The sequence below is a fragment of the Dermacentor silvarum genome, chromosome 4 (assembly GCF_013339745.2).
Source record: "Dermacentor silvarum isolate Dsil-2018 chromosome 4, BIME_Dsil_1.4, whole genome shotgun sequence".
Lineage (NCBI taxonomy): Eukaryota > Metazoa > Arthropoda > Arachnida > Ixodida > Ixodidae > Dermacentor > Dermacentor silvarum.
In genome coordinates this window covers 70,513,019-70,634,914 of record NC_051157.2, presented here as the reverse complement: position 1 = coordinate 70,634,914, position 121,896 = coordinate 70,513,019, and the positions used below count along the sequence as shown (strand labels likewise).

The following is a 121,896-nucleotide window of genomic DNA, read 5'->3' as shown; positions in this document are numbered from 1 at the left end:
TACACATTCTAAATGCCCGTTAAGTCGCACTGCGCCACTATATCCATCGAGTACCAGTAGAATCTTTTCTCTACGTTCTAGCTCCGCACGGTCCGCTTTGATTCGCATCAACTGACACAGCAGAGTATTGTGAAGTTTAACAGGGAGAGGCGATTGATTCACAAGACTCCAGCTAGAGGACCTTCTGCCAGCATTACATGGGACAGTTAATGTAGGGACGCGACACAGATGTATTTTTGGTAATAATTAATAGTACTTGTTCACAATTAGATTTCTGTATTCCACATTCCTGAAAGAGTCTTTACTTTTTAACAGCAGAAGCGACAAAAGAGTATAAAAGAAACCTGTAGTGCTACAAGCTGCCTGCAATAGCACGAGCTCCATCTTATGTTATTTCCCAAGTGGATCAGCCAGCATTGAAACTCTTACCTTGTCTCTAGCCAAACATGGCACTTTACTGCATACTGTGCACTGGAAAACTTCAGCTATTCCTGTTCAAGCAGATGTTCAAGCAGAATGTTTAAAACTTTCACAAATATATACACTTGATTCATTAGATTTTTCTTCCAAAAATGTTGCATACACAATATGAAGGGTATGCTAGAAACGTAGTATTAAAGGGACACTAAAGGCAAATACTAAGTCAAGCTAAAGTGATGCATTAGTGCACGAGTATCTCTAAAGCGTCAATATTATCGCGAGCAGAGCCTTAGTAATAGAGAAATTAAGGTAAATGCAGGACATGATTAGCGACTCCCCCGGGACATTCAAGTACTCGCCCGATGACGAAGGCACTCCTCATTTAAATTCTGTCACTAGTACTGAACCACTCGTTATGAAAACATCATTGTACTGTATTATAAGAAGAAAGAAAATACTACTTCACCAGTTGTATTACATTTTTACAAAAAAAGAACTAACTGACATTACACCGTTGACAACAACGCGGGCGGTCAAAATGTTTCGTGTTCGCTCGACTCTGCGCCGCCCGCACTTTCGCGTTTCAGTTTTTCTGTTAACGTGTAGTGTTGCACTTGTTTTTCTGGCTCGCGAACCTCGCACTAACTGCAAGTAGCAGAGAATTCCACTTCCACGCGACGTCGCGGAATGCCCGAACGGTCTACGCCACTTTACCAAAATCAGCTGCAGCGGCGCACCGTACCGCCATCTGTCGGGCGCCGTTACACTCACAAACGGCAGAAAATGGCATATGCAACGTCACAACTCCTCAATTGGCGTGGCGGGTGATTTGAATTGCAATAAAATTATTTGGACCCTTCAGATCCCATTTTTTCGTAAACTAAGTCTTTTCTTTGCATGAGACAAGCGTTTTGAGGTTTCTGGAAAGGTATTTAAACAGTCCACGTCGACTTAGTATTTGCCTTTAGTGTCCCTTTAAGAAACCAAATTAAGTACTACCTAAAAAGCAAAAATTTACACAAAAAAAGAAAGTGGGAAATTACATTCCCACTTTGAAGGAAGTGTCCTGAAACAAGCGTGTAAATCAATGGCAGAGCAAACATCCCCGTGACAGTGTTTCCGAGTGCAGGCACCTGGAAAATGAATATTGAGAACAAAAAAAGCCAAGTCCCAAGACAGTGAAATTATAGGAGTAATTATTCTTTGAGGACAATCAACAATGCACACAAGAAAAAATTATAAATAATTCCAGCGTCACCACAAAATGGCCATAGGAGTGAGGGCCTGAGACTGGGTTTATGAAGATCACATAGTTTTCTGTGTTGAGGGAATATGCATGCTTACATGAGACTTAAGAAAGAACTTGCACCAAAAAGTATGCCACTATAGTTGTTAGACCAATGGCTCGCAAAAAAAAAAAAAAAAAATACTACTGTGCAGCCACTGTACAATCACATATTAGACTCCATTTATTGTAATGTACACACAAATAGAAAATGTTACCAAATAGAGCAGTCGTGTAAAATCTTGCTTGTAAATGATTGCAATGTTTATAGCGAAAGTGCAGAATAGAGACTACACATTATGTAGTTTCCTCACGACACACATCCTATTGACAGCACAAACAAAGCTCTAATTTTAGACTACACATCTTCAAGCTTGCTAAAAACAGTAGCACTCTGGAATTACAGGACGACTAACAGTGTCTGGTTTTCAACACAAACTTTCACAGCAGTCCATCATGCCAGTGTGCCACGTGCAGCAGCATAAAAAGGTATTTCAAATGTATAGAAGTTAGAATTTAAAGCCAAAAGCTCTCAAGCCTGACAAATGCACCAGAAGGGGGGGGGAAAAAAAATGATATTCAAGTATCTTTGTAGAAGGTAAGAAATAAATATCTGCAGTAAATTATGCCCTAACTTAAGTTAGTGATCCCCTGTGCAGGTTTTGAACACTGTAGCAATGAACACGATGGAAAACAAAACATCAGCAGGGCCGCTATTTTGTAGCGATGCCTTTAAAGTAATAATGCCTTTTCGCGCTTATCGCGCTTTGTCAGTGGTCAGAGCGACGGTCCGCTCACGATATCAACGTTGATAATGCGAGCGGACCGTCGCTCTGACCACTGACAAAGCGCGATAAGCGCGAAAAGACATTATGACATTAAAGGCATCGCTACAAAATACCGGCCCAGGAGGCCCCATACATAGGAATTATCCTTCTTTCATTGCACTTACACAATACAAAAGCCACAATGATGATTGACTTCAACATGACTAACAGTGGTATGGGAAGACAAGCATAGAATGAAATGACAAAATAATAATAATAATAAAAAAATATAAGTTCATACAAAAAGCTCTACACAAATGTGAAATGAAAGCACAATGTGGATTGCATACATACTGGTTGTGTATTACACTTGTTTCTTTTGCCAAGGGTGAAATCAAACGGCTAATTAAAAACTTTCCATGTGGTGGCAGTTCACTGGCAGTAGCACATCACACCATTAAATTTATAACACCTACGTAGACAAAACAGCAGCTGCATAAAAGTCGCCTTTGCTGCATGTGCGATTTACAATGGAACTAAAAGAACTTTCTGAAAGTGACAGAAATTCTGCATTATGTGCTGCAACCTTACAATGCTGCATTTCTGCTGAGCCTAAACCTAAATACGTAGCAGTATATTCTCATTAAATATCTTGGCCCAATAAAACTACCATGTTTTCATGCACATGACCCACATTAAAAATAATAAAGAGGTTTAAGAACAAAGCACAGTTGTACATGAATGTAAAAAAAAAAAAAAATATCGGATTTGACGTCTCTAAGTAACATGAGGTCTATGAGAGATGCTACATGTATGTTGCCATTTAGTGCAGTTGCACAGCAGCATAGACCCCATTGCTGGGAAACGGCATCTGAAGGCAAAGTTGGCATGTTATTATAGATGCAGAGTGCATTGTCATGAAGCCACATCGTATGTAAACAAAGAAGAGGTGGAAGTGGTAATTACTGAATGTATAAAACAATAATGTTCCTTGACTTTTTTTTTCTTAGATATGCCAACAATGTTGCTAAATTGCTTGCATATAAAAAAGTTTAATATTGTTGCATATGGTGACCCATGCAAAACTCTTTTTCCAATTTCTGAATACAGTAAAACATTGTTGATACAATTCCGTTTCGTATGACTTTCCGGTGGCAACGCAAAAAATGGCCCAAAACAGTTAACCTTCCTTTTTGCCAGTAGATATGTTCCCAGAAAACAATATCTTTCGGCACTAATGTTGAGTACATCGCCAAACTGCGGTCGTATGATACATTTTTCCAGTTGCTAGATTCCATGTTAAGAAGAAATGGCGCACATTATCGAGAACAGTAGCTGGCCACCGCAGCAGCTTCCCCGCAGTACTCGCCCACCCATGTCACGTAAAAATGGCAGCACACACTATTTCCTATTCCGGTAACAGTGAATCTGGCTGGTCGTCGCAAGCTGCATTCACAGCTATCACTGCCAACTGTATTGCAATAAGCATCTTCACCTATCTGTGTCACCGCGTGTGTGGTGTAGTGCTGTTGAAAGCACACGGCACGCTTTTAAAAGATAACCCAAATGCACTGCCATTCCCTGCTCCAGGCGGCGCGAAGTGAGGATCATGTTTCGCTATGGCGGCATCATATTCTGGTAAAGACCACCCACTCGATTTCGGTTCGGAAGCGCGTCGACGTCTTGTGCCGGGCGTCGGTGCCTCATGCCGTGCGCTGAGTGAGCACGGCAAAAGTTACTGCCAAAATGCCCTGCCTGAAGAAGCTGCTGACCCAGGCCGAATTCGAGGAGTGCAAACATAACCTTGTTGAAGCCGTAAAAAGAATGTGTGTCTCCCCCCCAGCTCGCAGTGTGTCAGCATATCTAGCCACAAAGATTCGTGTAACGCTCCGTATTACGCAGATGTGCACTACAGTTGGGTCTTCCAAATTTTTTAGTGACTTCGGATCGTAAATTTTTCCGGTTTGTAGGTTTATTTTCTCGCATTTATTTTTCAAAACATATGAACAAGGTTACACTGTATTGTAATCAGGGGGTCGGTCATACACATGAAAACAGTACTGTCAATCAACATACTTTAGTGTCCTATCTGTTCTTCGCCCGCATCTATTTTATGCTGTTGATTTCGTAAAGTTTAGTGTGACATTTAACTTCTTAAAAAGCAGGTTTAAATGGTTTTTGGGAATAGTGGAGAAGTACATTTTTTGTCTAGCATGCCTCAAACTCAAGATGTGGCTTTGGCACATAGCCCAAGAACATTACCATAGGCACTTTCTGCTGTTACATTAGGGTCTACCTAAACGCTAAGGCCAAACAAGTTTTAGCTGCTTTGTGTTGTCAATGGCACTTAAAAAGAAAAGCTTGATAAAACTTCCACAATGTATTTAATCGGTTTATTGGAGGGGGGCATGGAAATGAAGAAAAAAAAAAGTGTTACTTCAATTACACTAACACTACTGAAATAAAAGATGAGGGGCTGTAAATATGGCTCACACTGAGGAACAAGGCCAACATTACCGTAAAGACCTCGAGTTTCACAACCAAGAACACCAATGAAACTTCGTTGAACACACTTTGCCACTATGATGCAGAAACATGACAGTCTATGTGTCAGCCAAATGGCGTTCACAATACTACTTCAATTCAAAGTTCAGGTCATCGCATTTGGTATACACAGTCCTCTAAGCCTAGTTGGGCAATGCTACATTCTTGCACAAGGCCAATTATACTATAAATTACTGCGTTAGTGTAAACAATTATGTTACAATGTAGCCTTGTCACAGGCGGGCATTTATATTGTTGGTACAAGTTTGCTTGCCTCCAGATGTGCCTTTCATGAAAGAATGGAATCATGTTTGGAATGTTGTTCTCTCCTCACTAAAGGCTTACATCTAGTGGTTGTCAATTACTTGGAGACTGCTATGCTTTTCCATGATAGTTGGAAACACGGAGGCCACAAGTTCCTCAATCTCACACAAGCAACTGAGAGTACACCTACAGGCATTGGGGCCACACTATTTTCACTGCCCAAGCTGGCATACACATAACCAACTACCACTCCGAGAATGATAAACTTCCCACGAAATGTGAGCGTGGGACTGGAATTGATCGTAAAGGTCACCGAGTCAGCAACACCAAATTGGACAGCAGCTAAAGTACCGCAGCAGATGCTTATGTGTTACCAATGTGCAATATGTCACGTCTACTTCTTTCCCCTACAGAAGTGCAACTTCCTGCTAAGCGAACCCACATGATTCTCATGGTTCAAAATCTTCTGGCCTGGCATGACTGTTTGGATGACGAAAGCAATATAATTCGCCCATTACTTGAGGACAATGTCAGCGCGCATGTAAATGGTGCCTGGTGGAGGTCTCGAGGCTGCAAGTGATTGGTGGATAGGTGGTGGATAGCAGCGCACATGCTCCACAGGCAGGCTGTCGGAATCGCTTGTTTTCAGGTATTTGTTCAGCACAGCAAATATCTGCGAGTTGAGCACTTGGAAACGTCGAATGCGATCCACCATCCGCTTCAGGGGCTGCAACAAAAACGGCATGGGATAAGGAATCGCCCCTAGGAAATCTGGTGCTAACAGCGGCGTGGCACTGAAAGTATGTGCTGGAATCCTACTCAACAAGAATGAGCTTACAGTCACGGTTAAACACGCATGCTCTCTTTTACAGAGCAGTGACAAAGTTTGCAGAACTGCCACTACAGGAATAAAGGAAATGCAGTCGATCCCGGATATATCAAACTCTGATATATACAATTATTGTCTATATTGAACGGATGTAAAACCTCCTTGAAAATCCCATGCAAAATTATAGCGATGTACCACGCATACGTCGAACTCCCGTTAACCGCCACGTTCGATATACACTCAAACCTATACACTCACATATTAACTACTGCGTTACTTCTTGGGGAAACACATACATAAGCCATTTGAACTCATTGCAAATACTACAGAATCAGGCTATTAGGATAATTACATTTAGCCCCTCTGACCATAACGCCGCATATCTTTTACGAACTAAACGCATTCTCTCAGTCGCAAAATTAGTTAATAAAACCTCGGCACCTTTTTGTTCCAACAGATCAATTACTCATGATGCGATAGCCTGATACCACAATCTTCTCTAATAAATACCAATATAACCAGGTTTGCAATAAACAGGAACTTCATTTTGCCCAAATTACATACTAATTATGGCAAACAAAGCGTCCATTTTTCATCCGTCGCATTCTGGAACACACTACCATTAGATATAAAAACACTTAAAATTCATGAATTCAATAAACAACTAAAAGAATACATTTTGTCCAATACTGATGATTAGTTTATACTCATAGCCATTCTTTCTGTGTGCCTTCATTTAATTTTCATAGTACAGTATAAACCTCTTATAACGTAACCGCTTATAGTGCAGGACTGGATATAGTGCGGTCTTTTCAGACTCCCGTTAATTTTCCCATAGCACTCCATGTATACACGTATCGCTTATAGTGCAGTTGCGGGAAACGAAATACCGCTTACAGTGCGGCTGCCTGGGAGTACGAAAGTCAGAGGAGACGGCGAACGCTCCCCTCAAACGGGCGCCCCAAGGAGTGCTCGAGGAAGAAAGAGAGACAAAGTGGAGGAGAAGGGCACGTACCAGAATCTTGAGTGAGAGTCGTGAAATATCACGGCGCGCATAGCGAGCGAGGGCCGCGAAACTGCCGACGCCATCCAACGCTCGCTTCATGACAACGGCAGTAAACGAAACTTCAGGGAGCAGGCCGCGCTGGCACATCACGGCGAAGGGCGCACGCGGAGACCGTGGAACGTGAGGGAGGAAGGCGGCAGGGAAGCGGATTTCACCTCGGCAACTCTGCCGCTTCGGTGGCTCCCCCTCGCCCTCCCTCGTACCTCCCTCACTTTCGACTGTCGCCGTGCATGCCCGCCGCTACAGCCGGCCTGGCGCCAGCTCCCCGAAGTTTCGTTCTCTGCCGTTATCGGGAAGCGGTCATTGGCCGGCCTGGGACAGCGCCACTGCTTCCCTCTGCGCCGTAGCCGCAGCGTGCAAGGTCAACATGTGACTAGAAAGTAGAGGAAGCATAAAGGAGAAAGAAGGGTTCACCGCCATTTTCTACGCGTGGCTATGGTAGCGTGGCTGAGACGTCGGCATGTACATGCATGTTCCGGCGCAACGCAGAACCGGCGACCTTGCCATTTGAGAGAGGGTGAAACTTGCCATTTGAGAGAGGGTGACCGTCGAGATTTCGCGGAGAGATCTTTGAGGCTGCGCCTGCCTGTGCAGCGCACCGCACAGTAGAAGTGAATTCACTAACCCTCTCACACCGCCACGCGTAGCCGCGCAGCGTGGCGCGGCTTGCACATCCAAGCATACGCAAGAGAGAGAGAGAGAGAGGTCAGTGGAGAAGTGTGATAGTGAGCTGCCACTTGTGTGTAGGTGTGCAGCCACGTGCGGTGGTGAGATAGACCAGCGTTGCTTGACGACGTATTCGACGGAGGGATGCGGGAGTTTTGAATTGCCGTGGCAAATGAGTGCCGGACCCCATGGAAAGCGATGTAATCAGCATGCAATGTTAAAATATTTTTGGTTTCGGATACTAATCTTATTCGTTATATCCAATGGCAGGACAATTTCACTTTGTTAAAACAAGGTTCTAAATACATGAATCTCTATGGGGATTTCAAGGGGAATTTCATTTACTTCATTACATCCATTATTTTGTTATATCCCGTTTTATCATAACAATGTTCTAGTGTATAGGAAACTACTCCACGCCGCGTCCCTGCAAGTGCGCTTCTTCTAATGGAGCCACGATCACTTCGTTAAAAACATTTAATGCTGACAAATTTGAAATGGCACTGTTCTAGCAAATGCCATGCATGCATGGCACTCAATCTTTTCACTGAGAGGCGCCAGCATGGGATGCCGGACTGCAGACGCGGCACCGCAGGGTTTGTTTTCCTGCAGACAAGGGCTTTCCACGAACATTTTATGATTCCGCGAGCAACTAAAACGAATCCAACCCTAACGTCCACTTGGACAGATCTTTACATTACAGTTGAATTTAACAAAACCACTGCACACGACAAATGAACATCACGGAAAGACCACTGCAGTAGCGCCACACAAGACTAATCGCTGTGTGATTTGCGGGTCTGCGCTGAACGAGTTTCATTCGTGTTCTAATGGTACACGTCAGTGGGAATAGACTCGGATGTTCTGAAAGCTGAAAACCACTTTCGAAACTAACAGTGTGTGTGTAGTAATGGCAGTCTCCAACGCAGGGGCTGGAGAGGAAGGGTCGAGAACGAAGGGATGTAACGGCCGCAAGGCAGCAGAGCACTGAGCCGCATGCAAGAGATGTGTGGACTTTTAGAGCAGTCGAGAAGCAAGGACGACTGGTTCGAACAGGAAGTCGGCTCCGAAACTCTACACAACAGTCCGCCTGGCTCAATGGTCACGTACGACAATCGGCCATCTAAACGCTGTATTGTTGGTATTGTTTGGTCACACGGGCAGGCATGTTCACGCATGATTCGCAGTACAAGGGCGCCGATGGTGGCACAGCGCGTATCCATACAGGCTAGTTTGCTTCTATGGTGCATCTATTTCTACCTTACCTTGAATAAAAACGTGCAACAAGCGCTTGGACGAGTGCGAGGCGCACTGTAATCTTGCGTCTGGGTGACACAGGATTTTAGAGGGTTAGCGTTGTGATCAGTACATATCAAACAGAATTTTTCAGCGCGACTGACTTTCAACGTTCACAAGCAAATATATGAGTTTGACATGGCCTTGGAGAAGCAAATCAGTAAGTTCTCACTTTTCACGATCTCGGGAAACTGTCTGACACGTGCGGAGATGCCAGATAAGCTTCAGATAGGCATATTTTATATTTTTAATTATCAATATATCAAACTATTTCAAGATTCCCTTCACATTCAATATATCCGGGGTCGACTGTATATAACGCTAAGCTTTTCAGTCTGAAACCCTTGAAAGACCTCTGAAAAACACCAGCTGAACAGGGCACTTGAACATGGCAAACAGCGCGAAACAATGGGACAGGTGAAACAAATAGGACACATCTTGTGCACCTGTCCTGTCCATTTCACTTGTCCCATCGTCTTCACTGTTTGCCATGTTTAATGGTAACCAATCAGCACAGTTTAGAACCCACATGGTCATTGCACCACTGTTGCTTAATTTACAAAGTGACAAAGAACACTGCTGGCACTTCTCTAGAACCGTGCCAACCTCCGTTCAATATTGCGAGGAATGAAAGGTGAAAAAATATGGCCCAATGAGCATTGAAGATTGCTCCAAAGCTTTGTGACATCAGACGATGACCCAGCCAATCAGAACAACCTCTGTTCTACAAATGCAAGCAGCTGGCCAGAAGATAGTTGGGATGGCACAAAGAAAGAAAAGATGCATGGAAAGGCAGGGAGATTAACCAGAGGTAGTTATGGGTGGCTACCATGCACGAGGGAAGAGGTGGGGGGCATTAAAAGAGAAAGAGTAGAAGGGGAGAGAGAAAGAAAGCAGAATTTGCAAATGTGCCATTTGGCGTATGGGTGAGTTAGCAGTTCTGACAAACACGGTATACCAAGGGACAAGCTGATGCAGACACTATTATGGCATCCTGCAACACAGCACCACCAACTTAGCTCAGTGCTTCACTAACTTTTGCTGTCGCTTGTTCTCTTCGAGGTATTAAAGACATAGCTCTGAATTATGCCCAAAATGACGCCAAAGCAGAGACTCACAATGCCCTTGACCAGCTCGTCCTTGCCATCGACTCGCTGAACTCGCAGAATGTGGTAGCAGAAGTCGAGGGCCTCAAAGCGGCGCTGCTGCCCAAGCAGCACAATCATGGCACAGCCAGCCCAGTGCAATCCTTCCCCAAACAATTGCCTGCAGGCAAAATAAAGTGGCACTTTGTTTGCCTTTGTTATAATCTCAATGTTGCTACTGCTCTCTGTATACAGTATGTATGTATATATATATATTATATATATATATATATATATATATATATATATATATATATATATATATATATGGTCCTTTGTTTTCAGGTTTTATATGTATTTTTTGAATTCGAGGACGGGGTAAAAATTGGGTGCTATTTTTGAAGAGTAAAGCCGAAAAAAATAGGTGGTGTTTTTTTTTTTTTTTTTTTTCTGGCATGAGAATCGAGGAGAATTCGGTGGCCTTGTTTTCTGGGAGCCCAAAGTTCAAGATTGTTCGGCTAACTTTTACAAACGATTAATACAAAATACAATCAATGGTCTCCTTTTGGATACAAACTTTCTATTTAAACAGGCAACTTTCTATTTAAGCAAGCGAAATCACTCACAGGAGTGAATCACTCAAAGAGAGCAGAGCATCCTGCGGGCCTAGTTCGTTCATTTCTAAAAACTGATAGTAATAGTGCAAGACAAAATATTATTTAACGCAACATTAATAAAATCATAAAAAGCAGGTTTACCATTTTAATTTCACATTTGCTGAGTACGAAGCTACTTTAAGTTCATTAAATATTTGGATACTGAGTGACAACATACAGGTGTTATAGAACATAGGAAATGAACAAACAATTTCATAAAAGATCGCCAATCTTCCCAAAACACACAAAACCCAATACAAGTGCCATTTAAAATGAGTTAATTTTAAAGCCCCATCTTTCTAGATGACACTGTAAAAGTTTCATGGTCATCTGAAGAAAAAAAAATTCTTTTTTTCAGAAAATTTTCTTCTCTGCCATGGCTTTCTAGTGTGAAATTAAAGTGGCAATCACGCAGTCAAAAAAAATATTTTTTTTTCGGGTGGGACATTTTGGGTATGTTATTTTTTGGATACTGTTATTAGCCATGATTTTTTTTCATGGAAATCAGTTCTGGTCGAGCTCTGGCTAGTTCGGCATGGAATGACCGTATTAATTTTTTTTTTCTGTTCTTGAACATTCAGCCTATCTAACCCATTATTTATTCCCACATAGTTCTAAATTCAGTCAAATCTCGTTATAAGAAAGTTGCACCCAAGAAAAAGAATGCCTACATTATATCCAATATTTGTTATAAGCTTATATTCATTACACGATTAACAGCAAAAGAAATTTTTGATTTACTTCGTTATATCAGATTATTCCTTATGTTCGTTTTCGTTATATTGAGGTTAGACTGTGTTCTCACCTTTGACACGACCTCCATTTTCTATTTTCCACTTGGACTCAAAGGTTTCATTTTGCATGTCAGCTTGTGTCTCGTGAATAGTGTCATTCGTAAAGTTTTTACTTGTTATATCAAAACATGTTAAGAATTGATCAATCCGCATTCATAACGCCTGCCATAAGCCGCTTTACTCGGTCTGTTCACCCCAAAAAGGTATCTGAGCTTAAATGCAGGACTAACACGTTCACGTACTCTATCTTTCCTCGGATAATTTCAGACTGGAACGCCTAAGCTGCTGATGTGGTTGAACGGCCAAATATTGATTCATTCCTACAAGCGATCAGAAATTGAGCGCCGTAGGTGCCTTCAAACCTGAAATGCGTGCGCACGTTATCATTTTATGTATTGGAATCAATGTTGATAACTTTTTTTTTCTTTTTTTGTGCTTCGCTTGTACGCATTGGCGCGTGTGTCCTTTGATGTTTTTTCTTTGGTTATGCGATATTGTTTTGCTTGAGTGCACTGAGCTTGTATTGGATTACAGTCGAATCTCGATAATTTGAACTCGAAGGGCCCTGAAAATTCGTTCGAATTAAAAGAAGTTCAAATTAAAGGAAGGACGTATTTTTGAAGTAATCAAGCACCATAGCACGATGCACGAACACTGAGAGTCGTGAAATATCGTGGCGCGCAAGCGCATAGCGAGCGCAACCGCCCACTTTGGCCAACGATCGGTTCCCGACAACGGCAGAAATCGAAACTTCAGGGCGTGGACGGCGCCGGCATGGCGACGGGCGCAGCCGTGCGGGGACCGTCGAAGGTGAGGGAGGAGGGCAGCAGGGAAGCGGATTTGGCCTCGGCAACTCTGCCGCTTCGGTGGCAGTGGGGCTTCGGCGGCTCCCCTCGCCCTCTCTCTCAACTCCCTCGCAGCTCCCTCACCTTTGAGTGCCTCCGTGCGCGCCCACCGCCGTGCCAGCGCCGCTGGTACAGTCGGTCCGGCGCAGGTTAGCCCGCTCCCTGAAGTTTCGCTTTCTGCCATTATCGGGATGCGAGCGGTTGCCGGCGTGGGTGCTGGCGTCGCCGGTCTAGCCGGCCCGGCGCCAGCTTAGCCTGCTCCCTGAAGTTTTGTTTTTTGCCGTTATCGGGAAGCGAGCGTTTGCCGGCGTGGGCAGTTTCGTTGGCCAGACTGGGCCTCCGCCGCTGCATTAAGGGGTCTCTCCTAAGCTTTTGCTCTATGGCTGTGTCGGACCAATACCGGTCGGAGGCGCCACCGCGTTATTTGGCGCGCTGCTGAGAGCATTGTCGGTCTGCGGTATGTTCGAATTAGCCGTAGCAAATGCTTTCACGTTCGAATTACCGAGCATTTTCGCCCATTGAAATACGCATAACTTTGATGGGACCACAACGTCAGTTCGAATAAACCGGCAGTTCGAATTAAGCGTGTTCGAATTAACGAGATTTGACTGTATATTCCTGTTCCCACTCCTGCTTAAGGCCTCCAAAAATGGCTGGCAATATGTAACAAATAAATAAATAAATGACAAATAAAAACATACTACAGTAGAACCTCGCTGTTACGTTCCTGGGTGCTGCGTTTTCCCGGTTGTTACATCGTTTTTGGCCAGTCCCGGCACAGCTCCCATAGAGCCCAATGCATTGGTAACCCCGCTGTTGCGTCGCAACTGTGGGACCGTTCCCGCATCATATGTTGTGAACTGCCACCCCGCGCCAGCCCGAGCGGCCACTTTGACTTTTCATGTCGCTTCGCTTGGTGGCTTGATGATGGCATTGGCCAACCAAAGTGCAGGGGGCGACACCTATGACGTATTTTCGGCTTCCGCCAGCAAAGTATGGCCTTGGAGATCCGTATTTGGTATCTAAAGATGGTGTCTATGACGCGTTGTGGCCCTAAAATTACTTTTGGCGCATAGATGTTCCGTATAAAGTCCAAGGGCGATAACGCCGTCACCTCGCGCCGTATGCTGTATGTGCAAGTGAAAGCGTGCGAGGGGACCCGACGACTGCATTTAAATCACGCATCTGCAAGAAAGAAAAGCAGGGAGGGAGCGCGCTTTCTTTCGTTGTGCTCGAAGCACCGGCGAGGGAGCGAGGGGGGAGAGGGAGGGAGGGATAGCGAGCTGTGTTGCACTCTAGCATCAACTGCGTACTGCGCGGCTGCACACGAGCCGTATCTTGAAAGCGATCTGTGTTGGGGGCAGAGTCTAGGCAGTGTAGGTGCATCGGCGGCTCAGAGCTTTGTGCGTGCTGTGTGTTCTCGGCGCGCAGTTTGCGTTGAAGCGATAGACAACAGCACGAAGGTCACTTCGGTCGCTTCTGCAGCGGCGCTTAATCACGCCAGCGTTTGACAGCACGTGTCCGCGCTCATCGAGTGTGATGTGTTCATGTTTGCCTGTGGGTGCTGAGACTATGCTTGTTAATATAGTTAATAAGCGAATGTTTACAACTTTACACGGACGATAAAACTACTATCCTTACATTGTACAGCTGTCTACTAATTAGTTATCGCAATTGATGCTTCGGCTTTCGGGCGAAATGACAATTTTTTTCACACGTAAGGATTAAAATAATATTGTGTGCAGTTCAACACCTACACTCATTTCTCAATTTTTCATATTTCTCGGCTCTGACGGTTTTTTTTTTTTTTTTTACAGTCCCGTGAAAAACGTATCAGCGAGGTTCTACTGTACTGGTGTTTGCAGCCACCCACATCAAGTTAGAAAATTTGCAGGCACAAGTTGGAATACGCTAGCACAAGACAGAGGTAATTGGAGAGGCCGTCGTCCTGCAGTGGACATAAAATACAGGCTGATGATGATGAAACCAGAGCCCCTAAAGTGAAAGGTAGTATGTACTAGTATGTAAACAAGTAAACTAACTCGACAGTGAACTCGTTCTCGCCAACAGGGATGCAGTAGACAAACTGCAGGGCACTCCACAGCCGGTGGAACTCGGTGCACTCCTCCACATTCATGACTCCGTTGGCAGGAGGTGGCCCCACCCACAAGGGGTCGTCCAGGTAAGACTTGATGCGTGTCAGGATGACCTCAAACACCGACAGGCCACAGCACAGGCGCTCCTTCGTCAGGAGGTCCCCCTCCTTGGCAATGCTGGCTTGCTGCATACAATGAAGCATAATTACTAGGGGTGTTAGAATCATGAATTTTCCAAATTGAATATCAATATTAGAGAAAAGTGACTTTCGAATACCAAATTGAATCCAGAATATTTTCTAATTTCTAAATAAAGTGAGATATAAAGTTTACATGGAGTTCTGTCAGGTAGAAAGGCTTATCTCCATTATTTGATACCTGTATGTCATGCAGTTCACAAATGGACAGAAAGTTTATGCTGTCTAAAGGACAACGTGTTCTCAATGAATGACTGGATATTATTGTACAGAAATTCGTTGCTCCATGCATTTGCTGACAAATTGGTGCCTCTATGCAGCATCTGCAATTTTTACAGCACCACATTCATTCTGAATTTTCGGTCCCTGCTTACGTCAGTCATTCATGTAAGAGATCCCCATAAGTGTTGTTATCCCTTATATTCAAAGAGAAACAAATATTTGGCAATATTGAATAGCGAAGACTGAAATGTAGAATATTCAAACACCTACAATAATTACTAAAAAAAAATGATACTAGTAATCTTCTTTTTCTTGTACATTAGAGTCTCAGACAACAGGAACATGGCCAAACAGTAGAGGTGTGCAAATACTTGAATATTTGATTTCAAATTGAATAGTGAACATTCGTATAATTCGGTTCGTGAATGGAATATCAGATATTCGATTTTTTGAATATCGGTACCGATTCGGTGTATGACCCAACCATGGTCGGTGCCATGACGCGCGCAGCGTTCCCACGATGCGCAATTTTTATCAGTACAAGGTTCGACCAGGTCGACCGGACCGATCGAAAATAACGCTATGCTAACAAAGGAAACAACAAAAGCAGTGCGTGCGGAAAGCACGGAAGCATGTGTGAACAGCGGGCCAATCAGCCACCGGAAGACATGCTGATTGTATCGAATACGGGAATTCAGTTCTCATGCACGCAGGTTCGCGCAGTTGAGAGCTTTGAACCCACATGCGAGCACACACAGACAAACTTGGCACGTCACGGTAATTGCCGGCTGGTCGACGGTGGACCCAAACTCTACTTCAACGGCCGTCAATCTAACCCGTACATGTTACCTTGCGACCGATCAATGATGATCCACCCGTATGAACATATTAGCGACAAGCTTTCCGCGACGGTTTGTGGCCCGATATCACATTGGCCGGCGGTGAACTTTCGTAATGGCCACACCATTGGCCAGCTCATTAGGCCTAATCGAAGCTGTGTTGTCGGGTGTCACCGACTAAAATTTTGGTCACCGAAATCAAAACAGATCTATTCATTCACAGGAGTTGCATGGCCCTCAGAAAGCCGACAAACAGCCTCGCCAACGAAAGTGAGTGCACGGGATGACCATTGCATGTTCATGGCCGCCATCCTAGCGAAATACCGTACGGTGGCCACCTGTTCCACACAATGTTCGTAGGTGCACAACAGTCTTTTTTCGTAGCTCGAGTGAGCCGTTACAAGACTAGCTTTGGATTTACATGGCAGGCTCGAAAATATCATGTGACAGCGTGCTGACACCCAGCTGCAGATGCATTTACACAGATGGCAGCAGGACAAACTTGCCATGTGCCTCCTGATTTGAAAACTCTACTATCGGTGCTGACGTCCGATGACTGCGCAGAGCAATGCTAGATGATGTTCGTTGTCTATGTGTGCTAGGTGACGCTTTTGTCTGTCGTGCAGATTGGTCTTAACGAGCTGACGATAACCCACAGAAACCACGTGCCATAAAAATGAAAAAACCCTACTGTTTTTTTGAAGAAAACTGGAAAGCAATAATTTCTAAGACTGCCATTAGGCATAGTATGGCCCACTATTAAACTGAAAACCCAACTGGTATTCAGGACAACTTCGCCATTTCTTCAGCTTCAGAGGAAAAGAAGCACCTAATTCTATTTGACAGGCATTCTATAGATTAAAAAAAAAAAAAAAAAACATTTTCCAGACATTCCGTATACGAACTGAATTGCTATCAGTGCTGGCATACTAATTTGGTGTTCCCTTTAATAAGAGCCAAGCATACTGTACATACCGATTATTACATACCTAAGTTACTGATAGCTAGCAAGGTTCTTGCTAAGTAATGTGGTTAGCCTCCCGAGCACTGCATTTCTTGCACAAAATTTGCAGGCATAAAAGTTTGGGTTGAATTTTCTGACATTTGATTCGAAATCTACTATTCGGTATTTGCGCACCTCTACTAAACAGACTGCCCTTCCTCGTGAACTTAGTCACCCATATGTTCCCAGCCACTGTGGCTTAATAATGGCGCTGACCACTGCACTGTTTCCTGCACATCTGTCCGGGCCTCACGCAGTGTTGATACCTTCAAAAACATGCTCCAAATTGAGGCGTGATCCGTGACTGCGTAGTCACTGCTGCGTGCTCACCACCTAACTAATATTTGAAGCTAGCATCAGAAGCAAGCACCTCATAATAAAGTGAAAGCTTGTCATAACGAAGTTGCACCAGCCACAAAAATACCTATTTGTTACAAGCCTACATGCAGATATAGCGAAACACCATGTGGTGTTTGAAATTTCAGTTACTGCCCTCATACACTGGTACAGGAATCATGCAGGTCTTAAAAATGAGACGTCTGAAAAATTGGTCAACGACTGTGTTGGACATTTTTGCTACCAGAATATATATTCTGACTGAGGCACGTGATAACAAAACTTTGCTTTGCTATAACTGATACCCATGTTGGACCGCGCATTTTCAATTTCGTTATAGCAGAAGAGTACTCCACTGAATTAAAGCATGACCACCCAAATTTTATATTTACTTCCCTACATGCAATAATTAGTTATATCCGCATCTGTTATATTGAAGTTCGCTTGTATCAGGATTAAACTTGACTGGTAGTACAAGGAGGAGGAGGAGGAACAAACTTTTATTTAAACCAGCAGTTTAGTTGGCTGGGCCTAGGCCTCCGACGTGGGGACATCGAGGTCTTGCCTCTTCGCCGCCTCGCAGGCTTGCTGGGTAGCCCAGAGTTGGTCGTCGAGGTGGGAGCTGCGCAGGGCGGCGTGCCATCTCGACGAGAGGGTCACGGTATTATTTGTCGGATATTGGTATTTAAATTCCCATAGCATGTGGGGAAGCGATGCTGCCTGAGTCTTACAGATCTTGCAAATGTTATTAGGGTAGGTGTCTGGGTAGATCCTGTGGTAACGTGTTAGTGAGGGGTACGTGTTTGTCTGTAACAGGCGAAGGGTGGTTGCCTGTGCTCTGTTTAGCTTCTGATGAGGGATGGGGAAGGTAGTACAAAAAAGATTTTATTTTGATAGGAAGGCATCACTATGCAGTGACTTCTTCCAGTGCAGGCACAGAACTTCAACCATTCAAATTTAATGATTTAGCTGAGCCGTATGGTATTAAATTCTTCGGCACATGAAAAAAGATACCCATCAGTTGTTTCAGATGCATAGAATTCACAATGTTGCATAATAAATGTAAGACATTATACATATATTTTAGTTGCAAGCCATTTAAGCATGGCTAATAATTTAAGACAAACAGCATTTAAAGAACATTGATGGAAATCCATATCTTTGTGTACGATTATGTACACCTAAATTCCCCAGCTGCAATTTCAATGTGTTGAATGCCTAGCAACTAGTAGGAATGCCTAGTAGTAGTGCCTAGTAAAGGATCCTCTGCAGCATTGTTCTGTTCATCAATTCAATCTCACGAAGAACATTTGAAATGGGAACTCAAACCTTTGGTGTTCCAAGGCGCTCAATAGTCTGCACCACCTGCAGTGGACCGTACTTGGCTTCAAGACGCTTCAGCTTGGTTTCCGGTTTTTCTCCATCTAGAACGTTAAATTGAAGTTCAGCAATACTAATAACCAGAGTTGCTTCAGGCTATTAAAAAATAAACTGAAGTAACCCACTGGTCATGACAGAAAAATTTTTCCAAGTGGCAATCTTGGCAGCATTATGCTCACACATTACAGCAAAAAAGATCTGCTTAGTTCACTACCCGCCCCTTCAATTTTTTTTTTTTTCCGTGAGGAACCACAAAACTAAAGGTTGGTGTGAAAAATTTCAAGCAATTAATTTTGTGTTCAGTTTCACACCATGCAATTGTATCTATCAGTGGGCTGGACGAAAGAAACTACAAAAGTGCACAAACAAACAAACAACCAACCAACCAACCAACAACAAACAACAAACAAACAAACAAACAAACAAACAAACAAACAAAAAATTCAAACATTTCCAACCTTTACAGTAAGGTCGTGGCAGAATGTTCTGGAATGGTGCAGCATGCTGGAGGTCACACACCTCTTCCTGTGACTGTAGAAGATATAATATAGGTTGGTCACTAGATCTTGATTCATTTCACATTATTTACAAAGAGACAACTCCGAGTGGGGGGGCATGGTTACAACGTAAGTCGCCGGAGTCGTGACTATCTGCACTATAAGCGATACCGCCACTATAACCAAAACAACGATTTTCAAGCCCTGCATGTATGCAAAACATCTAGACCAAGCAGCTGCGCGTATCCGAGAATCGAAGCGTGCGACTGGGAGTTTTGCATCCATTTCAAATTTACCAACGTGAAAGGTTAATGTCCAAGTACCCACGATCTTCACATGAAGCAGATAAAGTAATAATTAAAAAAAAAAGTGTCAGTTTCGCCCGAAAGGCGAAGCATCAATTGCGATAGCAAATTAGTACAGAGCTATAATGAGTAGGGATGGTAGTTTTATCGGCTGCATAAACTTGACACATTCGCTTACTAACTGAATTAACAAGCGTGGTGTCAATGCACACAAGCAAACATAAATAGACTCGATGACCGCAGACAACCACTGTCAAAATGCGGGCGTGGGGAAACGCGCCGCGCTGCAGCGAGCGAAGGTTCGTGTGGTCTATCGCTTCAACGAAAACTGAGCGGCGTAAGCACAGCGCATACAAAGGTCAGAGCTGTGTGGAGATCGCTTGCAAGATACAGTGCGTGCGAGAACACCGACAGCCGGCACAGGCGTGAACGCATTTGTTGGCTAAGTAGAAGCAAACCCCCCCCCCCCCCCCCTCCCTCCAGTGCTGCCTTCCCGCTTTGCTCCTTTTTGCGTGGGAGATTGTGTCGCCAGTTCCGCTTGCGCCCGGTTGCGAGATACACATTTGGTGTCGCAGCATTGCGTCGGCCCCCCTCCCTCCCTCCCATGCCCCCATGGCCTATCGCGCGATGGAAGTTGTGTTTGCTCTCCGCTGTGCGTTCACTCTCTGTGAAGGCGCGCGTCTCCCGCGCGCTTTCACTCGCACATACGGTGCGCGGCAACAATTTTATCGCTCTTGGACTCGTGTTCCGCATCTCATGCTCCTCCTCCGCATCGCCCTCGTTGATCTCCTCTCCTATCGGTGGGCGCACTTCGTTGAGAAGCGTGCTTGCTACCGCCCTTGTCGGCGAGATTTTCCCGCGGAAGCCGCATTATAACCGGTATTTCGTCTCACGCGGCTGCACTGTAAGCAGTATACATATACATGGAGTGCTATGGGAAAATTAACGGGAGTCTGAAAAGACCGTACTATATCCGGTCCTACACTATAAGCGGTTACGTTATAAGTGGTCTATACTGTACTACGATTGTAAAAATAGACGTGAGTGTTTGGAAGCATGCATTGCTATGATATAAGATGGTGGTGATGCAAGGCTACAAAAGTGCCAATTTTTATTGCAAGATAATACATGGAATTGTTTGTCACTGTCGAGAATTCAAATACAAGTACAGTAGACCTTCTGCCATTATGTTCCCTGTTGTTAAATCTTCCCGGCGGCTATGTCACGTTTGTACTTTATGAAGTTGGCACTGCACAGACCCCGAACTTCCCAGTCATAACATTTCTTTCACTCTAATTCACATTTTCTCATTGGCTTCATGAAAGACATCAATGGGGTTACACTCCTTAAGGGGGGACCCTGCTCTTCGAAGCCGGAAGTTAGCCTTTATATCTTTTTACTTTCCTTTGCTCCAGGTTGGTTTAAACTACTTATTTTTGCTTGACTGGACCCCTGTATCATCCTTGGTTTATTTGGCCAATAGCCACTATCACTATAAACATGTTGTGGTATGTTTTTTCTCATTTTCACCACATCATTTTTGATGGAGTCACAGTTCTTAAGCAGTGACATCTCTGGTTCTACTTGTCTTATCGCAATAAGTATTATTACTACTTTTTTTGTCAGAAAGGTAGACAATTAGAGAGTGCAATAGGGCCTATAATATAAACATATAATATTACAGAAATTTTCAAAAAGTAATAATTTGTCCTGGGTGCTACTATGTGTCCTTTAAAAGTTTGCCATGCTCTCACTTGATATAAAATTGGCTTGGAACACTGTTCTTGCTGTTTTGCACTTTTTGTTAGTCTCACATCATTTTTGTATGTCAATCTTTATTCCACCATATATAGTTCAGTAAATAGCTCAACTTCAAGCAAGTTGTGAAAAAAGCTGAATTTTCTTAATTTCTAGCAGGTTATTTACTCTGCAAGAAAATTGAATGTATATCTTAAAGTAGCACATTAAATATATCAATTCAGCAAGTTTCATCCAAATCTATCCAGAAATAAAAAATAATTTCTGAAGTACAGGGCCTTAAGACAAGACAAACCTAGGAAATTGTATAGAACCCCTACTATCAAATGCAAAGCACACGAATGGTTTAAATTGTAAGAAATGGTTATTAATCTTTCCAAACGACCTCCCCAACAAAACAACAGGCTCACTAGTGAAAGCAAGGCAAACTTACACATTTGGCACATTTGATAAAGAAACCAAATAGGCATTTGGCCTCATTTCAAGGAAAGAGTGAGAACGAACAGAAGTAAACTACTCACCAAGCTCTGTTCTATCAGAAGGCAGAACAGTATGGCATTGCCAACTTCCCGAAAGCTTTGGAACATTTCAGTCTTCACATCGGGGTACTGCACAATGTCGTTCAATTGAGCGTGGTAGTAACCAAGGATACCTAGGGTCAAGAAAATGGTACAGTCAGCACTGTGGATGCAGTAGTACAAGCTATAAAAAATATGCTGTCACCTGGCTTATTACAAAGGCTAACCAGTGAAATACTAGATAAGCAAGGACAAAAGGGGTCTTCGTGCTTATATTTTTTGCACATAACAACCGCACAAATATTTTTGGCCTTGTAGAATGTGCTTATCGCCAAGTGCTTTATCTTGCCATTACTCTGTCAACAAGAACTGAAATTTGGGCGAGTCCATAAGTCAAGTTTGTAAGTCAAGGCGAGTTTGTAAGTTTAAAGCCGAGTATGTGTTCTGTCAAATTTATTCATTGAAGAGCCTCAATCCGACATCTGTATTTTATGTCGTGATTTTTGCTTCTTTGCTGTTGATGCTGTGCAACATGTTTTTCCAATTCCAATTTCTGTCTTTGTTGTAAAACTCTATATAAAGAACTCGGTAAAACAGGAAACCTGCTTCGTTATAAGAACGTTAAAATTTCGTTCTATTGAAATTCTACCTTTTAAGCAAATAAGTACAGTTGCCGATGGAATTTTCTTACACGGAAGGGTCTGCAAAATTTTCCGAATTATCGGGCAATCCAAAAAAGCAGATTTGAATGAGAGAAAAAAAAAAAATCATTTTGTTGAATTTGAGAGTCGGAGAAGATACAGTTTCACGCAGTGTTAATGATATTTTGATTATTTTCACATCAGCGGTATGAAGCGAAGCCAGCCCCACTTTCGCGTCCACTTTTGCCCTTGCAGCTGATAGGGGGCTATCATGAAAAGCGCCTGCAGTTGGAAGTGAATACTTCGTCTGCCTCTCACTTCAACACATCTCCGAAACTTGAGATTATGTAACCTCCAGTACTAAACGTTCTGGAAGACAGCGCCATGCCACCTTGGCATGGCCACTTTTTACACAAATGGCAGAATACCTCTAAAACAGGGCGCACGGGCTGCACATTGACAGCCATGCGCAGCCCCGGCTACCCTAGAAAAGGAGACACATGCAGTGGTGGTCCAACTGCGCCCACCGAAGTGCAACTTGCGCCAAGCGCGCCAAAGCACCACCTTTGCCTTGGGCGCTATGCAGACATCGCAGTAGTGTGGCCGATCCCTCCGTTTATGGACAGACCCGCGGCTAAGAATTCCGAGCATTGGCAACGCGGACTTCGCGATCAAGCTTCGCGCAGGGAATCCTTGATCGGACACGCTTTCAGCACTCGATGCTTCAGAATTCACGACGAAGCACATCGAGCGTCGACTCCTCGAGCCCCATGGCTAGGCATTTCGCGCATCACACTTGGGGCTGCACGACTAAGCACATCGAGCGTCGAATCCTCGAGTCCACAGCTAAGCATTTCGCATATCGGCACTTCGGACAGCGTGACTAAGCACATCGCGCGTTGACTCCTCGAGCCTGCGGCTAGGCATTTCGCGCATCGGCACTTGGGACTGCGCGACTAAGCATATCAAGCGTTGACTCCTCGAGCCTGCGGCTAGGCATTTCGCGCATCAGCACTTGGGACTGTGCGACTAAGCACATCGAGCGTCGACTCCTCGAGCCCGTGGCTAGGCATTTCGTGCATTGGCACTTGGGACTGCGCGACTAAGCACATCGAGCGTCGACTCCTCAAGCCCGCAGCTAGCCATTGTTGTTGCCCAAAATTGTTTTTCTGCATTTCTAGTCACTTTTGTATTATGTCTGACTGCATAAAACTATTCTCAATAGTCTACAAGTGCTATTTACATAGGCAAATAAAATCTGTTTGCAACATTTCCTGCTCTGGGCACGCGAGCTAAATGGCTGCGTCAGTCAGTCTGTCTTGCTTGTGTCCATTTCTATTTATTTATTTATTTATTTGCCTCTAAAGAAGTACTTAACAATTGTGTAGTAGTAATAAGCTGCACCAAATGTCATGCACTTGCTTTTCTCCTGCTCCAACTGACCCAAAATGCAAAATTGTGTGCGACAGAACTGTTACAAAATGCTTATGTGGCTGCTCCTAAATTGCTACAAAACAGCTTTTTTCCTGGCACAAAAATTGCTCCAATTCTTAAACTGGCTGGTCCACAACTGCACATGCATTTGATTGCTTTACCACAAGTGAGCTCCAGTTCCTTCCTTCCCTTCCCTTACACCCCCCCTCCCCCCCCTTCCCGTTCTCCTTTGCTTGTGTGGGAAGACAGCGCTCATCAAACCACCATCCTTCTCGGCTCACCCTCACACGCTTTCACTCACACCCAAAGCATACAATGCATGAAGCACGATAGGATCTTATTACACTTGGACTTTATGCTGAACATGGCATTGCTCTGCTTTGGAAGTTGCTCTTGGTCGTGCAACGTGCTATTTGAGAGGTGCACTCGCAAGCAGCCGCTTGTAATTCAACCGTTTGACCATCTGCGTCTGCGGAAGTTTCCATTTATCGTCTCGGCATTACTTCGCGGCGGCAGTGAAATTTCGTTATATTGAAATCATGTATAACCACACTTCATTATATTGAGGTTCTAATTACGTGGTGCTCTATGGACAACGAACTTCATTACATCGAGGTTCAACTGTATTTTTCAACTGAACAACCTATTGACAGTTCAACTGAATTTTTTGTAAGTGGCCCCCATACTACCCTCTTGCTATGGTGCCATACAAATTTTGCATACCCTGTGAAAGTGACTGATGAGTAATAAATAACTCAAAACTAGAACTGACCAGGGGAGCCATAGTCGTAGCGTGGGAGCCTACAGTGCTTGGGCATTACTTTGAGGAGGGTTTTCGTGTACTGCAGCAGGGTACCTTGGATCTGCAATGAAGGGGGAACAAAAAGGACACAAGCTTTTTATTTATATAAGCACTAAACAGCCAGAACGTGAAAATATCGAAATGAGAAGTAGCAGTGATGCAGTTACACATTTATCTCTCACCTATTCATGGGAAGCTGTAATGAAAGACTCCGTATCAGTCAGATCACCAGTGGTACTTTGGCACGCACCTAAATCTTTGTACGCAAGCATTTCTGCCTTCCACACCGAACAGAATATGGCCGCAGTGGGAAGGAATTGCACTCAACTTTTTGTGTCAAGCTGTGCAGTGCCATAGTGACTGAGCCATTGCAGCGCGTCATTCAATAAACACTGACCGAACTATCCACATTAAAAGATTACCACATCTCAGATTCTGCCAAGTTAAACTTGGTATGGTATGTACACTGTGGCAAGTGCCGGTGTACATGCTTTAGCCAAGACGGCACAATGCTACAGCTAACACTTAGTGGTTAAATGCTGCACCAATACCAGACAATTCTTGGACCTGGTAAACAATCCTGCATGAGGGCACCATTTCTGCTTATCTACTATAAGTGTCCTCTCATTATAAGTGTCTCTCAAATACTGACAGCATAAAAAAAGTCAAAAGACTGCATAGCGAGGAAAGTGCATATCGCATAGGCTTGGGAGGATGTTCCTGACTACTGTGAAGTGAGTTAAACTCTGTGCCCACTCAGCACAACTGTTTGAAACATTTTGATGGTCTGTTCAGGCTTCTGGTTGCTTAAGGTACAGAAGAGGACAATCAGCTTTGAATCCTTGGAATGTTTTTGACATGGCTGGATGATTCCCATAGAAGTGACCATGGAGCTTCATTACAATTTACTAGAGGAAGAACTAGCACTGATTGGTAGTTTTGGAGAAGATGGAATAACAGTCGATTAAATCAAAGATGGAGGAGATATGCTTGAAAAACTTGCAGCCCTTTATACGAAAGTGCACCAGAGAGCTGGAAGAATGCCAACATTATACTCATCCATAAGAAGGGAGACGTTAAAGAATTGAAGAATTATAGACCCATGAGCTTGCTCTCAGTATTATATAAAATATTCCCCAAGGCAATTTCAAATAGAAGCAGGGCAACACTTGACTTCAGCCAACCAAAAGAACAGGCTGGCTTCAGGAAGGGATATTCTACGATGGATCATAACCATGTCATCAATCAGGTAATCGAGAAATCTGCGGAGTACAATCAACCTCTCTATATGGCTTTCATAGATAATGAAAAGGCATTTGATTCAGTAGAGATACCAGCAGTCATAGAGGCATGTCATCAATAGGCAATGTCATCTGCAAACCTTAGGTTTGCAGATGACATTGTCCTATTCAGCAACAATGGGGACGAATTACAACAAATGATTGAAGACCTTAACCAAGAAAGTGTAAGATTGGGGTTGAAGATTAATATGCAGAAGACAAAGATAATGTTCGATAGCCTGGCAAGGGAACAAGAATTCCGAATCACAAGTCAGCCTCTAGATTCGGTAAAGCAGCACGTTTATCTATGTCAATTACTTACAGGGGCCCTGGTCATGAGAAAGAAATTTAGGAAATTTACAGAAGAATAAAAATGTGTTGGAGTGCATACGGCAGGCATTGCCAAATCTTGACCGGGAGCTTAACACTGTCGTTGAAAAAAAAAGTGTACAATCATTGCATTCTACCAGTGCTGATATATGGGGCAGAAAGTTGGAGGTTAACAAAGAAGCTCGAGAACAAGTTAAGGACCACACAAAGAGCCATGGAACGAAAAATGTTAGGCCTAACGTTAAGAGACAGGAAGAGAGCGGCGTGGATCACAGAGCGAACGGGGATATAGCCGATATTCTAATTGACATTAAGAGAAATAAATGGAGCTGGGCAGGCCATGCAATGCGTAGGATGGATAACCGGTGGACCATTAGTTAGAGAATGGATAAGAAGAGAAGGGAAGCGCAGTCGAGGACGGCACCAAACTAGGTGGGATGATGAAGTTAGGAAATTTGCAGGCACAAGTTGGAATCAGCTAGCGCAAGACAGGGGTAATTGGAGATCGCAGGGAGAGGCCTTCGTCCTGCAGTGGACATAAATATAGGCTGATGAAGGTGATGGTAGTTTTGCACTACAGCCTCGCAGTTAGACAGAATTTTACATGTGTTCTGATTTCACATGCTCCTTCACACAACAACCTCATCCCACACAGGCACTTCCATTGGTAATGGGCATTATCAAATGAGCAGATAAACACATAGAAAAGGTACACAGAAATATATATGAGATTTGCTACATATAGTATTTTCTGGGTGCCTTTTCTATGTCCACGTCAAAGTTTAAAAGGAAAAACACAACTCAATATCTTCCAGCTTAGTGGCAGTTTAGGATGTGCAATGAATGATGAATCCTGAACAAAAAATACAATACAGAACATCAGAATAATCTTTTCTGGCATTTTGTTGCCAAAAAAAGTCAATAGTGATAGACGCATAATGCACTAAACAATTGACCAAACTAAGCTGGTACTTGCACGTCTTGCCAGTCCCATGCTGGGGTGGTATTCTTGGGTGATCACTTTCGGGGAAACTTTCACTTTAGCTATATTTCACATGACTAGTGCCAGGCACGTCAGCATCTATGGGTGACAGCATTCCCAGCACTGCTGAGACAGCCTGCTTGGCATCATGCTAGGAATGCTGTTGCCCGTAGACGCCATCGTGCCCGGCGCTAGTCACGTGAAAGCTTGCAAAAGTGAAAGGTATCCCTGAAAGTGATTGCGTGAGAATATCGCTGCTGGTTGAAGTGTTGCTGAAGTAACCTGCATAGGTACTAGCCCCACATTTTCATCCAGGGTAACTTTCCTAAAATTCAGTCGTGGTGACTCACCAGGCTCTTGACGATTTTGAGCAGTTCCTCCATGACGACGGCAATGCCCTGGTAGCCCAGGAGCCGGCAGATGGCACGGAAGTGGGGCGCACCCACAAAGCCACTGTACAGGCTGTATATTTGCTGGTATGCCGAGTTCAGCGACTGGGTTTACAGACGTACAGGATTAATACCGTGGGCTTCAGTAAAATGAGCCACAATGACACTTCCGAGCACTGGTACTGCCCAAACGCTCGCAAACAAATTGAAACTCATGCAGCCAACAGTTTGTAGTACATTAGTACACAAATGCCTTGGCTTTCATGATATCATGGTGAGCAAGTGCGGAGAAAGCAGTTGCAAAGGCAAAGGTGGATCAAGCAAGATGAAATTGGGATTTATGTGAGCTCAAGCACTTACACTTAATTTATGTGACCAGCTAGAAAAAAAATAAAAAATCAGCTTTTTAACAGAAGCCCAGGCCATTAGACCATTGCAGAGGTGTCAGTTTACCTGCGCAGTAGTTAGCTTACATGTTATCTTACAGAGTAGAACATGTAACAGAAGACTGTCTATTGTGTTTCAAAAGCTTCAATGTAAGTTCAGCAGGGCTCCGACATAAGCATGGTGAGCTAATCTGGAAATTTTTATCAAATGTCATGTTTACCATGATGACAAGTTAAAAAGGAAGTGATCCCACTAAAAAAAAGATGCGATTTCCCCTCATTCGCTGAAATGTGTTGCATCTACTTCATGTCCTCAGAACCTCATGCAACAGGTGTTAGCAGAAGGAATGATTTTTCCACAACCTGGTCAACAATTGTGCATAGAGTCAAGGATAATTGACAATAAGTGCAGTGCTTACTCATAACAGCCACCTAATAAAATTCGGTGCTGTGAATTATTTCGCTATAATTCACAATCACTGAACTGAACGAAGTTGTGAAAAGCCGAGTTCACAGATTTAAAGGACACCACTTTCAGTGTGCATTCCTCGAGTACATATTTCCGGTCAGAAGGATGCCCTTCGCTGCAATGAGACACTGGGCTGCTGATGTGACATCATGCAATAGTGGAAGTACTGCCCTCCAAAGTGATCGATTAAGCACGAGGTGCTAAACAATTTGAATTAACATATGCTCTAGTCAATGCTTTTCATGTCTACTTGACTGCGCACATAAAGATGCTGGACCTCTGCAGCTTCATTAATATTTTGATATCACCGTCATTTTGGACACTATTAGTAAGAACAATAAAAACGCACAGCCAAATTCAGAAGGGAACTAACTGATTTAAAAATCATTGCATCGAGGAAGTGATGGACCCCTAAAAATGTTCCACCAACTTGTTGCTTGTCGAAGAGGCAGATTCCTTGTTATGCTTTAGTCCCCCCCCTGTTTCAACAACTATAAACATAAAAACAGACAAAACAGACAGACGTGCTTGCACACACACACACAAGGCTGACACACTTGCACTACCTTAGTGCCATAGATGTAGTGGGGCTGGGCACTGGGCATTTTCTCCCTAGTCACAGGTTGCGTCAGAGTGATGTCTTTCACCTTGACAAACCTGGAAGAGGAAGAGAAAATAGATTAGAAGAGCAAGTGATCACAGATGCACACATGCACGTGCGCACACACACACACACACTTCCCAGACATGTTAGCTATGACAATACCCACATCAGCCTTCATGTGCCTGCGTCTTCTTAGTAGTGTAACTAGCATCCAACATACATTCGATTGTTTATCTCTTTTGTTGAAAAGCAACAGAGGAGATAGGCATTGACCATGGGTATGTGAAACGACTAGTGAAAGAGCGTTTACCATTAAACCATTAAGTTGTATATTCCTAACAGAAATTTAAACAAAGATACCTCACTTCCAAGGATGTAGTGGTAGAGGTTATACAGTGTGTGTGCAATGTCTTTGAACTGATAAACACAACCAAATTTATGCAGGCATGGACGTGAGCTGACTATTTCTCATCCAACTCCAGAAAAAGTGTACATTTGAATTCATGTAAATGCAATCAACAACTTGTTATGCCCTGTCTAAGTTAGTTTTCCTTCACAAGTTGCACTAAATGTGATAACTGATGTGATGTAAATTTCTATTGTTTGGGCTACCTACTAAATTAAGATACTGATTAAGACAAACTTTTCGGTCTTGTTTCCTTCCATCAAAAAGCATGTGGTACAGTTACCCACCTGTTTGTAGCTGCATTGTAGCAGTAGTTTGGCAGGAAGTCGTAGTTAAGCTCCCAAAAGACGTGAAGACACACGCGACCGTAAGGAGCCAGGACGTTGTGGTTTGCTTCTCTCAGCATGGCGTCAAAGTCATCCAGGGTAACAAACTTGCTTAGTAGCTTGTGTGTCATACGATTCACTGACAGCAGGCCTTCGAGCTCCTGCATTGCAAGACATGGGCAAGCTTCATTTCCCAAGCCTCAATGCTGCACTCTTATGCCAAGCAGTGACTGCACTGCATTAATTAAAGAGTAGTTAGTAGTTAACATGCACAGTGGAAGCATCTTCTCACAGTGACTTTGTATGTCTAACAAAGCGAAAACTCAGCAAGAATTGCAAGACAAAAGGCTTCAATTTTATTTGTTTGCCTAAAAGTCAGCATGTTAAGCTCTTTATGCCCCCCCCAGCAAAGGGTTTCTAACATATAAACTTCACTGCATAAAAAAAAAGTAACTTAAGCAGGCAGCACTTCTTTCATTTGATAAATTCCTCAACACAGGTAATCACATCCTTTTTTCGTGAAGCCTAGACATCACAGAGTCACAAATTCTCACAACAGGTGCACCACAAGTGGTTTGTGTTCATCATTGTTATTTTTATAAATTACAGTGCAATAAATTGGAGGATGCTTAAGCTTCGTCTTTGTGGAACACGACAGCGTTATCGGGCCCCGTTCGCATTGCATTTTTCTTTATGAGTAGACTTCCCTGCAGCACACAATGTGGGAAAGCCAGCTTACAAAGGCCAAGCTAACGCCGATCCTCTTAAAGTTGGCTTCACTTTTAAACACAAATTCATTGCTAGGAAGACATTTTTCCAGGGGCAATATAAGCCATCTTATAACAAAATGTGAAGGCCCTAGGACCTTTCTTTATTACTTTATTAATCGTTTGGTGTTGCCATGAGGTGCGCACGTGTCCAAAACGCATAAAGGCCGGAGTACAGTTATACCTGCTTATAACGAACCTCCATATAACAAATTCCTGGATATAACGAAGTTTTTCTATTCCCCGCCGTTACTCCATAGAAGCAGATGTATTTGAGACCTCCATGTAACGAAGTGGCAGCGGGAGACCCCCTCGAAATAACGAATTTTCCCCGCCAACAATCTAGGGATTTCGCCCCAAATTTTGTCATTTTTGCGCGAGCAGCAACCGGAAGCACCTTCTCTGCTGCGACGGAATGCGAAGCGAGCGCACGTGTGCGTGCATGCGAGCGTGTGCGAGGCAGGCCTGCATCCCTCGACTCGGCGATCTTGCTGCCGCGGGCGTGACCTTTCCCCCGCCCTTCATCAAACCTGATCCTGCCGCTTGCTGCAGCTGGCCTAGCCCGCCAAGCCGACACTCTCCTTTTCCAGTTGATGTTGCCGACGCGCTGGCAGACGCTGCGACACATCACACTCGATGAGCGCGAACACGCGCTGTCAAACGCTGGCGGCGTGTGGAAACCGCCGCTGAAGAAGCGAGCGAAGTGACCTTGGTGCTGTTAACTGACTCTGAATTTAACTGAGCGCCGAGAACACACAGCACGCACAAAGCTATGAGCCGCCAACGCACCTACACTGCCTAGACTCTGCCTCAATGCAGATCGTTTTCACATAACAGCAGGGTTCTACTGTAACACTATACGACACCATCGTGACGCTCGCTCCTCGTTTCCGATGCCTCGCGCTTTTGCGAAATGACACGCGTCCACGCATCCAGTACCTGGTGTGACATTCCAAGGATGAGTGCTTCGACGAAAACGGGTGCGCGTTACAATCGAGGGCGCGTTTGAATCGAGTAAATACGGTAAGCGTTTCTTTTTCGAATTTTCTTGCCAAACCTGCATATAATGAAATCCTCTTTATAACGAAGTTCTTCGGGAATTTGTCAATTTCGTTATATCCAGGTTTAACTGTATATGGAGCGAATTACCGGCGTCCAAGCAAGGAACTTCGTCCGGCGGCGAACGCCTGATGGCCGGCGTGAAAATGTGCCGCCCGCCGCCGACCTCTGACCGCCAGATATTTTCGTCAGGCGAACGCCGCCGCTGGAAGTGTCTAGCGCGCAGCGGTGGATGACAGCCAATGTGGTGGGACCAGTTCCGGTCGCTATGCATGCTGGTCTTTCGGGCGCGGGCCTTTTCGTATTGTCTGCAATTGTGTTGGTGTTGCCGTGTCTGCGTTTCTCTGCACCGATTGAGTAGTTCCCAATATGGTCTCTCAGGAATCGAGAGAGGCAGTGGAAGTGCCGCCTAGGGTCAATTTAAAATCAGCAAGTGCTGTGCTGTTGTAATTATATGTCCCATATCAGCTGATCTGCGGCAAAACAGACAAGTAGTACAAGCTGTCTACCATAGCCTCCGAAATCTTCCAATCTCAGAGGCCACCATGCCGTCGTCGCGCCTATCTCCCGACTTCCCCGATGGTGGCGCTGGCATCTCGGAAATTTCTCTCGTTAGGCTTAGACGCGTTGGAAATGAAAAGCGATCTCGAAAACTCCTCAAGGTTATCCATAATACTCTGTTGTTGAAGCGGACTGAGACTAAGCGAAAGCCGTTTACACGACCATTTGCTACCAATGAAGTGAATTCTACAAGAACAACGCCAAATTCAGTTCGAAGCAAGCGGCCCAGACTGCCGCCAGCACGGCGGCAGATGTGCAGCGGTGTTCGCCACATGTATCGCGACACAGCGAACATCCTGTGTCGTGTTCCCGCATGTTTACTTGAATCATGAAGTTCGTCGTGAAAGTTCGCTCCATCTACTCTGGCTTTTAGGCAGGCGAAGTCCCAGTTTGACTTGCCGAGGACACGAGTGCCATCTAGATAGTATTCGAGCAAGTAACCTACCCCGGCGCGCCGCTGTTTTATGGTAGAAATGCTGGAAAAGGGGTTTGTGTTTCACTTTCCTCGTAACAGAATTTTGTTTTCTCGTACATTCAATTTACAATCCGACGCTATCATGTCTGCAGGTTGTGGTTAAGTCGTACGTTACGATTTTCACAGATATTACTTTGAGAAATTCAATTTTTGTTCACTAACGCCTTGCGCCACAAGGAGGGGCGTTTGGGGTGGTAAGGGATCATTTTCTTGGCCGGGCAACACCCCCGATGTTGATGCCGACACCGGATCTCCTGCGACATGGGGCCCTTAACGCTATCGTGTTAAAAACAGGGCAAGTACCTAAGTGCACAGAGAATAGTCGAGGTGGGAGTACAGGGTCCCGGGTAGTTTCATGGCTGCCAAATTAATAATCGGAAGCCAATGCTACAAAGCCACCACCTTGCCAATCTTTTAGTGCCAGAGACCAACCTTTGCCCACCTGCACAGCCACGACAAAACTGTGACTGATACCAATTGTGTTTATGCTGTGTGAACCCTAAGCCAGAGCTCCCCGTTTTGTTTTGAATTGAATTTTCGTTTGCTTTTGTGCACTTGTTGACAAAAATGTTCTAAACAGAGCGTATAACATAACAGGGCATCTCTGGCAGCTTCCCAGTGGCGGCTTCTCACACTTCTAAGTCAGTTGCAAGCTGTTTCCACGAGGCCAAAAAGTGGTTGTCCACTCCCACTGGAGAGAAGGACTGCAGCATAAACGTACCACAACACCCGTGATGTCCTGCGCCTCAAAGCGTGCAACGGCGAGCTCCAGGCTCCGTTGGAGCGCAGCACCCAACCGCTGGGCAACCAGGCGGTTCAAATCTACCGAGCGGCCCAGCAGCTGCACGTGTCGCTGCCGCAACAGAGTCTCATACCGATTGGCCACGGGGTAGGGAAACAAAGTTGAGTTGCTTGCACACTCCACGCGGAAGCGCTTGTCCAGCAGGATGCTGTGCTCAAAGACAGAAATACATTCACATGCTAAGTTGAGACTTGGGCTCCCAACAATCACACATTAGCTCCAGTTCTATTTATCTCTGTCTCAACTTCAAGCATAAAAATATGATGCCTGACTATTGTTTAGAGCGCCACACAGTCAGCTGCCTCAACACGATACGAAACGTGTAGCTTCTCCATCACCCTAAGTACAAGTGACAGACAAGCTAAGTAACCAAGTAAGCTTTGCTTCCAGTCAATGCATCAATGCTGCATTTGCAATACATTTGCAGCATTCCACATTGCATAGAATCCTGGCTTCTAATCACAAAGAATGTTAACATTTGCACAGCTGTAGGTTTCATGAAAACAGATGCTTAAGTCACCATGTTTGAACACAAAGATCAACAAAGAATACTACACAGACAACAGGAATTTGTTTCATCAAATCTTTCTTACTTGGATTACCTTTTGCAATGTAAGTACCAGCACTATATTCGACTACCCTTGAAATGTGCATGCTATTTTTCATAGAAGATGAGTCATATATACAATTGTTTTCAAAATGACAAGGCAGTATTAGGTGTGAGAATTCCAAAAATTCTTACAAGTTGAAAGAAAGTATTTAAAAGAAAAGTGTATAAGTTAGGTTGTCCTTACCTGCCAGCCAGGTGCTTGTAGTAGGCAAATATCTGGTCACTCAGTTTGTACGCAAACTGGTCGAAGCACAAGTTGACTTCGGCCTCCACTTCATCATAGAGAAACTGTTTTTTGAACTTAGTGAGGGCATAGAACGCACTGTCGTTGTACAAGTCCAAAGGGTACAGCACACATCTGAAAAAAGAAAAGAAACGGAAAGAACCCTGAATAAAAGATTTGCTTGTGGAAATAATACAAGGCCAATTAAAACAAAAAAACTTGGAGCAACGTATTGCTAAGATTGGTTTAGCAGCAAAAGGTCACACCCTCTGGCTCGGTTTTGACTTCCAGAAGACTAAAAAAAGAGGCAGAAAGAAGCAACAAAGGTTTTGTTTCAATGCAATAAAGCATCACATCTAGAAAAAAAAAAAATCTGGGGTGCTTTGACCCTAGAGCTGCTCTTGCAGGAACTGCTGTATCTGTGATTAACAAAACTCCACTGCAAACTCTACAAAAATACAACACCGACATGTTGCCAAAATTCACTGCATGTCCAAAATTGCTGTACAGTTAAACCTGCTTATAACGAACCTCCATATATAACAAATCCCTGGCTATAACGAAGTTTTTCTATTCTTTGTCGTTACTCCATAGAAGCACATGTATTTGAGACCTCTACGTAACGAAGTGGCAGCGGGAGACCCTCTCGAAATAAATTTTCCCCGCCGACAACCTAGAGATTTCGCCCCAAATTTTGTCATTTTAGCGCGAGCAGCAACCGGAAGCACCTTCTCCGCCGCGACGGAATGCGAAGCAGCGGCGTCGCGGCGCTCGAATTCACGGCGACTGCAAGGCGAGAGCGAGCGCACGTGTGCGAGCGTGCGCGAGGCGGACCTGCATCCCTCGACCCGGCGATCTTGCCACCGTGGGTGTGACCTTTCCCCCTCCCTTCATTCAAACCTGATCCCACCGCTTGCTGCAGCTGGTCTAGCCCGCCAAGCCGGCACTCTCCTTTTCCAGTTGATGTTGCCGACGGAAAAAAAAAAAAAAAGCATTCGTTTTTTTCAACGCACTGGCAGCGCCACTCTTTGGTTACCTGTGCAAGTTTCTGCTGCTTCATTTCACTAACATGACACTAGGTGACACTATACGACGCTACGACACCATCGTGTCACTCGCTCTTCGTTTCTGACGCCTCGCGCTTGTGCGAAACGACACGCGTCCATGCATCCAGTACCTGGTGTGACATTCCAAGGATGAGTGCTTCGACGAAGAAATGCAAGATATTGACTCTTGAAGACAAAATCGCCATCTAGTTAAACAGCGAATGTTTACAAGTTTATACAGCTGATAAAACTACTATCCTTACTTCGTATAGCTGTCTGCTAATTTGCTGTCGCAATCGATGCTTCGCCTTTCGGGCAAAACTGGGACTTTTTTGTTAATCGCAACTTTACTTACTTTAGTGTATTGGGAGTGAATCTTGAGCGATAGTTGTATTTCTGTGTGAAAGCATGAGGTGCACAGTACTGTAAAGGAGTTTTTTCCCCTCTCTTTTGGTCACGGAAGACGGGTGCGCATTACAATCGAGGGCGCGTTAGAATTGAGTAAATACGGTAAGCATTTCTTTTTAGAATTTTCGTGCCGAACCTGCATATAACGAAATCCTCTTTATAACGAAGTTTTTCAGCAATTTGTAAATTTCATTATATCCAGGTTTAACTGTATTATAATGACAACTAAGCTCATGCACATGTTTCTTGCTACAGATATGCCTTACACTTTTACAGTGTAGTGAGATCACCAACAGCATAGAAAAAGTGCTTAGGTGAAGCACTTCCTAGCAGGCATATAAAGCAAGGCCATTAATTTCTACAGCACTGATGACTGTGGAGAATTTATAGACGTTTTACAAGTATATCACAAGAAATGTAACCAAACCACCAATATAATTAATAAAATATTGTGCATCACACCAGTTGAAAGTCTGCAGTAGCACTCATCAAAAAAGAAACAGGTAGTAATCCCCAGAACTTTGCGTTTCATTGTAAATCCCAGAAATACTAAATCCTAAACATACAGAGCGTACATTTTTGAAAAAGCAGCACAAAAAAATGGTCGACAAAGAAACACAGTGATACATAGCCAGTAATGACCCACAACTGTGTCTTACTTGTGAAAAGATATGCAGGAAAACCCCTGGCAACATTAAAAACAAAAGAATGAAATAAAGAACGAAATAAGAAATGAAACAAAAAAATCTGCAACCAGGACATTTAAAAAATATGTACACACTTTGGGCTCAGTTGCACATGTGCTCTATCTATGCCTTTACGATAGGCTTTTACAGCACTCTGAAGTGCATGAAGAAGGTTGTTTGGGACAAGTAATAAGTGAAACTACGAAATATTTCAAAAGTAGAATTTAATTATCAAGCCCATTTGCAATCATAGCAGACTTCATGATGTGCACTGCCTCATAATATGTTGTAAAAAATAGTATGTTTTATATTTATTACACTGTTTTTAATTATTTTGAGCAGTACCTGCGGAAATACTGTATTTATTCCCGTTTCTTTTTTTTCAAGTGAATTCCGTCGAGTGCCTCTATAACAAACATCTCTAAATATATATAACGAAGTATAACGAAGCAATAATTCTGTCCCTGTTTTATTGTGAGCTGTGAGGTGCGCGACTTTTACAATGAAGTGACTTGTATAATGAATGATTTTGTAAGTCCTAAGTACTTTATTAAAAGGCTATATCTACAAAAGTGCCCAACTTTACATATTGTTATTCATGCAGCTTTATCATCCAACAAATCAATGTAACGCTGCCTTCATCAAGCACGACATGAGCCAGGGTTTCATCAAAAGCAATGAAGACACTCACTCCATCATGGAAGGGTTCTTTGTGGTCAGGATGTGATCGGTCAGGATCCACGGAAGGGACATTTCAATCGGGAACTGAAACCAGCCAACAAATGCCAGCGCTGAAGTCTGCTTTTCAAGATAATCCTCAATTCTCTTACATATCAGGCACAGTGAAAGAACGCAGTGATATGCACGTTGCAAGAGAAAGGCAAAAAAATATCCAAGCTAGCAGCACTAACAGCCATAACCATCAAACAAATAGTGAATGCCAAGCACCAAGGAATCCATCATCCCTCAGGTGGCCAGCTAGATGGCCACTATACATAAAGTGCTGTTTGACTAAACATCTTCAGTTGCTCATCCAGATTTACATACGTAGTCAGCTAGCTACACAGCAAACACTAAATCAAATTGGTATTGTGGGATTAAACTTTATTCTTAGATTTTGCCCTGCTTCGACAATTTTTCAATGTTTGAAATTATTTGAACCCCCAATTTCTCAAATGAAGCACTGCATTAAAAATGTATACAGACACAAGAAATGCTAAACAACCACCTAGCAACAAGCAGCACGTTTCTACTGACAATGCCTTCCAAAGGAGGTCACTGTCAAGGAGTAACAATTAACAATACGATATTGACAAGCTAAATTAAAGTAACTGTAACTGTTATCACGTATAAGAATGCAGATAATAACTAAGCGATATACAGATGTTAGTCCTGTCCCTACATATGGGGCTACTACATTGGGAAATTACCTGGATTCTTTTTCCCATTGTCATTTCCAAGTAGAATTCTCGGTACCACAACTGGGACAGGTCACAACACTCTTGCAATGTTTCTGCGATCAGGGTGGAAAGAGAAAGGGTAGATACTTGAAGAGACATCAATATATGCACAGAACAACAGATATTGTGAAGCCTGCGTAAAAGTGACAAGTATGATTAGGGTAAAAAGTGTGGGGATCGAGGTGCCTTCCCGCGCCTCGTCCCCCAGCTCGCGCGTGGCGCTTAGCTCGATCCCCGGGAACCGCCGCCGTAACGGCAACATGGCGGACACGGCTAGCGCGCTGGACTTACTTTCCCGCGCAAACCGTGCTTCTCCCCCCCGGGATTGGACTTGCCCCGCGAGAACACGTCACCGGGACGCGCCCTGATTGGCCTCCCGCGCGGCGGCCCCCGGGCACCCTCTCCACCCGAGCTCTCGTCCGCTGAGCGCTTCCTCGCCGCGGCAGAGGCTCACAGGCTCGCAACGAGGTGGTTACATGAGACCTTTGTTCTCGCGACTCCTCGTTATCGCGCTTGGCGGACCGCTACCCGGTTAGCCCTAGCGCAGCGGGCGCGCGTACTCGATCGGTCTTGCGGCGAGCCTTGGCCCGTAAGCGCCGTGACTGTAGCACTGAGCTGTACCTTGGGTGAATAAACCCGTGTTTGTTGGCGATCTGACTCCGAAGCCTTCTCTGCGCCGTGTCGGAGAGTCGACGAACCCTGCCGTAGCGCCTTTGTGCGTTGCGGAGTGGAGGAGCGTCGTGCCCTTTTCCTGACCGTCGTTCGTAGGGTAAGCCTTGTCCAAACCCATCTCCACAAAAGATACAATAAGTTGCTTGTCAAGTTGAACCAGAGAATCTACAAAACTTTGTCAGTGGTCTATTTTTTCAGTAGTGTTTCTTAAGTGTACTTGGGAATGCACATGTCTGTGTACTTAAAGGTCCCGGTAAATCACAATGTGAAAAGCATCATTTCAACAAAGCTGTTTTCGTTTGTTTGAGGGGCAAGGAGGAGGAAGGCAATGCCCTTGTTCTTATGTGACTTGACAACAATGACATTAACAGCAGGCATTGTAGTAAATTCAGAGCTTAGTAAAACTCGCAGATCAAACCACCAGAGGCACTAAAAGAAGCTGCAACAAAGGCTATAAGAAATAAACTGCAGTGTTTCTCATGGTGATGTAACATCACTTGTTGCGTATTCTTTCACTGTCCCTTGTGGATGGCGCTGTTCAGTCTCTTCTTTGAAGATGGGCCAAGTTGCCCAGCTACGCTTTCACTGAGGCATGTCGAGACCTGGCCACTACACATTGGGCCATCAACAATTCATTGATTAGCTGTATTTTATTGCTAATGGAGTCACTGTTCTTATTACTGATAGTCTTCTACCTTGCTATATCATTTATCAACTGCTTACACAACTCAATAGCCTTGGGATTGTACTAGATGCTGCCTGACACCTTTCCTTTGGCCAGTGCCATTTCTGGTTGCTTCAAACTTCAATCATTACTGCATTCATGCCCAAAGCAGCTCTTATCTCTCCTGACTGAACAGACAAACCATCTCACTCTTTCATCTAAAGCTATCAATTCCACAAAGCTGAACTTAATTTGAATAGAGTCGACTTCTATTAATTCGACCCTGAGGGGACCAACAAAATTGAATGAATTATCTGGAAGGTTGAATTAAACAAGATGCAGAAAAACACCAAAACACACCGCTGGTTAAATTTGCGGTAGTATTTGCTCGTTTCTAACATGGCCCCGAATCAAATGCACACCCGCTTTCTATTGTATTAAAATAGAATAATAATGTAGAAATGGCATTAAAGCTCTAAACAATATAAAATTATAACGCACACCCCAATTTTTAGCAAAACAAGAAAGGATATGGGTCTAATATGCGTTGCACAATGGTGGACCTTGAGAGCCAATAAGAGCTCATCGAGGTATCATGAGTCACAATGGCGGACCTTGAGAGCCAATAAGAGCTCGTCGAGGTATCATGGGCAGCAGCCTTTGCCAATGGAATCCCGGACTAGGGGTTCCGACCACGTCATCACTCTTTTAAAAAGTTGTCAATAAAGATTTTCATCATAAATGGTGACCGATTTTCTAAAGTCAGCTTCACGCAATACAGCCGTGTTATGCAGCCAAGCATAGGAATGCTGCGGACACAGTTCGTTTCGTATCCGATTGCACAGCATAGCCAATTCTTGGCCCAATCTCCTTGGAAAAAAAAAAAAAAATTGGTGCGCATTAGAACAGGGTAAATACCATAATCAGAAAATGTGAGCTACCATTATAGCTTGAAAAAGCTTCCTAGGGCAGGCCGAAAATAGGCGTTCTCGACAGGTGATAACGTGTTCAACACATTTGCTGTCCCCTAAGCTCCATCGAGACACGCTGCCACTACCTTTTTAAGTCACTAACTGGGCCACCATAGGTGTCAGGCACGTACATGCTCACTGGTCAAGTTAGAATTATTCAGCGAAGGGCAGCTTTAGGATAGAAGAAAAAAAAAAAAACTATGGGGGCACCTAGGCAATTTTTATGATGCGTAAATGTGAGAGCATTACTGGCCGCTAAGTGTGTCACTGAGTTTAGTGTCGTTGGGAACTTAAGGGTGCACGTTGCCTCGCTGCAGTTGGTCGTGCTCCCTCTGCAGCCGCTGTCTTTGCCATTCACATTGTCGGGGACTTCGATGGTGAATTTTATTTCGCTGCAGCAGCTCAGCTTCGCATGTTTCGCTGCTCGCTTTGCATGGTGTCGTACTTTGTTGGCAGTGAGCTGACGCCTCCGGCCATGCTTTGCTGTCTTGCCCGATGATGTAGAAGTGAGCGATTCAACTTCAAACAATGAAGACTGCATAGCGCTGACAGTGCGCCACTCCTACCATGCGCCATCTAGTGAATTACCTGCCAGGCAGAGCCCAACTATGTGCACAGCCTCAAAGATATTAATCACTGTCACCTGTTGCAACGGTGGTGCAGTGGTTGGCACGCTTGGCTACAGAGCAGTAGCAGTGGCGGTGGGGCAGAGGATATCATCACCGTGGCCACCCTTTTTTTTTAGTTAGGTGACGATGACATAATATCCTCCCGAGACCCAAACACAACTGCGTGATATAATCGCTCTTTAAGGTGGTTCTTATTGTCCACTTTTATGTTATGAACTTCAAAAACAATTTAAAAAATTTAAGTACTACGGTTAGATGCCAAAAACTGCGTCTCCATGTACGTGAACATCTCATATTTGCTATGGTAAAAACTGCATTTCATTGCCTAAACACAGAGATGAAGACGCAACTAGCTGTAGCACGTTGCCATGTTACTGGCGCATCCAGTATTTTCACGGAATCTCAGTGATTTCGAAACACACCTCAAGGTTGCTTTCGGCCGTCTGGGACGACACAGAGGTCTAGATAAATAAGTGTCAAATTCCTTGAAAGGGGATGACAAGAATATGAGTAAGCCACTTCTTTACAGTTACACATGCACCATACTTCATATCCAGAATGAATATTTTGTGCAATCACTTCCGACTGAATTTATAAAAAAATGTAGAAGGCAATGTGCAATGTACTGTACAAGGGGTCTTAGGAGGATATGTGTGCCATTTTTCTGCCACAGCTTTCTGATGATGGTGGGGTCACACTATGAGCCAAACAGTACTCTTGCTTAAAAACTAAAGCTTGGGCCCCAAAAAATGGTCGGAATCGAATTAATAAAGCTAATTAACAGGCATTGAATTAACAGAAGTATACAATATAACTCATGAGCTTAATGAAACCAGAGTGCTTATATTCATGCACTTCAAAAAGCATGATCAGACACAGATGATCCCGTATATATTGAACTCGAAGAGAATCGCGGAAAAGTTTGATATATCAATAATTCAAAATATAAAATATGACTATCTGAAGCTTCCCGAGATTGGGAAAAGCCAGAACTTACCAAATTGCTTCTCCGAGACCACGTCAACAGCACAAAAGTTGGCTTATTTTTTTGCTCACAAACGTTGCAAGTCACTCGCACTGTGGAATAGTTTTCGCAACGCTAAACCTGAAATCCCGCGTCGCCCAGACCCAAGACTGCGGTGCGTCTTGCGCGCGTCGAAGTGCGGGTTTCGGAACCGAATTTCTGTTGGGACCAGTTGTCCTCGCTTCCCAACCGTCCTAAAAAGTCCGCGGATCTCTTGCGTGGCGCTCAGCACTCCGACACCTTGCGGCCGGTACGTACTGCCTTTGATCTCTGCCCTTCCCCTCCGGCCTCTGTGTGCTCCGGCCACTGCTGTGGCCACTCCGGCCACTGCTGACATTACACACGCTGTTGGTTTCGAAATAGCTGTTCAGCTTTTCAGAACATTCAATGCCGTTCTCACCGAGATGTAAGTGAGAATGAAAAGCCATTCCCACTGAGAATGAAACACGCTGAGCGTGGACCCGCGAAGTACAGAGCAACGAGGCTTACGCGCCGTTGCCGCAATGGTTCTTTTCGCAAAGTGCAGATGTGGTGTGCTGTGGTTTTGGTAAATCCAAACTAATGTAAAGATCCATCCAAATGGAGGTTGGTGTTGAATTCATTTTGGCCACTTGCGGAATCCTAAAATGTCGTTCGCAGAAAGCCTTCGTCTAGAAGAAGACAAACCCGGCGGCACAGCATCTTCAGTTCGACATCTCATGCGCGGCACCACTCAGTAAACAGATTGAGTGCCATCCACGCTTTCTTGTGGAATGCATAACAGACTGGAAGGCCTTTCACATTTTTGAAGCAGAGTAGCGATCTGCTCTTGCCAATAACGAACGGCTGCAGTTTGCACGAGCCATCCATATCTGCAGCGAGCTAAACTGGAGCGTACTGCTCATTTTTTATGCATGGCATGTACTGCCTTTCAGATTGAATATCTTGTTTGACAGCATCTGCCAAAACAGTGCTGTTTTAAAGTTGTTTTCATTAAATATTTTTTGCTGACGTGAGAAGCGATCGAGTTTTCATTAGGAGAAGCACACTTGCAGGAGCGCAGCAGCGTTCGATATATCGAATGTGTCAGTGAACGGGAGCGCATAGTACATCGATATACTTTTGCATGAGATTTTACAACTGTTCGAGATAGACAATAATTCGATATATTCGAGTTTGATATATCCGGGATCGACTGTATTCAACATCGTGTAAAAATTTAAATGTCACGTGGCACCGTCTCCTGTCTCGAGCTACAGGTTGACTTACGGCTAAAATTGAGTAGGTAGTTCCAGTAGAAAGATCCCTTGTGGAACCTGTCAATCTCCATGAGGGAGGGACCATCGATATCCTTGCGCAGGGTTCGCTTGCCGCCACTCTTGTCAGCAATCAGTGACTCCAGCATCGTGCGCACCATGTACAACTGCAAAAGATGGACAATGTTTTGCATGCATGCAGAAGGCACAAGGCACGTGTGATAGTGCTGCCAAGTGGCCCATGTGATATGCATGCTGCCCTAACCGCATGCTGCCCTAACCACAGTTTTATGCAGTAAACTGCACTCGGTGACCAATATTCATGGTTTCCTGCTCTTGGGCGAAACCGTTCATTACTTCATAGCAGCTTAACTCTGGCATGAATACATGCAGGATAATTTTTCAGGAATAGATAACTGCATTAAGCATCATACAGGCCACTTTTCTTATTTTCCACAAAGTAGAAGATATGCTGAAGTGTTATCAGTTTGAAGAGTGAAGTCTCTTCCAGACTACAGAGAATTGGAATCCCAGGAATATCACAGGGGCTCAACTGCATGTCCAAGCAACAGCTCTGCTTCTGCGCAGGATAGGTTAAACCCTGCCTTTTATCAGCCTTTGGTCTCTATGCCCTTGAAGAAGGATGTAGAGGTTTCAGCAAGCTTACAACATATCTCCAATATGAACAGCAACGTGCTGCTTTCCCTCTCTGATAGACAAATCTAAACATTTGCCAATGAAAATTCGTCAATTATTAATTGTCCTTCGCTGTTTTATGTTGCGTTACAATCAAGTTACACGCTAGAAAGTATGAAAATGAGCGAACCTGCGTGCTGGAAGGGCCAACATTTCTCCGCGGTGCAGAAATATCAAATCCATTATCAGGGTCTTTCTTCCCCCTGAGAGCTGGGTCCTCGTTGGGTTCTGTCCCACGTTTCCAGTCAGCACACGTCTCTCGAACAGACATGATGATGCTGCACAAGGGGACCGTGCAAGCTCATAGCTTTGTGCAAGCTCATAGCAATACATGCACGTAGCAGACATAAATATAACCAAGAACTGTATTAATACTTGCTGGCTATGTTTTGTTTATGACGTACAATATCTCTGTGTCCTTGGCTTCTTGAAATGTAGCTTTGCCCTATATGACATGGCAAAAAACACCACCCACCTCCAAATCTGAATCTCCGCAGCTGCTTTACAAGATGGTTTTGCTGCGCTCTTGTGATGTCACCCCAAAACACAGCTACAACACTTGCATTTATGAGTGAGCTAGATTTGCCATGCTCACTATAGCAAATTTAACTTCTTGCCAAAAGCAATATAAAAAGAAAATACTGAACGTCTTCAAACCTGCGGACAAGGTCACGCTTGTTCTTCACGGCCTTCCGCAGTGGTTCACGCAAAGTGCACTGCACAAATCCCTGTAGTTCGTAGTATACATGTCGCCGGACAGCATCCGTGAAGACTGTCTCCATTCGGCTCATGAGAACCTAATTACCAAAAGAAATGCTAGTTAAATGAGATGCATGGATCTCCGCTGACATTTGACAATTTAATGTCAAGTGTCTGAGAAGTACACTTCACTGACTGCCACAAGCAAAAAGAAAGAATGCACTAGATGAAAACTTTGACATGGGTACAAGAGCATTTCAAATGCTAATGCATCAAGAAAGCTAGAGCTATTAACAGCACAGTACACTGCAGTCAACGATATTGTTATACAACTTGATGGAGAAACTGATCTTTTAAATGTTGATGACCTGGTTGATGTCCTGGAAAAATCAAGCCTTTTAATCTACCTTCAAATCATAGCTTCCAGTTTCACCAACATAAAAGAAAATTATGGCAAACTCATCTCAGCCAGAACAGACTCAGCCAAAGTTCTACTCAGCCAAGCTTGCTCCAGCTCATATTCACCAAATTTCTACTCAGCCGAGTGTGCTCCGACTCATATTTACCAAAATCTAAATCAGCCGGCCAATATAGCAAAGTTGGTATGTGCGCGTACGGGTACGCACGGTAAATGTTCGCGTCTGGACAATGTTCCGAAATGAGGAATTTGCAGAATGCAGTTTAAACTGACTGCGTTGCGGAGTCAAGTTCGCATGAGCAATATCTGCGCTTTGCGACAACATGCATTGTGACAGGCGAACGCAAAACACACTCGCAGCCTTTAGTGATCTTTCCGCGGTGCTGTCAGTTGTCAAAAACAACAAATTGATTATACTGTAGAAATTTGTTTTTCTGGCCTGCCCGATAATACAGACATTTTTGCGACCCCGTCCATGTAAAAAAAATTCACTTGGTGACTTTATTAACTTTCCGTACACAAACTGAAGAGCCAAAGAGCGGCAATGTGCACGCGTTCGATGCAGACCGCACACAGCTGGCAAGTGGCCAGGGCAGGAGGCTTCTCCGTCGCCTAGGTAACCCCTGCACCGCCCGCTTATTTTTATTATTATTACTTTTTTAATTTCCCGTTCCGTGTTCGCTGACTCGCTCTGCGTCTCTTCCTCTGCATCACCCTGATCTCTCTCCCCTCGTCCGGTGTGCCTCGTTGAGAAGAGCGCTCGCTGCCTCACTTGTCTGCAGGATTTTCGGCAACCGCATTATAACCGGTACGCATATACAGTAGAACCCCGCTGATACGTTTTTCACGTGACTGTAAAAAAAAACGTAAGAGCAGGGAAACGCAAGAGCCGAGAAATGGGAGTAGTGTTGAACTGCACACAACATTATTTTAATTCTTACGTGTGAAAAAAAGTCGTAGTTTCGCCCGAAAGTCGAAGCATCGATTGCGATAGCAAATTAGTAGACAGCTATACAAAGTAAGGATAGTAGCTTTATCATCTGTATATACTTGTAAACATTCGCTTATTAACTATATTAACAAGCATGGTGTCAGCGCCCACAGGCAAACGTGAACACGTCACACTCGATGAGCGCGGACAAGCGCTGTCAAACACTGGCGTGAGGAAGCGCCGCTGCAGAAGCGATCGAAGTGACCTTCGTGCTGTTGTCTATCGCTTCAACACAAACTGAGAGCGCACAGCACGCACAAAGCTACGAGCTGCTGACGCACATACACTGCCTAGACTCTGCCCCCAATGCAGATCGCTTTCAAGATACGGCCCGCGCGACCACGCGCCGCCGCGCAGTACGCAGTTAATGCCAGAGCACAACGCTGCCTCGCTATCCCTCCCCCCTCGCTCCCTCGAGCGCAACGGAAGAAGGCGCGCTTCCTCCCACTTTTTTTTCCTGTGCGCACAAGATATAGACGCGGTCTTCGGCTCCCCCTTGCACGCTTTCACTCACACATACAGCATACGGCGCGCGGCGACGGCGTTATCGCCCTTGGACTTTATACGCCTACGCGCCCAAAGCCAATTTTAGGGCCACAATGTGTCATAGACACCATCTTTAGATAGCAAATACAGATCTCAAGGGCCATACTTTTGCTGGCGGAAACCGAAAATACGTCATAGTTGTTGCCCCCGGAACTTTGGGCGGCCAATGCCATCACCAAGCCACCAAGCTAAGCGACATGAAAAGTCAAAACGGCCGCTCGGGCCGGCGCGGGGTGGCAGTTCGCAACGTATGATGCGGGAACTGTCCCACAGTTGCGACGCAACAGCAGGGTTACCAATAGGGGTGTGCGAATACCGAATAGTAAGTCTCGACTCGAATACCGAATCGAATCAAGAAAAAAAAAAGCTGAATATCGAATCGAATATCGAATAGCAAAATTATTTAATAGAAGCTCGAATATTTACAAATTCTCATGCAAAAAAAGCAGCTGTTGTACGTGATCTGGGGTCAACTTCTCCCTCTGGGCCGTAACAATGTTGCCAGCCGTCGCAGACAACTTTTCACTTGGTACACTCATTGCTGGAATGCCCATGTACTTCATGGCCATCTTGCACAGTCCTGGGAAGTGTTGCTTGCCTGTCTCTTTCCAGAATGCTAGAGGGTCTTGGTCCTTACTGCAAGTAGGCTCTCGAAGGTACCGCTGAAACGCCTCGATGTTGGCTGTTTTGGAGGAGTGTCTTCTTTCTGATGACGCTGCCAGCTTCTCAATGCTGTCCCAGATACTGCTGACGCGCTCATTGTGAGCTGTAGATGTTGACGCTGCAGTATAGTCACTTGATGCTTCTCCTGGAGAATTCTGCAACTCCGTTCTTGCAAGCTCCACGAGCCTTGTTTCCTGGAATGTTTGAGCACAAAAGAGGTTCTTAGCTTGGGTCACAGGCAGTTGCCAACACATACTCCTTTTGCTCGTCCTGCCCTGGAAAGCCACTAAGATCTTTGGTCGCCGATGCGATTGGTTCAAGAGCTTTGACGAGCCCAGCCACTGCTTTCCACTCCTGTGGTGTCAGGTTGGGCACAGTTGTCTCAGAGGTGGCAAGCTCTAAACAGACGGCTTGTTTCAGCTGCACAAGACGTGAGAGCATGTCATGCTCACTGTTCCATCTTGTTTCCATGTCTTGAATAAGTTCCAAAACTGAGAGCTCCATCCGTCGCTGGCAATCCTGCAGTCTTGCCGCAGCTTGGGCACTGTGTTTGTAATGACCAACAATTGTGCGACACTTATTGAGAATGGCAGGAACTCCTGCTGTTACTTCCTTGGCATCTTTTATAGCTAGTTGCAGTGTATGGCCCATGCACTGCATTGGGACGCAAGAAATGCCCCTAAGGGCCACACGGAAGTTTCGTGCATTGTCCGTCCGTCACGACATAAACTGACACTTTCTGCAGTGGCAGCTCCCAGTTATCCATCATTGCTTGCAGGTGCTCCAAGATGTTGCAAGCTGTGTGACTCTCGGTCACACCCCGGTTGTCCAATGCAAAGCTTCTCATCTCGAAGTAGTGGCAGGTAAGACTGATGTAACTTTGGTTAGACCTCGACGTCCACATGTCACTTGTAAACGAGATCGACTCTATGCCTTCCTGGAAGTCCGCATGCATTCTCTCCTTGACAGCCGTGACTGTGTGTCTGTACAACGCCAGGATGATTGTCCTCGAAAACGTTGTGCGACTGGGTATCTTGTACAACGGTTCCATGTGGTTTATCAGCTCTTTGAAACCTCGATTTTTGACACAGATGTAAGGCTGAAGGTCGAGCGCCAGCATTCGGGCAATCCTGGTGGTTATCGCTGTTCTCTCGCGCTGCGATAGGTCCTTGCCCTACTTCAGCGCACTTTTGACGAGCGGCTGTGCGCCTTCTGGTCTTCCTTGCTTCCCGCTGTCTCTCAAAATCACACCGTGCAAAGAAAAATGCTTGTTCTTGAGATGGTTCGCAAGTGGCGTCGTCGTACTCGATGGCGTTCGAAGATTCGTATCACCGCTTTTGCACATAGCCTCTTGGGCCGCGTTCTTTACGAAATGTTTCCAAATGGCACTTTTCGTTCGTTCAGTCATGTCGCCCCCTGACATCGGACTACGTTTTCCGACAGATAACGCAGATGAAATTCGCGAGCAGAACACGTCGGCTTAGTTTGCGATAGTGAGGGACTTCGTGGTTTCGGACTGCCCGGCGAAACGACGCCAACGAGTCACGACGCGAAGTGCGTGGGCTGACAGGGGGGGGGGAAGACACTGGCGCCACCTCTATCCGGCTTGCAAAAGTAGGAGAGAAATTGGTTGGCTCTGCGGTCGAGAGGTGGCGCGAGTGCCGCCCGCGTCGACCACGCAGCGACGGCACGCAGGCAATGCAAGCACGCCGTGGTGCGCGGTTTCGCGGTTCGCTAGGGCGGTTTCCTTTTGTGCTCGCGAACTGCAGTCTCCGATTCCTCTCAAGTGTATACAGTCGCCGACCGATTTTCCGGACTTCGAAAACTGGTCCGAAAAATCGAAGTCCGAAAAACTCATTCACTCTAAAAAAGACAATTTATTTGGCTTAGAGTGGTATAAAAAAATGTGTAATAATGCCCTGCCTCATACTACGCTTGGAGGCGATCAGATTTGCTTGTATTTGCGCAAGACTGACATCTCCGCATACAGTCGACAAGAGCGTCACGGCGTTGGCTACGGAGATCGCCATGGAGGTTGAAGAAACGAGCCCCGTTACTTCGCACATGGCCTCCAAGACGAGAGAATGGCACGCGCGTGCGTGTCCCAATTTTGGAGGCCATAGAGGGGGCCACTGAAAGCCAAGCCTGGTCAAGTCGGCGAAATTCCAACATGGCGTCCTCCAAGAACGGGTAGCATGGCTCGGAACGAGTGATTTAGTCCGGAAAATCGAACTTTGGTGCCTAAATTCGTCCAAAAAATCCATCGTGAAACTGCATTAGCTCTATGGGAACCCGGAAGGTGCATTTATGAAGTCCGGAATATCCAACAAGTCCGAATTCTCGGAGTCCAAAAAATCCGTAGGCGACTGTATACAACTTTTGCTTGTGAAGGAAATGAAACATGGTGCAGCCTGTGCAAGCGGCGCAAACAAAAGGCTGTATTAGTTCAGTTTCATGGTTCGGCTGTGTCACGACTACAATTAAATCTGCGTGCTATCAGGTTCGTGGCATTCAAACTTTGTGTATTTAGAGTGTGTTTCGCATATTACCCGCCAACTAGGCTCGCTGAATATAACGAATATCCGAGTAACCGAATACTTAAGATTCGATTCGCGAATCGAACTATTCGAGAAGTTACAATTCAATTCGTATTCGTATATTCGAGTATTCGTACACCCCTAGTTACCAATGCATTTGGTTCTTTGGGAGCTGTGCCGGGACCGGCCGAAAACGACGTAACAGCCGGGAAAACGCAGCACCCGGGAACGTAACAGCGGGGTTCTACTCTACATTGATTTCTCTGGGAAGATAGACTGGAGTCAGAAAAGACCGTATTATATCGGGCCCTGCACTATAAGTGGTTAAGTTATAAGCGGCCTGAGCTGTACTGCAAATGCCTGTGAAGTGTGCCATTTCAATTTCCGTACAGTGCTACACAGCATTGCTGTAGCCATTGGCAATGCTTTCTGCAACTGCACAAATTTTACAGCTGGAGTATTTCTTTTATATTAAAGTGCTGCTATCTCGTGGTTTTACATGCTCAGCAAGTTTTCCAGAATATTGTTAAGACATGAACATTTTTTTTAATGAAGAAAGAACCATAGATGTCTTGAAGTATACACTCACTTGTAGGCCTTTTACCATGGCTATCACTTCAATCAAGCCGAACTTTTCTTCATCAGTGTAGTTATAACGTGTGGCTCGCTCATATTCCTCAGCCTCCTGTGGGAAAGAAGAAAATTAAAGGAGAAGAGAGAGAGAGAGATGCTTAATATCATGCAAGTTCATTTATCTAAAATAGCGAGGGCTGGTGAACTGCTAGATAAAAGTTGATCTACAATAGTAAAGAAAGGGCTGAGAAGCTGTTACAGGTTTGAAAGCTATATGATACACAACATTGAAGACTCAAGACCGAACACCATAGTGTTTAAATAAAGCACGTGGTGAAACATTGATGATATTTCAAATAACCTATAAATCAGCTAAAGCTGTGAGACAAAGGTAACACAGCTGGAGATTCAGTCGACGAAAAACCATGAATACTAAGCTCAAAAGTTTGAAAGACCATCAGCACTCCTGTTGTGCTGTACTTTACTGCAATGCATAAGAACACTTATTTATATTGCACTTTTGAGCACAATTCCAACAATTTTTCTGCATTTGAGGAAAACAGATCATTATAGACAGCTGTTGCCATGAATGTTTGTTGTATTAAACCCAACTCAAGCAAAACAGTAATATGAATCCTGATATCCTTGTATAATGTAAGGCCACGGCACGGTGTCCATGCTACAAACAAAGCAAAACATAAATGACTATTGCAATGCACGTATCTTGAGAGCCTGTTGCATTTAGAGCTGCCATATGTTTCACAGTCACAAGTTTCAATGAATTTTAGCTTTTTTTAGCTTTTATACCCATACCCATAACACAGTATGTGCATTATATAATGCAGACGCTACAGCGAAACTCCAGACTTTAAGCTTGACAGTAGTGCATGTTAGCTGCGTTGGCAAATGCAGTAGGAAAAATACTAACCTGTGGACAGTCCTTGTTCTGATGTGGGTCCGTAGGGTGCATCAACTTCCATGAGTAAAGCTCCGTGACATGAGTTGTCCAGTCAGACAGGAGTTGGAGCCCCCTAAGAGCTAAGTCATTCAGCTCCTTGTTCTCTGAATCAGTTCGTGGTGTTTCTTTTACGGTTGTTGTGACCTGCAATGATATTTAGATTGTTTCAAGGGCTTGAAAACAGACTACGCTCTTCCATAGACTATGATTCATTATAAAGAATGTTAAAAAAAAAACAAGATCACAAGAGCATTATACAGTGGAACCTCGTTGATCCGATTCTGCATAATACGTTTTTCGGGATGAGACGTTTTTTTTTTTCTTTTCCAGATACAGTTGAACCCACTTATAACGATACTGGTTTTAACAATATATCGGTTATAACAATGAGAATCTGCTGCACTGTCAACTTTTGTATGTTTTCAATGGTGAAATAACCCACTTACTACAATGCCCCCATGCTGCATTATCGGTTAAAATGATGAAGTCTGGCTACTGGGTGTATGTGCCGAAAGGGAATGGAATGCAAACTCCTTTAAAATAAAAATTAGAAAATAAAATAAATTTGAGGCGTTGCCCGCCGCCGCACGCTGTTTTCCATCCTTCTCCGCATCGCCAGCATCGTGCGCCTCTGTCTCGTTGCCCTTCCACCCCTCCGAACATGAATGGGTTGTGCCCATAGCTCTACGCCGTGCCACATTCCGAAACATGAATGCACTGCGCCAACTGCGCTGATAGCGCTGGGCTGGTGGAGCGCCGCAAATGTGCGACGCAATAGAGTCAAAACGGCGTCAGTGTCCACTGAAATGAAGTGACGGAGTTTGCATCACCATAGTCATCAGTGAAAATTGTACTGGAATGACAGCACCGCCGGAAGCTTCGTGCCTATTTGTGCCTTTAAAGCCTTTATTCATGCGTGTACCACTGAGCATAGCAACGTGTTGGCCGCGTGCCTTCATGACTGCGTAGTCGCCATCCATGATCACATCGACAGCGGCCGCGTTTTCGTCTGCAGTGGTTGCGGCAAACAGTAATTTAATTTTGACTCGGTATGCGCTTCAGCCGCGTGCCTTCATAAATGAGTAGTCGCCATCCATGATTGCGTCGATAGCGACCGCGGTTTCGTTTGGAGTTGCAGCAAACGGTAGTTTCGTTTTGACTCTGTGCGTGTGTCGGCCGCGCACTTTCAGAACCGCAAGGTCGCCATCCAGTATCGCGTCGACAGCGGCCGCAGCAAACAATAGTTTCGTTTTTACTCAGTGCAAAGCTGTCGAGGATGAAGAGCACCGTCTACATCGCGATGGGCGTCGACCTGCATGGCGACACAGGCGAAAAAACAATCGGGATATGCACGTGGTAGTGAAAAGCGTGAAGTCGCGAGGCCTTAGCCGCTGCGAGCGCTAATCAGTCACGAGATGACGAGAATTGCAGCTTCCGCACTGCTTTTGTGCAAAATAGAAACAGGATTCTGCTGATTCATTCAGTAAATAAAAGCGTGTTGACATAGAAACCATTTGTTTGCTATCTGCTTGGTACCCTTGATATTTCGACATTCGGTTAATTCGGACATTTTTTCGGTCCCGTGAAATCCGAATTAACGAGGTTTTACTATAGCAATGCCATTCTTGAACGCCGACAGCCGTGACTTGTTACTTGCGATCGGAGCGCGCAGGAAGCAGAGTTAAACAGTTAAACGAGTCAACACAACGGAGGAAGGTGGTGGGTGGGGCACTGGCCTCCCCGCCATTGTAGTTTTCTCACAGCAGCTCTGCCATTCCTCCATTTCTTTTCCCCATGAAACCCGGTTATAACAATTATCGGTTATAACAATGGAATTTTCATGGCACTTGAATACTGTTATAGGTGGGTTCGACTGTAATACGATTTGGTAGGATAATACATTGGATGATACGATTTTCAGATGATTTTCCGGTTCCAATGAAGATCGTATCAACGAGGTTCCACTGTATCTCAGTGCCTTTTCTGCACATATCAAGACCTTTTCTTATGACGATACATTAACAGTTCTCTTCAGACAAAAAATACTCAACAGGGAGGCAGCATTAACGCATCCCAATGCTACTCCTCTGCACTCTCAGATTTACCGATTAACATCGTCCAAAAGACACAGCTTCTGTTACAGGAGATGGCTGTGGAATAATCACAGCTAAGTCCTGGCATGTTTTTGAATTGCATCTTCCGCAAAATGTGGCCAGTGCTAGGCACTAATATGCAAGTCCTCCCAGCTATCAGATTTCTGACACATCACCTGCCTTCAATTCAGAATAAACAAATAAATGATCAAACAAATAAATAAATGTTAAAATACTGGTAAAGCATAGCAGTACAAGAGAGGCAGATGTGCAGAGTGAACAAGAAGATGCCAACCTCATTACTGTGACGTGCGAGTTCGCTGATGTAGCGTTCGTAGTCATCTCGAATGGCTGGCAGATGCTGCAAGAGGTCAGACTGGGGGCTTGGGCTGCTCGCACTGGCCAATGGCCACCGGGATGCCTCATAGTGTGGGCTGCACTTGATATAGTGGAATGGTGCTATCTGCATGTCTCCAAACAGTGGCACCATCTCCAGAGCCTACAGGGAGCCATGAAAGGGCACAGACATGAATGAAGTAGTGTTCATGAAGGGCTCTATTCAACAGAATGAAAACCTAAATGCTTACAATTCTTCGTTGAGCTATGTTCTTTCAACGTGCCCCTTCACACCCACAGGACAAGCAGTGAAAGGTCTATTTTGTTTAGACCTAGCTCCAACAGGGTAATGCAGGCCTCATATTGCTTTTTTTTTTTAACACGAAAGTGTTTTATGCCAGGTTTCACGACTGATTTTTGGCAATGGATGTAACGGATGTGATGGATGGATGGATGCTATGAGAGTGCCCTTTGAAAAATGGTGGTGGGTTGCACCACCAAGCTCTTGTTATTATTTTGCCTAATGTCCTACGTCAGCTCTGGCGCCGCCATCTAGGAGCGGTGAAGCGAAGTACTGCATTGTGACACTAACGAGCACCGAAAGGGAGCGCTTCGGTAGTCACAGCGCAGCGGAGGCTGCAATGAGGTGTAGCCAAAGAATAAAGAACTAAGTGTAGCTGCGCATAGAGTTTCATACAATAATTATACAATAAATAATCATACAATAAAATACATTAAAATTTTCCAATGGCATGATTCAAACACAGGACTTCTAGCAGAGAAGCCTAATATTGAAATCATTACACCACGGATGCATGCATCGACAAATGACATAAAACGCCCTTCCAAATTTATCGCAGGCAAGCCAGTACATTAAGACGCTTGGCGCGTTTCGATTTGGCCACCTCGACAAGCAGAACCATTGTAATTAGTAGCGATTATGTGCATTTGCAGCATCTTCTACGCTTTGAAAAGTATAGATTGCTCTGAAATTTAGGGCAATGAAGGCACATAAAGCGCAATAGACAAAGCCACAAGAACATCTAAATCCACAAGCACGAAGATCAGACAAATCCATGTACCGTAAAAACCCGCGTATAATATGAGGTTTTTTTCTAAATTTTACCATGTAAAATTTCTGCCTCGTATTATATGCGGATCCCGAAGTTTTCAGCGTAAAATTTGCAGTTTTGGGTTCGTTTTTGCTCATTGCTATCATCATCAAGACTCGTAGCGGAGTATGCGTCATCTTGCGGTGGCGTCGGTAGGCTGCTGCTGCTTTTAATGGGCGCCATTTTGACCACGCTAAGAATCGGCACGTTCGCTAGTCTATCTCGCACAATGTCGGGACCACGAAAGTAGTACCCAGCTGCCTTTAAAAGGAAAGTTATTTTAGCTGCCGAGGCCATTGGAAATTTCGCCGCAGGGCGGCACTTCGGCGTCACCGGGGGCAGCGTTCACGGCTGGGATGACATCCCAGTTGCAAAGTTGCAACGGCGGCAGATAAGCGCATTTGGCCTTGGCAACGCCGTCGCTTCGGTGGCAGTGGCTCCCCTCGTCATCCCTTTCAACTCCCTCGTAGCTCCCCCCACCTTCGACTGGCTCCGCGCGCGCCCGCCGCCGCTCCCGTCGGTGCGGCGCCAACTTAGCCCTTTCCCTGAAGTTTCGTTTTCTGCCGTTGTCGGGAAGTTGGCCGAGACGTCGGCTCGTACAAGCGTGTTCCGGCGCGACGGTGAAACGGCGACCTTGCTATTTGAGAGTGAAATTGCCGCCGCGCGTTTTTTTTTTTTTCGTTTTCTTTTACCCACGTGGCGTTGAGGGGTCTATCGTAAGCTTTTGCTCTATGGCGGTGTCGGAGCAATGCCGGTCGGAGGCGCCGCTGCATGATTTGGAGCGCTGCTGAGGGCATTATCAGTGCACCGTATGCTTGAATTAACCGTTGCAAATGCTTTCGCGTTCGAATTACCGGGCGTTTTCGCCCATAGCAATACACATAACTTTGACGGGACCACAGCGTTAGTTCGAATTAAGCATGTTCGAGTTAACGAGATTAGATTCTCAATGCTTTGTGTGGGTTTTCCTCGCTCGCATTATATGCGGGTGAAAACTTTTTTTTCGTTATTGTTATCCCCAAATAACACCTCGTATTATATGCGGGTCTGTATTATACGCGGGTTTTTACGGTACTTCTGTGGCCTCGTGTAGGCAGTGTTACGTATTCAGCGGTAGAACTACCGCCAGTAGTCGAGGAACGGATGTCGGGTCAGGTTAGCCAGTGACACCTCGTCGCCTACGGATTGCGGCTTCAACGTGCATCAGAAGTTCATTGTCTACTGCTTTGCTTGCGATGGCACCACCTAAGACAACTGCTGCGCTAAAAGGCACAGAAAGGCAACGACGTCGCCGGGTGAATTTCGTTTTGCTCCGGCAAGAGACACGCCAGCGTGAAGCAGAATATCTTCACATGTTCACGGCGCACGGTGTGAACTCTGCCACTGGCATTGCTGCAGCTGTATGCGTCGCAGCTCGACTGGCTAGAATGGAGAGCCGGACTAGAATGCTCGCACCTTCGCCGAAGCCACTCGAGAGGAGGACAGCGCTCGCCAACAGGACGCCGTGTGCTATGCTAACTTGCAACATGGTCGCTGGCCCGCGTGCGTGTGGTGTGTGTACATATATTTATGTATAAGTATGTACCAGTGACTATTCTTTTCATTATTATTTTTACTTCATTGGCACAACTGCAGAACCAACATTATTACGTTTGTGCACCCAACTGTTTCTGTACTGTATGCCCCACTGCTGCTGCCTGCTGTTATAGGAGTGGGAACTCCGTCAAGCAGACTGTCATGTCGCTTTTGTTCCCACCCCCTCTATCATAATTTTTGTATTGATAGGAAATAAACATTATCGACTCACAGTGTGGAACAGTGTGCCAACTTTCTAATGTATGCTTAAGCTACAGACATTGAAGGATGCATATAGGGCACCAAAACCTTGCATGACATTGCAACGAGCAGAAAAAAAAAAAAACAATACAGAAACACAATGCATTCATAATTCAAATCACAGAGAAGCAAAACTGCAATAGATTGCTCTATTTTTTTTTTTTTTTCATTAGACTAAGGCCTTTGACATTATCATCTGGTAAGAACTGCAGTTTTCTTAGTGTGCAAATAGAATGCATAATATTGCAATGTTTGTTTCTATGTAAACGTACTTGTTCCTTCCACATTCTAAGTGGGTGATCTATATCACCAACAAGCACAAATAGCCGTGGTGTCAAAACCGGCCTCAAATGGAGAGGCACAGCAAACACAACCAGTATTTCACACAACCACTCAATCTCATCTTGCATCACAACATTAGCTTGCGTGCTGACAACTTCACTTGTGCAATATATTTGTTATCAGTATGTTTTAAGAACAATCACATAGAGAAGAGAAGAAAGAGCTTGCTGGCAACTGGAAACAATGGCCACTGTCCCATCACAGACTGAATGTGTGCTGGCTGGATCAAAAGGTAATCCAGCGAAAAAGAAAAGAGGCTATCAATGGAGCAGCCGCTAGGTTCCACATTTAATTTTCTGGCAATAAATCCAAAGATTTTTTTTTACCTATTTGTACTTTAAAGGGACACTAAAACAGAACAATAAATTAGTTTAGACTGATAAAGTAGTATTTGAAAACTGTTGTCCTTAATTTCGTGATGATAGGTTGATTATTAAAAAAATTAAACTCAAATTATTTTCTGGGGTTTTATGTGCCACAACCACGATTTGATTATGAGGCCCAACGTAGTGAGGGACTCCAGATTAATTTTGACCATCTGGTGATCTTTAACATGCACCCAATGCATGGTGCACAGGCGTTTTTGCAATTCACTCCCGTTGAAATGTGGCCGCAGCAGCCGGAATTCGATCTCGTGCCCTCGGGCTTAGTAGCACAACGCCACAGCCACTATGCCACCACGGCAGCGGGTGTTGAGTATTAGAAGAGAAAATGAAGGTCCAAGTATCACTTTCTGAATTTCGGACTGGAACCTGAACGCCAGTACTTCAGCGTGACATCACAAATTTCAAAGTACCTTTTCGTATTTTGGCGGCATTGACTCAGTCGAAACTCCTGAAACTTGCCATACTCAGCCTCTGGATCCTTTAGAACACAATATAGTAAATCTTTACCTCTAGATAAATACCTAGACCCTAGCAGATGCTGTCAATATCCACAACATCATGGCGGGCTGGTGCGGGAACTTCAAGGCGGCAGCACTACCCGTCTTTTGTTTGTGTGCCTCTTTCTAGCCTACCAAGTGTTTTCTCACGGTAAGAGTGGTGTTTTGGCATTGGTGAAAGGGTGATTTACTATTACAGAAGAAGTCAGTTTTTTCTTTAGTGTCCTGCAAGGAGCACCAGAGATTGTCACAACAAATTTGTGACCACAATTTTCATTGCATCCAAGTGGAGGCCACATCTACTAGCGAAGCTAAGAATTTACACTGGCAAAAGTACCACAACTATAATGTGCAATGACAACAGTGAAGAACATAAAGCAAGTCTTAGGCAACCCAAACAGAATGTTCCGACATAAGTTTTCCCAGCACCGCTGAATTAATTCAGTAATGTTTCTAAAGATGATCCACCAGTTCAACAAGAACTACTAGAAATAATGAAGACACTAATATAGTATGACTGATTCTTTTCAGTATTTCCTACAGAATACAGTTACATCATCGCGTGTGCAATAACAATGGGCAGTACAATTTGGACAAGCCCAATGAAATTCGCGTAGGCAACAAATGACAATCAGACCTTGAATATCTTGTCAATCTTGCTGATGTTTATCCGTTTCTTCTGGTCTTGTTTGTTGATGTTGCACACCTCTCCGTCCATTAGAAAAAGACCAAATCCCATCACCTAAGCACAGGAGAGATAACAAGCCGTCAACAGCCTGCAAGCATCTTTCTCGAGACAGACAGTGACAACAAAATGTCAGGAATAAAATTTCACATGTTATTTTGCAACATGACATTTTTGCTTTGTTCAGATCACATGAACAGAAAGGGAGCAAGAGATAGAGAGGAAATACATTAATAAACTATCAGGACAAGCCCTAATGCTCCTCTGAACAGCAACAAATACATTAAAAAACAGCAAGCAGCAGCAAATACTACATTAAAAAAAAAAAAGAGCTAACAGTCTGCTGCTTCATACTATTGTGACTAACAAAAAATCTAGCCCCTCGGATCCCCTCATCCTTCTGGCTCATTGCAAAGCAAGGGCCTTGAATTTGGCAGTCTTGATGCCATAAAGTAGCACACAAGGGTTTATTGGCCAGTTGCCTGCTCCTATGCTCACATACGAATAAAGGGCGTTCCATATCCGCCGCCTTGGCCATGAGCAGCGCTGGCTAACCCTCCCAGAACTCATATTAAAACACAAAAACACAAAAATGTAGGTGAAAGGATGGCCACTGCAGTAGCTTAATTGGTAAAGCACCACACATAATGCGAGGGATGTAGGTTTGGTCAACACCAACTAGAGAGTATCAGGCCTCCACGCTGTTGAATGATGTCATGCTACCTGGCCCGACTTACACAGATTCAAATAGGCACGCCTGAAACAAAGCCGCGCCGATTAATACGTCACTGTTTTCGTCACGCTACACTTGGCAGTGGAAAGCTTGGGACAAGTGGCGCGACGTCACGAAACAGTGTGTGAAGGCCTGCTATCAAGGTGGTGTTGGTTCGGTTCCCACCTGCAGCAGGTTTCTTTTCGACCAGTTTCATTTCCTTTACCTGATTATTTCTACATTTATATTAAACAACTTCCTATGGCTTCTTTGCCTATTGCTTTGTATGGTTATGACTAACAAAAAAATCAAGCCCCTCGGATCCCCTTATTCTTAAAAAATAATTAAATTCTGGGGTACTACGTGCCAAAACCACGATTTGATTATGAGGTATACCGTAGAGGGGGCTCAGGATTAACTTTGACCACCTAGGGTTTTTTTTATTATGCTCCTAAATCTAAGTAAACAAGCGTTTTGCATTTTGCCCCAGCCAAAATGCAGCCTCAGCAGCTGAGATCGAACCCGCGACCTCGAGCTCAGCAGTGCAACGCCGTAACCACTAAGCTACTACAGTGGTTCCCCCTATTTTTTTCAAACAAGAAAGAAGTCCCTTCAGCAAACACAAGTTCAGAAGCAAGAGCAAATACAAGAGTTGCTCAATAAAAAATTTCGCAGTTTCACCCGAAAGGCGAAGCATCAATTGCAATAGCAAATTAGTAGAGAGCTATAGGGAGTAAGGATAGTAGTTTAACAGCTGTATAAACTTGGACATGCAGCAGCACCAGCAACGCGCAGAATTGTTGTTGACGCTGTTGGCGTTTTGCCCACGTTCGCATCGAACGCGCGCGGCATTGGTGATTGTTGCCGGTGCCTCTGGGGGCGGCTTGGAGGTTTTCGACAAGATCGGAACGGGACACTCGCCGAGCAGCATCAGAAGTCTTTGCCACCTTCTCGCCTCGCAACATTTTTATATAATTATGCATTTGGTGCCGCAGCTAAACGTTGCTACGGTGGCTAGATGGGTAGGTGTGCCGACCGGCGCCTCTGGAGCGTAGTTCACCGCTTCTCCGCGTCATGACGCAAAATTGGCGCTGCGGTCAGTAGAACGGTTCCACAGCGCGCGTCGTCTGCTACAGGGGGCTGGCGGACTGGCGGCGAGCAAAAAAAAAAAAAAATAATAATAATAAAGCTCGTATTGGAATAGTTGTATGTCGTCTGTTCGTGTCAGTTTCAAAGGTGAAGAGCTCCGCATCTCTCATACTGTTTGTAAGTTCCTAAGCGATGTGGAATGTTCCAGGTCGGAAAAATGACCGGCGAGATTAGCGGCGGCGTTGCTCCACCAATCAAGACCACCAAGGAGACCTACTGCTTCACTCCGAACTGCAAGTCGGGCTCTAAATTTGTGACAAAGACAGCGGAATTGTTCCACTGTCTGACAGCGGAAATGTTCACCCCCAGCTGCTCAGTAGCTTGCTCAGTATCGGTACGGTGGCTAGATTGTATCGGCGACGTTAATGAGCAAGCGGTACACCGAAAAGCGTTAGTCCATGAGCTCCTCGACGTTGGAAATTTTCAAGCCGCACATGAGGTGCTCAGCGCCTGCGACATCGAGCACCGCTGCGCTGCTACAGGGAAAAGAAAAGTGATTCTAGGCTGATATTCTATATAGCAGGCTATGTAGCAAGGAAGTTCCTGCAAAGAACCAAGTGCTCCGATTGCTCAGGGACATTACTAAATTCAACAGAATGAGTAGGTCAGGGCTGTTGCTCCCTTCTGAAGCACTAAAAAAACTTGTAGCATTGCTCGAAGACGCCTTCAAGCTGTGCTTCAGTTTAAATGAGTTACGAAGGAACAGTGTATCGCCGACTTTGCATCCTTTCTGCAGCTGAATCCCCCGAATTTGATCGGCTGTAAGCGGCACAAGAAAGAGCTCACAAACGATATTGTGAAGTTCTGTTCAATTATACGCGTTTACTTTCTTGTCAAGGGCAATAACATGGCGCGCGAAAGCAACAGGGAGAAGAAGAATCACCTGAAGTGGAGGCGTGTGCTGTGAATAATGTTATGATGTGGTGGACCAACGTTGCAGCCTTGCTGGCGCTAGGCTATTTATGTTGGTGCGTTTGCTGACTCAAGTTAGAGAGCGTTTCTTGTATTTTAAATATATTCACGAATTTAGCCCAAGATGTATTACTCTATTTTATTACAATGAAACAGTGAACCATATGCACTTACCAACACAATTCTTCTCGCACCAATTTAGATACCGTAACTGACGCAGCAATAAAACAATAGCTGGATTTCTCGAAATTGAAACATTAGAACTCGCTAAATATCATGTAAACACGGTTCCACATACCGTATAAAGCCATTGCAGTATTGTTTTATGCATGGAAAAAAATGCATTTACGTCTTTAATGCAATGGGCTGGAGCGCCGCGTTTATATCAATAAATGTGACCGATTGCCAAGCTAGAAAATTTACTTCAGCATTTCGTTTTTTCTGACTAGACGACAACAACAAGTTCCTCATTCTGGCTTGGCCTACACTGCTCAGAAAGGTATTATAACGCGCACTTCAAAGATACAATCAGAGGCAAGCGATACTATCAGACAGGCAGCTCGTCTACACAGCGCAGCCGCCGTTGCGCGCCGCTGAACCGTTCTACTGTCCGCAGCGCCAATTTTGCGTCATGATGCGGAGAAGTGGTGAACTACGCTCGGTCGGCACACCTACCCATCTAGCCACCGTAACGTTGCCTCCCCTCCCTTCAATGGTTCAAGGATTTCAAGGAAGGCAGGGATGACCCCGAGTTGCAGGGAGAGGATGCTGCACCTTCTTCAGACCTTTCAGCTGATTGTTTCCTTTCAGAGGAAACCATCAACATAGCGATGGTCATAATTGAAACCGATGGATGCCTTACTGCCGAACAACTACTGTCAACAACCATATAACTAACACTCTGTCCTGGAACTTACACACAGAACATATAGCATCCAAAGCAAACAAAACACTGGGTTACCTTCGCAGAAACTTTTTTCTTGCTCCATCATCACTGAAGTTACTATTATACATCACCTATGTGCGACCACAAATGGAATATGCTTCATCTGTATGGGACTGTGGACAGGTCATACCAGCACTCACGTTGGAAAGTGTGCATAATCGTGCAGCTCGTTTTATCTTGGCTAACTATCACCGTTCAGCTAGTGTCACCCAAATGAAAACATTTTTAAACCTCATCCCACTAGCTACCCGCCGAAAGCACACCCACATTTGTCTGTTCCATAAGATTTTCTACTATAACTCTAATCTTCACTCCTGATGGATTCAAACAGCACCCTTCATTTGTTGACGCCGTAATCACCAACAAAAAGTAGCAGTGCCCCATTGTAACACAGTAACATGTGCGCAGTCATATTTTCCAAGAACTTGTAACGATTGGAATTCCCTACCCGCATCACTAACGAGTATCACTGATACCATTCAATTTAAAAAGGTTCTTACGATGATTATTACCTAATTACCACTTTTGTGTAGTTCACTAACTCATTTTTGTATCCTGTTTTGGTTCTCGCGTAATATTGTTCTTCAATTGTTTTGTTATGTTCTTGTAAGAAGCTTGTTGGCATTATTAATAGTTTCCTCTATTGTTTTATATTCTTGTTTGAAATGTGCTTTGTGTTCTTTTTATTGATGTGAATTGCCCTTCCCCTCTGAAATGTGATCTGTACCCTGAGGGTAAAATAAATAAATAAATAAAAACTAGGCTCACTACCTGCAGGTTTCAGTAGGAAGCACCTATAAAATCTTGAAGGAACATATTCACATGTCTACAGTCTGTGCATGACAGATCCCTCACCTGCTTACTTCAGTCCAAAAACAAAACCTTGTGGATGTATGCTTTTTGCCTGGAGTGGTAACAGTGTGTTGAAGAGGAAGGTGAAAATTGGTGGAAGACCATTACTAATGCTAACAAGAACTGGGTATACTGCTGTGACCTAGAGATAAAATTCCAAAGCACTCAGTGGGTAGAAAAAGGGCAGTCTCACCCAAAAAATTCACGCAGAAACTCCTCTGGGTGTTGTCTAAGTATGCGTAAGCATTGTGCCATCTGCTCATCTCCACGCAGCCAGTGTCATTATCGATGTTATGAAACTTAATCCGACCGGTATAAACCCTTATCAACTAATATCTCTACTTATCAACCTTATCTGACATGCTCCCACCTTTATCAACTCATCGGTCATTATCAACCTTATCAGAATTGCTCTGATCATTATAAGCCCTTACTGCTCTTTAGCACCTTATCCATCCGCGTCAAACCATTATCAACCACGATAAGACCCATCTAACCCCTTATCCCTTCTTATCATCCTTATGAACTTATTGACTGCTCATGGACAACCGCCAATGTTTTTCGGTTCGAATTTATTCTGTTTTATACATTAATTTCTTCATAGTGCATAGTGATTCGTCTTACATGACAGACGGACGGACGGGTTTTCTCATAGGTAGGCATAGAAATGCTTACGCATTTAAAAGGCTAGGATGCAAGAATTGGCTGGAAGAATGACAATGCAAGGGCTCATTTTGTGAACACAGTGACTCAATTTCTAGCTGGCCCCATGCTACTTCTTGCACCCCATGACAAAAAAAGAACCTGGAGAAACTATGCTTTGATGGGGAACAGGACGCAGTGAAAGCACTGGAGGCAATTTTCCAGAATATGCCAAAAGATGGCTTCTGCCACGTTTTCCAGGCTTGGTAACCACAATAGGACAGGTGCATTTCGCTTAGTACAAAGTATGTAGAAGGAAATAAAAGTGGCGATAATTATTTTTCAGAAATAAAGGCTTCAGAGCGCCAGTCAGTCCCATTCTTTATCGAACAACCCTCATGTGAAGCACTCACCTTAACCAGCATGTGCTTCTCTGCAGGCAGCATGTACATTTTGGTCTCGTACATCTGGACACAGATGTTGACAATGTCTGCTAAGAGGTCGTCATAGCCAACAATCTTCTCCAGCGTCTCCTTGAGCGTGTCCCGTATTTTGTTTTGCGTTGCCAGGAACATGGACAGGTTCTGCGACTCCTGAAGTGCTTGAGAGTCAGCCATTACCTTCAGGAACTGAGCTGCCCTGGAAGACATAATTCATAAACAAGCACACACACACACAGATATATATATATATATATATATATATATATATATATATGCTTCTTTTATTGTACAGAGCAGAATTTGAACATATGAACAATCGAGATGGAATATGTCTGAAAAGGACACAAAACATGACAAAAGAAAAAAAAAAAAGAAAGACTGATATGACAGAAACATAGTACACAACTTCCAAAATATTATTGACCCTGTAAGATGTTCATGCGATAGCAAATGGGTATCACCGTGCAAGAAAAAAAAAATCAAACACTAAAAAATCTGTTTAATCTATATCAGTGGTTTGAGAGTAAGGTGCGTAGAAGTATGCAATGTGTTGAAAAGATAAAAGACAGCATTACATCCATTTTAAGTCTTTTGGTAAGAGAGAACTTCAAGGATAAGTTGTTTTCAATGTAGAGAGAAGGACTCTATTACTGTTTGCTACCTAAAAAAGAGAATGAGACACCAGGAATAATGTGTATAGTGACTTCCATTCGGATCGTCCCAAGGAACCATTGCACAGATACTAGGTGTGTTGAGTTGTACATGCAAATTAGAGATGCATTGTCGTACCACATGCACATTTAAAGCAACTAAGGATGAACATACCTCCTGTAAGTTGCATAGTCATTTTTCACACTGGACTTCATGTTCTTCAGCTCATCCAGCACAGCGAACATATTGATAAACTTGCCAAGGGTTAAGAGGTAGGCTTCTGACACAAAGTCTTTCCGTTTTTCAGCATGGCACAACCTCCTAACCTCAGCTGTGAACCGGTCAATGGCCCTCCTCTGAAAGTGCAAAGGATGCTTTATTTCCTGTTAAACTTTAGCTAAAGCAGTGCAATGTGGCCTCTAATGTTGCAGCAAAAGAAGCATTATAATAGGTTAGCAAATGTGAGAAAGCGGGTTTAAACGCCAAATGAAAGGGTCCACAAAAAGCACCTGTTAACAGTAAAAAAATATTATGTTTAACCCCAGAAAGCTCAAACACCATTCCACCTAAGGGAAAGCTATAACAACTTGATCACCCTCCCTTTTTGGCCACTGAGAGTACATTGATACTAAACAAACAATGAAATCGTATTTGAATTCACCAACTGAAACTTCCCTCCAGAGTGTCAGAAATGCTACTATGGTTTTTGTGTTTTTTGTGAGGCATCAAATTCGACCATACCAAATATAATACATTCAGCTTTATGGGGTTAACTTCAAATGTAGTCACAATCAAAATGCGTGCCTCAGAGTACTATTGTGTGCAAATTTTAAGGAATGTAGAAAGGCAAGCATCTGTGGTGACACACTTTGCGCATATTTCAATGCGCAGAGAGAGACGCATCGGAGACGCACTCTGCGCGTCTCCGACCGCACTGCGTCTCTGCACCGCGTTACCACTGCAGCGTCTCCCGAGGTATACGTCACTGACAGCTGCTATAAAAGAGGCTGGCCTGCTTTGAAGAGGGGCCTTCTTCTTCCACCTCTGAGACAAGCGTAGCGTCAGTATGCTCGTCCGCTGCCATTGCTAATCGAATAAACAGTGTTACGTTTTTATGTTGGGATTCGTCCTTCAGCAGACGCGACATCCCACACATATTTCATCAAGCTCTACTACTACAGCTTAGCTTGTCAAAAAATGTGTGTGTTGACTGGAGCGGTCGGTAAAAATGTTATAACTTACAGCAAAGCGATAAAAAGTTGTAGCCTAGATATTGGAGCGTTATACACAAGTCTCAGAAATATTTCTGCCAATGATTACCACAGAAAGTAGCATACACTGAAACAGAACCAAGACTTGCTCCTCCTGCCTTCTCCCCCAATGTCACCCTGCATCACCCTTTGTTAACTATTATACAGCTTGACCATATAAAAACACTCAAAGGCTTGTAGTATAGAATACTGAAAGACAAAAGATTGCCTAGTGGTTCTCTGATGTTTCTATGCCTCATAAGCATGCACTTTCCTGAGTCAACAGGCCTACAAAAACCTAAGCTGATGTGATCTAATACAGTGGGAATAAAAAAAGTCACCAGCAATGCACGCAATATAGATAAACAGCTTGTAACAACTTACCTGAAAGTACATGAAATTGAGCAGCTTGTTCACCTCAGGTGCGAGTACTTCAACTGTCTTTTCATAAATCTCTACCCTATTTGGTTGCTCATTTGACTTAGGCTGGAAAGAACATGGACAAGTACAAAAGAATTACAAAACTGCAGTCACACAAATTATGAAGTACTGAAAATATAATAAAATAAAGGCTGTACCTGTGGAATGGCACGTGAGCAACACCTCCATGTATAAAGCATGACTGCATGCTCTTGTCCTTGCTCAAGCATTTCATTCTGCAACAGGTTAAGAGGAACTAGCTAAGTTATGCTGAGGTCGAGAACTGTGATAATCAAGATACTTCTAGGCTATTTAACTGTGACAGTCGCCCACACAATAACAAACACAAACCAAAGATGATAGCTAGGCATATCACCTTCAGGCGCTGTGTGCATAACTGTGCATGCTAAGATAGTGCATTAAAAGTAAAAGCACTGAAAAAAATTACACTCTAAAGACCACCTAAACCTTTCGCATACATCTTGAAACACTTCCAGACCTGCTAACCTTAACAATTGAAAAATGCTGCAGTTGAAGCCAAAAAATACTAAATATTCGTAAAAAATACTAAATTGTTTTAATAGTCAAGATGTTAACTGTATTAAAAAAACAACAACACAGACATTGTTCTCTGAGGAAACGTTCTCTGTGGAAACTGAACAGGCAAACTGCTATATGGTATATAAAAATGCTATTGGCCTCATGCGCTACCAATGGCGGCGCTGCGAACGGCACTTCTGTGATGTCAGAGGGAGGACTCGCCTTTGTCGTCTGCTACGCTCCAGCTAGAATAGCTTCATTTTCATGCATTTGCTCGTGCTCTGACTGCGCGCTCGCGTAGCATGGCGCTCTCCAATTACCACCTGTATTTTTTCCTAGTGTTAGTTTTATACATTTATTATAGCCAGTTTATAGTTTTATTAAAGCATTATGAGGATAACAAACCTTGTATATTAAATATATCTTCCATATAACCACCTGATGTGATTGCCCAGTGGCTCTGGCATTGCGCAGCTTAGCTCGAGGTCACTGATTCGACTTCTTCCGCGGTGGCCACATTTAAATAGAGGCGAATTGCAAACAGGCTCGTGTGTACTTAGATTAGGTGCACAGTAAAGAATTCCAAGTGGTCAAAATTATTCCGGAGTCCTCCACTACGTGCTTGATAATAATGTGGTGGTTTTGGCACGTAAAATCTCAGAATTTATTTCATACATATATTTTTATGTTTTATATGACCCCATCTCTCACGGGCAGGGAAAGGATCTTGTGAATCAGATGAGTCATAAAACATTGCGCCAAGTCAGTAAACGAGTCTACGCAGCTTTGGAAATGAAGCATGATTGCAGGGCTCATGCGCAAAATTTTGCGTTGACAAAGTGGCGCTGTAGTTGAAGGCGAATTTCACATTTCGCTTGTAATTCCAGTAACTTGGGGTTGCAAGCGCAAAACTTGTACCGACAACAAAAGTTTCGTTATTTTATTCAGAAGTGGTTTACCTTGAACATTAGAAAGGCACCATGCACTGCCGTTCACAACTGTCAGGCATGCTTTGCACTATTTTCTTGCAAATAGGTCTCAATACCACTTTCTAATGCAGAAAAAAATTGTTTGTTTAGGTTGGCATAAAACTATTTCTGTTCAATGCACTTTTCGACTACCGGAAACCACTCGGAAAACATTATTTTATCCGCGTAATAATAAATATATTATGTTTAAAAAAATGCAGGAAAGCTTGTAAACATTTAGCCTTATACGTCTGCCCCCCCCCCCCTCCTTCTTTTTCTTTGTGTGTTTAGCACTCCAGCAACTTATTCGGTATAGTTCCCAGAAAACCTAAACTTATAAGTTTTCTTGTTTTAGTTTTGAATAAATGTGACTCACTTACAGAGAAAATATATTGGAAACAGTGATCTAAGAACAGGTTGTCACCTGCTGTTGTTACGCGATAACACTAATTATCATCGGTGGACGAATCTAGCCCGGGCAATGTGCACGCTAGCCACGGTAAGAGCATGAAAGCGAAGGGTTACGTTGAGCCTACTAACATGCAGGGGCAAGATGTGTCACGATGGAAGTAATCCATTTTAATTAAAAATTATGCAAAGGTCAGTACTGCAGCATAAGGCTACGTAATATCGTTTTGCTCACTAATTTTGTCCACCCTTGTATCAGACGCTTCAGACCACATTTTGCTGCAATTCCGCCAAAGCAATGCATGCATTAACATACCGCAGTGACCACCTAGTTTCTTGGGAATGGCATCGAATGTCTTTCGTGATATGCTTTATGCACTGGGCAGCAACAAAATCGGAATGTCTGTGGCAAACGGAGAGGGCAACCGAACACTCAGCACGCACACAACAGACAAATACACTATTAGAGCGTAGCCACCGTAGCTGAAGGCCAAATCCCACAGTCAAAAAACGGCCAATGCCGCACACTGATGACTAGCAGACGATGCCAGGAGCAATCCACACTGAGCGTGGCAACGCCTACTTTGCTCGATTTTGCAGGGAATAGTGTCCTGGAACATTCCGTACATGCTGGTCGAAAAACCTGCAGACTCACTTTTCAAAATGCTTTCACATAGTGAGCCCGTGCAGCGCGCTTGCTCGCTATGTGAAAGCATCTTGCTATGTTGAAGAACCCCAGCTATGCTTTCCCATAGCGAGCTCGCGCACCGCGCGGCGGTGGAGTCCCCCCATTGACGTCACGCGGGAGAGGGCGCCACTCAAAGATCTCGGGGCGAATATGCTATATGGAAAAATATTTACAGAATGCAAACTGAAATTTCGGTTGCCGTTATGAATTGGTTCTACGAAAGAATGGCCCTGCTGCTGGTAGGTCAGAATAAAAGACGGCACCCAAAAACGTACCACTGAAAATTTGATGGGCCCAACTGTATTCATATTCTATTTAAATGAGTTTTGCCCTAAACTGGCCACAAATGAAAGACCATGAAATCATTGGCGTCACTACAACAATCGTAAACAGCTCTCAAAATCATGCATTTTACTATAAAAGCATAAAAGTTGACAGGTATGCACTTCTGGTTTGACCAGTGTTGCAAGTTTGAATAATTTGCGCAAAGTTCTTCAGTAAACCAAGTAGGGTAGATGGCTCGGAGTTGGCTCTCAGTGTGAGTATGTCATTGTGTAGTGCGTTCACCTTTTTCCTAGTTTTTCATAATGTTTTACATTAGGCATATTTCAAGAGGCTGGATGGGTGCTTTCCAAGTATGCTAGACACGAAACTGCTGATGTTCTCATATCTGACGTTCCTGTAGTGAGTTCTCGCATTTAGACCACATTCCGTAAATTAGATAAAACTAAAAGAGGAATTAAAAATTCTTAATTCATTATGCAGCTGTACGCTTTTCACGATTCTGAAGATGGAAGAAATGTGGTGAAACAAAATTTTCGATAGACAGTAATAATTGGTTCCTGAAAGGGAAGTTAAAAAAGATAACTGCAGAAGCGTACGCATTTGGGCCGGTAGGTTCACGACTTGAGCAGAAAGAGCGCAAAGGAAAAGGACGTAAGAAAGGGACAGACAACAGCGCTGACTAGTCATAAAAGCGATAACTGCTGTAGCCATGGTCAGAGAAAAGAAAGAAATAGACCCTTACATTATATTTATTTATAAATATTGCAATTACGCTGTGGCTATTGCACGAGTGGCGAACACATCATAAATCAAGTGCAGACAAAAGATCCGTCAATGTAAATGAACAAATATCTCAAGATGGAGCATTCCAATGTTCCATTGGTAAAGGAAAAAGCAGTGCTTATGGGCGTCTTTTGAGTTTGAGGTATAGCAGCGGCGCCTGGTGGCGGCGAGAAAAGTTGTCTGGGTAGTACCAGCTTGGGTAGTATTGAGCCCTGGCTGTGGCGAAGAACGTTTCTAGCCCGAGTTTTGCGTCGATTCACACTTTTTTATGCCCTGTTGCGACTGCAAAAAGGCTCGTCACTTCTCACAGACCACACTGCGAGCTGGCCGCAGCCTATAGTTTTACGAAAACGGACTCTCCGTGTGCCGTGGGACGCAATGCTGGAAGCAGAAGGAATCGGCAATGCCGATCCGGAGAGACCTAGCTCAGCCTCGAAAAAGCGTCGCCATCGTTACTGCTGCATCGCGAGTTGCCACGAGCAAGAAGGCCTGAATCCCAACATCAGATTCTACTGTTTTCATTCAAGGCCTCACGAAGCGGAGCGTCGGGGGCGCTGGATAACTTCACTACCCCACTACGAGCACCACAGGTTTGAGAGTTAAATGTGCTCATCCTTGACCTCAAGCCAGCCCGTCGAGGCAGTGTAGCAAGGCAGTATTGATTACAGCACATCGGTGTTCGAGCGCTGTCATTAAAAGCTAAGTCAAGCGAGCAGCGCACGAGCTCGCGCTGCAGCACAATTCGCACGTATGTTACTGCAAGCTCATATGCATTGCACCACTTATTTATCAGTTGCTAAAGGGACCGATGGTCGCTACTACAGTGCAGACAAGACTACTTGTTTAGCGACATGCAGTCAACAAAGATTGCAGGAGGTCCACCGTTTTGTGGCATGCTGAAAGACCGCTGCCGTCACGGCGCGTGCGATCGTGCGCTTGAGCAGTTCCGTACACATGATGTCTGCTTCTCGCTGCTGTGAATTCATTTATTGCAAGCATTTCCTCGCGTTTGTGCACCTGAATCTAGCAGCGTGCAAACCTTACCTGAAGTTCATCTTCGTACACCGCACTTAAACTTCACCGCTTATTTCTTGAACGGCAGACATGTATTCGGCTTTGCATAATTTCTTGCCTTTACGCAGCGTGCCACCCTTGAAAAAATCATCGGTGCCCGATATTCGCCCCCCCTGCAGGCCGTCGTACAAAACAACCGAAAGTGGCGGGTCCATATTATAAACGTGCTTTCCGAAGCAAACGACCAAGCTTGGTACTACCCAGTTCAGGACAGAGGGCACCATTTTCGCAGTGCCCCCTGGGCAAAGCAGGAGCCCCATACGTGTCAGTTATAAGCTGTCATGTTAAAAGGTTTACCCTGTGAGAGCTTCAACTACATGAAGGTGCAGCAAACTTTATGTATTCATCTAAGCGGGTACAGCGTGACGAGTTACTTAGGGTATGCAGAGAATCAATGGCCTGGAGCACGCCAGACGAGACATGAGCAATAGACGGGCTAGAAGATTTAAAGTACATATACTGAAAGTGATCAGAAAGAAAGCTAGCTATCCAGTCAACTAGTTTAGCATTACTTAAGAAGACACAGTTTGTACCGCAGCTTAGGGAGAAACACACTGTCGAATACCTTGGACAAATGTATGAATATTGCGTGAACCTTTATACTAAGATCTAATGCTTTAGCAATGTTGTGAAGAATTTATTCAACGGTACTCTGACCACAGCGAAAACCATGCTGACAATTACAAGCAGGTTGTTAGATTCCAGGTACTCCATGATATGGTTATAGATTATGTTCTAGTAGTTTACAAAAGTGAGATGTTAGGGAAATTGGTCGATTGTTAATGTTTGCTTGTTACCAGACTTACTGAATGCTAGAATTTCAGCACATCACCATGCAGAAGGTACAGTCGTGTGCTCAGCTGCAGTTTGCATGTATTTTGGGAGAAAGGGCTTATGTGTTGTTGCCTTTTGCCTTGTTTCTTTGAGTGCGTAAAACAAACCACATAAAATTTTTAAATGCTTGCTTCATAAGAAGATTAAAAAAAATCTCTTAGGGAATTCATACTGGTCAAGGGCCATTATCATATGGCTTTGCATTGGTGGATTGCAGGTGGTGTAGTTGTCGCCGACTTTCTCTGACTTCAGTTTGACTTCACTCATCAGTTCTGTTGTTTATCATGTATTAACGCATTTTTACCTAGAATACAGTCTGTTTACTGTGTCTGTTATGCAGATGCTACAAATTTCATGTAACCGTTACTCATAAGCATGTTTTCATTAGCAGCAATCCCTCTCTCAAAGCAACATACAGATGGATGAAATGCGGCAACACGAAGGGCTTCACGTCCTAGAAAATGCGAAAATATTAATGATCGATATATTACGTATGCAGCGCTCAACACTTGTCCCAGTGACACCAAGACAAGTGAACGAGCGAGTTACTACGGGGCCAAGTGCTAGGCAATCTTACATTCATTTGGCATACTGTCAGTTCCTGCTTTCTACAGAGCTCTAAACATGGCATGCAGAACAGTTGTTTATACAACGAAAAACACTACTGCGTAATAATTCGAAGACTTCCTTACAAGCTCGGCATGGACGGTGGCTTCTTCAATGTACTTGGCGACTCCTGTCACAAATGCATTTCGGTCTTCGAAATTCGTGTCGAAGTTGGCGTGATACACTATGCTGCAGGGCAAAGCTTCGATGCAGGGCTGCTGATCCGGCAGTGGCAGCTCGTCCAACACATCCACGTTGGACAAGGCATCGGCGAGTGTCACCTCCGCTGCCATGGTTTTGCCCGTTCCGTCGGCGGCAGCAGTTTCGGGCGTCTGCTCGGCTGCCTCTTCACTACAGCCGATGCTAGGAGACCCCACGTCCTGCGACATTTTGCACAGTGCAAGTAAGCGACTTCACTTTCAACGTACTCCTCAACCTCCTCGAAACACTTCAAGATGTCACACTCGACGGTCGAATGTCCCGAAGCGGCACACACATCGTGCTCCGTCTCACCAACGTCGGTTATGATAGCGTCGCTATCGCAGTTGAGAAGGGCGGGGCTCGCGCTATCATTTTTATGTACACATCTTTCCGACGAGCCGGAAGATGATATAACACGCGTTAGTCAGCTTCCGAATCACGCCTGCGCGATCGCTACGGACGAACACGCACAGACGCGGTGAGGCAGTACGGGTAGCGCACGCAAGGCGCAGAGTGGCCACAAAGTTTGTACGCCTTGCGGTGCTCGTCACCGCACTTAATAGACATAATTACATTTGAATACAGTTTATTACCTCACATAATGCAAATGACATCGTATCGAGAGCGAAACATGTTGCAGAAAATATTGGGGACATTAGTTTCCGGAGTTTCTTTGCGCCTATGATGTACTACCTATGATGTCATTTCTAATTAAAGGAATACTTGGCGAAAGATCACGAAAGCAGAACATGCGTGGAAACTGAGACTAGTTCGCTCCGAATATGACTGAGAAACAGCTACAAACCTCAGCAAGGGAAAACTTCAGCCTTTAACTAGTAACTTTCGGCACCCCCCAACAGCCGTAAAGACAGCCATTTTGATGCTTTTCCAGGGGCGCCATCTGACTTCAGCTTCAAAGTACCACCTTTATCGTAAAAAAATCGAGCAACTATGTGAAAACGAAACCAAAACTAAACTTTACGCGCTCTATCTCGGAAGCACCGTGCTCTGAAGCCACGTCAGCGCGCTTCAGTTGATTCTTGCTTCCACTGGGGCCACTTCCGCATTCTGCGTGCTGGCTAGTACTGTATTTTCATACAAACGATAACTATTTCCTCACCACACACGTCGAATAGACGCGACAAAAAGAGTGGGACTTGATAAGGTCTGAAAGAAAGACAGCGGAATCGCGCGTCTTTGCAGATTCCCATAATCTGTTTAATTTTCTTTCGGGCTGTTGCATTAATAATTTCAGGAGCCTGTAGTGAAACCACACATTGCATGCATATGAAGCCTTCGAACACTTGCTTAAGGAATGTTTAGCTAATGTTCTAGCTCTTATTTTCACCAAATTTGATCTCGGTGGCAGCTGTAGTTCTTCCAGGTCAGCAGGTTGAATTTTGAACCTTTCGTTAAGCGTACTCATAACGCCCCAGAGCTCTTGCATACGTAATTTACTGTAACACGCTGTAATCAACCCACACATCTTGCACACTGCGTGCACATCGCCCATAACCTACCCCCTAATTCAACAAAATGTAAATAAGCTAGGTGACTCGTTTAGTTTACCAAGGACACCGCGGACGCCTGGTATAAGGGAGAAGAATGGGTAATTATGAGCAATTTTCCTAATTAATTCAGTTCTGCCGCACATTGCACATAAACATGCCCCCAATTTTCACGAAATATGAACTCGGTGTGACGAGTTCTCGGGACATTGGGAAACCGCATAACTGCCGCATAACAGCTCTATCGCGCTTTCGAGCACATGCCGAAGGAAATTTTTTGTAGCGAGAGCTACACTGGCCGTATTCTTGCCGTTTCGCTGTGGTCGGTGGCCGCACCGCCAGCTGAGCCGTTGCCTAGCAACCGCCGCAGCTGGCAGCGCTGCTCGCCGCGCCATCTGGCATGACGTCAGAGGAGGAGCAGGTGAAACCGCGTTGCAACAACACAGGAGGAGCCGGCGTTGCATCGTATATATAGAAGGGGCGGCTCGGCGGGATTCGTCGGCAGATATGGAAAGTGAGTCGGAGAGACTGAAAGAAGCCAGGCTTTGTCGTTGGAACGAATCCAAGAGGAGGCAGCGAGCCGAGGAGACGGAGGAAGAACGAGCCGCAAGCCGCGAGAAGCGTCGTAAGTACGAAGCGACCAGGCGAGTGCATTCAGATGAGGATAGTTCGTCGTCTAGTTCGGCATCCCGTGCCAGGGCCGCGGATCAACGACGGAATGAAACACCAAGCTAAACAATAACATTAACAGTACCTCTCGCTACGCACACCCAGGCATAAATGAGTTAAGCCACAAGCAATTTTTTACAAAGGCTGTATTCCATCCCCACACATTTCACTCTTGCCCATTGGCCTATTGTTCCTCCTATTTTCACTTAATTCTCTCTTGGGACAATGGGCTTCATAAATTATGCACCGCTGGTAAAACACGCCCAGCACGCCAGAACGGTTCAATAAGAAATTTAATTACTGCAAAAGCTGAAATTAACCCACACACTTTGTACTTTGTCTGCAGAAAGTGAAAGGTTATGAGTAATAACTCATAACCTTCCCCTTATTTTCACCATGCAAATATAAAGAAAATTAAAGTGCCCTCGCTTAGTTCACTGAGGACATTAGGAAAACCTACTACGTACGTGCCTCGATCATGGAATACATAAAAAAAAACAGGCAGAAAACGAGTACTCAGTAATTATTTGCAGCGATCATAACCCAGCCAAGAACGTTAAACTTTCCCTCCGCACACAAATACTAAAATGGCCGCCATTTACATATGTGAACTTGGTGTCACGTGTAAACAAATATGACCCCAAGTCCATTGAAAGCATGACGGATAACGGCTGACCCAAAGAGGTATTAAAGAAAATCTTCTGGAGTGGCAGCCCCCTTACCAGCAGAGTGAAGCTCCATAGCGCTTGCGTCTACTTCACCAATGAAAGCTTGCCGTACTAGCTGGAAACCGGGTAGAGTTCAACTGCTTTTGTTGTTCTGCTATTGTAAATTCTAGGGCAAACTGTAAAATATCAGCTGCTTGTTTCGGGCTAAAATATCGCCTTTGGCTAAGTAGTGATATAATGATGTATACCATATATACAAATTGTCAGGGCGTTCGACTTTCATCCTAAAATCAGTGACACCGACAGACACGTCTGCTCGACTGTCTTAAAGTCGCATGCAGGAAGTGCGAGGGAAAATGCAGCCCGGCTTCACTTTTAGGGCGTTATCTCCACTCCATGCAGGCACGATTTCAAACACTTGCCGAAGGAATTATTTGCAATGGCTCTAATTTATCCATACTCATTTAACTTCGCATGTCCGTTGGCCATGGTGGTCCTCCCGTTTTCACCAAATTTGATCTTATAGTGGCAGTTAGTGTTCCCCCAGAACAGCGGGCTAAATACTGTGCCGTTGGTCAAACAAGCCTATAAGCTATAACGCTCCGGAGCGTGTGAATACGTAATTAAGGACTGTAATTATTACTCTCAAGTTTTGTATTTCGCCTCGTTCAGTTCACCGATGATACCGAGGAAACCTACTAAACGAATATTGTATAACGCATGAAAATAGAGGGAAAACGAGGGTTCAGTCATTTTTTGCAACGTTCATAGTTAAGGTAGAAATGTTAAAGTTTCGCCACGTTTCACACTTGTCATGCACCCCATTTTGATCACATATAAGCTTGGTCTGAAGTACAGTTCTCTCGGGCACGGCGGTGGCCTTGATGCGCGCGCTTTTAAACCGGCTGTGTCTCGGGAAACGAAACATACAGATAACGTTTTTCAAAGTTTCAAAGTTTATTTGTCGATACAGCATATACATACATAAATTCTGACCTGCCTAAGCATGTTGTGCTTGTTGGCTGGTCAGGCAGCAGGTGGAGAATCTTCTAAAAATATAACTTCATATACATGCATTTCATGTTATACACGACTATATGTATAAACGTATAGGCTGTATAGACCTTTCGGGCACTTGCTGAAGACATGTTTAAAAGAGGCTTTATTAACTGAGTCTCTTGAAACTTTGCCCATGCATCATGCATAAGATGCATCCCCTATTTCCCCAGTATTCGTGGCACATTGAGTTCATTCAGGATGACTGGGTAAACTTTCTGTGCGGTTCGTAAAATACGCTTATAAAGCTCTGGAAAGCTTGTTAAAGTGATTTTCTACAAAGACTGTAATAAAAAAAAGCACACCTCAAGCTTTCGGTACACATCATCCTATTGACCCTTTTCCCGGTGCTTCTGTGGGCGCTGGCATGTTTGATCACGTGGTGACGCGTCCATTGCTTGCCTCAGCTGCCTCCGTTGCCTCCTTGTTTACAATGCAAGCGCGTGACGCTGGTGCGGCGCAGCAAACCTCCGTTTCGACGCATATCGTAGACGGTGACTGTGAGGACGGCACGAAGCTTTGGCCACAGCCTTAGAGGACATGTAAGTGCTTTCAGAGCTCATTACGTCTTGTCCAAACGGTGCGAGCAGCGTATACGGTGTTTGTACTAAAAGCAGGGCTAGAAATGTATTCCGAGCCATAGGCGCCGACTACGGAGGGGGGGGGGAGGGGTCTCCGGGGCTTGAGCTCCCTCCGGAGTTTTTCCGGGGGGGGGGGGGGGGGCGATCCGTAGCCTACCCCTCCCCCCGCCCCTACAGTGTCATTACCAGAGTTCTGCTACCCACATAATTTGAGGATTCTTTTGCGGTGCCTCTACCTTTTCACTTTTGTTGTGGCTAAAAGCTTACGGCATCATTGTTGGCGTGGACGTGCACGGCTTTTAATTTATACTTTCGCTTTATTTCGGCAAATCCTGACAATAGGAGGACAAGCGCATTAGAAGCACCAGCGGCGGCTACCTCATCCGTGTTTCCTCACTTCAACATTAAAAAAAAATTTCCACTAAGGACACCATGCACAGACACAATATATTTAGATATGTACACAGGACAAAGCTTATTATATTTTTTAAAGAGAAGGAGGTAGCCAACTAAATGGATAGCCTATGCCTAGAGAATTTGCGTGCTTTTTTGACTCTGGAAAAAAAAAAAGAAAAAAAAAATCTGCAGACTTCAGTGACCCCTTCGGCAGAGTCTTCTATCAACGGCGCGTGAAAAGCACGTGGGTGATATGTGTCTCAATATTGATTCTCTTTCCAGTAGGCAATGCTAACGCCTGGCGACAAAAAAAAAAAGAAAAAAGTTCTTCTAATTATTTACAACATTTACGCATTATAGGACGGAAACGTCGCCTCTTGCATGCAGAGGCCATAATTACGGGGTGTTTCAGCAAACACTTTCAAAATTTTTTTAAAGGTTGCCGCGGTGGCAGATAGCACAATTCTAGTTCATGAGCTGGTCTACTCGAATAGGCGGACATTGCTTGCATAAAAAATTGAAATGCATAATCGACTAATTAACAAAAATTCACCAATTAGGTTTTTAACATAATAACTTATGGCCCATGCTGCAATTTACAAATTCTAGCCGTGGAGTTCGCAAGGCGGATGCACTAGGAACTAATTCTCAGGATGGTACCAGTTTCGAGATATTAATTCACGAATATTGCGGAGAAATGCATTGGCGTTCAAGTTACTTTTGTGCTTACCCGCTGAGGTTGCTTAGTGGCTATGGCGTTGGACTGCTAAGCATGAGGTCGCGGGATCAAATCATGCCATGGCGGCTGCATTTCGATGGGGGCGAAATGCTAGAACACCCGTATACTTACATTTAGGTGCACGTTAAAGAACCCCAGGTGGTCTATATTATTCCAGAGTCCTCCACTACAGCGTGCCTCATAATCAGGGGCGCGATCTTGTACGCGTTCCAAAATGGAACGGAGGCGTTCCGTTCCATCGAGCCGCACACGATTGGTCAATTTCAACCGCGACGTTCAAATTGACCAATCGTGTGCGGCTCGATGGAACGGAACGCCTCCGTTCCATTTTGGAACGCGTACAAGATCGCGCCCCAGATCGTGGTTTTGGAACGTAAAACCCCATAATTTATGTATCTATTAATACTTTTGTGCTTCGATGCATAAAACGACGTTTTATTAAGAAAATGACTGGCACGCCAATGCATTTCTCCGCGGAGTTAGAGAATTAATATCTCAACACTGGTGTCAGCCTGAGAATTAGTTCCAAGTGGATCCGAACTCCACGGCTAGAATTTGTAAATTGCAACATGGACCATAAGGTAATTAGCTAAAAACTTAATTACCAGGTTAATTAGTCGATTATGCATTTCAATTTTTTTGTGCAAGTAATGTCCGCCTCTTCGAGCAGACGAGCTCATGCATGAACTAGAATTGGGCTATCTGCCACAGGCAACTTAAAAAAATTATTGCTGAAATGATGCCAAGCCGGATTTACTCGATATCAGAATAAGTACAAGCCTAGAAGTCATGCACAGCAGCACTTATACTTTACTCAAAGTACAAAAAAATGTCACAGTTTCGCCCTAAGGGCGAAGCAATGAATGCGATAGCAACACAGCAATGTCATACGAAGTAAGGTGAGCGGCTTTGGTAGCAATATGAATTGTAGTAAACATGAGCTGATTAAGTAAGCAGGTGTGCTGCGGCATAAGTAGACCGACATGAAGAGAGACTCGATGACCACGAGAAGGCGCGTGTGAAACGGTGGTGTTGATGAGAAGCGCTTCCCGTGGGCAGCGCGTGCGAAGGGACACACCTGTAGCGCTGCACTGCCGACCCGGGCAGCATTGCATGTGTAGCGTGCGTTGGAAAATGTGGCCCGACTATTACTAACTGATTGAACAAGCGTGGTGTGAGCGCGCACAAACAAACATGAATAGATCACACTGAATGACTGCAATCAACGACTGTCAAAACGCTGGCAGCAAGCGCATACGCCGCATGCAACGACGGGCGAAGGTACGTGCGGTCTATCGCTTCAACGGAAACTGAGCGGCGAATGCACGGTGCATAAAGGTCAGAGCCGTGTGGAGATAAGCGACGGTACGAGCGAGCGACGAGCGCGGTTGTTGGCAGAGTAGAAGTGCGCCCCCCTCCTCCCCCCCGCTCCCTCCGGCGCTGGCTTCCCGCTTCCTTGCTTGCGCGTGGGAGATTGAGTGCGTTCGCTCTCCGTGATAGCGCGCGTCCCCGCACGCTTCCGCTCGGGCATACGGCGCGCGGCGAAGATTTTATCTATAGGGAACCTCACGGCGACGGCGACGACGACGGCGACGACAGAAATCCGGTTGAAGTGTCCATATAATTGCTATCGCAATAAAAAAAAGAGAAAGTCACGGAGCGACATAGTTTCGAGTCATCGACACGCCGATTAACGGCCGCCAGAAACGTCGTGGTCTCACGGTGCGGCATATAGTTTCGAGATAGCGACACGCCGATTAACGGACCCAAGTGTGTGCGTGGGTGTCTGTGTGGTGCAGCGCGGGGGGGGGGGGGGGGGGCGAGCTCGGACAGCGAGGAGGGAATCAACTATTCCCTCGCACCTGAATAAAAGGGGCGCGGCCAAGACTTTTGGGAGGAGTCATGAAATAATTACGTGAACTCTGTATACCTGCAGTTCCTCGACATAGTTCGGAACTAGGGAAAGGAGAGGCTATCCAAGCTGTCCAAACTTTCCGCTTATGAATTAAATCAGGATCAGTGTGCTATTCCTTCTTTATTTGGCAAACATTTTGAAGCAGCGGCTTGTCATGTTTCTGAATCGGTAAAGTTGCTCGGTGCGGCCAATATCTGATTGTTTATTTTCAGCCTAATCGTCCGCGACTGTGCTCTGCTGTGACAGATTTGCATAAAGCTTGGAATGTAAATGTTCTGTACTTTGTGGTAGCTTGTAGCAAAGACGTATTATCGCTAGTCCCTCGCTTACTCTGTGGGCCATCACGAAACGTTCAGCTTCCAACGTTCGTGTCTTGTCGGTGTAGTCACCGTCACTCATGCTTCGGCACATTGATTCAAGTGTGCGCCCATTCACTTATATTGACACTTTGGCGATAAAGTGGGCGTAAATTTGCGTGCGAGTAGGGGTGGCTGTGTGTATAACGTGCGAGACACTTACTATGTCAGTAAGTGGCGCTACTTCCTTTCTTAACGAGCGGTACTCACTCTTATGTGCCGACGTTGTGGAGTTGGAAATCATTTCTTTAGAGGTTACCTATATAGCGCTGGCGGATGAGTTTATTTTAACACCGGAGCTGTTTAAGCCGGCCGTATTGTGTGCCGCCTGCCACTGCGTTGCCTAGCAACCACCTCGAGGAGCGTCGCGCGCTATGCTCGGGAGAGAGAAAGAGAAAATTAGAGCGAGAGAGAGTGCGCGCGTCGCGGCGCTATGCTAGGGAGAGCGAAAGAGAAAATGACAGCGAGAGAGAGAAACAAATTGTAGCAGCACCAACGAGGCAACGCGCAGAGATGCTGCCGACACCATCGGCGCTTCTCCGTTTACCCGCATTAGCGCCGAACGCACGCGGTGTCTGTGACTGGAGCAGAGCCGGTATTTTGTAGCGATGCCTTTCCGGTAATAATGCCTTTTCGCGCTTATCGCACTTTGTCAGTGGTCGGAGCGACGGTCCGCTCGCGTTATCAACGGGATCAGCCGGCCGTAGCAAGGCATCGCTACAAAATCGCGGCCCAGGCGTCTCTGGCGGCCACTCGGCCGAGCTCCCACCAGCTGCGCGCTACTGCGCATGAGCCGTGACGTCATCCCTGCGTGTCGTCTGCTGCGCGCCGCCCGTACCAAAGTCCTGCCCGTACACTGTGCATAGCTTCCGCCCCACTTCCCATCTACGTGTGCATCTACGTGCAAGTGCTTCGCGAGGCGTTCCCCGATCGATGCCACGGACCACGAGGAAATGCTTATACACCTCGTATAACTTAGCATCACTTGGCATTACTTCGTATAGCTTGATGTGACCACGACCAGCTAGGAACCGATCAGCTACCCCGATTTTTTCATCCTTGAGAAAAGCCGTGCATTGCGAAGGGCCGGCAACACAGGCAGTCCTTATGTAACAGCGGCGACCCAGGTTGACTCCATTCCTTAATATGACAATCACTATTTTTGCAGCTAACTACCGCACACGTCTTCCCTTTATCGTTACACGTACATTTTGCAGCATGAATTGGGCACAGTGCATTAGCGAACACCCAGTTGCATTTTCGACAGCTGATCGCACAGTAGCCGGGGAGGAGCAGTAATGGTTTCAAATTCGTGCGCATTCGCTGAGGCAACGTATGCCGCCTTGCCGAAAGCGCCATCTCTAGAGCAAACTGCTCCGCGAAAAGGGTCCATAACATGGTACCCATTCTCTCTACCACCTCTGCTTCTTTCAAGACAACGGGGTAACTTTGTAAGCGTTTCATTTAACGGTACAAACTGAAGGTTTACCAATTTTCATTTAGCCCTAATTCATTAAGCTACACACTTCAAACTTTTTATGCACATCACCCCCATATCAGGCCCTACATTCCCTATAAATATAAACTGCGTTAATTATATACTTCTGTCAGGACACCGTGAATTATTTCGTGACGTCCGCTTGAATTAGTTTGACACACACAGGCTACTTTCTTCGGTTATTACGTTGGTCTGGCATGTACTGCGGGTGATCAGTTCTCGGGGCAGCAGGTTACGTCTTCTTTCGGTATCCCCACGCCTTTTCGATTAAAACTCGAACCATTGGAGTAAGATCAGCGCCTAGTTGTATGTGCCACTTAAGCCCGTCGGCCGTTGATATAACGCTTTTATATTATCCAGTCGTCGAAGCAGAGTGTGATGATCGAAGGTGCAACAGGCGTGTGCAGGTGGCTTTTGTACTGACCGTTGTTAACATTATGTAGGCGATTGTGCGTGTGTGTATATACGTGCGTGGCGTCTCTCTCCTTTGTCGCCTTTTCATTTTTACTACGTTCCCTTTCTCTACCCCTCATCTCCTTCCCCCCTTTTCTTTATGAAATCAACTAAAATCAACTTTATGAAGTCAACTTCCCATCCTGCTTCATTGTAGGGTGGCAAACTCTGTTCTGGCTAACCTCCGTGCATTTCGCGCCTTTATGAAGCGCAATCTCCGTTCTTGATCCCCCCTCCCTCCTTTTTTTTTCTCCCACTATTTGTTACTCGCAAATTATTGTTATCGGGGAAAAAAAAAGGCATAAGATTATACTGCACTGAAAGACAACGCCACCAGTCGAAGCCACTCAACCGCGGTGACTGTCTTTTTTCTCACTTTCGTCTACAGTGCAAACACGAGAGGAAAACAAACCACACCAAAAATTAAAAAAAAAAAAAGTGTATATATGTCCTCGTGCATCCGTTTCAAAGATCGTTGGCTTCAAAGATCGTTGGGGGGGGGGGGGGGGGGGAGCGCTATCTGCAAACGATCGGACTCTCTCTCTCTCTCTCTCTCTCTATATATATATATATATATATATATATATATATCAATGAAAAGGAAGGAAACCGAGGGCCCGATTTTATATATATTGTTCGAATTACTATTCCAAGAAGTGAAGAAGCCTGGAAATGCGTCTGTCAGTTATTTTTATATTTACCAGACATAGATGTATTTATAAATCACACATGGTGAACCATGACGGCCCGAAATATTATTTAAATTTCCATATATTTCTTGCAACTGTATATAATCTCAAGATGATACAGGGAGAAAAAGCAGCGAGTGACGAGAGGCCGCTGATCCAGATCAGTAGCCCTGCCGGGCACATAAGAAAATGCACATTTGTTACAGACAATTTTACTAATTAAACAAAGAATTTTACCTGGTGTTTAGCTCAAATGTAACGCTAGTTAAGGCAATAGTATTGTCGAGGTTATACACAACGAAGTGCAATTAACATAACTGACTTGCAATATTCACAAGAAATAAAAGACACCAGATGTGTGCGACCTTGGAGAATGACAACCAAATTTCCAGCGAAGCTGTTTCTTTCTAGTATTTCAATAAAAGTTTCAGTTTCCTATAATTATATCGCATAGTTTAAAAAAGGTTACCGTGGTTGAACGCGGGTAAACCAATTTAAGTTTGTCGAGTGATAGCACGGTTTCACTTGCTTTGGGAAAGGACACAAACGCTGCTCGGCGCGGCAGCAGCAGCGAGCGAATTGACCTTCATGCAGCGTCTCGCTTCAACGCGAACTAACCGTCGAAAGCACAGCGCATACGAAGCTACCAGCACTCGGCGCACTTTGTACACATCGTAGATCGATTTGCGTCCACGCGGTGTACGCAGCAGCCGCCGGTAGTGGCAGGCTAAGTCCCAGTTTGACCTTGGCTGAGCTTGAAGTTCAGATTTACGGAACCAGGCGTTTTCTGGGTTTGTACCTGGAGTAGTAGAGCTATCGCTCTAAACGTTGCCCGTATGTGACGGCTCCATTTGAAACCTTGCCTGCATGTAATGCTTTGGAGCACTTATTTATGGAAATTTTTAGAAAGCCAGCAATTCATTAATACAGAGGTTACTTCGCCATATCATTTACCGTGGTGTACTCCCTACCTACCACTGTCGTTAAAAAGAAAAGTGTACAATCATTGCATTCTACCGGTACTAACATATGGGGCAGACACTTGGAGGTTAACAAAGGATTTCGAGAACAAGTTAAGGACCACCCAAAAAGCGATGGAACGAAAAATGTTAGGCCTTTAAACGGGGTTTATTTGGGTCGTAGAGCGGCTGCGACAAACGCAGCACCAGCAGGTAGGGCGTAGCAAGATAGCGAACTGGGTACGAGCCACACGATGGCGACGGGGCAGTTCAGCGTGCCGATATTCTTCCTTACAATCACCCCCCGGTATGGAAGAGTAGCCATCCTGGCGACCTAGGGAGAGTTCAGCGGATCGTAGTACGGCTTGAGCCGGTAACTTGAGCCGGTAACGTTAAGAGACAGGTTAAGAGAGCGGTGTGGATCAGAGAGGAAACGGGGATAGCCGATATTCTAGTTGACATCAAGAGAAAAAAAATGGAGCTGGGCAGGCCATTTAATGCGTGTAATGGATAACCGGTGGACCATTAGAGTTACAGAATGGGTACCAAGAGAAGGGATGCGCAGTCGAGGACGACAGAAAACTAGGTGGGGTGTTGAAGTTAGGAAATTTGCAGGTGCAAGTTGGAATCAGCTAGCCCAAGACAGGGGTAATTGGAGATCGCAGGGAGAGGCATTCGTCCTGCAGCGGACATAAATCATAAATATAGGCTGATGATGATGATGACTCCCTACCTGCATGCTCCCCCCCCCCCCCCCCCCGCCCACTCACATTTCACTAGATTAGATATCGGTTGGGGGGTCTCACACGGGCTCTTGGGACAAAGGAACGACAACCGCGACCAGATAGCGAGCGAATATGTTTGCCCGCATGCTAGACACCAATCGTCCAGTCGTTCACGTGTACGGTCACGCGAATGGTGGCGGGTTCGAACGATCCGTGTTCGTCCATTCCGGTGTCCTGCTCCTAGCCTCGCGAGATAGTCTCGCGAAGCGTGGATCGGCGCGCGCACGGAACGTCCGCATCGCTTACCGATCCCACGTCCAAGAGGAAGCGCCTTCTTCATTTTGTGCCCAAGTGACCCCGCCGTTAGGTGGCGTTAGCAGCGCAACACTCGCGCCATCTCTCGCAATACGCCGTAACCACACCGATCTCCGCCGCCGTAAGGCCACGCGGCGAAGCCGGATTACAGGAGACGGGAGCCATGCGGGGAAAACAACATCAGGGGGGCGCATGAGAGTAGCGTATCCCCACACGGTTGAGTTCACAGTTCTCCCAGGGCAACGGGATAAATTCTGCTTTGTTCGTAAACACATTCAGAAAGCTCCGGATCAATTGCTTGCGTAATTCACTGCAAATATCATAATTAGTCTCCTGTCTTTGAAGTTTACTTACACAGTGCCCATACCGCGCCCTTTATTTTCGCCAAATATAAACAGTGTCTTTAGTTCACCGAGGACATTGCTGAAAGCTTCTATAGGAACGCCTTATGACGCATGGAAATAGAGGGGGGGGGGGGGGGGACGGAGGCTGAGTGAATTTTTGCAGCGCTTATAACTAGACCAAAAACGTAAAAATATTTGTCGTACATTGGCACTTACCATGACCCCCCCTCCAGGCTTTCCATGAAATATAAAACTGTTGAAACCAACAGCTATGTCGGGACACTGAGAAGCATAGATGAAACCGGTCACATACTCTAACGCTTGAATAAGAATTTTTTACGAAGGCTGTGATTGATCCAACCTCATTTAACTTCGCACAGAAAGTTTTCATAGCGTACCACCAATTTTCGTTATAGTTTGTCTTGGTGTCGTTTATAGTTCTGTCAGGGCAGTGAGCTCAAATCTGACCCGCTCGTTAGATATATGCTCATAACACTCTAGAGTGCTTGAATATACGTAATTTATTGCGAAAGCTCCAATTACCCATCTATTTTAAACTTTGCGTAGAAATCAAACATTACCTGGTCCTCAGAGTCACAAAACATAAAGAACCTGCTTCCTTTAGTTCAGTGAGGACACCAGGCGAACCCAATATAACACGCACGAAAAATATAAAAGAAAAAATTGAGGGTTCAATAATTATTCGTAACGCTTCTAAATAAGCCAGAAACGTTAAAACACCGCAACACATTGTTCTTAAAATGCTGCCTATTCCGTCAACGTATAAAATATCTGAAACGCAGAGTTCTCTTGGGACATTGGGACACCTTGCTAGTAACGGCAGCGTCATAGTTCCCAATACTTGCTTACAAATTTTTTTCAAGGTGTATTTGATCAACAGGCATTTACCATCGCACATAAACTCGGCGTACTGTTCCCCCTATGTTCGCAAAATTTGACCTCAGTTCTTACTGTAACTACGACAGGGCACGAGTCTGTTCTATCGGAAAAGGCGAAATTAACCCACTCATTTGGAACATTGCCAATATATTGCCTATAACATGCACCTAATTTTTCCCAGATATAAACAAGACGCCATGTTTAGCTCACCGAGGACACCGGAGAAATAAACTACTCAGCTCGTATGATGCACAAAAACACCTGGAAAAACGAGGGTTTAGTGATTATCTGCAACACTTGCATTTAAAGCAGGAATGTGAAAGTTTCGCAACTCATTGCGCTTAAAATTCTCCCTATTTTCACGGAATGTCAAGTCTGTATCTGCTGCAGTTGTTTTAGAAGTCTGGGAAACATTCGACTAGCGGCACCATGACATCCTTAAACACTTATGTAAGTAACTTTCTACAAAGGCTGTAATGAACTTACACAGAATAAACATATATCGCTCGTCACCCGGAACATTGATTCGTACTTCGAATAAATATAAACGCCGTGCCACGCATAGTTTACTGAGGATACCGGGGGGAAACACTAAATACCGTGTATAACGCATAACAATTCGGAGAAAACGAGTATTCGGTAACTGTTTTTCGAGCACATAAGCAACCTCGACAGTTCAAATTTTCGATACACGTCACCAACCAGGTGGCCTTCATTTCTTCAAAATATAAAATATCTGCCGCTCTTGCTCCTGCCAGGAAACAAGTAATAGTGCAGCTCTTATTTAGAAACTGCCTGAAAATAAAATCGACAAAATCAGAAGCGACACATGCCTTTAAAAAATCTGTTCAGTGTTCTATTGGTATTGGAATGGAATGATGACTGGGACTATTTTCCTGATGACTGTAAAATAATCAATGTTGCACCTGTACGCAAATCGGGGCTACGTAGTACTGTGCCCAATTATCGTTCTGTTTCTTTAACAAGTTGCGTTTGTACAATTCGTGCCGTAAGGCACACCACCGATTTCACGCAGTTAGGCACACCAATCGTAGGGCGCGGCTGATTATACATCTTTATCCGGACATCTTCCCTCGCCCGCAGGTTAAATATAGCAAGCCTATTGTGTTTTCAAATACGGTTAGGCGGTCACATCTAACTGGGCATGATGCAAGTGGTACAAGCGGAAATTTGTTACGGCTCGAACAGTCCAGCTAGCGCCAGGCCCTCTCCGCAATGCCAGCGTGTATGGCGAATCCCGGGCGTCGGCCGCTGCAGCGCGTCCCGAGGGGGCACAAAAGACAATCCTCGCTGCCCAAGAGATACGTAGTCAAGAAAAGCATTACCTATAGGTGGCCACTCTATTAAGCAAGAAAATTTAGCTTCAGCTGTAGTTTTGGTGGACTTTCCAGCGTGCAGCCGAAAGTGCCTACTTTCAAAGGGGTGGCATATCCCCCCCCCCCCCCCCCCCCCTTCTGCACCCGGCAGATACGCCTATGGTTGGCTTCGCTTCATAGGCCCTTCGCTTCTCGAGGAAATCTGATACCACACTCCTGCTGGAAAAGGAGTCAAACGACTCCAGTGCGTCCAAGCACAATGTAATGAGAGAGAAAGAGAAGAACGTGGTGAAACTTGAAAGGACCTTTCTCGAAACGTTTTATTTCTCACCGTTGAGCGTTCACCGCACGGAATCGGTTCACCTTTGTAGTGGGATGAGCTATATGACCAGTACAAGACCTCGTTCATTTCTAGATCGGGTCGTCGGTGGCTGTCGGCGACTTCACGGGGCCGTTGAAGTCGAGAGCATGAAAAACTTGGCCACGCGTGGCTGCGGAGCGCTGCACAGGTCGGCTACGACCACGCCATGTGCGTACAGACACGCGCACCGCTTCGCTTCCACTTGGATGGATGGATGGATGGCTCGAAGAAAGAAGCCACGCGCGAGCGCTCTCGGGAGCGAATCTCATTGGAAAAATTGAAAGAAGTCGCCTATACGCGTTTTCTCTGAGCGGGCGTCCCAACCTGCAGAATTCAAATTCCCTTTCTTTCTTTCTTTCTTTCTTTCTTTCTTTCTTTCTTTCTTTCTTTCTTTCTTCTTTCTTTCTTTCTTTCTTTCTTTCTTTCTACACGGCGTCCGTCGTCTCACTCTCCTCTTGAAACGTTGGGGCGTTCACCATCGGACACGCTCGGTTGGAGGATTCCTTTTCGCATGGCCGATTTCCCGCGCATCTTTTCACGCGGCGAACGCGAACTTAGGCGGCCGCGCAATCGAAAGAAGTAGTTCTCTTCTTTATTTATTATCATGATTTCTTTTTCTTTCGTTGGCGAGATTCCACAAGTGTCCAAGTACACGCGCAATCAAAATAGCTTTATAGTCGGCATAATCTCGTTCTTTTTTTTTCTTTTTCGTTCGTTATTTCTTTCGCAATTGCCAAGAAGGTAAAAATGAAATTGAAGGGAGATGGAGGTAACGCGCGCCGATATATATAATTGCGCTAGCACACATTTGGCGGCCCTGAACGTGCCGCAGAAATCAAGGCAACCGTGCAGAACATTTAATGAAGGCAGCCAGAGTGTATAACGATTCATTACGCACTCTCCACGACTTGTGTGTGTGTGTGTGTGTGTATGTATATATAGAGATGGTAATCTCTCCAGGTTGTGTACTGTCGAAGTAGCCGCATTTCGCGCAGACAATGGTCGCGGTATAACGATGAAGAAAGAAAAGACGATCTCATCTCACGAACAGCGCTCCCGCAGCGTGACGGAACGGCAAGATGATAAGAGAGCTAGCAGCAGCAGCAGCAGCAATCGTATAGAAAAGAATACGGCGAACGTGGTGGGTGGTTGATATATTTGAGACGTCGCTTGAGGTGCGTTTACGTGATAGAATAAAGACTATAGGGCTGCTAATTGCTCGCTTTGCGTTGCGCGTGTAAGACACTGCGAGAAAAGATGAAGCGCGGTAATCGAACGGCTCGGCGCCCTAGTTTTTAATAATGGACAGCGTGTGCACACGTATATTTTGCTTGAAGCAGCGAGAATGTTTATATACGGTGTTTTGAACGTATACTGCCTGGTGCATAATACTTTGGGTGTATAATAGCCTGAATAATTACACAAGCGTGCGTATAATGCTTAGGATATTATGCGCGTCTTTCGGGCACAGCTTAAAATGAAGAAAAATTATATATGCCTATAGAGAGAGCGTAATCAATGATTACAGGAGGCATACGTGGATAGCGGCAAATATCTACAAAGACTCCATAGCTACCTTGGTTCTCCACAAGAAAAGTAGAAAGTTACCTATCAAGAAAGAGGTCAGGCAAGGAGACACAATTTCTCTAATGCTATTCACTGCGTGCTTAGAAGAATTATTCAAGCTCTTAGACTGGGAAGGCTTAGGAGTGAGCATCAACGGCGAGTATCTCAGCAACCTTCGGTTTGCAGTAGCATTGTCGTATTCAGCAACAATGGGGATGAATTATAACAAATGATTGAAGACCTTAACCGAGAAAGTGTAAGAGTGGGTTTGAAGATTAATATGCAGCAGACAAAGATAATGGCCAATAGCCTGGCAAAGGAAACAAGAATTCAGGATCGCCAGTCAGCCTCTAGAGCCTGTAAATGAGTATGTTTATCTAGGTCAATTACTCACAGCAGACCCTGATCATGAGAAGGAAATTTACAGAAGAATAAAATTGGGAATTGGAGTGCATACTGCAGGCATTACCAAATCCTGACTGGGAGCTTACCACTGTCGTTGAAAAGAAAAGTGTACAATCATTGCATTCTACCGGTGATAACATATGGGGCAGAAACTTGGAGGTTAACAAAGAAGCTCGAGAACAAGTTGAGGACCGCACAAAGAGCGATGAAACGAAAAATGTTAGGCATAATGTCAAGAGACAGGAAGGGAGCGGTATATATACACACACACAAAAGAGCTCAAACTACCAACTGAGTTTTGCTGATTATAAAATTACATTGGTAGTTTGCGCTTGTCCTGTCCATGTCTCCTTGTATAATGTTGTGTGCTTATATACTGGCGCAGTTCATCTTGTTCACGGAAATGCACCAACTAGTCCATCATGGTGACCCACAGTGGAGGCACTGTAACTTACACGCGAGAGCACTTATTACGCTAAACAGCTATAAAACGGATATGGACGGCGCACATATACATACCTACGGCACACCGTGTAATGTCAACGTGTTGCCTACGCCGCTGAAAAAATCAGGTGACCTGATCGGCGGTATAATTGGCTCGGCGGCACCACCATCACGCTGCCAGCACAAACCTAATTAGACAGAAAAGAAAAACAGAAAATGAAGAAAAGGTGTCCTTATACGACCGCGGGCCGTGCTTTCTGCAGCAAACCGGAAGCAAGAGAACACGTGATCAGGAGGCCATTCGGACGCTGCCTTGTTCTATACGCAGGAGTTCCGGAGTTCTTAATTTCCGAGAAGGCATGTCCCGAATTGAGGCGAACATCGCATGCTCTTGGTATACTTATTTCCTGCCTACTGATGATAAAATACGAATATTTTGCTAGAAATATCAATTTTCTCAATCATTTCGTCACCAACCGTAGTGGTTTAGTGGCTATATGGTATTCTCATGCTGAGCACGAGGTCTCGGGTTTGATTCCCAGCCGCGGCGATCACATTCCGATGGAATTAGAATGCAATAACGTTCGTGTACTTAAATTTGGGTGCGCGTTAAAGAGGTCCAGGTGAGCAAAAATTAATCCGGAGCCTTCCACTGTACAGCCTACCTCATAATCCACTGTGTACGCAATGTCGGGGATGGTTAAACCACGTAGTTCGATTAAGCCTGAATCATATTTTGTCTCTCTTCACAGCGCTTGCAAATCATTAGGATGTCAACCAAGTAATCACCGCTGTATAAAACTCGAGAATGTCGTTCTTCAGCTTGGAAACAGCAACAATCGCGGCTTATATGCAGCTATATATACAGTCATCATATATGCAGCCTTAGAGCTATACAGCCTAACGTTGAGAGACAAGAAGAGAGCTGTGTGCACGGATCAGAGAGCAAACGGGGATAGCCGATATTCTGATTGACATTAAGAGAAAAAAATGGAGCCGCGCAGGCTATGCAATGGAAGGATAGATAACCGGTGGACCATTAGAGTTACAGAATGGATACCAAGAGAAGGGAAGCGCAATCGAGGATGGCAGATAACTAGGTGGGGTGATGAAGTTAGGAAATTTGCAGGCGCAAGTTGGAATCAGCTAGCGCAATACAGGGGTGATTGGAGGTCGCAGGGAGAGGCCTTCGTCCTGCAGTAGACATAAAAAAATATCGGCTGATGATGATGATGATGATGATGATGATGATGATGATGATGATGATGATACAGTCATCTGTCTAGATTTGATCAACGTCACGACAGTAAACCGAAAGGGAGCCGAAGACAGATTGCCGAAAAATAAGGAAAGAAAGAAATGCTAGTGAGGCATCGATCGTACTTATGCTATAGGTTAAGGGTCAGGAGAGACTATAGCTCAGACAGCATAAAGACGCACTGAAAAGTGACGTATACGTTCAGCTTTTGTGTGCATTACGGCTATGTAGGCCAATGCCACGGCGCGCTGCCTTGCGCATTTCTCTCTTTCATCTCTCACAATTCATTTAATGCCCATGAAGTGCGCACTGTCCTCAAGGCGTGCGCTACGTACGGTAATATATAATATATTTGTACACTAACTTTCCTCTTCACACGCCATATAGCCTTCTCCCCTTTGCCTCTTACCAGTCATTATATACGCGCAAAATTTCCTTTCTTTCTTTCTTTCTTTCTTTCTTTCTTTCTTTCTTTCTTTCTTTCTTTCTTTCTTTCTTTCTTTCTTTCTTTCTTTCTTTCTTTCCTTCTTTCTTTCTTTCCGTCTTTCTTTCTTTCCGTCTTTCTTTCTTTCTTTCTTTCTTTTGAGACTGCTTCTCTGGCGCCGCGCAGTTTTGGGGGGGCATAATCTGAGAGGAACCTCGACACGAGGGACCCTAAGGCTATATAACGCTCTCAAATTTTGCGTTGCATCGCCGCAGGCTTTTATTCTTTCTCTACGTATACTTTTGCTCTTAATGGAGTCAGCGCCGACGGCTTATTGCGGCTCCGCATAAAAAAAAAAAAAAAAAAAAAAAAAGTCAAGCGGTGCTTTCAGGCATTCGTTCTGCTTACCCCGGCGAGGTTTGCAGGCACATAGAAAGGCATGCACGTAAGGATCGTGCCTGCGTGCGTGCCAGCTGACAATTCTGTTATACTGCCTCGCTCTCGAAAGCACGCGGGGCCATATTAGCCCGTTTGACCCCTGGAACAACGCGCCAGCGACCGCGAAGCGCACCGCCAAGAAAGCGAGGCGGCGGCGGCGGCGATTTGGATGCAAACTGCCGACGAAGACGCTGGAAAGAGAAGAAAAAGGAATAATGCGTGGAATGAAACTGAGGTGGAAACAGCGGCAGAAGTATATGCGCGTTTGTGGGCACGTTTGAAGAAGCAAGAACAGGCAGGGAGAGAGAGAGTCTGGGTTAATGATGCGACTGTGACTCCCTTCTTGGCCTCGGGAGTGAATGCCCAGATACGTCGTCTTCGCGTATGTTACACGCTTGCCAGGAGTGGACGGTCGACCCATACGCGACCTCTTCACCTCTCGACTTGATGAAGTGAATAACGCTGTCACTATCGCAATGTCTTCCGTATACCATATACGTTCACCACCATGCATGCTAACGAAATAAAGAAAGGAGTCTTCAAGGAGGCTTCGCGAGCCGCATCGCGTGCAGTTGCGTAAACGCCTTTTCCTTAAACGCGTCTTTGCCCCCATGTTTTCTGAGCGGGCAGCGAGCAAGATTCGGGTCGAGGATTGCGTGTCACATCTCTCAAGCTCGCGGAAAACCGCCGAGACTGCGCGGACAGTTATCGAAGCGCTAAACGGCGAATGAGTTTGAGGTCTTCGACCTCTACGCATTGCGCGCTGCGGGGAGATGTTCTGTTTGTCGATGAGGCGTTGACCCTTTTCAGGCTTGCGCTGCAGAAGCACGGATTTCAATAAAATGTAGCTTCTTGCGGTGGTGTATATGTATACAGTGCCTTCAAAGCCTGAGTATCAGACATTTTTATTATGAATGTTATGCGAGTTACGCAAATGCTGCTTGCACAGGCTGTTTATAAGCTTAGGCGGATACAAGTTTCGTGAACGAGAAGAGTGAGCAAATCCATAATTAGCAAACATACGTTAATTAACTGTCGAAATTTCGTGAGTACGGGATATGTTTAGATTAAAAACTTCGACCATCGCCGACTACCATGCCCGAGAAATGTCAGTCCGGGCAGAGCACGAGCCGGAAGAGCTACCGCACCCGGTTACCAGCTTTCGGGACATATACCCGGATGTACCGAGAGGAAAGGTGCAAACTGCCAGAACCGCACCCCAAACTCACCAGGCAACAACAGGCCAACCTGCGTCGAGCGCAGGCGGGAAAGCTTGCGCATCCCGTACTGATGAACCGCATGTACCCCGCGGAACATGATACGCTCTGTCCTTTTTGCAAGAGGGAAAAGGGCACCCTGCCGCACATCTTGGCCGAGTGCACAGAACTCAAGACCCCCCCTTCCCGCCAACACCCCCAATCCCCAACCCCTTGAGCGATGGGAGACCTTGTTATCCAGCCCCGCCCTACCGATTCAGCTCGCACTGACGGACAGGGGCCAGGAGCTGCTAGGAACATATGGGTCCCGTAACTAGGGAACCACCCCGTCTGGTGCCTGTGGGCACCACCAATATATTTTGGGCCCAATAAAAGTTTATTCATCATCATTGTCAAAGACGAAGTCAGCTTGATTCTAAAGCGCTTCTAAAGTCAGCACTTCTAAAGCGTTTACAGTTCACAATATTCATTGTCAAATTTACGCTCAGTACGCTAATTTCGCATTCGGTGGCGGGAATCGTAATACAAAGACGACCTCCCCCCCCCCCCCCCCCTCCCTCTCCCAATATGAAGCAGCCGACTGTGGGGGAAAGGGTGAAGCCAGTCTTGTTTTTGCCAGCCGAGAGCAGGGGCGCAGCTGTTACTAACTCTTCCCGGCTTCTATTCACTGGTGCGCTACACGCAACCTGTTAGGCCACACGGGAGGCTTGTCTTCGAGTAGAGACTCCCACTTGTGAATGCGGAATTAGCGTACTGCTTCAAATTGTCAAATTCGATTTTGAATATCTCGGAACTTATGCAAGCGCTCTATATATACATAGTGAATTTGGCTTGGAATACGACTGTCTTGAAGTTTCGGTTACAAACATACCGTAGTCGCAAATTAAAAAATAATAATTTAAAATTGTTTTATTAATGTATTTGCTAACTCTTCTTTTTCGCGAGACACGTGTCTGACTAAGCGCATAAACCGCCTGCAAAACCCACTTACGTAGCTAGTATAACGTTTTTATTAAATACTCATATTTCAACTTTGCAGGCACTGTATATATTCAGGGTTGAAAAAAAGGGTTTATCATTAGAGATGGGAAGAAAGTGAATCGTTAAACGTTACAAAGTTCCATGTTCATTACAAAGTTCCATCGACGACCAGAACAAACGCGCTCTCAAAATTAGGAACCACGAGACAGGTCCAGTATGAGCAGAGTGTCTATACGAGAGAGAGAGAGAGAGAGAGAGAGAGAACGAAAGGAAAGGCAGTGAGGTCAAACAGGAGCACGTCCGGTTTGCTACCCGACGCAGGGAAAAGGGGGTTAACGGACGAAAAGAAATAAAGTAGAGAAAACACCGAGGGTGTCGCTTCGTCCTGGGGGTGCACGTTAGATCACCTGGATTCGAGATCATTCACCGTGACAACAGTTCTTGGACCGTAGCCACGTTCACAAGCCCAGAAAGCGATAAGTGCATTAACTGTAGGCCCTGAAGTCGACATACCTCAGTGAGCAACTGTACTTTCTATGTCCTGCGAGACACACACGAGTAACCTGGCAGAGAAAATACACGACTCCTTTTATAACGCTCCAGGGGGTCCACGTGCGATGACATTCGTAAGTGGTAATGTTATCGTCAGCCAGACGTAATGTCAGACAGACAGACGGAAAAAGAAAGAAGAGGATTCCATTTCCTAGGATGCAACCAGTCGTAGATCAGCTCTTTTCCTAACCGTTCTCACATAGGACATTTACGAATATTTAGGTGTCAGTGATGGCAGCAATAAAAGATGGTTCCATTGAGTGCGGGTTCCTCGTATATTTGCCCTAATGTTAGCGTCCTTTGACCGTTGAACAATCTATAGTTTGTGAGTAAGACGACGACAATACAGTTGCCAACCTATACAATTACATTCAAATAAGTCAATAAATGAACCAAAGAGTGCCCGGACAGTGTTGTATCCATCGCCTGAAAGTTCGCAAAATTCGGTGGATTGTGTTGTACAGCGTGAGCGCGTGAAAAACCAACTGCCCTCTATAGCACTCGAAATCCTCTATTCTGAAGCGTAATTCAGTCTAACTACGCAATTCCTCCAACTGTTTAATTCCTCTAAGTGCCTATTTGTTACCTCGCCAGTTCGCCTTCTATACACAGGGTGATCATTTTAAAGTTTTACATTATTTTTAAAAATAGCCTGTTGCAGGTAACATAATTCTGGTCCTTGAGCCGGGTTACTCGGAGAGGTGGACAGTACTTGCACAAGAACTTGAAACATATTCAACTAATTAGCAAAAATCACTAATTAACTTCATAGTTAATTGCTTTACGGCACATATTGCAATTTACGAATTGTAGCCGGTGAGCTTACAATACAAATCCATTTGAAATTAATTTCCGGGATGACACCAGTATCGAGGTGTTATTTCCCGAAGTGTGGGACGAAATACATGGGCGTTCCCTTTACCTTTGCGCTTCATTGCATAAAAGAGCGTTTTCTTAAAAAAAGCAAGCAGAACAACAGTGCATTTTGATGCTGAGTTGGATGGCGCATATCTCCAAACTGGTGTCATTCTGGAAATTCATTCCAAGTGGATACGCCTTGCAAAGTGACCGGCTACAATTTGTAAATAGCTAGCATAGCCTTTTTATTAAGAGAGAGAGAGAGAGAGAGAGAGAGAGAGATAGAAAAAAGGGGAAAGGCAGGGAGGGTAACCAGAGGAGAAGCCTCCGGTTTGCTATCCTACGCTGGGGAGAGTGGGGAGGGGGAGGAAAAGGGACAGGAAAGTAGAGAGAGAGAGAGAGAGAGATAAAGAAAGGGAGCACAGATACACAATCACAGTCGGTCACTGTCACCGCACAGCACAGTAGCGCACTTGTAGCACTGTAAACGTCAATTCAGGCTACAGCCGCTTGTCCAAGTCTGTTGCCCTTCAAAACTCCAACAGCCTCTTTATTAAAGTTACTAGCAGTTTTAGGGGAACAAGCGGAACAACCGACTATATATATAAACGGGAACACAAAATGACGTCCTGTCATCTTCGTATAGCGCCACTTGTTACGACATGAACGATCCAAGTAGCCGAGATTTCAACCAACGGTTTAACTTTGAAGGCTCTTTATCGTATAGTTAGCCTGTATGATGTATCCCATCCACGCTTTCACGCTCCCGTTACTATAACTCGTACTAACTGATGTATTCTACGCACAGCAACACGCGAGGTGTGTGTGCTCGAGCGTCGTTAAATATACTATAACACCTTGCGGATATTCGTCCGCACACAGCCTGTCGCTGCTGGTCGACGAGTTGCGGTCGCGGTGCGGCCCGATTAGGAGCCGCTCTTTCGGCGCGTGCCGCCATCGGCCGAGAACGGCGAGATTCTTTTTCCCGCTCCGGGGGCGGTGTCTGCGCACTCGGGGGCCTTGATTAATGGCCGACACGTCCCTTGCGGCCATGCCTGGAAGCTCGGCCCCGTTCGCCGCGCAAAGTGGCGTGTGCTTCGCCTGTGCGTGCGTGTATATATATATATATATATATATATATATATATATATATATATATATACGTGTGCTGGGCGAGCAGGCATCGCGCGAGCACTTGTTGATGCGAGTTGAATGATGCAAGCTCAGGTTGCTGCCGCGTTGATGCCGCAGCCAATTCAGCCGGAACGTTATGAAACGAACGCGGTGCTAGCCTTTTTGAGCCCCGCATTTAGCACCGCATTCATTCCAGTGTTGCGGCTCTAAAATGTCTTTACAACCTGAAGGGTGCTGGTTTGTCTCATAGCTTAAACTCTTACGTATTAGCGCTATAAAAAGTATTGCACATACATGAGAGCGAGCTCGAACTACACCTGCGATGGGAGAAGCCGTAATCGAAACTGGTTCATATACTTCAAAATCAAGAAGTATATGGAGCTGGAGGTGATTGCTGGGAGAGGTGAATAATCAATAGGCAGCAGAGATCGAGTCAGTGTACTTCGATGTGCTCTTTTTTCTTACACCTAAGTTGCCACCCTAACGAGCCACTTTTCTAGTCGGCGACGTCCTAAGAATGCAGTGGCCAATACGCACGCGGTTCACAACAGAGAAATTGTGTATACATTCACCAGCCAATTACGTTCGCTCATTTCCATGACGTCACGGCGGAACCGAACGTCGTTCGATATCGGCTTTCCACGACAACTGTTTGGGATCGCAGAGACACAGAAGGAAGCTGCGACGTAGTTTTGCCGGCGGAGCTTGAAATTAATTCTTGGGTCATCACCGAGTGTACACACTACGCTACAACAAGCGTCGCCGCGCCTTTTTGTTTGCAAACATGCATCTTTCACAATATGCTCGATGGGCGCCGCCATGTTCGAAGTTCTACTGTGGCAGTTACTTGCTTACCCATCTGTCTGAAAGAATCAGCGAGGAGCAGGTGAATAATTTGTACGCGCAGCACTAATAAGGACGAGGCACAAAGAATGACACACACAGCGATTTGTGCGTGCGCGATTGATCCTGCGTGTCTCATTCTTGTGCGTGCTGATACGTATATAGAAGACCGTGCTTCACCAACTCGCCAAAGCCAGCGCCCTAGCAGGTGAGTTAACTTGTGGTGTTTTACGTGTCAAAACCACAATATGATTATGAGTCACGCCGTAGTGGGGGACAACGGAATAATTTTGACCACCTGGGTTTCTTTAACATGCACCCAGCGCGCGGTGCACGGACGTGTTTGCATTTCGGCCGCATCGGAATGCGGCCGCCGCGGCCGGGATTCAATCACGCGCTTAGCCGCTCAACGCCAAAGCAACTACGCCACCGCGGCGGGTAGGTGAAGATTTCCAACGAATTACACCAATGGCACGGTTGATGGCAAGGTCTGAAAAGCAGGTGGACTATATCTGGCCGCTGTGAAGAAGGTTTTAACCGTTTATGAGCATTCGGAGAAAAAAATACTTATGATCTCGGATAAACCCAACGGCGACCATATCGCCATGTGGCGTTTGCTCTATGCGAACAGCATTGACCCTTTTCGCGGAGCAGTTTGTAGGTTCTAGAGAAACGAGATGGCGCTTTCAGCGGCGCGCCGTACATCGCCTCAGCGACCGCGCACGAATACGAAACCATTACCGCTTCTACCTTGCTTCTGTGCGATCATCTGTCGGAAATATAACTGAGTTTTCGCTAACACACGGTGCTCCAATCATGCTGGATTGAATCATGTGGATTGAAGACGTGTGCAGTAGTTGGCTGCAAAATAGTGACTGGCATGTTAAGGAACAGAATGAATCTGTGTGGCCAAGTTCGCGGACCGCTGCTGCAACTGCCCGAACGTGTTACCGGCACTTCGAGATGTACGGCTTTCCTCGAGGATGCAGAAATTTGCTCAACCGCCTGCGTTGTATTGCTAACCTTCAAAGAAAGTACTTCAGCCCCGCTACGTCGGCAAGAGTGAGTACCGCTCGTTAAACAATGATAAAGGGACTAACGCCGCTTCCTGTCATAGTAGCTTTCACGCACAGTATCTACGCACATCTACCCCAACTGGCACGGAAACTTACGCCCACTCTTTCGCCAACGTGTCAAGAATAAGTGAATGGACGCACACTTGAATATATGCGCACTATATGCGCATAATAAATGACGGACGATACACCGATAGCGCACGAATGGTCGAAGCTGAATGTTTCGTGACGCTCCATCAAGAGTAAGTGAGTTACTATAGCGATAATACGTCTTTGCTACAAGGTTTTACAATGTACAGAACAGCTATGTTTCAAGCCTTGTGCGCAGCAAGAACAAATCTAACTGAACTGAGCACACGCGCGAGGTAGGCTGAAAATAATCAGATAGTGACCGCACCGAGGAGCTTCACTGAGTCAGAAACATGACAAGCCGCTGCTTCAAAATATTTGCCAAATAAAGAACGAAGAGCAAAACACGCTAATCATGATTCAGTTCATGAGCGGAAAGTTTGGATAGCTTGGGATACATATTTACCCCCGCTTTCAGAGCAAGCACCATATACACTGCTCGCGCTGTTTGGACATAACTTAATCAGCTCCAAAAGCGTATTTGCAGTGTTCTCTGAAGCTGTGACCAAAGCTTGGTGTCGTCCACCCAGTCACCGTCTACGATATCTCCCGAAACAGAGGTTTGCTAAGCCACACCGGCGTCGTGCACATCCATTGTAAACACGAAGGAGACGGAGGCAGTTGAGGCAGGCAATGGACGCGTCACCACGTGATCAAACGTGACAGCGCCCACGGGATCCGCGCAAAGGGTCAATACGGAGCCCACATACAAGCCTTGCATCAAGGAGTGCCAACGATGGCGTGCGTGTCTCTGGCGTATTGCGCATCCGGCTGCGCGTGCCGTCAGCGTTCGTGATAAGAAATCTGAACAAGACGCGCGCTCAAAACACTTTACAGTTACGCGCTCGCACGTTGGGAAAGTGCAGCGAGCAGCCCCGTTGTACGAGGAGACACGTGGAAACGGAGTGAGCGCTCGGGCACCTTCTCGAGCGTGCTGTATACCCGTTGCGAGCAAAGGAACGCCTGTAAGAACACGCACGCCCACCGTGACGATTACGTGTACAAACGCACAGGGGGAAGGGGAGTGGGGACCGTGCCGATGCAATTTGGACTCGATCGTCGCCCCAGTGGATGCGCGCTTTCTTTCTCGCGGGCATTCTACAGTAGTGGTCGATCAACCGTCGCGCCCCCCGTGCTCGCAGCACCATAGCAGCCTGCTCATGTCGCCCTTGAAAATGGGCTCCATCGCCTGCGGCTGCCGCCTGCGGCCGTCTCGGTATAGTTCCACGCAGTGAGAAGCGTCCATCGGGTGCGGGGCCGCTGCCAGCCTGTGGGCCGCACTGAAAGGAAAGATTGGGTGTGTTCGAGTTTGTGCGTGTGTGTGCGTGTGTGTACTTCTGTGTATGTGTTAGTCCGCACTTTAATGTGTGTCTAATGTATACAACATCAGAAAATTTGAAGTGTGTGACAGCTGAAGGCTCCCTCACGCCACTCACTCACGCCGCTCGCTCACTCACTCACTCACTCACTCACTCACTCACTCACTCACTCACTCACTCACTCACTCACTCACTCACTCACTCACTCACTCACTCGCTCGCTCACTCACTCACTCACTCGCTCACTCACTCACTCACTCACTCACTCACTCACTCACTCACTCACTCACTCACTCACTCACTCACTCACTCACTCACTCACTCACTCATTTGGCCATAATTCGTATTTTAAATAGACACTAAAGAACAATATTGAAACAATTTAAAATCGCAAGTTTTGTTTCGAGACTGTTTTAAAAATTTGGCGTGAGAAAACTTGACTACTAGCGGGGATAGCGAAGGCCGAAGCTTTCCTGTTTTCGAATTTCATGCGCTAATCGCGGCGTCAGTTCGTCAGTTTTATGTCAATGATTTCAAATGAGTTTCACGTGTTCTGGTCGTATGTGTGCGAAGAACGCTCTCAAAACTCGATAGCTTGAGTTATTGCTTCTTCCGTAGAAAGCTTAATTATTATGTTGGCGTCGCCACCCACCTTGGTATCCTCGGCGTATGAAACGAAGATTTTCTGTGTTTTTAGAAATTTTATACAGTGCATGTTCAGGCAAATCTCTCTTATTTTTTAAAATAAGCATACGAATTGTTGCTGCTCTAGTTCTCTCTATTAAAAAAAAAAAGAACAAACAAAAGAAATGATACTCAGCCCGAAATAGCTTTAGCGAAATAGCGAGTTGGCACGTGATGTGCCAACTCGCTGTCGTTCTGGACAGAAATTGCGCAACATGCGGGCTTAAGGGCCGGCAGGCGCACCTAAAGTATATGGTGTCGGTAGCTGGCCCCCCTACACATAATATTCCGCCGCATAAGGTAGCAGCGGCCGCTCCTTGCCTTTTCGCACATTTACACGCAGTCTTTCAGCGACGCGGTGCACGCAATTAATGGGGGCGGCCGATCCACTCACGGGTAGCAGTTCTGTATATATACACACATGTGCGCGCTTGCTCGGTCGCTCCTCTCGTCCGCAGCCAGCCAGCCGGCGGCCGATATCGTACGCCTCGATCGCTCGACGCGTCGCGTGTCCAGCAGCGCGGCCGAAGAAGCCATTCCTCCGGGCGCCCCATCCGATCCAATCGGGTCGCGCCCCAACATACATGCGCGCTCGGCTATTTCGGGCTCGGGTGGCGGGCGAGTCCATGCGCGCCTTTCCGCTTTCCATATGCGTGCATGCCCCGTTCTTTCTCCTCGGACATGTAATGTTATGGGCCAGTGGAGCGTGACGCCGTTAGTGTGACGCAACTGCTCGCGCGGTGTCTCGACTGAAGTTTGCACGTTGGTGCAGGCGGCTTGGACTTGGCTTTCACGTTGGAGACACATGTCTGCATCTATAGTATATATATATATATGCCGGTTCACTTCCTATATATAAATGCGAATTGCGCGAGCGGCGCCATGCGCGCATGCCAGTTATATGCGCATGTACGCATTGAGCCACACTTGGCTCCCTCCCCCCTTACCCGCTTCCTCGAGTATAGGCCTTTAGAATCATAATTTAAATGCAGTATTTTCTCTCTTTCTCTCTACGCTGGCGCGCACGGCCCCTGCGCGGACGTTGACGCGAGCTGCGCAGCGGGACGTTGCGGTGCGAGTGACCGGGATCTGTATTCTTCCGGAAAAAAGGTTTTGCAGGAATCCCGCGTACGCGTGTCGGTCGGTCGCCGGCAGTAAACGCTGCAGCTTTCGACCGCTTTGTTTATCCGCTCGGCTGTTTCCGTTGGCAGCGAGTCTCGCAACGTCGCGTCTTAGCTCGTATGTGCGTGGCGTCGCCTATCTCTCAAGGGAACCCTAAACTATATGAGTTGTCAGCGCGCAAGGCGTGAATCGGAACGAACGCGTGACTTGTCAGTGCACTCCCCGAGGAGATAGGAAAAAAAACGGAAGTTCGGTCCAGTGGAAAAACAAGAAAGGAACTTATGTGGCGCGGGAAAGTCGACAGCCTATACCAGTAGCTGAATCTGTTGTCCTAAGTCAGGAATATTCCATGTACGCATGCTTGCACCGCGATGTCTTCCTTTCAGCTGCTCAGTCGCGGTGAAGTTGCTAACGGGTGATTAGAAAGCGACGCGGCAGCAAGTTCTGTTTTTTTTTTTTTTTTTTTTTTTTTTTTTTTTGCTGTCGGCCAATGCAATCAAATGCTTTTTATTGTCATCGATGGAATGAAATACAGTGAATTTTACAACATTATCCAAGCATGCCTCATAATCAGATCGCAGTTTTGGCACGTAAAACCCCATAATTTAATTAATTACCGTTATCCAATAGCGCTTGCAGTGATTCGCGTCTGGAAGTTTCGCGTGTTACGCATTCCCCATGAGGCCCGGGGGCCCTTGTTCACATCGAACGGCACTGGGCGGACTTGCGCTTCAGACAGGTGAAAAATTAATTAGGGAGCAGCAACTCTTTATAATTGTTTCCTTGACGGCTAATCTATTAAGAGCAGTGCATTAACGGTGCTTACCATGCATGGTGCATGCGACATAATTTGTACACTGAGGACACTGATGACGTGGGTGTCAAAATGAATTTGTCACCAGACGGGCAGCCTTTATTTGATTAACACCTTCAATGAAGGGTGTTTGGCTGAAATAGAAGTGAAATGGAAGAGTAATGTGGCCCTCAGCTCGTTGTACTTTCCACGATTCAGGAGTCGTTTATTAGCAGTTACAACACGAACGGCATCAAAGGACAAACAATTCGTCCTTAAATAGGCTACGAAAGAAAAGCGTGGAGATGGATTCGAACCCAGGAAATTCATCAAACAACCTAACCACTCATCCACGCAGTATAGCCCCGTTACAGTTTTTCAAGTATTGATACCTATACATGTATAAATTCTCCAGGAATTCCAACTGTTTCATTTCATGAGAAACCTAGCTTGCACACACTTTCACATCTTGCATCGAAGAAAATGCGTTCGTTACGCTTGAAACCGAACAGTCTTAATAGCTGCAAGGGCAGTTTTCAGCGGTAGCAAACGTGCGAACATCTTTTGTATATGGTGTTAATTCTTTCCTTAAAGTGTTGATTTTTACTTTGTTCTGACGTTTTTCGCACACCCTTAGTATAAGGTGTTTTGAGTGAAATGGTTACTAAATGGGTATAATAAAGGGTGTAAAGTTAGAAAACAACTGCAGCCGTTCTTGAACGTTTCGTGGCTTAAGCGACAACTCAATGGAACGCATTTACAACGTATTTTAGGCATCGAATGGCGGCGAGGCGTCGCGCCACACCATTTGAATGGGTGGAATGCGTACCGTGCTGTACATCGTCACCGACAACCAAATGCGACCTATTGGGATCAGCATTATACAGCCCGGTCCTCGCGCAGTAGCAAAATGGACGCGGCGACAGCCTGCACCCGTCACTCATAGCGCCGAAAATGCGCAACAACTATATTTCGTGTGGTTGCCGATGTACCGATTTGGACCACATATTTGTCAGCTATAACAGGCACACGCAGCGTAATGCGCGCACAATTCATGCATTGAGGGGTAGGAGCGAAAGCTGCGTGGCTAAGATGGCGCATCATTTCCCTGTATTCAATTAACTCTCAGTGGGCCGAACCCTCTCAACACCTCTCACGCTATTTACCACCTGCCGGTCGGACATCATCGCACCCACAAAAACCCCTTCGGCGCGAAGCGCCGACAAAGGGGAAAGCGCTGCATATGTAGCCGGCCTGAACGGGCGCTGCGCTGACCGCACTTTCTATATCAGCAAGTCTGCGCGGCCATTTCTCGCGCTCGTAATACGAAGCGCACGAGCGCGCGCCCACGTATGCACACACAGGCGCACGCGCTCTAGGCATATTTCACGTGCCTGCCTCCATGATCCATGGACAGAAAAAGAGGATCGGTATAGTGGGTGAGGGGTGTATAGCGCGGTGCGCATGCGCGCCCACGTATATAGCGTGTACGAAGGCGCCCACTAGGTCGGCCAGCGAGAGCGTGCCATGCGTATACAAATGTGCAGCGATCGAGAAAAAAAAATGCAGACGTGCAAAAGACGCGCGTATAAGCTTCACCCACGGCCGCGGAGTAATTTCTGTCCAGATCAACGGCCACTGCAGCAGCGCCGCGCGCGCGCCGTTTTCGATTTCCATTTATATCGCGCGTTGGCATATACCGCGACGTGCCCTCAAGAATCCGCCAAGCCCCGCTTGCGGCGTGGGTAATGAATGTCGTTTCGGCAGAACAGCCAGCCGAAACAAGCGCGAGCTACCTGTATATGTATACCGCGCACTAGCGACGCTCGCTTCTTGGCTGCGCGGCGCTCGCGCAGACGAGTAAATGTGTGTACAGATAAACGAGAAGAAGGACAATCGTTAATCGCATCTCGAGAAAAAAATAAAGTAGACTAAATGACGGCGCTCACCGTGGCCATCCTTGCTCTGCTTTGGTTGATACGACGCGCGCGGTGCGGTGCATGGCCGGTCATACACACACGGGAGGCCACTGCTTTCTCTGTTTTCTTGCTTGCTTTTTTTACGTGTCCTCGTGCCGTCTCGATGTATTTCAATGTGATGCGGCGGGGGCTGCGGCACGGGAAGACAGTATAAATGCGGCGCTCTTTGCCAGTTTCCATGCTCTCTCTCTCTTATATATATATATATATATATATATATATATATATATATCAGTAGCGCACCCAGGATCTCTGCCAGGGGGGGGGGGGGGGTTGACAGTTTGCCAATACCATCTAAACAGCACTAATTTCGATTTCTTCACGGGAAATTGTCAAAAAATGCGCTTTTTGAGACTGTGCAGGCGATTGCGCGTTTTACATCTTAGTTGCAGTACTCAAATGCGTAAGGAAAGAAAAGGGGTTAAACAAAAGCGGGGGTTAAGTCGGCCTCAGGGGGGGGTTCCAACCCCTGAATCCCCCCCCGTCGGTGCGCCACTGATATATATATATATATATATATATATATATATATATATATATATATATATATATATATATATATATATATACAGGGTGTCCCAGCTATTACGCAGCACGATTTAAAAAACGAGGAACGGTGTTACGCGAAGCAAACCTAGTGCGTATTGTTTCCAGTACAGAGGAGTAGCCCCCAGTAATTTTTTTTTCGTTACTGAGATTTAATTAGGTAATTGTAATTCATTATCTAACCCGAGAAGTAATATCTTAATTATCAAAGTGTCAATGGGAAAGTTGTAGAGCAACATGAAAAACTCCCGATACAGCTTTCTGTTGCTCAATACGTGCTACATAAAAGTGTTTTTCCGAGCGTGAGAGAAGCCCGCGAATACACGCAGAATTACCGCGCGACGGGCCGCTCGAGGCCCTTTGGCATATATATATAATGACACCAAGGCTTTTTATGATATGACTATACATACATACATACATACATACATACATACATACATACATACATACATACATACATACATACATACATACATACATACATACATACATACATACATACATACATACATACATACATACATACATACATACATACATACATACATACATACATACATACATACATACATACATACATACATACATACATACCTGTTCGCGGGAGCTATAGCGGGACAGCAATTTCGTTATCACGCCGCCTGAACTGGGGCAGCCCAGCGCCTAAGCGAGCTATATAGCACCTGATATGACATTGCAGAAGTGGCGCTCACATGATTTCACTCGCCATCATTTGCAATTACTCGACCCTCCTACGCAACTGCGCCTGTTACCTAATCTCCCGCGAAGTGAAGAACACTACTTTGTCGCTTACGCCTGCGCGCTGAATTCACCGTATACTCAAGTTCTTGGTAGTAATGACCGATAGCGCCTATTGCGAGGTTTGTGATTGCGAAGACACCGTATACGTATAGGGTGTCCCAGCTAACTTTAGCGAAGCTGTTCAACGAAAAAAAAAAATACTTAAAAAAAAAACACGGTGCAATATACAATTACAAGACCTACGGTGTTATTTGGGTGTCAGACCTCTGACGACCAAAAACCGTAGGTCTTATAATTGTATTTTGCACGATGTTCTTTTAAATATTTCTTTTTGTGGAACAGCTTGGCTAAAGTTAGATGGGACACCCTGTAGAACATCTTCCACGTTACTGCCCGTCCTTTAATGATAGAGGGAATGCCCTCCTAACCACTCTAAACCACCTTGAAGGAAGACTTATCTAACTGATCTTCGGGACAATGGTCGTGCACATCACAGCTGCGAAAGGCCACAAGAGCACTGCTGCGATTCCCGAAGGCAGCCGGACTGATCGACTGTCTGTGACACAGCGCTGAGAATTCCGTTATGTCGGCTGATCCCACGGCACATCAGCTCTTGAATTTCTCGCCTTCTTTTAATATCTTCTTCCCTTTATCCCTTCCCCCGTGTAGCGCAGTCAACCGAGCACACTACTTACTGCTTAATCTTGCAGCCTTTCACATATCCATTTCTCTTTCTTTCTTCCTTCGTGCTGCTCACGCAACAATACTCTTTACGTTGCACTCGTTACCTTTTTAGTCGTTGGTCCGTATCAAACGATGAAAGTGCAGGCTAATTTATTTCAGCACGGTGTAAATCAAGTAAGTTACCTCCTTCGTCAATGAGCTCAGTACCAGCTCTCGCGAGCTCCCCGCCAGTGTTGTCGCGCCGCTTGCTGGGCTACGACACGTCGGGTCGACACAGTGACATTGAAAATTTTGACGAAAACCGTCATTACAGTTGGCGTTTGTTGAAGATATTGCGTTAATTCGTGGTCAGCGGGTGAAATAAACGTGCAGGAAGTCCGCGTTAGTTATGAAACGCTGTACCAAGGATTCAAAAAATGAAATGCAGGGATGCTGCTTTATAGGCATATTTATCGTTTTGATTGCCCACGGCCCAGGATTGCCACTTAAACGATTTTGTTGCTAGATTTAGCGACTTCCTTGCCTGTTTAGCGACACATTTTTCCATTTAGCGACCGGCGACCTTCTTTAGCGACATGACAGAGCAATTGGTGCTTTGAGCGACTTCTAATTTAGGAAAGCTGCTTTGAATATGACCATCTAGAACTTACGTTATTATTCGACAGCTACAAGTAAGTGGCCGAAATTGGCTGTATGGCACGTGAGCTCTGTGATCACGATGAAGTAAATACTTGCCGTCACATCGGTGGCCTTCACAGGCTTCTTCACAAAATGCATGTTTAAAAAAATATTATTAACGGAAAGGTTTGAATGAATGTTAACGCTGCGGTATAATGCATCTTCGCTTAATACGTTCAGGTGGGGAACATTCGCAGGCGTAACAGCGCATTAAAAATGATGTACTATACAAGATATTGCAATAATTTTACTGGTGAGATTATAGCCTAGCAGCCGAATGATAAGATTGGTGACTTTAGAAAGGCGTAGATATCAGAGCGGCTCGGCTCATTCACATGGATCTGAACGCACCACTTCCGTTTCTCACATCTTTCAGACAAATATCAATACTGCACTAAGCTTTGAGGTGGAACAAGGGGTGAAAACGTAGTATTTTTCTTGAAACAAATCACGTAATAATCATTGCCGTACTAACAACGTGCGACTATATAGGCGCGCCGCAGAATTTACTTCTGCTTTCACGAGCGATACATTAGAAGTACAAAATTTCCAGAGAAAATTTGGAACAAATACCTTTTCGTACTAGGAAAATCAGGTCCCCCGTGTTCTTAGAATCGTGGTAGATTTGCAATAATCTTACAATCTCAAGATAAACCTAGAATTTAAGCTGAATCAATCGTTGCTTTGTAAGTATATTTGTAGTAGATTAGCTAACTAAAAGCGATCTGTATACAACCTGCCGGTAATTGACTATGTTGCTGATGCACTTGCACGGACACTAGAAAAAAGTGAAACGCTTCAGTATATTAATTACGCCGCATTAGATCATATCATAATGTCCCAAAACGCCTACGTGATTTAAAATTCATTCGACATTTTAACGACAATTTTAGCGACGTTGAAGCAAAATTTAGCAGAAATTTAGGGAATTCTTTGTCTCACTTTAGCAACATGCTACAAAAAAAAAAAAAAAAAGAAGAAAAGGCAACGCTGCTCATGACTGCGTCCATTTCGTTTTCCCGCACACGTGCTCAGTTTTTACAAAACAACTCGAGAATAATGGGCCTCCGTGCACTCCATCGATGCGCTGGCGCTCCATATTTCTTCGCCCCTCCCTCTTCTAATCAAGCGTTCCTTGCAAAGTTAGCGAAACCGCGTAAATTAAGAAAAAAAAAATCATGAAAACTACAAGTTTACGAACTAAGCAGAAAGAAATATATTCATCCTCTCTTAATATCAGAATGCCCATCCGAGAGAAACTAAAATGGTCCATTTACTCCCCACGCTGGCGTTACGTAAAGCCGATCTTTAAGCGTGCTCGAAAAGTGGACCATGCGCAGTACCATACTTAACCGCTCATCTGATACGCCACGTCTCCGTTAGCCCCCATTACAAAATCGGCTAAGTTGGCGGTCGCCAGATCACCGTATACAGCCGGCGTGGGTGAATCAAGCGCGTGCGTGCCACTGCACAGCATCATCAACATTTCCACCGCAAGCATCTTTTCTCTCTCTCTCTCTCTCTCACTGGGCTATATAGGCGCACTAGAGCAATTGCTTTCTTCGGCAATTAAGGCGCGCTCAAGCCCACCGGCGGCGTGTCGTAGTCGGGCCGCTTTGTTCGGCCATCTCTCCCGCTTTGTGTCCACCATTTGCGACGGCGTTTTCACGGCCGCGTCGTGCTCGGTGAACGTGAGCTCCCGGGGCGATGATGATGACGACCAGGGCGGCCGCATCTCGGGGGGCCCCCGGGGGCATCACGGGCGTGCTGGCGTGCCCGTTTGCGTACGCGCTCAGTGCGGCTCGGTTTTTTTCCAGAAATGGGCTGCTCGGGCACGACGTTATACGTACCGCGGTCATTTACGGTGGTGGGGGCCGGTCCAGCGCTACTTTCTTTGTCGGCACAGGTGATCGTTCAAATCGTCGGTCGGTTTGGCTTCTTGTCGGCGACGGTCTTTGCGCTGTCGAACCGTGATCGAAGGGGGCTCGGATGAGATGTCTCAATATCGCGATTACCTGTCCTTCGAACAAGATTCGTTAATTGATTGACTGTTCCTATCAGCGATCTACAGAGAGAGAGAGAGAGAGAGAGAGAGAGAGAGAGAGAAACATTTATCTACAGAAAGGCAGAGAGGTCAACCTGGACTATAACTTGCTCTGGCCTGCTACTCCACACTGGGGAAGAACAGATGCTTCTACTAAACTCAAAGGACAGCGCCTCAAATAATAAGATGAAGGGTATTTAACACCCCGAAGCAACACGCTAGCGCCGAGGGACGCCCTATAAGGCCCTTCGTTTTTGGATAAAACCCGATGATAATTCCCGAATATTGCACCTCGAAAATGTTTCAGGAAAATCGGGTTAAACGCTATTTCATCCCCGAATTTCCGCTCGTTCGTAAGAAGAAATGCATTTGTCCGAAGGCAGCGTCTCGTCTCCACGCCCCCATTCGGCGTTGGAAACGGACGAGGGAGTCTCGATCACTCGACCTGCTGAGTTTTGTGCCCCTGTCGCGTCCGTCATGAAGGAAAGAAAAACAAGCGCTCAGTACAGATGGTTAACCAGCGAAGCCGAAACGTGCGGCCCCGCGGTGCTTATCACTGGGTTAATCCCGGTCGACGGTACATTGAAGTTTTTTCTCAATTATTGGTTACGTCTTTGTGTTTCTTAATGAGGTTACACACAAGTTCGGCTCTGACGGAGAAAATGACGTCACTGACGGTATGCCCGCAGTCCACCGTTGTCCCATTGCCGCTGTGATTCTTCCAAATTAAATTGCTTCAAAATTAAGTCTGTCCGTCACGTAAGACAATTAATGGCTCATACTGCCTTTAGTAATGGCTCATACCCCCGTAAACGTGGCCTCCCCATTACGACGACAGCAGAGAATTGAAATTATACGCTGGAATGATGAGCGGTAAAGGAGTCAGCTGTGGAAGAAGACGACGACGAACGCGGGAGCAGTGGCACGAGCGCGTTCGCGCGGCTGCGCCGAGGGGCGCCAACGAGCCAGCTGCGGAAGACGACGACGCTCGAGCCATTGCTGATGATGATATTTTTTGCGTACAGGCGGCGGACGGACGAATCGGCTAGCCATATACAGCTTCGCTGCAATATATATATATATATATATATATATATATATATATATATATATATATATATATATATATATATAGGTGGGAGCATGGCATCAGTCAGTCAGACTTTGCAAGGCAACCTCCTCTGACGCCGTTCTCTACTTGCATTTACTCGCCCAATGTACACACGGACCAATGAATCCTCGGAACGGTACACCACACGTTGTTTCCAGACAAGGCACGACGTAGTTTGGCCCTTGGTAGGTTTCAGTAGTGCCGGGTGCCGGAGCTGCCGCCGGTTTCCGTCAATCGTAACCCGCGGCTCACGCCATGCACTCGCTTTCTGCTGGGCGATAGCTGGGTATTGCAGTGAGCCAGGACATTGCAGCGAAATGTCAGTGATAAGGACAATACATTAAGAGCGATTTTGGACCTCTTTCGGGAAAATCAGGTCAGTCAATCATTCATTGACTGCACTTCTCTGCTACGTCAACTGATGTAGTACAATCCAGTTCAGTACGAGCTGCAATCACCATGCCCATAGTTAAATGGGCTTCCAAAAACTGCACGGTGTCGCCGACATACGAGAAATTAATTTGATAAGTAGCAGTAATTGGAACGGTGGGTTGTTCTCCCATTTGTTGTATGTCAGCGCGGCATGCAGTCTTGGGTGCCTCTTCGACCACGGACATTGTGTTGCAGCTCACCTTGAACGCGAGTGTACATTCCCCGAAGGTTGAGTTTAAATAACATCACCTGGAAGGAAGCCCCACAAGCAGCATTTACGTTTCACCTGTTGCCGCATCCTACAGCGAACGCAGCAGTGATGCTTCTCTTCGTGGCGATCTAACCGTCATTGTGATGTTTAGAGCAAGGGCTCCGGTACCGGGAGGAAGTTCTATTGCTGGAAGGCACTGAACTTCTTTACCCCCTTTCCCCCTCCAGCCCTGAAGGCCGACTGACGTCATTAGACGCAGATATAGTAAATTAAGCCTTGATTTCACAAAAAAAAAAATTGTAGGTGAAATGAGCTCCGGCTCAAAGTAACTTCAGGGAGCCCCAGGTTGGCCCAACAGGTCTAGTATAGACACTGAAGTGTCAACATGGGCTTGTAGGCGTGCATGTACGTGCCCGCTGCCATTTGTTCTTTCTTTACTAACTAAGAACTAAGATTTTTATACGTAGTTTCGGCACCGCAGCAGAACTGATAGTTGGGCGAGTTGGTACGAATTCATAGTGAAATCTTTTTGCGCACACAATCGACACAGAATTTCTGACAAAGAATTTACATTTTTGAATCCTGGGTAAACCTTCTTTAATCTTTTCTGTTTATACTGACGACTCTTGTTGCACATGCTCAGTGCAGATAGCTGGGGTATATATGTTTTGTATCTTTCCGAAAATAAACAGTTATGAGTAAGCGCTCGTGTGTCCCCCCTTCACTGTGTCCGTGTCGGTTGTGTGCGCAAAAAGATTTCACTATGAATAGTTTCGTCACATTACTTGCGAACTGCTTTCTTGTGTGAAGGGTCTCGATCGTTTAAATAAAGAAGTATGTGACCAAAAGCAAGCCGTTGCTTATGTCGAAGTTATCAGGAAAAAAAAAAAAAGAAATACATTATGGTGTTTTACGTGCGTTTTTAAAACCACCATACAATTATGAGGTGCACTGTAGTGGGGGACTCCGGATAGATTTTTACTTCCTGGAGTCCTTTAACATGAACCGATAGCACGGTATACATCCATTTTTTGCATATCGGCCCCATCGAAATGCGGCCGCTGCGGCCGGGATTCAATCCTGCGCCCTCGGGCTTAGTAGCGCAACCCCCAAATCACTACGCCGCCACGGTGGTAATAGGAAAATCGGGAATTCGGAAAATCAAGAATCATAATCAGGAAAAAACCCTGAATTCTCCCCGGTATTTCTCTTTAAATATAACAGTCAATTTTTACCTCCAGAACCTATAGCTATAGGAGACAGAATTTCGGAACGGATCGGTAACGTCACTGTTTCAACACTTGTTTGTGGAGTCGACATAGATGCGGCGTCCCGCAAATGACAGATCTTTGCATTCATTATGCCACCAATAAAAATATATCTTCTGAAGAAAGTTAGCTGATCACGTTCGTGCGGCCAAATGCGATAAGCTTACCAAAACGACCAGGAGCAAAGCTTTGTCTGCACTGACAAAGAAACAAAGCCAATTTTCGCCGTCCAATGTTTCTATCAAAGTATAACAGCAAAATCATAGGCATAAAGCCAAGATATATAGGAAGACGGTAGTATACTGGTGAGAGAGCAAACGCATGTATTCTGTATGAGAGTAAAACGGCGCCGCACGTGTACTTTCGATCCCGATCGGGCTCGATCGCAATTGAAAGTGCGCCGTGTGATACCCGTATAAGAGGAAGAAGTGAGATCAGGCAGGTCGTGTAATACGTCGAACCGACGACTGCTGCTCTATTATGGAACATGCGACAAGAACACAAGGTCGAGGGATCGAATCCAGGCCATGGCGGCCGCATTTCGATGGGGGCGAAATGCGAAAACACCCGTGTACTCAGATTTAGGTGCACGTTAAAGAACCCCAGGTGGTCGAAATTATTCCGGAGCCCCCCACTACGGCGTGCCTCATAATCAGATCGTGGTTTCGGCACGTAAAAGCCCTTAATCTAAAAACATGGAAGACAGACGAGGACAGCACACGATACATATGCTGGGATGTGATGGGATTCGGAAATTTAGACGCATAAGCCTGATTCAGCGAACGCAGCACAGGGGTAAGTGGAGATCGCTGGGAGAGGCCTTCGTTCCTCAGTCTACGGCCGACTGCAACGAAATTTCGCTTGGGCTAAATTGGTTATAAATGTACTATGTACTATTGAAGCAATCTTGTCAATGCTGCATCGCTGGTGATTGTCTAATTATCTTAATAACAGCCTTAAGATAGCACCCATATAGCAGACAACGTGTGCACCTGGTGGCCTGGGGTATATAGTGACGCAAATACAGTGTCGAAGCGAACCGTTAAGTTAGTTTCGAAGTTAGTTTCAGTTGAACCGGAAACGAATCAAACCGATATTTTTCTCGCAATCTTGGAACCGGAACCGAACCGGATCTTTTTCCAGGAACCGTTCCAAACCAGTTCGACCACAAGTCCAGCCCAGGGTCGTTGTTGCTTAAGTTCTACGGACGATGTCTCTTGCGTCGATTCGGCGCTGCGCCCGGTGTAATTCCTCGGGTATAGTTATGTGGCTGACCACAGTGACATCATTGGCTCAATGAACTGTAGGAGTGGTCGGCTGTGCGCAGAGTCGACGCTCACTGTCTAGACAGACCATCGCTGACGCTGCGTCATCGTGAAGGATATATACTGCTTGTGCTCAGCTAGGGGATCTACTGTGTTCAGGAACAGTGTTGCAGTTTGTACTGTGTACCTTCAGTCACTGCTGTTACTTATGCAGCACGATTGTGGCTTCGTGGAAATATTCCACGGCAGAGCGCAGACGGCGACAATCTAATGAAGAGTGAGAACAGACGTCCTTTATAACATTTAGATGCTATTATTTTTTGTTTGTGAAGCAGTTTGTGCGAGCGCTTTTTGAGAAAGTCAGGATGGAACGTCTATCCTAATGGAATGCCGGAAGAAGTTGTATTCGTGTAAGATCTCCAGTCATGCAGCTAGAAATGTGATACCTAAAAAGTGAGCACGAGAACAACACGGGAAGTGACAGGCAACTAGACAGGTTCACGTGCACTCAACACTTGATAAGCACCTGCCCAGTTGTCTCTCTTGTCGCGTCTTGTTTTCGTGCTCGGTTTTGAGTTATGAACATGTACCAACTATATAGGCCAGCAGTCCGTTTTACCAAAAATGTCACACGATGTTTACCGAGTTCCGCACATACTTATCTGCTTTTTATACAGCGAAGCTGCTAGTGTGGCTATAGAACAGCTCGGAAACTTTATACGCCTGTTTTCACGGTGTCCTGAAAGGACTGCATCATTCACCAAGTTTATATTTAGAGCAAATCAGGGGAGGGGCACGTTAGAAACTAAATGAAAATTGATAAATTTTGATGGTCTACCTGTTCAGAGGCGTTATACGAAGCGTTTGCGATGTTTCCCCGCTGCCCTAAGAAAATAAAAAATGGCAGCCATTCTATATTCAGAGAAAATAGGACCCATGTTATGGGTGACCATTGGAGAAAGTTTGAACTGTGTACGTTATTTACAGCCTTTGTAGTAATTAAATTACTCATAGAAGCATGCCAGAGCTTCACAAGCGTGTTTTATGAAACGCGTAAGAAGTTTTCCCCATGTCCTGAAAGAAGTCGGCGTGCAACACCATACCATTTCAAGGGAATAAGGGACATTCAATGGGTGATTTGTGGACAAAGTTTCAAGGGAATCAGTGAATTACTGGTTTTCGGAAAAAAAAAAGTTGTCGCAGTTTCACTTGAAAGGCGAAGCATCAATTGCGATAGCAAATTTGAAGAGAGCTATATGGAGTAATGATAGCAGCTTTATCAGCTGTATAAACTTGGACATGCAGCAGCACCGGCAACACGCAGAACTGTTGTCGACGCCGTCGGCGTTTTGCCCGCGTTCGCTCAAAATGCGTGCGGCGTTGGTGACTGTTGCTGGAGCCTCTGATATAAATAAGCACTTGGTGCCGCAGCTAAACGTCGCCTCCCTTCCCTCCACGGTTTTTCGTGCGTCAGAAGAAGGCGCGTTTGCTCTACATATATGGTGATTGTAAGGAGGAAAGAGACACCTACTTCTGCAGCCCTTAAGGGAGCACGGCACAGAACGCGCGTTTGTTCTCCGCCGTGCGTTCACTCCCCGTGAAAGCGTGACGTCATACGGAACCTCACGGCGACGGCGACGGCAGAAATCTGCTTTGGAGTGTCCATATAATTGCTATCGCAATAAAAAACATTCAGAAATCTGCTTTGGAGTGTCCATATAATTGCTATCGCAATAAAAAACATTCTTAAGCAATTGATCGAAAGCGTTACAAGGCCGTTAAGCGCTGTTTCCCAATCTCCAGAGAGGACAATACGGACGAAGACGACAAAAAAAAAAAAAAAAAAAAAACCTTTATTGAGAAAATCACTTGCGACGTTACCGGCCCGGGCTCAGGCCACCCAGGCATTATATGTGATGAGGCATCGCCTTTCCACTGCTGCCCGGGCCCGCTTGATTGCCCATAGTTGGTCGTGTATCAGAGCGCTTAGCCATCGTTCTCCGAGAAGGTCCGGTTCTATGTTGTCCTCTCTGTATATTGCTCTGATCTGTGTGCATTTCCACAAGATGTGTCTGCGTGTTCGTGCTTGCAGAACTTGCAGCTAGCTTCTGGGTATTGTGTGGAATTTACTGTGTTTAAGTGTACTGGGTTTCGGAAGGTTCTGGTTTGCAATCTTCTCCAATCTGTTTCTTGAGATTTGTCTAGTTGCGCGTTTGTGCGGTTGTGGGTAGGCTTCTCTTTGTTTCTTATAGTGTGTCAGTATGTCGTGGTACGTGAGCAGTACGTGACACCGAGTTCATATTCGGTGGAAGGAGGCGCCGTGTTAGCAGGCACCTGTGGGGACAGTTTAGCGTTTCTAGCTTATAATAATCATGAGTTTTGTAAATAATTACTGAAGTCTCGTTGTCCCTATTTTGCTGCATTATACGAGGCTGATAGCAAGTTTCCCCGGTGTCCTCGGTGCGCATGTTAAACGAGCCACCTTGTTTATGTTGAGGAAAAGTATGAGGCATGGAATGGGCGATGTGTAGGCGAAGTTCGTATTGTGTGGGTAAATTACGGCATGTGCAGTACACTGCGTATGGAAGCACTCCGGATAATTATGTGTATTTTTTTTTTGGGGGGGGGGGGGACTTTTTTTTTTCAAATTTAATGTCCGTTAACCGGTTCGCTCTAGTTCTTACCAAAGTGAACTTGTCGCTCCAAATGTATCGCGCGTTTTTGTGGAAACCGGAGGCACGCGAATGTGCCTTTTTTTTCGACCCCGTTTGAACCCCAATTAATCGGTTCACCAAGCTCCGAACCAGTTCGAACCGTTATAAGTCTCGCTCCGGAGCTGAACTTGAACCGAACCGAAAAGCGTGAATCTGAACCCGAAGCGAACCCGAAAAAGTTTCGTTTCGACTCCCTGGATGCAAATCCCATATCACGACATCCAAGGTTTTCAGCGCGCCACGCTGTGCGGCCGCACAATCTCGTAGGTCATACCGGGAAGCCATGCTGGTTCCGGGCTTTGCGACATTTCCGGTGGATGGTAAACGGTATCACTATTTTTCAATTTCGGCATCGAAAATGTCTATCTTCGCGAGATTTTCGTAACACGTCCATTCGCATTCCAAACATACAGTTTTGCACAGAGGCTGCTTCATATCTATACGCTGTCTCTGGTCTATAGAATGCCGGGTCTGTCCAGTGTTGTCTAATCATGCGTGTTGCGAAACATCGACATGTATAGTCGACCGATGCTTTAACAGTACCGCGCGAGTGTCGATTAGCCGGCCGGTGAGTGCCTTCTAACGGCGCGAAACGACGGCATCAGCAAGAGCAAGAGAGATCAGCAAAAGATCAGCAAGTTCTTGCTGATATGCATATATTTCAGTTTCATCTGAATGATGAGAGGAAATGCTGACTAAAGTGCAGTGATATGTGCAGGTGTTGAAACCATCATCTGATTATATTGGATAATTTAACACATCAGAACTATATATGGTAGAAACTTTCTTTCATCATTTGGAGACTTCCAAGTTACTTCATATCCTCCTCGGTGACTCAATGGCTTTGGCGCATGCTGCTGACAATGTGGTCCCGGGTTCGATCCATGGTTGCGCGGGCCAAATTCATTCCGAAGTAGGACGGAAAGCAAGAACGCTCGCGCGCCGAGATTCGGGTGCACGATTAAGAACCGCAAAATTTTCAAAATTAATTTGAAGCGATCCACTAAGTTGTCACAATCGAGAAACCTGCAAAAGATTTCCGGACCCGCCGGGGTGGCTCAGTCAGCTAAGGCGTTGCACTGCTGAGCACGAGGTAGCGGGATCGAATCCCGACCGCGGCGGCCGCATTTCGATGGAGGCGAAATCCAAAAACGCCTGTGTGCTTGCGTTGTAGTGCACGTTAAAGAACCCCAGGTGGTCTAAGTTAATCCGGAGCCCTCCACTACGGCGTGCCTCATAATCAGAACTGGTTTTGGCACGTAAAACCCCAGAAAGAAGAAGAAGACATGCAAAAGATTTCCGACATATGAATACGTGAAGAACTATATACTTGCCTGATCCTAGCGGCCTGATGCACAGTGGGCTGCACTCGCAACGTTATTTCGTCTGCATTATGCCAAAAGAACTTGGAGGTTTTTTTGGGGGGCATTTCCACTCCCCCCCCTACAGCGTGCCTCATTATCAGATCGTGGAACCTCATAATTTATATTACAATTTTCCCGCGCATAAGACGCATCGCTCAGCAGATTGTCACACACGCATTGTATATAGACACATGATCTTGTCGGGAAACCTCCGAGTGTGGCCACCATGAATATGTCGTGACTAATAGAGTGAGGTTGTTCGCAAGCCTTTGCTGTCAGATCAAGGGTGCTATAACGTAAAATGATTCCAAACTGTTTTGATTCCAAACGCCTGACGTCAACTTTATGTAACCACCGACGCAAGCATCGGGCAGTGACCAGCAGCGTTGTCTCAACAACCAATCAACCACTCTCCTCGTTTATAGGAGGTCACGTTTGTTCGATTTCAAAACCAATAACATTGTCTACACTCAGCGGTTTTTCTTATCTAATTGGCTGACAAGAGGCGAGGAGCACGCTCTAGTGGAGAGGGCTTCGATGGGGCCGAGCCAGCACAGTGAAAATAGATAACCGCATGAAGAGGGTGATGCCGGCTTCTCCGATTGGTCCGCTTCGCCTTATTTAGCTTGCGGTGGCTGGTCGAAAATCGCGGCGGCGTGCAACGGAAGGATAAGAATGCCGCTAAAACGGATCCTCATGCAGCAAGGAAGAGTTGGCAGAGCGATGTCGTATGCATGCAGAAAGGGCTCGATAATGTTTTACTTGCTAAGTACCAAATAATAGACGGTGATACTGATCACAGCTCAGAACTTGATACCCGGCCCATTCTTGGCCTTGATCTAACCAAAGCCTTCGACAATGTTCATCACGAAGCCATCCTAACCCAGCTAAACAAACTAGAAGTTGGCTCCAGAGCATACAATTATATAAAAGACTTTCTTACAGACAGGACAGCCACAATCACCGTCGGTGGGGTAACCTCGGAGAGCATTTCGCTCGGGAATCGAGGGACACCCCAGGGCTCGGTCCTGTCTCGCTACCTTTTCAATATGGCCATGCTAGGATTGCCAAGCAAGGTAGCTAAAATCCCTAAACTACAGCATAGCTTATATGCAGACGACGTGACACTCTGGGTAGCCGGAGGGAGTGACAGAGAAATCCAAGAAACCTTGCAAAGCGTGATCGAAGTTGTCACGGAATACGTAACACCTAAAGGACTCTCCTGCTCCCCGCAAAAGTCAGTTACTTCTGTATAGACCCACATGCAGAGGCAGAAAAACTTCACCACACCCCCTCAAATCATGCTCAAAGCTAACGACCAGGACATCCCAATAGTACCGAGCATCAGGATCCTTGGACTCAGAATACAGGCCAATGGACACAACAACGAAGTGATAAAGGCACTAGACTCGCACGTACATCAAACGACAAGACTGATTTCGCGCATCGCCAACAGACACCACGGCATGAAAGAAACTCATTTACTCAGATTGGTACAGGCTTTTGTCATAAGCAGAATAGTGTACGTTACCCCATTCCTGCAACTAAAGAATGATGAACGCTCCAAAATAAACCTCATGATCAAGAGAGCATACAAGCAGGCTCTACACCTACCAATTACGACCGCAAACGAAAAGTTTGAGGCTCTAGGAGTACATAATACTCTTGACGAGCTCATGGAAGCCCAAAGAATTGCCCAACTGGAGAGACTCTCGCGTCCTCCGACGGGGCAACACATTCTCCAATCACTCGGAATTACATGCAACACCCAATTCGGACCAAAGCGGGACATTCCCACAGAGTGAAGAAAACACATACACGTCCCACCATTACCTAAGAACACTCACCCTCTGCACAACCAAGAGCGCAGGCAGGAAAGAGCCAAATCCTTACAAAAACGCTTTGCAATCTCTCAGGACGTGGCCTATGTAGACGCTGCCGAGTATCGTGACCGAGACGCTATGACAGCGGCTGTACTATATCAGCAATATCAAATCATAGCTGCAAGCTCAGTTATTACAACCTCGCCGGAGGTCGGGGAGGAAGTCGCAATCGCCTTGGCGTGCGTTTCCTCCGCAGCCAAATTCATAGTCAACGACTCTAAGACAGCTATACGAAATTTCGCGAAAGGGCATTTCGCCTGAAGCCCTCAAAATTCTGGCCAGGGTACTCGAGATCCGGCGCAGATGGACGCAACTCGTTTGGGCACCGGTGCACTCCGGTCTTCCGGGAAACGAAGCTGCTCACAGTGCGGCGCGAGAACTAGCCATCCGCGGCCGCACGACAACCTCTTGCGATGAGCAGTTCGAATCCCTCCGCCGTTCAGGCAGGGACCGGATGGTATCCTACACGGAAATTCTACAATTACCCTGCCGCTCACAAAAATTTAGATAAAAAGCAATCAGTTACCTGGCGCCTTTTACAGACGCACACTTTCCCAAACCCAGTGACGTACAGTCACCTCTATCCTGGGCAATATACAGCAGATTGCAAATTATGCGCAGGTAGAGCCGATCTTCATCACATCATGTGGGCATGTCCCCTGATAAGGACGAGAAAACCCACTAGCTTATTGCCTCCCCTTCCCATCACTACCCTAGCGCAGTGGGAGACTGCACTGCTCAGCTCAGACCTGGATCTCCAACTCCGGGTCGTCCAGATGGCCGAAGACGCCGCCAAAGGGCAAGGCATGGCCGCCGCCTGAGGGAGAAGAGGACGGGCCCTCCCACTCCCCTCCTGCCTAAACTCCATCTTGGACAAATTAAAGTTTATACTACTACTGCCACGCAAAAAGGTTTATCATGCGCAAATAAACACATGCTCAACGGCAGGTGCGAGTATGCGAGGGCCTGAGCGATCGGCGGGCAGCCATCTTCTATTCCTTTCGGAACGGGGTAGTCTGTGGCTATTCAGAAAATTTTTCAGTTTTGTTCGGCATATTAATGCATTTTTTTCGCGTACACGTCACTTTGACGTGGTGAGTTTTCGCGGTTTCTGTGAGGTCGCGTGACAGACAGGCGAAGCGGGCGTAGCCAGAAAACATTGGACCAATAGCAGAGGGCTAATGGTGAAAAGGCGTCGAATCAGGAATGATTATTTTTCTTTTGTGCAGTTTAATCATGCATAATCAGTGTGTACACGTTATATCAGATGGGGAGCTATCGCGGTTTTCGTGATGTCGCGTGACAGACAGGCGAAGTTGGAAGTGGAACGAAAATGTTTTGACCAATCGTGGAGGCTGATTGGAGAAATTGGAATCAAAACAGTTTGGAATTATTTTACGTTACAGCGCCCCAAATGTGACTGTCTCAAAGCGGTAAAAACACAAGCTAGCAAGTTCTACTGGCGGAATATAGTGCAGTCTGCTCAATCAAGTGGAACT

At 45.4% G+C, this 121,896-nt stretch overlaps 1 protein-coding gene across 2 annotated transcripts; it reads right to left on the bottom strand.

The window, feature by feature from the left end:
- Positions 1-1,871: 1,871 nt before the first annotated feature.
- On the bottom strand, positions 1,872-73,629 carry LOC119450201 (cytoplasmic FMR1-interacting protein). Of its 2 annotated transcripts, XM_049665704.1 has the most exons (27): positions 73,547-73,629; positions 72,627-72,920; positions 66,513-66,590; positions 66,319-66,420; positions 64,859-65,040; positions 64,004-64,229; positions 58,330-58,434; positions 53,479-53,682; positions 51,061-51,234; positions 50,149-50,244; positions 44,363-44,502; positions 43,836-43,983; positions 43,023-43,176; positions 37,785-37,867; positions 37,046-37,119; positions 34,176-34,349; positions 33,301-33,529; positions 29,679-29,878; positions 28,948-29,038; positions 27,488-27,631; positions 24,516-24,606; positions 21,672-21,802; positions 19,049-19,121; positions 18,540-18,634; positions 14,560-14,798; positions 10,256-10,403; positions 1,872-6,007 (listed from the first exon to the last, which is right to left on the bottom strand). In XM_049665704.1, the coding sequence occupies exons 2-27, from the start codon at positions 72,831-72,833 to the stop codon at positions 5,795-5,797; spliced, it is 3,801 nt and encodes a 1,266-aa protein (XP_049521661.1). In that variant the 5' UTR covers positions 72,834-72,920; positions 73,547-73,629; the 3' UTR covers positions 1,872-5,794. The 2 variants fall into 2 exon arrangements, with proteins under 2 accessions (XP_049521661.1, XP_037569515.1); XM_037713587.2 differs by lacking the exon at positions 73,547-73,629 and having other exon boundaries at positions 72,627-73,388.
- Between the last annotated feature and the right edge of the window lie 48,267 nt (positions 73,630-121,896).

Excerpts from the sequence above, each read along its gene's own strand:
- LOC119450201 (XM_037713587.2), bottom strand. The coding sequence starts at position 72,929 with ATGTCGCAGGACGTGGGGTCTCCTAGCATCGGCTGTAGTGAAGAGGCA. Across the intron at positions 51,235-53,478 it reads TCGCACGTCACAGTAATGAG|GTCACAACAACCGTAAAAGA; the intron begins GTTGGCATCTTC and ends ATATCATTGCAG. Across the intron at positions 19,122-21,671 it reads TTCTGATAGAACAGAGCTTG|TCACAGGAAGAGGTGTGTGA; the intron begins GTGAGTAGTTTA and ends TATCTTCTACAG.